Source organism: Quercus suber, unplaced genomic scaffold (assembly GCF_002906115.3).
Source record: "Quercus suber isolate HL8 unplaced genomic scaffold, Cork oak 2.0 scaffold_42, whole genome shotgun sequence".
NCBI lineage: Eukaryota > Viridiplantae > Streptophyta > Magnoliopsida > Fagales > Fagaceae > Quercus > Quercus suber.
Genome location: NW_027069507.1, coordinates 673,338 through 816,651, shown reverse-complemented (window position 1 = coordinate 816,651; position 143,314 = coordinate 673,338). Strand labels below are relative to the sequence as shown.

At 34.9% G+C, this 143,314-nt stretch overlaps 13 protein-coding genes, 1 long non-coding RNA gene and 1 pseudogene across 27 annotated transcripts; 4 read left to right on the top strand and 11 right to left on the bottom strand.

Annotated features, from left to right (window-relative positions):
• Window positions 1-20,639: 20,639 nt before the first annotated feature.
• On the bottom strand, window positions 20,640-21,074 carry LOC112031911 (uncharacterized). The gene has a single exon (XM_024064616.2). It carries the CDS (start codon window positions 21,072-21,074, stop codon window positions 20,640-20,642), a length of 435 nt encoding a protein of 144 aa, XP_023920384.2.
• Window positions 21,075-25,873: 4,799 nt separating this feature from the next.
• On the top strand, window positions 25,874-31,223 carry LOC111996979 (glutaredoxin-C4). Its single transcript, XM_024029019.2, has 4 exons — window positions 25,874-26,159; window positions 27,691-27,764; window positions 28,319-28,417; window positions 30,847-31,223. The coding sequence occupies exons 1-4, from the start codon at window positions 25,978-25,980 to the stop codon at window positions 30,921-30,923; spliced, it is 432 nt and encodes a 143-aa protein (XP_023884787.2). The 5' UTR covers window positions 25,874-25,977; the 3' UTR covers window positions 30,924-31,223.
• Window positions 31,224-32,098: 875 nt separating this feature from the next.
• LOC111996978 (WAT1-related protein At3g30340) lies at window positions 32,099-35,992 on the bottom strand. Of its 2 annotated transcripts, XM_024029017.2 has the most exons (6): window positions 35,677-35,990; window positions 34,912-34,974; window positions 34,288-34,618; window positions 33,761-33,920; window positions 33,394-33,544; window positions 32,099-32,473 (listed from the first exon to the last, which is right to left on the bottom strand). In XM_024029017.2, exons 1-5 carry the CDS (start codon window positions 35,877-35,879, stop codon window positions 33,495-33,497), a joined length of 807 nt encoding a protein of 268 aa, XP_023884785.2. In that variant the 5' UTR covers window positions 35,880-35,990; the 3' UTR covers window positions 32,099-32,473; window positions 33,394-33,494. The 2 variants fall into 2 exon arrangements, with proteins under 2 accessions (XP_023884785.2, XP_065627400.1); XM_065771328.1 differs by lacking the exons at window positions 32,099-32,473; window positions 33,394-33,544 and having other exon boundaries at window positions 33,551-33,920; window positions 35,677-35,992.
• A 9,141-nt stretch (window positions 35,993-45,133) lies between these two features.
• LOC111984313 (protein DETOXIFICATION 18-like) lies at window positions 45,134-50,039 on the top strand (annotated as a pseudogene).
• Window positions 50,040-52,070: 2,031 nt separating this feature from the next.
• On the bottom strand, window positions 52,071-55,702 carry LOC111984312 (G-type lectin S-receptor-like serine/threonine-protein kinase At1g11300). Its single transcript, XM_065771355.1, has 7 exons — window positions 54,174-55,702; window positions 53,895-54,002; window positions 53,605-53,810; window positions 53,320-53,530; window positions 52,845-53,082; window positions 52,608-52,758; window positions 52,071-52,499 (listed from the first exon to the last, which is right to left on the bottom strand). The coding sequence occupies exons 1-7, from the start codon at window positions 55,438-55,440 to the stop codon at window positions 52,191-52,193; spliced, it is 2,490 nt and encodes an 829-aa protein (XP_065627427.1). The 5' UTR covers window positions 55,441-55,702; the 3' UTR covers window positions 52,071-52,190.
• Window positions 55,703-60,747: 5,045 nt separating this feature from the next.
• Window positions 60,748-71,481, top strand: LOC136066661 (uncharacterized). Its single transcript, XM_065771347.1, has 9 exons — window positions 60,748-60,842; window positions 60,929-61,541; window positions 61,639-61,755; window positions 61,891-63,378; window positions 63,897-64,077; window positions 69,800-69,978; window positions 70,087-70,140; window positions 70,366-70,455; window positions 71,005-71,481. Exons 1-9 carry the CDS (start codon window positions 60,748-60,750, stop codon window positions 71,479-71,481), a joined length of 3,294 nt encoding a protein of 1,097 aa, XP_065627419.1.
• A 3,190-nt stretch (window positions 71,482-74,671) lies between these two features.
• Window positions 74,672-76,467, bottom strand: LOC112016301 (putative clathrin assembly protein At1g33340). Its single transcript, XM_024048829.2, has one exon. It carries the CDS (start codon window positions 76,241-76,243, stop codon window positions 74,846-74,848), a length of 1,398 nt encoding a protein of 465 aa, XP_023904597.2. The 5' UTR covers window positions 76,244-76,467; the 3' UTR covers window positions 74,672-74,845.
• Window positions 76,468-78,173: 1,706 nt separating this feature from the next.
• LOC112016348 (uncharacterized) lies at window positions 78,174-82,756 on the bottom strand. 8 transcript variants are annotated; one of them, XM_024048899.2, is made up of 4 exons: window positions 82,059-82,753; window positions 81,811-81,963; window positions 80,259-80,308; window positions 79,836-79,948 (listed from the first exon to the last, which is right to left on the bottom strand). In XM_024048899.2, the coding sequence occupies exons 1-3, from the start codon at window positions 82,677-82,679 to the stop codon at window positions 80,288-80,290; spliced, it is 795 nt and encodes a 264-aa protein (XP_023904667.1). In that variant the 5' UTR covers window positions 82,680-82,753; the 3' UTR covers window positions 79,836-79,948; window positions 80,259-80,287. The 8 variants fall into 8 exon arrangements, with proteins under 8 accessions (XP_065627399.1, XP_023904663.1, XP_023904662.1 ...); XM_024048897.2 differs by having other exon boundaries at window positions 79,846-79,986; XM_024048898.2 differs by having other exon boundaries at window positions 79,852-79,959.
• A 380-nt stretch (window positions 82,757-83,136) lies between these two features.
• LOC112016327 (uncharacterized) lies at window positions 83,137-93,982 on the bottom strand. Its single transcript, XM_065771346.1, has 6 exons — window positions 93,779-93,982; window positions 86,469-86,910; window positions 85,505-85,617; window positions 84,044-84,243; window positions 83,775-83,937; window positions 83,137-83,602 (listed from the first exon to the last, which is right to left on the bottom strand). Exons 1-6 carry the CDS (start codon window positions 93,980-93,982, stop codon window positions 83,222-83,224), a joined length of 1,503 nt encoding a protein of 500 aa, XP_065627418.1. The 3' UTR covers window positions 83,137-83,221.
• A 2,235-nt stretch (window positions 93,983-96,217) lies between these two features.
• Window positions 96,218-97,706, bottom strand: LOC111993392 (SNF1-related protein kinase regulatory subunit beta-2). Its single transcript, XM_024025234.2, has 3 exons — window positions 97,483-97,706; window positions 97,217-97,379; window positions 96,218-97,058 (listed from the first exon to the last, which is right to left on the bottom strand). Exons 1-3 carry the CDS (start codon window positions 97,665-97,667, stop codon window positions 96,702-96,704), a joined length of 705 nt encoding a protein of 234 aa, XP_023881002.2. The 5' UTR covers window positions 97,668-97,706; the 3' UTR covers window positions 96,218-96,701.
• A 6,887-nt stretch (window positions 97,707-104,593) lies between these two features.
• LOC136066649 (uncharacterized) lies at window positions 104,594-106,192 on the bottom strand. The gene is made up of 3 exons (XR_010628159.1): window positions 106,085-106,192; window positions 105,841-105,906; window positions 104,594-104,948 (listed from the first exon to the last, which is right to left on the bottom strand). It is a non-coding gene; the product is annotated as an uncharacterized LOC136066649 (long non-coding RNA).
• Window positions 106,193-114,696: 8,504 nt separating this feature from the next.
• Window positions 114,697-132,102, top strand: LOC112016318 (vacuolar protein sorting-associated protein 9A). 5 transcript variants are annotated; one of them, XM_065771323.1, is made up of 7 exons: window positions 114,697-115,014; window positions 115,118-115,265; window positions 115,586-115,756; window positions 116,977-117,156; window positions 118,088-118,388; window positions 118,781-119,025; window positions 131,875-132,102. In XM_065771323.1, exons 1-6 carry the CDS (start codon window positions 114,899-114,901, stop codon window positions 119,017-119,019), a joined length of 1,155 nt encoding a protein of 384 aa, XP_065627395.1. In that variant the 5' UTR covers window positions 114,697-114,898; the 3' UTR covers window positions 119,020-119,025; window positions 131,875-132,102. The 5 variants fall into 5 exon arrangements, with proteins under 5 accessions (XP_065627395.1, XP_023904628.2, XP_065627396.1 ...); XM_024048860.2 differs by lacking the exon at window positions 131,875-132,102 and adding an exon at window positions 122,065-122,405; XM_065771324.1 differs by lacking the exon at window positions 131,875-132,102 and adding an exon at window positions 119,660-119,877.
• Window positions 120,124-123,674, bottom strand: LOC112016316 (PHD finger protein At1g33420). The gene is made up of 5 exons (XM_024048858.2): window positions 123,037-123,674; window positions 122,781-122,925; window positions 122,458-122,673; window positions 121,281-121,892; window positions 120,124-121,169 (listed from the first exon to the last, which is right to left on the bottom strand). The coding sequence occupies exons 1-5, from the start codon at window positions 123,389-123,391 to the stop codon at window positions 120,314-120,316; spliced, it is 2,184 nt and encodes a 727-aa protein (XP_023904626.2). The 5' UTR covers window positions 123,392-123,674; the 3' UTR covers window positions 120,124-120,313.
• Window positions 127,583-131,181, bottom strand: LOC112016341 (probable beta-1,3-galactosyltransferase 8). 2 transcript variants are annotated; one of them, XM_024048886.2, is made up of 9 exons: window positions 130,869-131,181; window positions 130,369-130,631; window positions 129,926-129,990; window positions 129,637-129,830; window positions 129,086-129,343; window positions 128,891-128,978; window positions 128,296-128,421; window positions 128,085-128,194; window positions 127,583-127,958 (listed from the first exon to the last, which is right to left on the bottom strand). In XM_024048886.2, exons 2-9 carry the CDS (start codon window positions 130,552-130,554, stop codon window positions 127,810-127,812), a joined length of 1,176 nt encoding a protein of 391 aa, XP_023904654.1. In that variant the 5' UTR covers window positions 130,555-130,631; window positions 130,869-131,181; the 3' UTR covers window positions 127,583-127,809. The 2 variants fall into 2 exon arrangements, with proteins under 2 accessions (XP_023904654.1, XP_065627393.1); XM_065771321.1 differs by lacking the exon at window positions 130,869-131,181 and having other exon boundaries at window positions 130,369-130,663.
• A 5,655-nt stretch (window positions 132,103-137,757) lies between the features above and the next one.
• LOC112016360 (ethylene-responsive transcription factor ERF039) lies at window positions 137,758-138,477 on the bottom strand. The gene has a single exon (XM_024048912.2). The coding sequence runs from the start codon at window positions 138,475-138,477 to the stop codon at window positions 137,758-137,760; it is 720 nt and encodes a 239-aa protein (XP_023904680.2).
• Window positions 138,478-143,314: the final 4,837 nt, after the last annotated feature.

Here is a 143,314-nt window from a genome sequence, read left to right as displayed (position 1 = left end):
GGTTGTGATGCGACAGAGCCTCAAGAATGGCCTTGATGTTTCATGGAACAAACACCTGAGCCATCCTGGGGCAGTTTTCTCATCGTTTGCCTCTGGCACCACTATCTTAACATAGGACAATTAGAATTCTTAATACTAAAGAGGAAAGAATTGGACAGCCCTTACTGGTGAGGATGGCAAGGATCATTCTCATTAGCTCTCTCATAAAAAAAAAATGTCATTTTAACACACCAAAAACCTACTTTATTATTTTACCACATCATTTTACAATTTTCCATTTATCAGATGTTCTATTCTTCAATTCTATACATTAAAATAATATTTTCAACACAATAAAATAATATATTAATTCCTCCCATCATCAACAGCAACAACACCAGCAACAACGGCACAACCACCACCACCACTGTCGCAACAACGGCCACCAACAACCACTGCAGCAACATCACCGACAGCCACCACTGGCACAAATCCATATCCACCAATGCCACCTTAAAAAAAAAAAAAAAAAAATCCATAACAACCCACCAGATTCATAAACCTCAAAACCCATCCCAAATCAAACAATCCAATCCCAAATCATTGTTATCCTCCAATCCAATTTCTCAAACTAGATCCAACCCCCAAAATCAACCATAAACAATCCAAACAAATAAGGGGAATCGGATCTTAGTAAGATCGGGCAGATTTCAGCAGAGGTAGGTTGCTTGGAGCGGCATTGGCGGAGGCGAAGCAAGTTGCTTGGCGAGCGGCATCGGCGGAGGCGAGCAACGTCGGTGGAGGCGGGCGGCGTTGGTGCCGGAGGAGAGGCGAGCTACTTGGTGAGTGGAGGAGGTGAGCTGCTGGCGAGTGGATGAGGTGAGCTGCGGGTGGAGAGATCACTGTGGCGGATTGTGAGAGAGGCTGAGATAGAGAGAGAGAGGAGAGAGAAGGGTTGAGAGAAAAGTGAGGGAGGCAGACGAGGAAGAGAGAGAGAGAGAGAAAAAAAAAGGAGATAAAATGCCAGAGAGGAGAGAGAACATCATTAAAAAATTAATTTTTGCATATAGCATTTCTAGCCATACCGTTCCATTTTTAGAATGGAACTGTTCATATGTGTCAAATGTTTTGGCACTTGGCACACCTCATGAGAGAGGATTTTTGGTGTTTGGTGTGCCAAATGCCAAATATTTGGCATTTGGCACCCCTGATGAGAATGCTCTAAAGTAATGCAATTAGCCTTTAGAGGTCTCTGCAGTGAGGAAGAGAAGAAAGAATCAAAATTTTGAAGAGGACCAATTTCCAAAGCAAAAAATTATGTAAATTAATTTTTTTTTAGGTGCATATGGAATATGGAAAAGATCCTAGCCATTGTGGTAATTGTGAAAGATTCCAGAAATAATGAAAGTGATGAAGAAATTTTTTAGTAACATAGGATGTGACGAAAAATGTTACTCTAATCTAAAAATAATAACAAATCCGTAGAAATGAGATGGGCTTACCTCCTTTGATTGCATGATCCATCCGGCATGGATTTTTTTTTTTTTTTTGTATTCCAAGATTTGCAAGCCAACATAGTTTTCATTAGAGACAGCAAAAGAGGTAAGAATTTCAAGCAGCCCCACCTCCACCAGAAAAGACTCCATTATAGTCGATTTCTTCATGATTACATACTCCAACTGGAAGATGTCATTAAAAGGCCATTCCACCCACATTTTGATGTGTTTGTTACATTTGGAATGTGGCATTTACATAATTAAATGGACAAAGGTTTGATTTAAAAGAATGTGTGATCAACTCTTACCACTTCTAACCAGGGGCGTCAAATTCAACCCAAACCCACCCATTTCTCTCTCCTTTTTTCTTATACTAGTAGTATATTTGATTTGCCTGATTCTTGGTTTTTTAGACTTCCCATATATGATATATGCTCTATGTTTTGCTAAGTTATTCATGGAAATGAAATTCCTTGGTAACTTTTGTTAGATCCTAATCTTATCTTTTTCTATATACTCATTTTATTGCATTTGAATTCTTAGAAGGTCAGCTGTAAAACTCAAGCTGAAGTTACTCCATATACTCATATCCTAATCTTATCTTTTTCCATATACTCATCTAATCGCATTTGAATTCTTAGAAGGTCAGTTGTAATAACTCAGGCTGAATGAACTCCATCAGTCTCCATATACACATTTTATTGTTTTTTTTCTTCGTCTTTGCCAACTTAAAGTTGGTTTGCATTTAACTGACCAAAGGTTGTTGCTGACACATCAGATGATTAGGTTGAAAACAAGAAATTAAAACAAGATGAAGTACTATACTTGAAACTGGACAGCTTTAGTGTCTCCTCTGGTAGATGAAAATGAGGCAATGCCGCAATGGTCTTCTCAAAGTTACTGATTTGCCCTCCACCCCATTTCATCATTCACTTCCAACCTTACTCCTCATCTTTACAAACTTGATCATGAGTATAGTTCACTTTCTACTTGTCTCAGAGAACTTCTAAGAAGTTGTGAGGAAAAGCTAGAGGTAGAACATAAATTTGATTTTGATTGTGTGATTGAGAAATTTCGAATTTGCAGAAACTTGATGCATCCAAATGATCCCATGTATCAAAATTTATTAAAGATGTGGAAAAATGCTGGGCAAAACACAGAATGAATCCGCCTGCTGTAGGAGATTGTTTATATAAATGGTACAAGCAGCATATCAAATATATTTGAGATGTTGTTCATAAATAAAATGTAAGAGCTTTTTCCAATTCTTTATATAGCAATAAGGATAAATTATAACTTACCTACCTGTGGTTTGACTAAGATTTAAGTTGCATATTTTTGGTTTGAAATTTAACACTTTATCTACCAGAGCCAGAGGTTAGCTTAGTTAGAGTTCTGTAACCTATTTCTATTAAAACCAAGGCCAAATATGTAATTTTACTTCACCTTTATGTCTCTCTCCTCCTAAAACACAAAAAACATAATAATACAATATCAAATAAGATAAAAAATAACCTAGCGGAACACTTTTATCATGGGATTTCAAACCATAGGTAAGTAACTTAAATTTCAGTTAAACCTCAGGTGGGTAAAGTGTCAAATTTTAAACTATAGGTAGGCAACTTAATTTCGTTCAAACCATAGGTGAGAAAGTTTGTAATTTGCCCTAGTAATAATTTCTAACCCCCCCCCCCCTCTCTCTCTCTCTCTCGTACACACATAACAAGAATACACTCATGCATGAAAAATATATGTATATTTTTTTGAGGAAAGCATGAAAAATATATTTGTAAGTAGTGAATATCTTTTCATGAATCCAAGTAACATACATTAAACCCATCCCAGATATGGTCTTGCGATCAAGCCATTAGCCTCATGGACTATGGTTTGAGAACGGATTCCCCTTGGCTTCATAGACTAGGAACCAAATTTAACCTAGAAGAGAAAAGTCTTATCTATAATTGTTTAAGTTCGGCTTAAGAGTTTAGCTATCACTTAGAGTCCATTTGGTCGGGGGATGAAAAACTAGGAGGATTAAAACAAATGAGGAGGGGATGGAAAAGTGGGGAGATAGAAAATATTTTAATTTCCATCATTTATGTTTGGTTGGAGGGTGGGAAAGTGGAGCATAGAAAATAGAGTTTGTTTAAATTTATTCTTATACCCTTGTTACATAAATTTTTTTCATATAAATATTTTATAAAGGAAAAAAAGTATATTTTTCAATAAAATAAGCAACTCGGAGCAAAGAACCAGAAAAGAAAAAAAAAAAGGATTTAATGTGAAGAGAAAAGAATCTAGAAAAAAAAGACAGTTTAAAGTTGCAATAAACCTTAAAAAAAAAAAAAAAAAAAAGAGTTCAAGAGTTTAACTAGGGCTGTCCACTTAACCGTGGGACCCAGCCCACCCGCCGCCGCCATCCGAACTTGACTTGCTACTGACCGAATCAACTTCTCCAACAGTCGGCGATGGATTGCTTCCTCCAAAACCCGACTTAGACAAGTCAAACGTCGGTCTCCTTCTTCAAAATTCGAGAAACCCGAACCAACCGACCCACAAATATTTTGGCATTATTTGATAAGTCCGGCGAGTTTTGAGATGTTTTTGACTAGATCTTGGCTAGATCCGGTGAGATTTCTCCAGATCTAGTTGAGATCTTGGCTAGTTCTGGCGAAATCTTGCTAGATCTAGCCGAGATCTTGGCTAAATGATCTAATCAAGATCTTGCCGAAAATGGCCTAGATCTCGCTAGATTTGGCAAGATCTTAAAGGATTTTGGCTGATTTTCATCGTTTTCTCGTCGGATTTTCTCTATTTTTTAGATCTCGACTCTGACTGATCTGACCGTCGTTCATTGATGTTCCAACCCGTCCAAACCGATTATCCTTTTGGTCTGCGGTGGGTTGAGAGTTTGTCCACCTGATCTGGTCCGGTAAGATGCGAGTTAAGCCCAAACCCGACCCGACCTGACCCATGGACAGGACTAAGTTTAACGTTGCAAAGAACTAGAGTTTGATGTTGCAAAGAAGAGGGGGAAAAAAAACACTTTAACATGAATTTATGTTGGGCAGGGAAAGGGTTAGATGAGTAATTTTCATTCAACCACTTCTCATTCTCATTTTCTCTCCATTTTTTTTGGGTAAGGGAGAGGGGCCCACTATTCCCTCCCCCCCCCCCCCCAAAAAAAATCACTTCAACCAAACACCCCTCCCACCCAAAATCTCTCATATTTTCTTTCTCTCATTTCCATCCTCCTATTTTCACTCCAAACAAATGCAGCTTTAAGTAGTAACCGCAGTCTAGATGTGCTTGCATAAAGCCCCTAGTTTCAAATTCACTTTTTTTGTGTGGAAATAAATTAATGAATTATATATTGTTAAGAATATTACACAAAGTAATAAAGGAAGAACAAAGTGAATAAAAAAAAAAAAAAAAAAAAAAAAAAAAAAAAAAAGATAACTTGGAGGCACAAAATTGTTATCCTTAGATAATATTTGCCCCCACTCGTTTGTTGCTAAAGGATTATTACAAATTTGTCCCCAGGATACAATTAAGTTGTTGGGTTCTACAAATAGCTATTTTGAAGAATACCCACAGGATTTATTATGTTTCTTTGAAACTAACTTTCGAAGAGAAAAAAATTAATTTCAACTGAACCCAAACCACTATTTATACTCATAGGGTTATATTCCTTCAAAAGTCACATATGAAGAGTTAAAATGTTTCATAAAACCGTTTACGAGACTTGAAACATTTTCCAACGTTCTAAACAGTTATCAAAAATTTTTGCAAAAATTCAGTTTTCATGAGTCTCGATCAATCAAGAAGAATCGAGCATCAATTGAAGGCTCTTTTTGATCGATTGAATAGGAATCGATCGATCGAGTTAGGCAAAAGCTCCATATCAAATTTCTTGATCACTTCGATCGATTGAAACAGCTGAATTTCAAATTTCACTTAGAAAAATTTCAGAACTTGCATTTTCATTTTATTATCTTTATAAAACAATACTCTCCAAACTCAAATATCATTATTACAACCTATCTATGTATATGCTTATATATACAACATATATGTAATTCTTAAAATTTTTTTTTTTTGGGTGTGAAAATATGTTTCTTGTTTCCATATTATCAGATTAGACATTGAAGAGAAAATGGAAATAATAATTCTTACAAACTAGAGGAGAAAGCTTGATTCAGTTATTGATTAAATGAAAACTTTTGTTTTTAAACTTACTAATTGATATAATGTGACTTGTTGAATGGATTATGAGTATTTCTGGATGCTTTACATGTCAAGTTTTTCTCTTGAATATTTGGATTATCCTAAGATGTTTTGCATAATTTTGTAAAAATTAAATTACGATGCAATATTAAACAATGTGATAATTGTATTTTTTTTTTTAATAAAACATGATCCTTAACTATTTTCTCCTTATAGTGATTGTATGTTGTGTCTCATGGAGAATAATCCCTTATAGGAGCTTTTGATACACAGCGATTACATGCTAAAGCATTCCTAATTCTTCATTTGTTGAGTAGTGAGGAATAATATAAGAGCCCCGTATTGCAAATACAATAGGGATATTTATTCAACCTAACTGGAACACATGGCATCATTTTGACCTTTATATGTTTTCGATTAAATATATGATAGTTTTATCAATTACATGATATAGTGAAAATTTTTGTTAAAACACATGATTACTTGATTACTATGGCTATTTAAAATGCATATAAAGTGGCACCACAAACATAATGAAATTTATATTATATTGCTTAATTTAGTTTTGTGTATTAGCCATCGTTGTGTTTCACATTTTGACATTTTCAGTGTGCTATGGTCAGTGGCGACTCCAGGATTTTTTTCTAGGAGAGTCAGCATTAGCGGAGCCAGGAATTTATTGTGGGTAGGGAAGAAAAAAATAAAATGGCTAGATTTTTTTTTCTTTATACACAACTTCCATACAATTTTGTATACAATGCAACTATATTTTACAATAGTCTAAAAAAATTATTAATAGTTTAAAGATCGGTAAGACAATAACTATTGAATACGTAAACAAATAGAATTAAATAACTAATCATACATTTTTGTCAAATAACTAATCATACATTTAATAAACCACAAATGTAGAAGAAAAGTGCAAGAAAAAAAAACTTTATTCTATTGTCAATGCCAAAGTCCAAGAGAGTAGTGTTATTAACACAACACTTGCATAAAAATGTCACAACAAAATCTAGATGGTAGGTAAAAAAGTTATGTTAGTTACAGGTCCAGATAAAAGCCAATTACAACTTACTACTTAACTTTTATTGTGAAAATATTACGAAAATAACAGTAAAATAATCATATTTAAGTTAATTTGAGTTGAATTTAAAAAAAAAAAAAAAGGATCAAGCTGTTTAAATTTTTATTTTAGAGGGGACAAAAAAAAAAAATTTATATATAATTTTGTTTAGGGGCATGCCAGGGGGTTCATTTGAACCCCCTGGGGTGTGTGTAATGCCGCCCCTGGCTATGGTTCAAATAACAATGGAGGAATCTCCTGACTGGTCCAAGACGTAAACTTGAGAAATGCAAAGTCTCTAGTTTCTCTTGTTTTAAATTTTGTTGTTTTGAGTTTTGTATTAATATTACTCAACAATATTGTATTATCTAGTTTATATTGTCTCATATTTAAGTTTTAAAAATTATCTATACTACTATTTAGGATACTTCTCCTATCTAGGATCCTCAATTTTGATGTCTAAAATACTCTCAAATTTATAGTTTACAAAAACTTAAATAATATGGTTATATATGTAAAATTGTTAATTTAAAAACTCCTAAATTTTAGCTAAATTTAAAAAAGCAGTTTACAAAATACTTGGTCCTAAATTTCAGTCCCAGCTCTCTAATACTCCTAAGTAAGTCCAGTGTCACAAACTTTTCTACAATTTTGCCACAACTTTGCTATGTGGCAACTCGTGAGTAGTGGAAATAAAATAGTGAATCCATGTGAGTTCATGATTTCACCACTCACGAGTTGCCACGTAGCAAAGTTGTGGAAAAATTGTGAAAAAGTTTGTGGCACTAGACTTACTTAATACTCCTATATCTTATGGTTAAGCAGTTTACTAGATATGTCCACAACATTTTTACAACAAATTTTAAGTGCCTGGTTGTTATTGTTGAGGCAAAAAAGTAATTTTAGTATTAAATTCAAATTTGAACCAATAACAATTAACCACCTATGATTTGTTGTGAAAATATTGTAAAAAAAAAAAAAAAAAATCTCTAATATATCATGTAAGTGTTTTCTTTTTAGAAACATTAGTGTTTTTTTCTTTTTCTTTTTCTTTTTTACCTTCTGAATAACGCACCATTAGTAGACTTCTTTAAAAATATTTTTTCAAAAACACATCATTTTTTCCCTAAATATTAACACATATTATCTCATCTCACACAAAAAGATATATTTCACACACTTTTGATGCATCTTTTTCCTAAAAATTAGCACACACTATCTCTATTTAAAAATATCTAACACATCTCTTTTTGGGTTTCATTCGAATTAAGATAATTAAATAAAAGACACTAATTCTTCAATCACAAAAACATCTAAAAGTGTGATGAAATTATGCATTTGTAGGTGAAATAATTTTTTCATCTAAATCTCATCACACCTCTAAGTATTTTTGTGATTGAAGAATGAAACAATCGCGAATAATGATAAATGAAAATTATTAACTGTAAAAAAAAAAATATATATATATATATATATATGTATATATATATATATATATGTGGGGGATAAAAGGATCAGGCCCAAGTTAACGGGCCGAACACCCACGAGAGAACTGTTTCACATCTGAAGAGAAGGATGAATAGAATGCGAGGTCCAGATTGGAGCGGAATCCTCTGGGTAGAGGATCATCGCTTTCCGAGGAGGATATCTCCAGTCCGAGGAGGACATCTCCTGTCCGAGGAGGATGTTTTACCCTGGTATGATAGCGGAGACTAATTGAGCAGGAGAAAAGCCTGGTTGATCGTCCGAGGAGCCCACCTGATCAAGATAAGCTCAAAGCACACTCAAGAACGATAAGGATGAAGAAATATCTGAGGGGAAGGCTGCTGCCACCGTATTCAATGCATTGCAACAGCTTTTCTGGCCGCATTTATGTGGAGAAGACATCTGAACAGTGCTTCATGACCTACCGCCACTCACACAGAGATGAAAAGCAGCTGCCTGACGTGACAGGTACTTGAGCACGTCCATGGATGGGGAGCACGTGGACGGTAGGGATGAGAGTGAGAGTGGCTATATAATAGAGGGAGAGGGTATGAAACGGGGCATGGAATGTAGGCAAACTGATCAATAAATAATAAAGAAGTGATAATCTTTTGCTGTGAATCCCTTGTCAACTCTAGTTCTTCAACCCATACTCTACAAATTAATTGTCTTTGGGTTTACGTAGAGAAATTAGACCCTACAATTGGCGCCGTCTGTGGGGAGAGCTTGAGAGTAAGGGAAGAGCAACAGCGGTTGGTCATGGCTGGTCAAGGGCAACAACCGGCAGAATCTGGGGCCTCCCAACATATCGACCCCTTTCTTAACCTGGAGCGGAGGCAGGACCGTGAAGGTAGTGTGCATACTACCCACACTGATCGAACCCGGCCTCAAGATGGAAGTCACGTTCCCCATGCAGAGAAAAACAGTATGCAAATAGAGATTGACAGATTGAAGAGAGAATTACGCCATGAGAAGAGGAAACACACTGTAACACTCCCTGATGATGACTGGGACGATGGGCAAGATATTACCTATGAGCAGAACTCTCAAACTCCAGTCAGTGAGACTTTCTCGTATGAGGCTGAGCGCCCTCGTGAGAAGCGATCCCGAGGACCACTATATGAAGCGGTGGGCAATGATGCCATGAGTAGGGCTCTGAATCAGATTTCCAGGTCACCCTTCACCTGTAGGATCGAAGGAGCAGAGATGCCTCGGCGTTTCAACCAGCCAACCTTTACTATCTATAACGGCAAAACTGACCCTGTGGAGCACGTCAGCCATTTTAACCAGAGGATGGCTGTCTATGCCAGAGATGAAGCTCTGATGTGCAAGGTATTCCCATCCAGTCTGGGTCCTGTAGCCATGAGATGGTTTGATAACCTGAGTGCCGATTCCATCAACTCTTACCAAGAGCTTACTCAAGCTTTTGGTTCACGATTCGTCACCTGCCGAAGAGTGCCCAGGCCATTATCCTCTCTTCTGTCCTTAAGCATGCGTGAAGGTGAGACACTGAAGGCGTACTCGGATAGGTACTGGGAGATGTTTTAACGAAATGGAGGGCAACTTCGACGCCATGGCCTTGGAGACGTTCAAGTTGGGTCTCCCCGCCTGATCATGGTTTGAGAACGTCCTTGTCGGTAAGCCAGTCGTTAGCATGCGCCAGCTCATGGATCGCATTGAAAAATATAAAGGGTTGAAGAGGATAGGCAGCAGGAGAGGGGTAAGGATAAGACTACCACCCAGGACAGGAAGGACTATAGGTCGGACCGCTATAATAACAATAAGCCGAGGAGAGATTTCGCTGGACACTCGGGTTCAGCAAATACCCAAACAGTTAATACTGTGTTCAAGGATCCCGTTCATCAAGTCCTGGATAAGGTAAAGAATGAACCATTCTTCAGATGGCCGAACAAAAGTGGGGAATCCGGACAGACGCAATCGTAACGTCTATTGTCAGTACCACCAGGATCACGGGCATACGACTGAAGACTGCAGAAGCTTATGGGACCATCTGGACCAGCTGGTCGGCGAAGGTAGGTTGAAGCATCTTTTACATCGCTCAGCGGATGGGAGGACAGCCGATGACAGATGCCGAGAAAGGGGATTCTGCAAAACCCCCTTTGGGTGTTATCAATGTTATTTTCGCGGCACCAGGAAGGACAGGATACCGGCCATCGAAAGTCTTGTCCGTGGCGCGGTTACCGGTGGGAAATGCCGACATGAGTCCGAACACCCCTGGGCATACTGCGCCCCCGTTCTAGGCTTTTCGGACGAGGATAGGCTGGGACCATTCAACCTCATGAGGACGCCTTGGTGGTCACCCTCAGGATCGGGGGGTATGATGTGAAGAGAGTGATGGTAGATCAGGGCAGCGCGGTGGAGATCATGTATCCTGATCTTTTCAGGGGATTGAATCTCGTACCCAGTGACTTGACACCATATTGCTCTTCTTTATTCAGTTTGAAGGAAGGATGGTTATGCCGAAGGGGCAAATAAGACTGCCAGTTCAAACGGGTTCGGAAATCGTTGAGGTGGATTTCGTCGTGGTGGATGTTTACTCCCCATATACAGCAATTGTAGCCAGGCCCTGGTTGCACACGCTAGGGGCTGTATCCTCCACTCTGCACCAAAAGGTCAAGTACCCTTCCGAGGGGCGTATATGTGAGATCCGTGGAGATCAGTCCTCGGCTAGGCAGTGCTTGGTAGCAGCCATTCGACACGGGTCCGAGGATGAATCTTCGGATATGGCAGTTAAAGACCTATAGCAGTTAAAGGCGGTTGTCGCGTGCCGCGGACGAAATGAAAATGTAGAATGTGAGGACTTAACACGGGTCTTGGTTGGGGCTGATCTTGAAAAGTACTTTCAAGTTGGGTCCCAGATGCCTCAGCCAGAAAAGGAGGAGCTAGTGGAATTCCTTAAGAGGAATATTGACGTATTTGCTTGGAGTGCCTACGAAGCCCGGGGGTAGATCCGGAGTTCATTTGTCATCATTTGAGGGTTAACCCTCTGAGTATACCAAAGAAGCAACCTCCTCGGAGGCCATCTAGAGAGCACGTCGAAGCGGTCAGGGAAGAGGTGCGAAAGCTCAAGCAGGCTGGAGCTATAAAAGAAATTTTTATCCCGAGTGGCTGGCGAACACGGTGGTGGTGAAGAAGAAAGCGGAAAGTGGCGAGTCTGTGTAGACTTCACGGACCTAAACAAAGCCTGTCCTAAGGACCCCTTCCCAATGCCGAAGATTGATCAATTGGTAGATGCTACTGTCGGCCATCCTCGGATGAGCTTCTTAGACGCTTTTCAGGGATATCACCAGATCCCCCTTGCTCCAGAAGACCAGGAGAAAACCGCTTTTGTACCCCCATTGGTAACTACCACTATAAAGTGATGCCTTTTGGCCTGAAAAACGCAGGTTCCACGTACCAGCGGATGATGACCAAGATGTTCGAATCACAATTAGGCAAGAGCATTGAGGTTTATATAGATGACATGGTGGTTAAAAGTAAGCTTGTTTCTGAGATTTGAAGGCAGCAGCCTTCCCCTCAGATATTTCTTCATCCTTATCGTTCTTGAGTGTGCTTTGAGCTTATCTTGATCAGGTGGGCTCCTCGGACGATCAACCAGGCTTTTCTCCTGCTCAATTAGTCTCCGCTATCATACCAGGGTAAAACATCCTCCTCGGACAGGAGATGTCCTCCTCGGACTGGAGATATCCTCCTCGGAAAGCGATGATCCTCTACCCAGAGGATTCCGCTCCAATCTGGACCTCGCATTCTATTCATCCTTCTCTTCGGATGTGAAACAGTTCTCTCGTGGGTGTTCGGGCCGTTAACTTGGGCCTGATCCTTTTATCCCCCACATTAATCATAAACAACATATTTTAAGTTGTAAATACTTTGTTCTAACAAAGCCAAAGGGGCAAAACTTAGGAGCGGCAATTTATATTCAAGTTGTATTGAGCTATGGGTATTCAAATATACCTTAACTTGACCCATTTAATAACAGTGTCGAATCCCTTAATTCTATCACAATCCATTAATTAAACAGTTTGGTACAACACGACTCATTTTAACACGTTTAAAACACAATTTAAGAAACATAGAGTTTTTTTCTATTTGTTTTAGGTAAAAGAATCAAGGACTTTCAATTTTATCAAAGAATTTATCAATATAATCATTAAAATTCTTTTAATTACTTAATTACATTTAAAAATTAAAATTAATTTGAGAGAAAAATGACATTTATTTATTTAAATAAAGTCATTTGGGTTTATTGTAGTTTAAGCAAGTCAACACAAAAAAATGATTTATTAATCGCGTTAAAGTGTGTTAACCTGTTTTTGATAATAACCCTTTTATACTAAAAAAAAAAAGCGTGTTGTGTTCGCAAGTCATATTGAATATTGTCACCTGTCAAAACTTTCTTCTTAAAAAATAGGGCAAAACTTAGGTACAATATATTAGAGTTTCAATTAAATTCAAACACATTTTTGCATTTATAAATACATCACAAACAATATTTTTTTCTAAGGAGAGTAAAATTCAATTTTGTTATATGTTTGAATTTAATGTGGGAACTTTCTTTAAGAGTGTAAATTTGGTCCGAATGAGGCGCATTACATAGATTTTACACCCTCCAATAAGAAACCTCTGCATCTACATTTTCCTAATAACTTCTCTCATTCCCAAATTTTACACATCTTTCTCTTATGTGGGTCATGTCTTCTCTTTCTCTGTTGACTCTCTCTCTCTCTCTCTCTCTCTCTCTCTCATTTCTATTTCTTTTTCCTTGGATCTAATCTAATCTCATGCTTGGATTTTTTGTGAAGTAAATTTTACCTTAATCTTACAAAAGAAATTTGGATTTTTTTTAATATAAAAATTGGTAACATAACTCTTCTTGTATTTTTATTTTATTTTTATTTTTTTTATAGTCCTTATTGTTTTCTATTCTTGTTGACTCAAATAGTTAATAGTGAGGTACTAGAGAAAATCCATTCTCAAAACAAATTTATATACTCAACGTCCACTATACATACAAGAACAGAGAGGAACATAATGGGATTATAAAATGGGAAATGGATAATAATATGACATTTTAAGTGAAGTGGAGATTTGGACAAGAAATACTGTACAAATATATCAAATTATTATGCCCTATTAGGGGTGTTCGCATTTGGATCGGGCTTGGTATTACACCTGATGCAATTACCCTATCCCCCTCTCACAACATCTTTTTAATATAAAACACAATTCTAAAATTTCTAACATATCTAAAAAGTAGAAATCATATTGCAAGATAAAATTGTATTGTAAAACATGAAATACTTTAGAACATATAATGAATAGAAGAATATAAAGAAAGTGAATAAGAGAGAGACATATTTAAACCCACTCATTCAGTAAAACCTAACTACTTCATAGTTAAAGACTTAATATAAACTTCAACAGATAATAGTTCAGTAAACCAATCAAGCATAGAAGTGTAGAGCAGTAATTCCATTTCATAGTAAAAAACTCGAATAAACTTGAACAGATAATAGTGCAGTATACCAATCAAGTGGTAGAATAGCAATTGAAATGACATTGACAAAAAAAGGTAGACAGATATTACAAACTCTCATAACTGCAAGAAATGCAGTGAATCATACCCATCCTTATGTGTGTAGAAAAATGGTACCCATGCATCCCCTCTTGGCTTAGATTCTCATCATCATGCTGCTACTTCACATCTTTTGGCTGTACTGGTTCAATGGTGAAAGGAATTAAAGATGTTCTAATAACCTAAAAACAAACACAATACAGCACCCCATAAATATCTAATTAAAGAAATATAGTATAAAAAAGCAAATTTTACAATTGTTAAGCTCTCTAATGAAAATCTAAAGGAATACAGTATATTGAAGCAAACCATATATCTTCGTTAAGATTCCTACTCTAGAAGAATTGAGAGAGATTTATCTCATCTTTAGCTGTTTAGGAAAATTTAGTATCAAACTCAGGAACGGGTACCAACCTTTTGATGTCAAGAATCATGACAACAGTCTCAATGCCATTTTTCAACAGTACACTCTTTTGATGTTAAGCTCTCTAGTTAATAAGATATATAGTTTGCTTTTCTATGCTAAATTCATTTTATTAGAGTTTCATTGTTTGTTGTATTGTTTCTGTTTTCAATATATGTGTGTATATGTACTATACTTTTCTTTAAGTGTAAGAAAAAACATTCCATAAAAATGAGTTGTATTGATTATGTTTTCAATATGTGTGTACTATACTTCCAAAGTAGTACTATACTTATCTTTAAGTGTAAAAAAAATAAAAATAAAAAACAATTCTATGAAAATGAGTTGTATTATTTCTATTTTCAATATATGTGTATGTAATATACTTCTAGAATATTACTATACTACTATTTAATTGCCAAAAAAAAAACATTCTATGAAACATGAGTTGTTGTATTAATTGTTTCAGTTTTATATATATTATTAGTCACTAACTAAACTACTTAAGCAAAGTGAAGCAAATAGCCACTCCACGTCCACAAGAAGCATAAGAAGAGTAGTCATTGCAATTTTAAAACTAATATTCACAAACAAATATCCTCAAAAACATTAGCTCTGGAAATTGATTTTGTTATGGAATCAATAACATAAATCTCCTCAAAAGCAAGCACGAACTCTGGGTTATCCAACCTCTAGTTCCTATATTGATTTGTCTAAGAAACCTGGAACAGAAATGCAGTAAATTAATGGCTCAATAATTTACATAGAACCTTGTTTAATAAGTTGAAATTTAAAAATGATGATTGACAACATAACTACCTGACAGCCAAGATCCCCAAGTCCCAAAATTTGCTCACCATTTGTCACAACAATTACTTGAATAGTCCTTTCAAATTAGTTGTTCAACACCTCAAGAATCTTGCGCCTGCAAAATCCGAGCACTCCTTCATATTATGACTAAAGTAGCTCTAAGTTGCACATAGTTACAGCAGAAACAGAAATTCATACTTTTCTTTCAAACTTATGTAAAGATCCTGAGGATGCTTGAAGATGCTCCATTCTTTTGGCAAGCCTCACAAGCCTTACTCACAATTGGAGAATAGACAACTGGGAGCAATTCCTCAATATTATCAATGATAAGTTTGTAGAATAGCCCTTCATTCCTCTCCTATAAAAAATAAAACATAAAAAATTTTAAAAAGAAATATCTGTATTACCCCTCTTTCAAAATTTCAATAGGACTTCATTCACGACATAAAGATAAATTAAGTCCATTTGTCTTTCCACAGAATTCTAAGCACACAAACATGCATTCCAACAAAGCCTCGTTAAAGAAAAGGGTTTAATTATACCAATAATAGAAAGATGAAGGAAATAAAGAAACAATAAAAATGTTAAGGCATCATAATTAAACAAACTATAGTCCTACAATGTCTTAACATCTCAAGATGATCCCAAACTTGAAAATATACAATCAGTCCAAATGTCATTATGCACAAGACAATCATTTTCAATACTATTCAAAATATTATCAGACAACTTGTTGGCACATGGTGACCATATGCAAACAATGTACAACAATCATCATCAAAACTAAATTCAATGACGGTGAAACTCGTAAGTCTTACCTGAAGCTCCATCAAGGCAATGTATTTTTGCAGTGGGACTTGAATTTGTCGGATTTTCTGCATCAATTCTTCTATTGGGATTAGTAAAACACAAAATAGGGTCTTGGCAAATTCAAATTATAAGAACAATGAATCAGATAAAACGATACTATAAGCCAATATCACTAAATCAAATGCACTCAATTTGTATAGAGTAAGAAAATGTAAATATTAAGTATTCTAAATGGCACAATGGATTCTACATAGCCACCTTGCCTAATCATATCAAAATATGCCCAAAGGATCCAAAAGCCAAGACAAAGTATTCAAATTAAAAACTTTCACCCTTAACCATAACACTGTTTGCCTTATAAATAATTTGCAAAGGGTGGACTTGAAACAGCACACATAATTATTTGCATAGTTATGTATTTCCAAATAAAGCAATCCAACATATTTTTATTAAAGCACCCATCTACCAGCAAAGAATCAAACAATCTATTCTCAATACCACCGATATCCCTATCAAGCATCCTTAACAATCTAAAAGCTAGCACAGTGATCCTCTTGTCGTCTTAAATCCATGTTTATTTATCACTTAAGGAATCCCATCAAAGTTGAGCTTCTATAACCCATAAATTTGACCTATAATGAACTCTAGTAATCCAAATCAGGTACCTTTACAGACTTAGCACAAACTACTAAATTAAACAACAAAATTTAGTTAAAGTGGTGACCTCCACATTGATCACAGCCCAGTGACTAATTCCAGATCCACAATCTACACATTTTATTCCCATGATCAAATATAGGCTTTCCCAAAAATGAAAACCCAGATAGTAATTTAAACTTTCTCATACTCATAAATTGATAAAAACCACTCACGTTATCACTTCAAAACACATCCACATTCAATGACACCAAAACCAATTGTAAACAAAGCTCATAATTAGAAACAAAACCTTGCTAGCATAGGATTTAGACTTTCACAGATTTCCCCATCCGATTATCTTCCTTCTATTTTTTCCATTGAAGTACTATCTGACTCTATTCCTAAACTAAATCAACCTTGTGACTCTTTTTCTCCCCTTTCAATATACATATGAAGCAATTTTCAATTATTTGACATAAACTTTCTAAAGTCGGGTATATGAATCTGTTTGAAATTTGGGTGAGAAAAAGGAAATTACTATATTGCTTAAGAAATTAGATACCTAACTTAGCAATTTTAAACTTTTTATTACTCTCCTATGTTCTTTAACAGATTCAAATGGAGGCTTAATGAGATATCATCGCATAATGTATTCCTTCTCCCACAGGTACCCATTATCCACACATTAGTAATCCAACCTAGTCTTCAAAAATACAATCAAGTTAGTTCACCCCATTAGCACAACCCCATTTTTCATATAGCAAAAATATACACCCATGAATATAAGTTATAAAACAGAAATAGATGACTTAATGACATATTGAACAGCAAGATGCAGCTTAGTGACCATGGGCCATCATCAAATAGTTTATGCAAGTTCATGTATTCTATTATTCCAATACATGCTCAACAGTTACTCTTGTAGGCCTTTTGTCAAACAGCTAACAGATGTAGCCTTTATTTTTGTTGATGGTATAACGACTTAAAAATGAATGAAAATATGTAATTTAATTCAAAATAAAATTGAATTGATCATTCTCCTAATTATGTCATGCAAACATAATCCCTAAATCTGATATACCACCAATTTTAGGCTTAAGTCGAAAAATCCAATTTATATTCAATACATACAACAAAAGAACTGGGGATATAACCTTATTGTAATCGATGAACACCACTGTTAGTCCAGCAAATCTATCTCAAAGAGCTACTTAATGGTCATTGCAATCTTCTTCGACACACTTATTCCATATGTTGCCTCTCCATTAGACTGGGGATGTATCTGCAACTAGGACTATTGCAGCTGTTGAGTTGTGCCAGAGAAGGTGGAGTTGTTGAGTTGTGGGAGAGGACTAATGGTGGTTCTGGGTTGTGGAGAGAAAATTAAGAGTGAAGATGGGAAAAGAATAGCAATTTTTTTTTTTGTATATTGTGTTTTATGTATTATTGGGTTTTAGAGAAAAAAAAAATCAGAATTTTTGTATTTTTTTTAAATCATGCTAACGTGGAAAATTGTGGTGCTAGCAGAGGCTTCGGTTATATATATATATATATATATAGATTATACTATACTATATTTCCAAAGTAGTACTATATTCTCTTTTAAAAGGGTTTTGCATTCAATTTGGAAGTGACTTGCACTTGCAATTTTTCTTTTCTACTAAGTTGTAGGTTAATGGAAAATCCACAATACTATTACAACGAAAAAAATCATTGCAATAACATTAGTGTTATTGCAATTGTTGATATGAAGTGTTGCTATAAATTTTGAAGTAATAGGTTTGTGCAACAAATAAATTTGACAAATATCTTGTAGGTATAGTCTATTACTTCAAGAAATACCATACAAATATATCAAACTATTATGCCCTATTGGGGGTGTTTGCATTTGGATTGGGCTTGGTATTGTACCCAATGCACTCTCACAACATCTTTTTAATATAAAGCACAATTCTAAAATTTCTAACATATCTAAAAAGTAGAAATCATATTGCAAGATAAAATCGTATTGTAAAACATAAAATAATTTAGAACATATAAAGAATATAAGACTATAAAGAAAATAAATAAGAGAGAGACATATTTAAACCCTCTCATTTAGTAAAACCCAACCACTTAATAGTCAAAGACTTAATATAAAGAACAGTAATTCCACTCCATTGTAAAAAACTCAAATAAACTTAAACAAATAATAGTGTAGTATACCAATCAAGTGGTAGAACAGCAATGGAAAGGACATTGACAAAAAAAGTAGACACATATTACAGACTCTCATGACTACAAGAAATGCGGTGCATCCTACCAATCCTTATTTGTGTAGAAAGACAGTACCCATACATCCACTATTGGCTCAGATTCTCACCATCATGTTGCTGCTTCACATCTTTTGGCTGTCCTGGTTCAATGTGAAAGGAATTGAAGATGTTCCAGTAACTTAAAAATGAACACAATACAACAACCCATAAATATCTAATTAAAGAAATACAATATAGAGAAGCAAACTTTACCATTGTTAAGCTCTCTAATGAAAATCTAAAGGAATGCAATACAATGAAGCAAACCATATAACTTCATTAAGCTCCCAACTCCATAAGAATTGAGAGAGATTTACCTCATCTTTAATTGTTTAGGAAAATTCAGTATCAAACTTAGGAATGGGTAACAACCTTTTGATGTTAAGAACTATGACAGTAGTCTCAATGCCATTTTTTAGCAGCACCCCCTTTTGATGTTAAGCTCTCTAATTAAGAAGATATATAGTTTGCTTTTCTATGCTACATTCCTTTTATTAGATTTTCATCAGTTGTTGTATTGTTTATGTTTTCAATATATGTGTATATACGTACTATACTTCTCTTTAAATGTAAGAAAAAACATTCCATGAAAGTGAATCATATCGTTTTTGTTTTCAATATATGTGTGTATGTACTATACTTCCAAAGTAGTACTATACTTAAGTGTAAAAGAAAACATTCTATGAAAATGAGTCGTATCGATTTTGTTTTCAATATATGTGTGTGTATGTACCATACTTCCAAAATAGTACTATACTTAAGTGTAAAAAAAAAAAAAATCTATGAAAATGAGTTGTATTGTTTTTGTTTTCAATATATATGTGTGACTTGCAATTTTTCTTTATATGTGTATATACATACTATACTTCTCTTTAAATGTAAGAAAAAACATTCCATGAAAGTGAATTATATCGATTTTGTTTTCAATATATGTGTGTATGTACTATACTTCCAAAGTAGTACTATACTTAAGTGTAAAAGAAAACATTCTATGAAAATGAGTCGTATCGATTTTGTTTTCAATATATGTGTGTGTGTAAGTACTATACTTCCAGAATAGTACTATACTTAAGTGTAAAAAAAAAAACATTCTATGAAAATGAGTTGTATTGTTTTTGTTTTCAATATAAATGTGTGACTTGCAATTTTTCTTTTATACTAAGTTGTAGGTTAATGGAAAATCCACAATTTTATATCACTACAAGAAAAAAAGTTTATTACAATGAAAAAATTGTTGCAAAAACATTAGAGTCATTGCAATAGTTGAAAATACTATAAATATATTTTATTTTATTTTATTTTCCTCTTTTCATTTCTGTTCATTTTCCATCAGCTATGACTGAACATGCATGTGTCAAGCTCACATGTTTTAACAACTATGTTCACAGCAAAAAAAAGAAAAAAAGAAAAAAGAGTAAAGAAAAAATGTTCAAAGTAATCATTCAAAATTCATAGGGAGTAGATTTTTCCACAAAAAAGAAAAAGTCGAAAAAGATATAAGAAAGTAAAGAAATAAGAGACACTTGATTAGTAATGTACGGTAGTCATGACTCCTAGCTCCTATTATTGTCATTTGTTAGTACTCGATTCCATGCTCAAAACATACATTAACGCGAAGTAGTAGTTGATTAATTTAATAGAAGTGCTTAATTAATTTAATGAAATAACCAGCCAATGAAAGACAAGGTTATTTTTCTAAAAATATCATACACATAAAAAAAAGATGGTAGATTTTTCTTTTTGATGGGAAATTCTAGAATTTATTAAACAACAGAAAGATCAAATACAAGTTTATCATGAGCACACACGTGCTCTAAGATACTTGGACATTCCTCTACCCAGGCAACAAAGTCCTCAATAGACTTGGCGTGCTGGGCCAAAACATGAGCAGATACATTTCCTTGTCATTTGGTATGAGAAAAGCTCCACTATTGAAATGAAGAAACTTGAAAGAGGAGCTAGCTAAAACGTTCGCCACAAATGACGGCAGGGAAGCTAGCCCATGAACTGCGTTATAGATTTCCAACGAATCTGTCTCAAATTCTACGTCTTTGATTCCCACGTCCCTGGCAAAACAGACCCCGACTTCCAAAGCTTTTGCTTCGACAGCACCCAAAGGGTAATTACACTTCTTGCTCAGAGCTGCGACCACATCCCCAACATCGTCCTTGATGATAACACCTGCCCCTGCTTGTTTCCTGTTTGAGAAGACTGCACCATCAGTATTGACCTTGTAGTGCCCAAGTCTTGGTGGCTTCCATGCGACCATGGTAGTAGCTTCAATCCGATTTCCAAATTTTAATTCATTCGCTTCTTGAAATTCATCCACTAGGTATAGAGCTCCCCTCAAAAAGGAACGATCAGCTTTACCTTTTCCACCAAACCGAAGAACATTCCTATTCTTCTAGATACTCCAACAGACCATGATGACCTTCTTAAGCAGCCCAGGATAGGTATCCTCCCACCTGTGTAAATTCTCCACCACATCCAAGAAATTCCAATTTGGAGAGATTTCAAACGGAAGCACAAACTTGCTTCATTTCCAAACTCCCTTTGCATGGTCGCAGAACCAAAACAAGTGGTAGACCATCTCCTCCTCCTTTCCACACAACTCATAAATTCCATTCGAAGCAATTTTTCGCTTTGCCAAGTTTGCTTTTGTGGCGAGAATGTCACGACCCGCCCTCCAAGCAAAATGCTTGACTTTCTGTGGGACGTTTAGGTGCCAAATTTCCTTCCATACCTTTCTGCAAACCAAGCCGTTTGAACAATCCCCCAAGGCTGTGCACTATTGCTCCTCCAAAGCCAACGCATAGGCACTTTTGACAGTGAATTTGCCGCTTCTATTTTCTGCCATATTAATCTATCATTTGTGTCAATAGTACTAAGGGGAATACTCGTTATTGTCTCCCTGTCTTCGGGTAGAAACCAACTATTAATCTTTTCCATGTTCCACTCACTTGTTGCTCTATTTATGAGCTCGCAAACCAAAGCATTTTCGGAATTTGGCCTCTCCGACATTAGCACCTTATACGTGCTTGGTCTGGGAATCCATTTGTCTCGCCACACTCTGACTTTAGTGCCATTCCCTACTTGCCACCTCATGCATCTTCGGACAACACAATGAGCCGCCATTAAGCTTCGCCAAGCATATGATGGCCTCAGACCTAAACTAGCCTCAACAAAGCTGCACCGTGGGAAGTATTTAGCTTTGCAAACATGGCTAAACAGAGAGGTGGAGTTAGTTTGCAGCCGCCACCCTTGCTTGGCCAAGAGAGCCAAATTGAAACTTTTTAAATCGCAAAAGCCTAAGCCCCCTTTTTCCTTCGGCAAACACATCTTGTCCCAACTCAACCAAGCTAGTTTCTTCTCATTCTTCACTTGTCCCCACCAGAACTGTCTGATCATCCCGGTAAGCTCCTTACATAATTTCATAGGAAGCAGAAAACAACTCATCGAGTAGGCAGGCACAGCTTGAGCCATGAATTTGATCAGAATCTCCTTTTTCGCATGTGTAAGTAATTTTCCTTCCAACCTGAGACTTTGTTTGCCATTTTCTATTTAAGTTAAGCAAAAGTAGTATTCTTAGACCTCCCTACAAGCGACGGCAGATTGAGGTAAGATTCATAAGGTTTGATAACCTGGGCACCAAACATGGCTTTCACTCTCTCTTTTGTTCCAGCATCAGTATTTGGGCTAAAAAACAGGGAAGTTTTTGTGCAGTTTAGTGGTTGGCCTGAAGAGAGTTCATAGACTTTGAGAATCCTTTGAATTTTCGTGGCTTCACTCATTCCTGCTCTTCCAAACACCAAGCTATCATCAGCAAAAAATAAGTGGGATATTCTAGGTCCTTTGGCTGAAGCAGCCACACCTCTAATAACTTTCCTTTGGGCGGCACAATGAAGAAGGGCAGATAACCCCTCAGCACAAATTATGAAAAGGTAGGGCAACAGAGGGTCGCCTTGCCTCAGCCCTCGGGTTGGCCGGATTTGGCCACAAGGTTGTCCATTGATCCGTATAGCATACTTCACCAAAGATACACATCGCATCACAATGCTAATCCATTTCTCATGAAAGCCTAGCTTCCTCATGATCTGTTGCAAACAATCCCATTTGACACGATCGTATGCCTTACTCATGTCCAACTTAACAGCCATTTCCTCGCATTTGCCCTTCTAAAAGAAGGTAGAATTAGTAGAATGTTATTTAGAAAAAAAAAAAAAAAAAAAGGAAAAGAAGTGGAATGCAAATTAGAAAAGATATAACAACAGTACGCATCAAATCACTTCTGTACCATACATCCATTTTACAATAAAAAAGATGGTTTATTAATTAATGTTGGCCCCACCCGTGTAGGGCCCTAGCATATCCATTAATCTTGTCTTACTTGCTACAAAAGAGAGTAACACTTTGTTTGGTTGTACTTGAGAGAAGAGAAAGGAGAAGAAATAAGTAAAGCAGGCTCTAGGAATATTTTTTAGGAGATTCAATAAGAAACATAAATTATACAAAATTTTAAACAAAAGATAAATTAAATATATCTACATCACCCAAAAAAAAAAAAAAAAAAAAACTTTAATACATAAAGTTTTACAATTGCCTTCTATGATGTTTCGTATTTTAAAATTGTTGTATGATATCTTCACTATCAATCCTACTAGCTACATCTGTTTCAATATATATAGTCAAGCAATCATTCATCCACTTATTTCCTATTTGATAGATTTATTTAATATTTCTTAAAATCTAAATGAGCTTTTTCTAAAGTTTAAGATTTAGCAAATCTACTTTTGTTGTTGGGCTAATTAAAATTTTTTTCCCCAGATTTTAGATCAAATTGATTTATTATTGAGATTTTTCTTTGTGTTTAGAAAGGCCAAGATATTGTTAAGATGATTATATTTAAGTTTATTTCAGTTGGGTTTAAAGTTAGAGTGTTCAAATTTTTATTTTAAGTGTCAAAACAGGAAAAATAAAATAAAAAATATTATAATAATAATTTTTTGGTTCAATTCAGGGGGTTCATTTGAACCCCTTGGGCTCCAAGTAGAGCTGCCCTTGAAGTGAAGGGAAAAGAAGGCAGGAGAAAAGGAAAAGAAAACACTTCCCTTGTATATGTTTGGAAATGGGGAGGTAAGAAGAAAAGAAAGAAGAAGTAATCTTTGTTTGACTTTTCCTCAAAAAAAAAAAAAAATTGTTTGACTTGCAAAGGGAAAAGAAAAGCAAAGAAAAGAATAGTCAACGTCGTTTTTGATATTTTATCCCCAATTTGGAAAGAGACAAAAATGGTGAGGCCGGGTGGAAAATCTAACAAACAATGTAATACCAAATTTTCTTCTCTCCCTTTTCACTCAATCCAAACAATGGAGTATCAAATTTTCCTCTCCCTTTTTCTTCCCTCTTTTTCCATTATCTTACTTTTATTCTCAACCAAACATAGTATAAATCTTAACATGCAAAAGGATATTTTGTGAAACTTGTAACAAAATTTATATCCAAAATATTTATTCTTAAACTTTAAAAAAATGATTTTTTTTTTCTCTCCAAAATCTCTAAAAACTTAGTAAAGCTTATGTTTAGCTTATTCAAACTCATGTTCAATTTTAAGTTGTCATGCTTTTATCCAATGTTTGAGGTTCAAATTCCTTTCCCCCTCCCCACTATCTACCTATGTTAATAAAAAAAAAAAAATAGAAAAGGTTTTTACTCAAAGTGTAGCTTGAAAATTTTGCAAACTTTGTAAAATCTACGAGAAGAGAGATACCACACACCACACAATAATGAAGTCTAAAGGCCATTTTTAAACCACTATTCATTTGTTTGTTCCTTTGAATAAAACACTAGTCATTTTGATAGCAAGGGTGTTCCTTGGGAGACATCGGCTAGTTGTTTTAGTCATTTAATGTATCTAAAGGTCGCATGGTAAGGTGTTTTTTTTTTTTTTTTTTTTTTTTTTTTTTTTTTTTTTTTTTTGAGAAAGAAGTTTGACCAAAGTTTAGAACACTATAATTAGGCCAAAATATTGTTTGGGTCTTTAAATTTTATCAAATGTTTTTTTTTGGTCTTTTAAGTTTAAAATATTTGTTTTTGTCCTAAAACTATTGAAAATTTTGTTTTTTCTCTAAATTATTGAAAATGTTTCACTTTGTCTCTTTAAATTTTTTTTAAAAAAAATATTTTTTGTTTATCCCTAAACTTGGAAAAAGGTTCTTTTTACGTCTCTAATTTTGTCTATAAACTATGACAAAAATAGAACTTTATTTAGAGACAAAAGATAAATTTTAGGCAAATTTTAAGAATCAAAATAATATTTTATCCTTAATTGAAAAAAAAAATTAAACTATCATTTATAAAAAAATTGTAAAAAAAAAAAAATTAGAATGGAAAAAACAAAAAGAATAAAAAAGCCAAAACTTCCAACTTATTCAATTAATTAATAAAAGAAGTACTATTCACTAAGTCTATAATATTTTTACAATAAATATTAAACGATAGATTACAGTTTTTATTATTATTTGAATCTATTGTAGAAATAACTTTTTTTGTCTACTAGTAAAAGCAAGTAACAACCTATCACATATGTATTATAAAAATTGTTATGAACTTAGTATTTATCAATTAATAACTATCCCAAAAAAAAAAAAAAATTATGGAGAATGAAAAACTATGAATTAAAATTATTTATTTATTTATTTATTCATTTTTAGGCATAAGTCAGCGTAGCATCTTTGTTAATTGTTACTCATTTCATTCTGTTGGTGTTTTTAGACTTTTACACAGAGACATACTATCCTACACAGAGAGAGACAGAGAGACAGAGAGAGTTTACTTCAATGGCGGCCGCGAGAACCACAATATTGTCCATTTTAGTAATAACAACAGCTGCATCTCTCTGGTGTGTTTCATCATCGTCATCGTCATCATCATCATCTTCAGCTGACGCTGCTGCTGCTGAATTTTAATAACTATCCCAAAAAAAAAAAAAATTATGGAGAATGAAAAACTATGAATTAAAATTATTTATTTATTTATTTATTCATTTTTAGGCATAAGTCAGCGTAGCATCTTTGTTAATTGTTACTCATTTCATTCTGTTGGTGTTTTTAGACTTTTACACAGAGACATACTATCCTACACAGAGAGAGACAGAGAGACAGAGAGAGTTTACTTCAATGGCGGCCGCGAGAACCACAATATTGTCCATTTTAGTAATAACAACAGCTGCATCTCTCTGGTGTGTTTCATCATCGTCATCGTCATCATCATCATCTTCAGCTGACGCTGCTGCTGCTGAATTTGTGAAGAAGACCGTTTCTTCCCACAAGATCGCCATCTTTTCCAAGTCCTATTGCCCGTACTCTCTTTTACTCTTTCTCCCCTACAATTTATTCTTTGTAATTCCAAGATCTTACATATATATTTGATTTTTCATTGCACTTTTATTATTATGTGTCTTTCACTTTTATTATATTCTATTGCTATTATTACAATAGGATTCATTTTGGTTTCATTTTAATGCACTGGAAGAACCGGGATTTATTTCAACTAAGATTAAAGATACAGGGTGAAAACATAATTAAAAGTGTGGGTTTTAATTAGCTCAACTGGTAAAGTTTCTTATTATCACATAAATGACCTGGGTTTGGGCCCCTGGAAGAACCAGGATATATTTCAACTAAGATTAAAAGATAAGGTTGATAACGTAATTAAAAATGTGGGTTTTATTGAACTCAACTGATAAAGTCTCTTATTGTCGAATAAAAGATTTGGGTATACACAAAAAACCAATTGATGTCTTGGCAAAATGATCAAGAACAATCATCATAGAGTAGATGCCATAGCCATAGGTTAGGAATTAAAATTAAATAAATAAGCAATTAAGCAACAATTTCTTAGGCTGATAACCCCACATTATGTAAAAAAAAAAAGGTTTGATTTTGAGTTAAGATTGTTCAGCGAAATCCCGGGGATTTTAATAGCAGCAAAGGAAGGAAGAGATTGGTTATTCAAATATTTTGTTTGCTTCTTTTGTGTCGGTTTGGAGATAGAGAAAATCAAAGCAAGAGTTAATCAGGGGGACCTTTTGACACAAACTTAAAAGAATAAGGACTAAAATGAAACATTTCAAAGGATGAGTACCATTTTGAAACATGGGGCAATGAGGATCAATTAGATCCACTTTTTGATCAAATTCCGTATAATTGGTAGCAGGAAGGATGACATGAATCTTATTTACCCAGATGGTCTCCTTGTAATTTTATGTAGAAGTTATTATTATCTTGATTTGTCCATGCTAGGGTCTGTTCAATAAAGGATCATATATTATTTTTGGTAAATGCTCGCTTTAGTCTCATTTTTATCTCTGCTAAAATGTAATTCTCGGCCTTTCTATGGGTTATGAAAGGCATTGAAGAATGAACTTTTTACCACAATTAACTGCAAAATATTTTAAAGAAAGTTCAGCAGATTCGAAATTACCAACATCTAAACAATTGCAAAGGATATAAAATAGAATCATAAATGCTATGGACTTGCTTTGCATGCCTTTTAAATTGTAAAACTAAAGTGAATTGATTCTCTCTACTTTACACCTAGAAGCACACAAAATTGCCTTTAAATGTTATTTAATAGCTTCTATCCTAAGACAAAGAACTTGTGAAGTAATTATTAAATTATGAGATTATAATTTTGTTGTTTACATAGTATGATGTATGTATAAGTATTTTGTATATGTTTCTGCCAGTGAGTAAAGTGAATTTAAAGCCAATAAAGGATTTCAACAATATTGCTTGCATGTGCAAGCTAAATAATTTATATTTATTTTTTAGTTGAATATTTCATCTCTTTTTTTCTCTTTTTCTAATTTTCCCCTTTTGGTAATGCAGGTACTGTAGAAAGGCAAAAAATGTTTTCAAATCATTAAACCAAGTCCCACATGTTGTTGAACTTGATGAGAGAGGTATGTGTGCAAATACCTTACTGATCAAAATGGTTTGTATAAAAAGGAAAATAATGAAGGATCTTGTGTATAAGAAGCTGGTAACAAGTAAAGTAGAACCAAAGGTGTAACAATTAGTAGCAATTAGCAAAGGTTATTGAATAGACTAGCAAACTTTTCAAGTTATATTAGTATGAATTGCTCATTCTTGCATATTAAGTTCCGGTTTTGGTTTTTAGGATTAGCATCTCAGCACTATTGACTGCAAATATAATGTAGAAGCTCAAACTTATTTGGGGTTTTATGCATTGTATTTCCATTTCTGTTCGTTCTTCTCTTTGATTTTCTTGTATCTGTTTCAAGTGCAATGGGTTTACTATCGGAAACACATTGCACCTTTCCTATCAATAAAACTTCTATTACCTATCAAAAAAAAAAAAAAAAATTGTAGAAGCTCAAACTTGTATTCTGATAAACAAAGTTGAAAATTAGTTGCTCCCATTAAATGAAAACTGTGTAATTGTGTGTGCCTACGTATGCGCATGGTTTGAGTATGTTCACTCTGTATCTTGTAGATGATGGCTCAATCATTCAGGATGCCTTAAGTGAGATTGTTGGGAGGCGTACAGTACCACAAGTGTTCATAAATGGAAAGCACATTGGAGGTTCAGATGGTAAGTTTGTTTTCTTTTAGCAAGAAATTTATACAGACTTTGTTTGTAACAGTTATATTTAATTTAACAAGAAATCACTAGAAAACCTATGATCTATGGACATTGACAATTGGACATTGAGTGTCATGTTTGTACGCAAACACAGGGTTCTGACTTGATAACCCAAAAAAAGCTGGAGGCAGGTAAATTCAAAGTATAGGAGTTGTCTTGTGAAGGAAAGATGGTGGGATGGTTGTATTCTGTGGTAATTGGGATGAGTGGATTAGGTTTGTAACAGCTGTTTTGATTTGTAGGTTCTTTTAATACAGAAAAGGAGAGCAGTTGCACAGAGATTAGAATAGACTAGACATATAGATGGTAAAGAGATAGAAGGAAAGAAAAAGAAAAGGAGGCTAGAATAGAGCAGAAGAAGAAACTAGGGAACCTGCCATAGAACTCTGAATTTCGTAGTTAAGCTCTAAATGTTTTGAGTACAATTGATCACAGTGAAAGACTCTATTAAACTTGGTTGGCTAGTCATAACCTTCCACTGATAAAGGCATAAAGCTTAATTCTTAAATAAAATATAAAATGAAAAAGTTAATAAACTGACACAGGCTACAAGAAGCTTAGGTTCATGTTTCAAGTTTGATGTGGGGCCTCATGGGCATTCCCTTAGGCTATCGTACTCATTCTGAGGTCTTGTTTTATTTTCCTTTGTACTAGTTAACTGCTAGATTAACTTAGACTTAGTGGTCATTAGTTTTAAGAGTCAGTGATTGTTCACCATAATGAACACGATGTTCAGTTCTTTCAATAAAATTCTTATTATCTATATATATAAAAAAGGAGTCAGTGTTTCGTAATTTTTGAAGTTCTAGCCATGGGCTGTGCACTTTGCCTCAGTCAGGATCAAGTTCTTTTATAGGTCCCTATCAATGATGTCAAAGGTGAGCCAACCCCTTGTCTCAGCACCCCTACAATGGATGTTCAGTGTGAGGCACTTTTAGTATGGCACTGGCAATATGTGCCTAGCCAAGTGACTCATGCAAGCTGCCAAGCATTTCAGGTGAGCATCATGTTATAGTACAGTTATGTTTTGTAAAGATACAGGCAACTAGGCTGATAAAGTTCTGCATGAACAGTATGACTACGGTACTCATGAGTAAAAGCTCAATAAACCAGGTTATTTGACGATAAGTCCTTTTATAGAGTGCTTTATGCTAGAGGTATGTTTTCTTTTCCGTGGTGGTGGTCTTTCTTCTCCTTTTATTAAAAGAGAAGTTTTTTTTTTTTTTTAATATGGACTTATCTTACTTATCAAAAGAAGAAGTATTTGGAGTGTCAAAGTTCCTACTAAAGTAGCTTTTTTTTCTTCACTTGGACAGCTGCTTTAGGGGAAATTCTTACAACATATAAATTAATAAAAAGAAATACAGTTGTTGTGGAATGGTGTTTTGTGTGCAAAAAGGATGGGGAGTCTGTTCATCATTTACTTCTACATTGTGATCTTGCTAGAGCTATGGTTTCTAGTGTTATGTTCATTTGGGGTGCAGTGGGTTATGTCTAATAGGGTAGTTGATTTGTTGGTCTATTGGAAGGGGCACTTTGCTAGTCACCACAGGGGCGATATTTGGATTAGAGTCTCTTTATGCATAATGTGCACTATTTGGAAAGAACACAAAAGCAGGAGGTTTAAAGGACTGGAACGTGCTGTGATGGATCTTCAGCTAATGTTCTTACATTCCTTGTATGATTGGATGATTGCTTTAAGTTGTCATTCATTCTCTAATCTTCTTGACTTACTAGATGGTTGTTATTTTAGTTGATTTGTGGTGCCTCTCAAGTACACAACCTGTGTACTTGGAGGTGGTCTTTATTCTCTTTATTAAAATTTCTTACTTATCAAAAGAGCCCAAGAAAGCAAAACGAAGAGGACTTCTAGGAAACAGTAGAATTGTAGTTACACAAACTTCAATACTGTCTAGGAATTAGACTAAAGTTGTATGTGGCACCACACATTTGCTCTTTTTTGGAAAAATTAAAAAGACATGGAAGAATTTCAACTAAACCATTTTCAATGGGTGAATCATATGGACTTGGCACTATGTATATGTCTAATTGTGAATTCAATATATTATTAAACATCTACAGGTGTTTGGGTGGTTTTTGCATGCATAAGAACCATAAATAGTAGTCACAGTAGAGATGTTGAAACAATTATAGCAATAAAATTAATAATTACTTATAGCCTTCCAAACAAAAATGTTACCCCTTGCAATTATGTTTCTTTATAAGTTAAGTGTCCCTAGCAATTCTTTTGTTAGTGTCCATTCAAATGTTGGACATGGCTTGACACGACTCCATGTTGTTAATGTCCAGCATCGCTATACTTTCATAGAAAAGTGCTCTATAACTCAGTATGAAACTCATTGATGTATTGATTTCAGATACTGTTGAAGCATATGAAAGTGGAGAACTGGCTAAGCTTCTCGGCATTGAGTTGGAAGGAAAAGATGATCTTTGAACCAAATCATTGATAATAAGAGACTTATAGACTTATAGTTCATTGTGGAGTAAATGCAGATATAGTGCATTAGTGCTTATATTTTCCTCTTTGTTTCGAGGGTACAATAATGACTTCGCATTTTAACTTGTAGTCTCTTTTGTTCATCAGTGTTTGTAAGTCAAGCAGGTTGCTACTTTTGTGATTTTATGTTATTGGGAGTTTCTATGTCTCCCATCAAATTTTATGTTATTGTATGGAATTGTGGAAAATACTAGCTTAATGCTTCAAGTAATCTTCTACAGTTTCTTTGTTCAAGAATGCTGGCATTTCAAATGAGGGGTCAGTAGCGCGTTTTGATAGTTTAGGGAAAAAAAGTGTATTTCCCCCCCAAAAAAAAAGTTTAGAAACTGCACTTAACAGTATGATTCTCAAAGATTTCTTAATTATTAACCAATTAAAAGAATTACTAATTTAGGGTAGCAAAGGTGAAGTTTTATATGGTAGACTCACTCACGCATTAGGTTTTCAGAATCTTCGTATTTGGTTGATATATAGGGACATAAATTATTTACTAACTTTTTTATTCTTACATAGGATTGATGGGCTTACTTTACCATGGTGAAAAGATGTAAACTGAACTTCTGCGTACCATAGGTCCTGTCTATTAGCATTCCTACTTAGGAATTCACCGAGTTTAGGAAAGCCTATAACGTATGAAAGTCAAATTGGCTGCTTTTCGCCAAAGAAGGTATAAATCCCAAAATAAATTAGCTATGATGATTTGAATTAATTACTTTCTCAATGTGGCAAGAGCTTTTGTGATTTAGTGATATTGTCTGATTCTTTTTATAAGGAGAATTTGTGTTCGAATCTGTTTCACTTGTTTGTAAGAAAAAGAAAATACTATCTCACCACTTTGGACAAGACAAATCTCAAAACTACGAAAAATTATTACTATTATTTCTTATATTTAAAAATAATGCATATTGCATATGCTCTTTATATAATATAATATTTTTCCCTCTGCAACAAGTTAGGGTAGGAGCATTTGAACGCATTACACATATACTCTCTAAATTAAGAAATACCACTGAGCCATAAGTCTCTTCTCTATATAATATTATTGGCCATGAATTTCTTTCAATTTCTTCCATTTTTGTCTTGTATGATTGTATCTATTTTTTTAAATCTAGTGACATCAAAATATTATTTATCACAATTTCTCAACAAAATTATAATACGAAAATCATTATCAAAGCTTAAAGTTTGCTATTTTTGAAGTTAAAGATGCCCATTCACTATGAATGGAATGGATAGAACAAAAAAAGAAAAGGCAAAAAAAAAAAAAAAATAGAACAATCTGCTTTTACATATTACCAAGTCACTTGCCATAGAAATGCCATGTGAATTACAGCTTCTTGTTGAAATCTGGCTTCTCTCTCGTTCATGGTTGAATTAAGGGAGAGCAAACAGAATCATCAGTCACAATTCCTTTGTTGTCCATGTCATTGGTTTTTGCCCAGAGAATTAGGTACAGGCCAAGTATAACCAAAACAGCTCCGACGATGCTACAACACACAAGGAATCAACAAGCAAATCAATTTAAACGAAAAAATGGTCTGCATCATTTATTTCTTACTTAAATTGCTTATATTAACTGGAAAGTTGTAAGGTTTAATAGAGTAATTAATACCTAAGCACTCTTTCATATGCTAATTAGCTATTAGAATAAACTTGCCACTAAAAATAGGCATCAGGTTGGGGCTATCTAGAGGCATGCTTTGCCCTTTTGCAAAAGTGTGTTAGGAACTAGAGATCACTTGCATTCTCAGTGCTCTTATACAATGTTAATTTGGAATGCAGTGCTAAGAATATGTTTGTTAAGCAGGTGGTTTTTGGGATGATGAGCTCAATTGGGTGCTTCTAGAATATAAAGAGTAAACTTGCTTGGACAAATTCTTAATGTAGAGTAAAGTGAATCTGGTACTTGTAATCTAGAGTGACATACGTTAGATTAGATTATTTGTTAGGTAGTGTGTCCAATATGTACATAAAGATTTTCACTATTGGACACTCAGGTATTAATCTCCACAACAAATTGGTGTTGGAGCTTCATGATTATTATTATGCAATTACAAAGAATGTTCAAAGAGAGTTCAGATGCTGGCAAGAATCAATAGCAATGCTTGTCAAGAAAATCCAGCGAGGCTGTGTTAGCAAGAGCATGCTTCCGATGCTTGCTAAGGAGATTCAACATGGCTAGTATTAGGAATGCATTCTTAGATAGATGAAAAAGGAATGAATCCTCTAACTAGATCCTACTAATAATAAATGCTTATGTTAAGATCTGTGGCTCAGATTATGAAAAAAATAAATCCATGCCAGTCCTTATTTTTCCATAAGCAGTTTGACCATGTTATAGTGGTAGAGATATGGGGGGTCACAAAAAAAAGGTGACATACACTTCAGTGCATCACTATAGACATACCTGCCCAAATATGCAGAATTTCCCAATACAAATGTCTGTAGAAAAAATGAGAAAACGAGTAAAAGTGGGTCAAATGCGATGTGAATACAGGACCCTTCTTCTTAATGGACCAAGTCATCACATAATATGATAATCCTGTCACCACAATTCCCTGAAATTCCACACACATGATCAGTGATTTGTTTTGAAGCATGAAGATGAAACTTGTATTTTTCTTGGAATGTAGCACACTTACCTAATCTTAACTGTTCATCTAAATATATATATATATATATGGCAGTGTCCTGTGTTTAACGATGAAAATTAACTAGCTAGCTATGGTACATTTGAAAAAGTATATAACTCTCTAGGTATGAATATGGCTTACTCCAAGTAATATGGTAACCAAGACAAGCCCTTTTTCCCACTTTAGATCCCAAGATGACCATTATCACAAATGCAGAGACTACGGCAGTTTGGATGGTGCCAAATAAGCTCATCATTGCGGTTAAGGATAGTTCTGCTGGGTAAAACCGAATGACATGACCCTGCAATACTACAAGACTACGTCATCCAATAAAACAATGATAAGTTGAGTATGAAAAAGATGCGTGCTTGTGCGCGACAATGTTAATCTTATTATATAAAGAGTCCTGTCATCGAGTGCCCTACATGTGATCGTTAAGGTAGAATTTCCAAGTAATCAAATAATTTTTTCTATGCAATTGAGCCAGTTTCAATAAAAAATCCAACTTGTTAACTATTGCTGTTTTCTAACATTGGAGATTTGTTTTATTCTCCATAACGATTGCCTTAAGACCACCCATTAACACACTCCTTATATAAATATTCAAAGTTTGAAGTTGAAGTAAAATCATTGATCAAATTACAAAGAGTTTTATTCTTTCTTTTTACCACCAAAATATTGGAAAAGCTTTTTGCAAGTACTCCAACAATGATCATTATGCTGCCAGTGACAACATCACTGGTTGCTTGAATGTTGAACAACATCGAGTTTAACACAACTGGCCCCTTCCACAACAGTACAACCAATGCCCCGGCAGCCGAGAGTGCTAAACCCCATATCTTGGCTTGCCCGTTGATGCTCCAACATTTGAGCTTTTCTTGATGGAAAATGAGGGCCATTACAAATACTAGTGAGGGGATCAAGTTCAGCCCAACGCTTTGATAGGTTGATGCTACAAATTGCAGGGACATTGTGAATAGCACTTGGCCAAGAGAAATCCTAGACACCAATTTACAAAAGTTGAAAATAATTAACCATATTGCTCAAAGTAGGACAGGAGTTAGCTTTCAATATGTCGCATCACATTGGTATGTTTCCTATAATGATAATTAAACCAAAAAATGGTGCAATCTTTCATGAAGAGGTGTGCCAAGTGCCAAATTTGGTTAAGCTGAGCTTCTGTGGAGCAATTAGGCCTCTTACCATAGGTGTAAAATTATCAAGTGATCTGAACTAATCTGATCTGAGAAAAACTTCAAGCTTGTAGAACAAGAAGAAGTGTTATACTTAACTGCAACAACCCCAACAGGAATGCATAACATAGTATCTTGACGGAGAAAAAAGGCCTATTGTTCCTGCGACCAAGGACAGCTAAAGGCTTAAAACATGGATATAAATTGAATACAAATAATAAATTTTCACGTAATAAAATAGCACCAAAGGTATGTCATTTTATTGTGAATAGTATTTTATTATTTTATCTAATTTTATTTCTGTTATTATAAGTTACCGATCATAGGCAGTGCTTTAAAAATCAGACTGTAGAAAAAACTAAAACAGAGAAGTTCCACATTTTGTTGCAGCCATGTGGATAACATGTATCATTTAGTTTATGTATCCGAGTGTCTTTTAATTATCATTAACATCCAATCAAAGTTATTTTGGTATTGTTAGTTATTGATTGGTCAAGGAACTGTTTCCAATTGTTAGATTTAATGAATTAATTCACCATCTTCCAAGTCCTAGGTTCAATCCCCAGTCACCAGCTTACTTCTCATTTAAATTTTGGGAGAATAGTTGATTTAACACCTATTATGTTTACACTACAGGTGACAAAAATTAACTTTTAAGAACATTGTCTTACTTGATTCTATAGTATTGTGAGATTGTCTATAGACTTTAATTCAAGTTTGTTTTAAAAAATATTTTGGAAGATATATTTTGTGCCTATTGTTAATTTTTCTGATTAAACTTTGTTTATTTTAAAAAGAAAAAAATCTGTGCTTTGTTGGAAAGATAAGTCTCCATATACTTAGAGAGATGAAAGCAGCACTGACCTTTCAAGGAAGAAAGCGAGAAATGACAAGAGAATGGTGGCGATGACATGCTCGTAGACCACAATGACCAGGGCACTGACGCCATTGGAGGTCAGAGACTGTACCAAAATCATAAATACGGCAAGGAAGAGTTCGTTCAAAGTGAGGAACAAGTATGCCTTGCTTGCCTCAAACCCCAACAACAAACACCTTGTCATCTCCATTTTTGTTGTGTCTAGCTAGCTACCATTGTTGTGTTTTTTCTTGTTTTCTTATATATGGAACGTTCTACTATTTTGGTTTCACCATGCATAGAACAGTCCTAGCTACGTTGACATTGGAGAGGGAAGGAGTCGGATGCCTCTTTGAATGATAGATTGACTGTTAGATTTTAGAAGCACAGGAAGCACGTGTAGGGTTCGGTCAAATGTAGGACAGCAATTAATTTATTTTATATATATATATATATACACACACACACACTAACACGCCATGAACCCAAGACGGATTTTTGTGAGTTAGGGTTGTTCCTTAATAGGTTTGGGTCATAAATGGGTTGACCTGAAAGTAACACAATAAGAAACGTGTCATAAGCAGGTCAACCCACATAACCAGCAATAGACACATTTGACATGACAATTTATTTGTACCAACCCAAAATGACCCACTTAACACAATCTATTTGACTTGTATAACAAATATATATTCATTTTATTTTAGATTTGTCAAATTCCTTTTATATCCAATAAATATTTTAAATTTAAAAAGAAAAGTGAGTAATTACAAAAACTTATAAGGGATATAATTGGAAATTGAAATTTTACAAACTCTAAACCCTACAAATCCTAAATCACTAAACCTTTTTATAAATATCTAATTTTTTTTTTTAGCCATACTACTCACTCTACTATCTTATAGTCTCATGCTCAATTCTCAAACTCAAAGTCCTAAATCAGTTATTGCTCTCTCTCTCTCTCTCTATGGATGATAATCATAGTCATAGTTAGGATTAGTCTACTGTTTGCTCTAATTCTTTCAATATTGATACTTAGCATTTGGCGAATTCCAAGGATATTATATTTTTGTTGAACTATGTTTTTTTTGTTAAACTATGTTATTTTGATTTTGGGTTGAAGTGTATACACTTCTTTTAGAGTGTAAAGAATTTATTTTTAGATGAATGTTATATTTTTGTTGAACTATATTATTTTGAATGTGGGTTAAAGACTTGAAGTATATGAACTGCTTTTGGGATGTAAAAAAAAATTATTTCTAGATGGATGTTATACTAAATATTATGCAGGTTGAAATGGGTTGTGTTACATTCATGTCAACCTAACACGACTCGTTTATCAAGCATGTCAAATGGGTTGGGTTAGGTCAACCTGCTTTATTAATAGGTCGGGTTAGGGTTGAAGGATCATGACACGATTATTAAATGGGTCGGGTTAGGGTTGAACCATTTAGTTGAATACCCTTACCTCGACACGACACGAACCCAACACGCTAACCTGAATTGACACTCCTACTACTACTACTTAAGGGATTTTCTCTATTTGGATCAAATTTTTTTAATTCCAAAATACCCCTACACCCTAGGTTTAAGTAGAGACAAAATTAAAGGATAGTTAAGTAAAAATACATATCTAATTTAAAAAAAAAATTATTTCTAGATGGATGTTATACTAAATATTATGCAGGTTGAAATGGGTTGTGTTACATTCATGTCAACCCAACACGACTCGTTTATCAAGCATGTCAAATGGGTTGGGTTAGGTCAACCTGCTTTATTAATAGGTCAGGTTAGGGTTGAAGGATCATGACACGATTATTAAATGGGTCGGGTTAGGGTTGAACCATTTAGTTGAATACCCTTACCTCGACACGACACGAACCCAACACGCTAACCTGAATTGACACTCCTACTACTACTACTTAAGGGATTTTCTCTATTTGGATCAAATTTTTTTAATTCCAAAATACCCCTACACCCTAGGTTTAAGTAGAGACAAAATTAAAGGATAGTTAAGTAAAAATACATATCTAATTTGCATTAAAACATTGCCTAAAATATATATATATTAATTTAGTCAAATATTTTTTTATATTAAAATTTTTTATTATTTAAAATCTAATATTTTTACTTTTTAAAATGTGTAATTCACATGAAATTAAAGATCGATGTTAGGTATATTATAAATTTTTACTATATACAAATTGAGACATCACTAATTAGAAAAAGGTGATTAAAACATTTACTTATTATACTTTTTAAGTAACATTAATAATATTCTTGTTAAGTTTGTAAATTTTTCATTGTAAAATTTGTAGTAGTTTTGACATTTTTTTTAGATAATGCTAAGAGCGTTCGAATTAATTTGTCTAAAATTTACATCTATTTTAGCATAAAAACCTATTTTTTCAATTTTATACACTTACTTTTCCAAAACATTCACATCAAATTATCTATGATACACTATATTTTATTTAAATAATAATAATAATAATATTATTATTATTATTATTATTTTATTAATATCTGTCTCTTTCATAAGATATCTCTCTCTCATCTCAATGACCTCTCTCAATTCCAATTCTCACCTTTGGTCCTTGCTCCCTTAACTCTCTTCCTTTCTCATATCCCAAACCCAAACACACATAGCGTGACAACAGCACATTTGGCGGCAATAGTGGTGGCAAATCTAGGCAGTGGTGGCAAATCTAGGCTGTAGATCCATCTGTTTTTTCGTTTGGTTTTTCATGTAGGTTTTCTGTTAGGTTTGGTTTTGATTTGATTTTGGTTTGGGTTGATTTGGTTTTATTTTCCATTAATTTTGGGTCAATTTTGTGGTGGATTATTAATGGTTGAAATGGGCTATGGTGGTGGTGGTTGGGTGGTATTGGGTTGGTAGTTGGATGGTTCTATTGTTGTTGCTACTGCTAGGGACGTTGGGGAAGAAAGGGAGTTTGACAAGAGTAGTGGTGAGAGAGAGAAAAAGAAAAGAAAAAATTATTATTATACACAACTATAGTAACAGTATAAATATACATAGTTAGTGTAGCAAATGTGTAAATATCATGGTTTTAAAAACTGGACCAAAGCAAAAATGGTTTTTGCCTCTAGTTCCTGGTTCAACTCGGTTTTTGACTGGTTTTGGCTGGTTTTTTGATCATATTTTACCAGTTTTGAAGATTTTTACCAGATGGGATTGGTGCCTGGTTCCTAGATGAATTGGTCAAAATGGCCAGTCCAGTTTTTAAAACCATGGTAAATATGCATTTTTATACACCCACTAATGTGGGTAGTTTTTGGGGATAATTGTGTAAATTATTCCACTTTTTCTATTTTAAAAGAACTAGTGTGGATGCTTTAAAGCTACAATAAATTTTTGTACAAAAATACTTAAAATTGATATGATAATGGATGTGATTGATGACACTTCAACAACATAATAAATTAATATATAAAATGACTTCTTGTGATTGATGACATGTCAATTTGTAAGACCTATGCAATAAAATTGAGTATCACTCAATTTTTTGGACATTTTTAAGTGTGGAGAAAAAAATGTACCACTTATATATATATATATATATATATTAAAATAAAAAATTATTTATTGTCTCAAAATTTAGGGGCCTTTCTCTAGTAGGGGTAGGGATGGAACTTGGTGAGGGCCTAAGGGGGCCAGGACCCTCTAGTCTTAAGAATTATGTATATATATATAGGTATATGTTTTTTACAATTTTATATTTGGGCCCCTTCCCTTACAATTTTACATTAATTTCATTGTAACAGCATTTGCATTTGTTGAAAAATAACATTAGGCCCCAAATTTGTCCAATCAATCCCAAAATACACCCACATCAATCTATGTATCATTGTACAGAAATACATTTGTGTTACAGTAACCATGTAAATTTACACAATTACTATAACACAAATGTTATTTTGCACATTTACACAATTAGTATAGTACAAATGTATTTTTGTACAATAATACATAAACTGATGTGGGTATATTTTGGAGTTAATTGGACAAATTTACACAATTACTGTAAGTCTGTAACTATGCAAATGAATGTTTTAGAAATTATTTAGATTGAGGGCAATGGCTTTTAGTTGAGGAAGAGAGAGATGATTTGAGATAATAATAAAAAAATGATAAGAAAATAGTATTATGATGAAATGTTGAGTAAAATAAATAATTTGATGTGAGGTATTTTGAAAAGTGGGTATATAAAAAAAAGGTTATTATGCTAAAATAGACATAAATTTTTGCTTGAGTTGATGCAAATGCTCTAATGTAGTAAGAAATAATGATTGCATTATAAATTTTTTGTTTTTGTCATTGTTAGTAGATGATTGCATTATAAATTTTTTATTAAACAATGATTTTGTGTATTTGTCTTTGTTGGTAGTTTGTTAATACTAAATAGATACTTATTAGAAATTTCATGACTTTTTTTCTTACTTATACTCCGCCTCACTAACTCGAAATCTTGGATCCGTCCCTAGGGGCCCCTAGGCCATGGCCTAAGTGGGCTGGGCTTAGGGCTAGCCCTAAAACCATCAATTTCATGCTTAATTAGATTTTAGGGTAAATTATTTATTTGATCTCTAACCTTTATGACGTGTCTCAATTTAGTCTATGACCTTTCAAATGCGTCAGTTTAGTATATAACGTTTTGGTATTGTGTCAAAATAGTCACTATCATCAAGTAACTAGATTCTACTAATTAAAAAAAAAAAAAGCTTATGTTGAGATCTGTGGCTCAGATTATGAAAAAAAAAAAAAAAAAAAATAATTTCCATGACAGTCCTTATTTTTCCATTAGCAGTTTGACCATGTTATAATGGTAGAGATATGGGGAATGCAATTGCACTATGCAATTACCCCATTTTCTTTATTTATTTTTTTTTATAACATTTTTAACTTTAACTTTTTACTTCTTTTTAATTTTTTTTATTTAATGGTTAAGATTAAAAGTTGCTTTAAATCTCAATTGTTTATTGCTATTACATCAGGTACAATACCCTAAGTTTGTACATTGTACATTATCTCAATCCGAGATATGGGGGTAAAAAAAAGAGAACATATCAGTACATTACTATAGAATATAGACATACCTGCCCAAATATGCAGAATTTACCAATACAAGTGTCTAGAGAAAATGAGAAAACGACTAAAAGTGGGTCAAATGCCGATGTGAATACAGGACCCTTCTTCTTAATGGACCAAGTTATCACATAATATGATAATCCTGTCACCACAATTCCCTGAAATTCCACACGCATGATCAGTGATGTGTTTTGAAGATGAAACTTGTATTTTTGTTGGAATGTAGCTGTACCTAATCTTAACCGTTCATGTAATATATATATATATATAACTCTGTAGGTATGTATATGGTAATATGGTAACTAAGGGGTAATTCTTAAGTACTCGGAGTATAGAGAATGACGCTTACTCCTCTCACATTTATGGTAGAATCCACTCAGTAAATTAATGGTGATGTCCATCTTAAATGTGACAGGAAGGTGTATCATTTATCCATGATCCGAAAATACCTAACAAATTTTTCGAAACAAAGACACCCTTTTTCCCACTTTAGATCCCAAGATGACCATGATATCACAGATGCGCAACAATGCAATAAAGAGACCCTACAAGGCTACAATGAGTATGAAAAAGACCTGTGCTTGTGCGCAACAATGTTAATCTCATTATGTAAAAGAGTCCTGTCATCATCGAGTGCCCTGAATTTCCAATGTAATCAAATAACTCTTTCTGCGCAATCGAGCCACTTTTAATAAAAAAATCCAACTTGTTAACTTTCGCTGTCTTGCAACGTTTGTGGGATTTGTTTTATTCTGTGCATCAATTGTCTTGAGGCCATCCTTCAACATACTCCTTATATAAATACTCAAGTTCGAAGTTGAATAAAATCATTGATCAAATCATGGGCTGCGCTAGATGTATTTCAGGGGGTTCATGCGCTAGATGTATTTCAAGTGGTTCAAATGAACCTCCTGACTTTTTATTAAAAAAATATTATTTATATATATATATATACACACACATATATAATATTATTTTACTTGTTTAATTTATCATTAAAAATATTTTTACACACCATGGCTTAAATTTTGCACACTCTGATGACATATTAACTTTACTATTTTTTTCCTCAAATCACTAACTTTATACTAATAAAAAATTATTATAACATGATAACAATACGTACATATATATATATATATATATCAAACCCTCTGTATTTCCTAATTATTAAATTATAATATATTTACACTATACATGCACATATTCATACATATCACAATTCACACAGATTACTTTATAACAAAAAAAAAAAAAAAAAAAAAAATAATGTACACATACACAAAACTAACAACACTCACCTTTTACTCTTAGAATCTGAGATATTCAGATAGTCAAATAGAGAAGAGAGATGAAATGAGATTCATGAGAGAGATTCAAGCATTTGATTAGATAAATAGACACTTAGTGTATTATTGATGTATGGATGTGTGTGATTGTGTTAGTCATTAATTCCTACCGTGTAAGTGAGATGAGTTTTGCCATTTAGTTTAAAATATTTTTATAAAAACAATGACAAATAGAAAGTGACAAGTGCATAAAAATAAAAATGTTATACAAACTCAATAAAATAAAATGGTTATATCTACCCACATTGAAAATAGATAATAACGATTGATAATGAATTATCATGTGATGATTTCAAAATACAAAAACTCATAGAAAGATATTGTAACATTTTATGTATTTGCGATTGTGTGTTTTTTTTTTTTTGATAACTAAATATATTTAATTTTTCTTTTTATTAAAATTTTCCAATTTAACTTTCTAAATGATCCCCCTAAAAAATATTTCTAGAGCCGTCACTGGATCAAATTACAAAGAATTTTATTCTTTTCTTTTTACCACCAAAATATTGGAAAAAATACATTATCAACAAGTGGATATGTTGTAGATGTTTATTGATAGAGTATAGAGTGGAGTAAGAAAAAAAGAGAAAATTTGGATGCCAACTACCTGCATGTGCTATTTTTTTTTTTTTTTTTTAACAATTTTTTTTTTATTTAAGTTTTTCATTTTCATTTCACATTTTCTTTTTTTTGTCTTAGACATCTTTGCTCTTTGTCACTTGCTGCTCACACTGCGACTTTTTATTTTTCTTCACTTTTCTTTGTCTCTCTAATAAGTTGTGTGTGGATGGATTCAAACTCATCTCTTACTCCAATAGCTGTGCTTGTAGATCGATCCTTAACTTCTTCATGTGATAATACTTTAAGGGCATGTTTGGATTGCATATTCTTTATGTTCATAACACGCATGTCAAATTTTATGTCAATCAAATGTTATTTGCTATTCGATCCATAATTTGATTTTTTATGCATAATTTTAGACTACAACAACTTGAAATTTAAACATTTAACCTCTAGTAGTTTTTAAACCAGATATCTCCTTTTGTTTTAATAAGGAATTGCCACATCATCCATTAACTAAACATTTGTTGCAGATTAAAACTCACTATCACATCATTTTATCTCAAAGAGAACCTAACTTAAATGTTCAATTGAAAAACTACTGGAAGTAAGCCAAATCCAACATTTAATTGATGACATAGTTATTGATTTTTTAATTTTCTAGAAATTTTGTAAGTTTCATTGTTGGATGAACTGAAGAACTTTATAGCCAACATCTTTCTCAAGTTGGTGTGTTAGTCACATACTTGGTTCCGTGCATCGATTGGTTAGTCACATACAAGGAGCTGTGCATTGAAAGGAGAGATTGTCATCACATTATAAGTCCAATTGGGTATTGGGGTAATGGTTTAACTGTAGGTTGGTATTAGGTACTGAGATTTCTTTTACTTGTAAGTGTTTTTTTTGATAATAGTGGATTTTCAGGAGTGGTGACCTTAAATTCACTTGGTGGGGTTTTGCCTCGGTGGTTTTCCCTATTCGTAAACAAATCACCTGTGTTAAATTTATTTTCTGCTGTATTTAACTTAGTTGGTGATTTGTTTGTGCTACCACGCTTATTGCATATAATTGAATCTAATTAATTTACTTGGCTAATTAATTGATTAATTTACCCAAGGGGTCAATACATTCTTGGCCTATCAAGTGGTATCAGAGTAGGCATACTTTGATTAGGGTTAATCTTTGCTGTGTGATCCATTGACCCCTGTTGTCATGGTTGCAAAAGGCATGAAAAGATCTTTTATTTCAAATACATCTTGCTTTTCTAATCTCTATTTAATTGAGTGTTTCAGAAAATGCAAGCCTAAAAGTTATTTGAAAGCTATCATGATGATTATTGAAAAAGTTCTTAGAATAACAAAGAAGAAACTAGACTGTCTCAGAATGAAAATGTGCAGAGGAGTTCATCTGAGAAGAGTGAAAGTTAAAGGCTTTGTTCATATACGGCAGATGAGAGAAAACACCATTCTTATTGATTTTTCGTGTAAGCATGAGGTGTGCTTTATGATGAAATTTGCATTTAAGGTAATGGACACATATTTGTGGTACCTTGACAATGGATGCTCATGACACATGATTGGAGACTGCTCTCTCTTTAAGGTTATAGAGTCCAAGAAAGGTGGAAATTTCACCTTTGGTGATGGGAGTAAATCACAGATAAAAGGGAAGGGAACCATCTCTTTACTTGGACTGCCAGACATTTCAAATGTGTTGTATGTAGAAGGTCTGAGGGTGAACTTGTTGAGCATAAGTCAGATATGTGATCAAGACTTTATGGTGCTGTTCTCAAAAGGGAAATGCCTTGTACTGAATGAGTCTGGAAAGAAACTCATAAGCGGTGTTCGCACTTTGGACAACTGCTATGGATTGGTACTTGATGCTGATATTGTGTGCAATAGCATTTGTTTGCCAAATGAAGACTTATGGCACCAAAGGATGGGACATGCTAGCTACAAACATCTGTCAATTGTATCTAAGCATGAATTAGTGTTGGAGATACCAAAGCTTAGTAGAGTAAACAATGTTGTGAGTGGACCGTGTCAACTTGGGAAACAGATAAAATCAAAACATCCAGGCACTCAGGCATTAACTACATCTAGGCCTTTGGAGTTACTACATCTGGATCTCATAGGTCCAACTAGAACTGAGTCTCTTGGAGGAAAGAGATACATCATGGTTGTGGTAAATGATTTCACCAGGTATACTTGGGTCATTCTTCTAAGATCCAAGTCAGAAGCTCCTAAGCACGTTGAAGCCTTGTGTATAAGATTGCAAAATGAGAAGAACTTGAAAATTGATCGAATTTGAAGTGATCATGGTAAAGAATTCGAGAACTCATACATGGAATCCTTTTGCACTAGATTAGGTATATTTCAAAAATTCTCTGCTCCTATTACTCCTCAACAAAATGGTGTAGTAGAAAAAAAGAATAGAGTCATTTAGGAGATGGCTAGAGCCATGTTGCACAACAAGGATGTTGCTAGAAATTTATGGAGAGAAGCCATCAACGTCGCTAATTATACGGTTAACAAGGTATATTTCAAACCTGGTACCAAGAAAACTCCCTATGAGTTGTGAAAGGGAAGGAAGTCAAATATGAAGTATTTCAGAATCTTTGAAAGTACTTGCTTTATTCTTAAGGATAGAGAGAATGTGGGAAAATTTGATTCTCGAAGCGATGAAGGAATATTTTTGGGATACTCTTCCACTAACAAAGCTTATCGGCTATACAACAAAAGAATCAAGAAGGTAATGGAAACAGTCAATGTTGTTATTGATGAAGCTTCAGATTCTGGTTCTGAGAAAATTAATGAGGAGATACCTAAGGATTTTCCTAATAATTTTGGATTTTGTTATAGATTCTCCAAGGTTGAAGGCAAAATTCGCAATATGTTTGAGTTTAACATAAAACTCATCAAATGTCTCATCCTCCTCTATCCTTATTTCTTCAAAACTACTAGTTAGTCTTTAAAACTTTACAGTCTTTATTGCCTTGGTACCTTCATAGGTGGTCTTAAGAATGATCTATTCTTTCTTGGCAACTTCTGTGGATAATATTTTCTTGAATTCCTCATTGGTTACCTCACTAAACAAAGCATTCAACGCCCTACTGTCGAAATTGGCCGCTTTGATTGTTGCTTCATCCTAATCCACCGGTGCTTCCTTTGACTTAATCCAGCTAATTTTAACAGCTTGCCATACTTTTTCACCTAGAGTTTGCAAAAAAACTTTCATGCGAATTTTCCAGTACACATAATTAGTGCCATCAAATAAAAAAGGAATAAAAAAGGATTGTCCCCGATCTATGACAACAGGGGTCATGGATCACTCTTAGGAAATTAATCCAATCTGAGTGAACCTGCTTTGACACCACTTGTTAGGAAATTTAGACATCGGTTGATAGAATTAACAAGTTTTAAACCTAAATTGTTAATTAGATTTATTATAAATAATCATTGTTAAAACAAATAAATATCAATATCATGTCAATATCATGCACATCGGAATAGTAAATAAGACAAGATATGATGGTTTAAGAAAACCAATGAAAGAAACTAGTTTCACAGTAAAAAACCTAAGGGGACACCTTCTCGAAAAGCAATTCACTATAGTAAAGAGAAGTTTCAGATCTAGTATAAAATCTTTGTCTCTAGACTCTACAATCCCCGTAGATGAACTTACAGCAGAAACCTTTTACCGCTTTAGAATCTCTGAACTCTTCAATATATGAACGCCACCTTTTTGCACGGATCCTAGTACGACACTAACTCTAGCAATTTGAAGATGTTGTTGGTTGCAAAATTCTTCACTTCATCAACAATGAAGATCAAGAAGTACTTGGTTACAAAACCTTAAGGCACAAAAGACGTAGTAACTTCTTGCAGAGAGAATAAGGCACTAGGTCACTTTCTGCATGTGTTCTCCATGTATAACGGCCTTTAAAATAAGTCTTATATATGTCTAGGGTTATGAGAAAAGAAACCCTACACATACATGTCAGCTAGGGCCAAAAATCAGATCTGGAAATTCTGATTTCATAGATCTCGATAGATTCAGCTTCTGTCGAGCTTCTATTGAGTTTTGTTCTTAAATCTTGATAGATACTGACATACTGTTTCTGTCGAGGTATCTGTCAAACTTTAATGAACATCTTTTCTTCATTTGTTTCTTGGTCCAATATTTAATGAACAACTTTTTTTCACTTGTTTCTTGGTCTAATCTTTGTGGCTTTAATAATTGACTTGAACTCTTGTTTTTTGAAATACTAAACTCATTCTAAATTTACCCAATTACAAGTAAAGTGCATTTTGTCAAAGGATTAGTCAATTACATAAAATATATCCTTAATAATTTTGAGGAAATTCACAGCCATACCACTAATCTGTTACATGTTATTAGATATATTATGGCCCCAAAGGCCCATGTACTTATAAAACAAGCAAACTAACCACGTGTTAGTCTACGCTTAGCTTAGGGTTTTGAAGTAGATAATCCCTACATTAGGTTCATTGTGAAATAAAGTGCTTAGTAACAAAGATGTAGCCATTAAGGGCTTTTTGCTGTCTCTCTTTTAATCTCTCAATCATTCAAAAACTTCAACACATCTTCAATCTTTTTTACATCATCTCCTAACAAACACTTAATTGAATTCTGAATGCCTCTAATCCTTATCACTCTGTGAATCTGAACTGTTTTGATCGCCTAAATTAAGCCACCTAACTCTTGCTTTCTGTCTCAAGTGGCCTCAGCATTTCTCAAAGTCACAGCAATGATATTTTTCCCCTTTTATGGCAGTGTTCTGGTTTTGACCAGGATTATTAAACAACCCCAATTGCACCTCTTCAAGTTCTCTTTTTGCCTTTTTAACATTTTCAGTTAAACCCCCAACCTGTTTCGTATTAAACTTGTCAAATAAATTTTAAGCCACTTCAACTTTCTAAAAGCTATATTCATGGTCACACCATAGACTTCTCTGTTCTTAGTAATTCTGACCATATCCCACACCCAGTTCCCAAAAGTTGTAACACATTGTTTCAGTACTTTATGTATTCAGTATTAGGGATTATTTCTCTTTATTTTATGAAGGTAATATAAATTCAGAACTTTCTTTCAAAAGCCATTAATTTTGCTATAGCAAAACTAAAGACACTCACAGCCTGGCTGCAAAGAAAAACAAAAGCTCTGGTACAAGTTAACAGCAGGTTTTATTAACAACATATTAGCCTAGCTGGATCAATGATGAAGCATATATATGACACTGGATATCTGAATTCAACAAAGGCATCTATTTTGAATAGTGTAACTGATCTTCATAGGCAATCCTCCTGGCATTTAAGTCTTGTTCTTCACAACATCCACTTCACTTCTAATATTGTTTTTGTAAACTCTAGTATATTTCTTTACAACCAAATATTATATATAGCAGCTGACCAAGCTAGCACCATTAAATATTTTTAGAACTTTTGCGCTCAATCTTTCAGAATGTTTATGTTAACTCATCCTCCAATTTCCAATCCGCTCATTTGATCTAAAAATTCTCATGCTTCTCTTTCAGCTCCTTCTCTAAATGAACATTGACAAACAATTGCAGGCTAACTTTTCAATGATGCTCCACAGTTGACTCTTACATTATAGTTATTTGTTTTTCATTCTAGATTGGGTTAAGTGGATGCCTTGAAACACTTTGTGGGCAAGGATTTGGAGCAAAAGAATAAAGAATTTTGGGATTCATTTACAAGTCTCTTATATCATATCCATTACTTTCACTATCATCACAACCATCATCTGGTTCTATACAGAACCCATACTGATCTTACTTCATCAAGATATCTTGCAAAGATGGCCGCTCTCTATCTCGTTCCAGAATTATTTGCATATGGCTTCCTGCAAAAAATCTTGAGGTTTCTTCAGGAACAATCTATTGTGTGGCCCCTGGTCATAGTCATAGGACCATCATTGGTTACTCATGTTGAAATTGCATATGCTTTGGTACACTGGACATCTCTCAATCTTGTGGGAGCACCAGTGGCAGCTTCGGTTTCATTATGGTTATCAGTCCTTATGTTGGCCATCTATTTGACTTGTTCAAAGAAATTTGAGCGTACATGGGAGGGATTTTCATTGGAATCATTCCAATACATTCCTACAGACTTGAAACTAGCCCTGCCCTCTGCAGCAATGGTATGATAAGTGTGATTTTAATCCCATTGTGTCCACTATTCTTAATAAATTTTTTTTTTTCAAACCTAAAATTTGACATAGCCTTATTTTGATATTGAATATATTTTAGAATGACAAGATATGAGGAAGTTTTGATAAGATAGAAATATGAACAAAACACTCACCAATGCTTGATGAAGTGGTTTAAATTTAGAAATTATTCTTTATATTAGTGATACACCATGAATAAAGGAAATTCTAAACTGATCTGAAATTAGACGGGCTAAAAGAACCTGGTCCATATTGAAATTAGCATTGTGACTAAAATCACCCCAAGAGATAAGTTGAACCCTAAGACATGGTATCAACCAAGGGGTTTTGGCATCAAGTCATTTAAGCACGATAACATTTTGATCTACCAGGCTATCATAAGCACAGACATGACCTTATAAATATTACAAGTCCCATAATTAAGAATTTTTGCTAGTTTGGAGTACTGAGCCTTCGAGATTCTGGTTTTCTTAGCGGGACTGTTGAAAAACTCAAGAACAACCACTTCATTGATTTCTATTTGGTAAGTTTCACTGTCCTTTTCCCTGGCTATACTAGTTACAGACCTCATCTTTTTGCTTTAATAATTCTTTTCTGGATTAAAACTTCAGCGTGGATACAGAAGCTATTGCTTACATGTTCTCATATGGTCTCAATGCTGCTATAAGGTTAGTTGGAATAATACCTTTTCTTAAGTTGTCTTATTCTTTTTAAGGTCTGAATTTTTATTTTTATTTGCAGTGGGCAGAACTTGGAGGAAAATTCCTCCAACCCAATACAAATGTGGCCTTTGAAATAACCATCAACATGCACTTAGTCACATAAATTTTTACCAGTTATATGACTTGGTCAAATGATTTAATGAAGCAATTAAGCATATGTGGATGGTCATCTAAATGCCACATAACTTGTTGGAAGAGATTCTTCGAAACTGTTTATAGGAAAACTTTGTCCTTTCTCTAGTATGTTCCAAATATTGAAAAAATATTACACTTACTGGGACAGCACAAGGGTGTCAAATGAGTTGGGAGCAGGCCTTCCCATTCGGGCTAAGAATGCCATGGGTGTGAGTCTAAAGCTCTCTCTCCTTGTTGCGGTCCTACTTGGTTTGGCTATTGGATTTGGTCACAATACAGTGTAAAAGCCTATCATCACAGATTATTGTCTTATAATACGTCTTATACTTACAACAACATGGCATTGCACTTGCATGTCGAGATGTTTTAAATGAGAGTAGGATTGCGAACTATCACTTTTGTTGGGGATATCCTTCTTCCTCAATAATCATCCACATGAACTTTGAAAAGAAAGTTCTTGGGTTCGGTAGAAGCATAAATTTAAATAAATGATTCAAAAGAAATATTTATTCAATTCTGCATAGTCCAACATGCCCTATCGTGGGGCAGACCATTAAATGAGCGTTCGAATGGACCATCCTGAGCACAAGATGGGCTTGATATTAGAGCATCAATTACAACTTTGGCATCACCTTCAAGGAGAATGGATTTTCATCCTTGATTTGCAGCAATGGAGGCCAAGAGTAAGGCTGCCCTTAGCGTTGGCTTGAGCAGGGGAAGATGCAAAAATCTTTTCAACGTGGATGGCTGTATTGGAGTTGATGGAATATGGATTTTTTGAACGTGGATGGCTGTATTGGAGTAAAATAAATAAATAAATAAATTTGCAAAGAAGTCATTGTTCCATTGCAATGAGGCAGGGAAGATGAGATCTGCTAGATGGTTGATTTCTGGGATTATATGGACCCATGGATCAGTCCATATATAATATATTGGTATTTGAGGCTTATCCAATGCGGTGGCACAGACAGACCCTTGTTATTGTTAAGCAATGGAATTTAGTTGTGAATTCCTTTCTAGTTGGCAGCAGTTGATTTCTTCAATCTTGAAGATATTTGAATTTGGGGAGATGAACCCACGTCTTGTCTGCATTAGAAGCTACTGATCAACCAAACTTAGAGATCAAGGCTTTATTTAGATCATCAGTTCTTCTGAGGCCAAGACCTTCAACTACTCGGGTATAGGTGCCTATCTGAATGGCTAAGACCCATGCTCTTTCAAATTAATAAGAATGTTCATTTGTTATTGGTAGGTGCTGAGAAATTGCTATTGATACTCATAGCAAATAATTAAACCCCAGCTAACCAATTTTAAGTCAATCACTTTTACCCTAAATTAACAATTAATGCTTAATATAAGTGATTAACCAATTTTCATTGCATTGCATGCATATTCAAATAGCAATAAATGAATAGAAAGCAATATAAAGTGCAGAATAAAAGAAGGGAAGCAAGCCAAAAATAACACCTGATGTGTTATCGAAAAGAAAAGCAGAGTTCCCGATGACAAACCTCTTCTAAGCGCCACCATTGAATCTCCACTAGTGAATAGTTGCAATGCTGCTTTCCTAAAGACCATTCAAGCCTAAAGTTCCCCTAGTACTTGAGCCCTCCTAGCTTCAGCTATAACCCAACTTATTGAAGTCCTTTCTTCACCTTGTATTGGAGTCCATGCATTGAGCAGCAACAGTAAGCGACCAAGATCTCTTGGATATGTGCTGTAGCTTCTCTATTAATTTCCAGCACCAATCTCTCAAGGAATATCACTCACATGGAATGTTTGGAAAATCACTTCTCAAGATATGGAAATGGTGAGAGGGAAAGAGAAGAAAAAAGGCTATGGATTCACTCAAGGAATATGGGTTCTCTCTCTCTCAAAGGATGATCACAATAAACTCTCACAAAGGTTCACAATCTGCTCTATAGAGTTTTCTCTCTAGCTTTCTTGCGTTGTTTTTTGGATAAGAATGAGATGGCTGTGGATAAGAATGTAGTGCTGGAAGTTTGTCCTCGAGCAGGTTGCGACTTCATAAATACAAATGCTTCCTTTATCTGCCACAGGTCCATCTTACAACCTAGGATGCAGCTCGCAAGGGCAACTTGAACTACTCAACAACAGCAACATGGGCTCAACCGCTCAAGTAAATCTACCCCAATAAATTGTAATCTCCAATCATAATTAAGAAGATTTACAAGTAAAATTGGTATGAAATAAAGCCAACAAAACATGGTCTTTATAGGTGCCATAAAGTTAGCATTTTAAGTGTACCAAGAAGAGAATATGGTTTAATGGTTTTTTTTCTTCTTAGATTGGACTAACAAGTGGACATTGAAAAGGTAATAGAGAAGGCAGCATTTACACCATATGAGATTCTTGGGAAAGTGTTCAAAATGAATATGAGACCCCAAGATGATGATGTTAATAACAAATGTTGCCTATCGACCTTGAATCATTGTAATAGTAACATTGTTAACTGAGCATTTTCTTTGGCTAAGTTTAGGGGACTCTGTATTTAACCCAATCTGCCTTTCAGTAAATGCTGGTTTCTTTGGACAGGGAAGATCAATAATCTCACTTTTAAGCATGGAATTTACAGTAGATGCAGTTGGCCTATCTTTGGCAAATTCTTGCACACACAACAGTCCAACATGTATGCATCTCAAAATCTCCATTTCATAGCATGGTTCAGATATCATTGGGTCTATTAAGGCCACAATGTTGTCTACTTTCCACAATTTCCATGCCTAAAAACATAAATAGAGGATTGAAATTCTTAGCATCAATAATAAAACTTAAAAGAAACAAGCATTGGAGGTTGTAAAAGGTAAGGGAATGAGATAAAGATGACTTACATGTTCTAAAAGACTCATGGATTGCTCATCATGATAAAAGCTAGAGTTTCTTCTTCCACTAAGTATCTCTAGTAACAACACTCCAAAGCTGAAGATGTCGGATTTTTTTGAAAATCGCCCTTCCATTGCATATTCAGGAGACATATAGCCACTAAATTTCAACAAAACACAACCAAATCTTGTCAACTCTAACAATATTAGTATCTGATTGAATTGGCTAATTTGAAAGGTACTTACTAAGTTCCAACCACCCTATTAGTATTGGCTTGGTCTTCATTACTTCTAAAAATTCGGGCCATACCAAAATCTGATATTTTTGGATTTAGATCTTTATCCAACAAGATGTTACTTGCCTTTAGATCTCTATGAATAATTCTTAGTCTAGAATCCCTATGAAGATATAGCAAGCCTTGACCAATTCCTTCTATAATGTGAAAGTGTTTTCTCCAATCTAGCAGTATTTCTTTGGGTGAATCTATTGAATTAAATAGAAGAAACAAGAGAAAGAAAATAAGGGTTAAACTTACAAGGTGAATGAACATGAAGAAGAAGTTCATTTGGTTTAAGTCATCAAAAAACTATTTCATGTGAAGTACCATAACAATGAATATTGTTCGATTGTATCAAAATACACTACTTTTGTCCACAATTTCTTGTTAAAAAATAATGTAAAATATTTTTGTATTAAGAAATGATATCAAAATTAACTAACCGAAGAGAAATGCATCCAGACTTTTGTTTGGCATGTATTCATAGATTAGCATCCTCTCTTCTCCTTCGACACAACAGCCAAGGAGCCTAACAAGATTCCGATGTTGGAGCTTAGAAATTACTACCACCTCATTCATAAACTCTTCCAACCCTTGTCCAGAAGTTTTGGAAAGTCTTTTTATTGCAATTTCTTGTGCATTTGACAATTTTCCCTACAAACAAACATCAAATCGTTAAGTACTTATTCACATTATCAGACAAGAAACTCTAAAAGAGCAACCATTACTCTGTATACAGGACCAAATCCACCCTGCCCAAGCTTGTTACATTCATGGAAGTTGTTTGTTGCACTTGCTAGCTTCACAAAATCGAATAATGGGAGCTCCTGGACTTTAACTTGGTTCAGATTGTCTCCAAGCATGTCTTCACTTGGAAATTTTTTATGTACTTCTCTGTTTAACATTAACATCCTCTTCGCTTGCTTTCTCCTTGCTGATTTCCATTACATTTGTGAGTATACTCTAATTTATAGCAACATTTCCTAGTACATTGTTTTAGTTCTAGTCTGAATATTACCTTTGTGTTTAGCCATCCACCTCCACAATAAGTACGCGAAGATTGAAATAAAAATCGTTCCTATAATCACTGTAATAGTGACAATTTTCCTCACATCTCCCTTTGTATCTGTAAATCAGAAAATCGTAATTATGTTTTTTTTTTTAAGTTCCATTTGGGGGTCAAATAAATTTTATTTTACAATGATTTCATTAGCTTAGGGGTGGGGGGAAGGGGGTGTTATGGGTGCATGATTTGAAGCATAAGATAAAATTTTGACAGAAAGTAAAAAACACTCACCAAGTTCCGAATGAGCAACACGAATATAAAGATCAAATCCACTGCCGTTAGAGATTTTCTGTGTGTCCATTAAGCTTCGAGTCCATGTCATACAACCTGAGCTTGAATCAAATGCATAAGCTATACAAGAACAATTCTGTAAACACTGCTGCCTGCAATCATCTTCCTGAGCAACTGACCATTCTGCAAAGTCTGGCACCTTCATCATGTTCAGTTTCAAAAACTCATCCATTTTGTCGGCTACACTCCTAGTATTCACCCTCCCACACTGCAACGGTGTCCTCCTCTTACATCCACTAGTCCAGTTTTGTCTATTCCATTCTTCGGTGTTCTTTGGCTCAAACCCCTCTAAACAACTGCAAATTGGTGAACTCATTGAATTACAGCTTCCAAATGCACCACACGTACCATAAACATCACACACACTGAGCATAGCTTTCCACTCAACCTCCCAAACCTTCTTCTCACTATCCCAATATCTTGCCTCTGTATTTCCTTGCGTAGTCAGGACAATGTGTGAAGAATGAAAGGCAATAAATTGAATTAAATAAGAACCATCTTGGTTTTGTACGACACCATATTTGTCATGAAATTGAGGATATCTTGGTGATCCAATAAACTTCCGACCATTCCATGGACCACTGCGGAAATATGGTCTACCATCTTTCCAAGTGAATGCCTGAGTAAGACTTTGACCAGAAACTCCGGCAGAGAAGCTTCCAATGGATGGATCAGAAGGGCCTTTCCATGATGTCAACTTCACTTTCTCACCTGTTCTTTCATTAGTACTAAGTTTCATCTCGGGTAACATTATATGAGAAGGATTGTTAAAACTCTCCCATAGGGTTGTTCCTGTAGTGTTTTCTTTTAAGACAAGGTTCCCCGAATCTGAAAGCTGGGCGCTTGAATTGGCTACAGAGTTGTTAACATTTGATGACCAAAGAATCTCCTTTTGTCCATTTAATACTACAAGGTTGCCGTCCTCAGATATAGTAAGAACTCCAGAAGAATCCTTGAGGGGTTTCTGCCTATTTGCTACCCATACAACTGTGAATGCAGAAATGTTGCTATACCATATCCCTAGGTAGCGGTTGGTAGAATTTACTGGGCTGAAGAATCCCAGTTTGAAAGCACTTCCATTGGAGATCATGTAGTCAGAGTCTTTGATGGACTGAGAAGATCTGATTGTGTCTACAGCAGCAACGCCTATGTTTAAACAAAGGCAACAAAGGATAGACAACAAGTTACTCTTGCTAAGACGTCCCATAACTTCGTTTGGACCTTCTTTGCGTGAGAATTCAGTAAAGGGATCTGGGATGCCCTGTTTATCTAACTATTTATGGTGAATTTGCCTTCATTTCTTCTCTGCATCACAAAGCTGGAAATCATGATTTGAATGCAAAAGTGACTTATGCAAAGTGTGTGTGTGTGTGTGTAACAGACATGTTGCTCCAGACTTTCGTGAGTCTAACATCGCAAAAAATAAGTATAGTCTTTGTCCCTAGACTCTAGTGTAGACTGCAAGTTGCTTATATCTCACTGTCTTCTCTTGCCCAAAAAGAGCGGTTGAAATAGACTTAAGGAGTAAGGAATACGGTTGAAATTTAGGAGAAATTTTAATTTTAATTTTCCTAACATGTGGAGGAGAAATATTTACTTTTATTTTCCTAACAAAGTGTTGAACTACAAAGCTTTTAACTAAAGTGAAGAAAGAATACTGCTCACACTTTAAACTAGTTAAGATGCTAGAATAGAATCACTTTTATTTCAAATTTCACTTGACAAAAAAAATATGTCAAATCTTTATTCTTTAGTGTAGACTAGAAGTTGTTTATAATTCTCATCATCTTCTGTTAGTTGAAAAAGGCAGTTGATAAAAGACTGAGTATGGACTATAGCAGAAATTATGAGAGATTTTTATTTTCTATTTTTCCTTTTTCTAACAACAAGTAAGGGAGGAGGATTTTAATCTTTTTTTTTTTTTTTTGAAAAGAAGGATTTGAATCTAGTTAAAGTATCTTATTCCTTTTTTTAAAAGGCTAAAATGTAAAGTGCACCCATTAAGTTCATTAACTTTACTTTTATTTAATTAAGTCACTTAAGTTTCAAAGTTATTCAATTCAGGCATTCTATCCAATTTCCTTTAACAAATTGTCATTAAGGAAGTTCTGGGATTCTTAGAAAAGCCAGTAACACTATTGCTTTGATAGGAAGAAGACAAAAGGTAAAAATAATTCTTAAGAGAAACTTTTTGTGACTGCTCCTTTCTTCTTTATTACGCAACCCAAAATAGAGAAAATACAAAAAGGTTCGGTCTTAAAACTATCTCTATCCAAAGCTTTCATCCCAAATAAAAGCAGCATGAATTCTCCTTTCTTTGAGGTAACTTCTTAATTTTTGTCTTACCTCTAAATATATTAGACATGGCAAAATGGGTCAGAATTTTTTGACCCAACCCAACCCAACTCTAAAAATACCTGACTCGAACCCATTTTTTTGACTTGAAGTAAAAACAGGTTGACCTATGACTCGACCCTGTTTTTTGTGGGTCAACTCGATCCAACCTGCAACTTGACCTGAACCTAAACCATTTTTTAAAACCTTTTTTTGGTAAAAAAAAAAAAATAATGAAATTAAGACAATATTGGTTTAATTGTGAGCTTTAAGGAAATAATTGAGACATTTACATAACTGCATGCAAATTAATTGAAAGATGAATAATTGAGCATTCTATAATGAGTAAAGATTTTTAGATATCAAATAGCAAAATACATGCCAAGATAATCTGGTTACAATATAGTTAAAAATATAAATTTAAAATTGTAGACATGTGTGAGAAACATTTACAAGTGTGAAAATAGTGAAGCCAAAGTATCAAATTAACATAAATTATGAGTGCTTAGACTTATTTTTTAACAATTAATGTCCAAAATAAATGGCTTTTCAAAGTAAATTATAATATTTTCTAGAGTGTGTGTTGCTTAACAATGATATGATATTCATGAAAGAGACCATGTATAAATAAGTAAACAATCAAACTTTGTTATTTTGCTTTAGATAGCAATGTTAGGATTTATATAATTTTAAAATTATTGAATAAGTATTAATAAGTGTAGTTTTTTTTTTTTTGAAAAATAATTACAATATGCTGCTAACCCCATAGTTCAAACCATTTCCCCCCTAGACCCCCTAAGCACTTTGTACATGGGGAGGTGCCAATTTAGCTACAAGTGTAGTTCATTCTTGATATAAGTGATGAATTCAAAGTAATGCATTTTACATTAAGTAATTTGTTGCATGACTTTCCAAATGGCAAATACATGTTGTTTTCTTTATAAAAAAAATTCATGTGAAAAATACAGGTCAACCCAACCTAGCCCGCAACCCAATTGACCCGACCCCGACCCGACCATTTTGCCATGTCTAAAATATATATCAGACTTGCTTAGAAACAACTACTGGAATATTTATTTATATAAATATATAAATATTACAATTTTTCCAGTGTTTAAAGTATAATTTCTAGTAATATAAAATTTATTTTATTTATTTGATAATTTATATATATATATATTTTTTTTTGCTAAACTTATTTAATAATTTCTGTTCATAGTACTCACAGCAACTTTAATATTTAGGAGGAAAAGTATGCGACAATTTATTTAATGGTGTCAATAAATTAAAAATCTGAAAGAGATGTGAAGGTTCCATTGTGAAATGTGAACTTGACCGGTGTGCACAAGACGCGTTTCGTTCTAGAGTAATGTCACCTCATAAAAACTTGACCATGACAATGCACGTTTAACTATTTTTAATCAATTTAGAAAAAAAAAAGGGTTAAATTTTACTAACTATCTATGAGATTTGGGCTAATGCCAACCAGGTTCAAAAAAAATTCAAAACTAACAATTTCAGTCATTAAATCCAAACGGATTATAACGCTGTTAACTCACCTCTCATCTCTCTCTCTAACTCTCTCTCTCCTTGTATTTCTTTGACTTGAAACAAGAACTTTCTTAGTAAACAAACAAGAAAAATAAAAATGCTTGAATGAAACCAAAAATCAAGACTCATTTTCATTGAGTATAGTTCATTTGAACTATAGTTAGAGAGAGTTATAGTTCATTTGGACTTAAGGACTGAAATGGTTAGTTTTGAATTGTTTTGGACCTGGTTGACATTAGCCAAAACTTCAAGGGTATTTAGTGAAATTTACCCAAAAAAAACCACTTTTTTTTTGGCCCCCTTGATACAAGATAAAAATTCCACTCTTAACTACTTTATTTGTAGACATGGGTAACACAAATTTTTTTTTTTTTAAATTTATTTAAATGTGTAACCCAAACTTGTAACCAAGCATGGGTGTTGAAACTAAGAAGGGAAGATCAAAGGAATAACAAACGGCAAAATCAAAGGAATAACAAACGAAAATCAAAGGAATAACAAATGGCAACGTTTTGTACAAAAGTACTAAAGGCCAAAGACAACAGTGTTCCATGTAAAATAAGAAAAAAGTCAAGTCAAGCAAAACAACGGAATAACAAACGGCAAAATCAAAGGAATAACAAATGGCAACGTTTTGTACAAAAGCACTAAAGGCCAAAGACAACAGCGTTTTATGTAAAATAAGAAAAAACGTCAAGTCGAGCAAAACAACGGAATAACAAATGGCAACGTTTTGTACAAAAGCACTAAAGGCCAAAGGCAACAGCGTTTCATGTAAAATAAGAAAAAAACGTCAAGTCGAGCAAAACAACGGATTAACAAATGACAAAATCAAAGGAATAACAAACGACAACGTTTTGTACAAAAGCACTAAAGGCCAAAGACAATAGTGTTTTATGTAAAATAAGAAAAAAGTCAAGTCAAGCAAAACAACGGAATAACAAATGGCAAAATCAAAGGAATAACAAACAGCAAAGTTTTGTACAAAAGCACTAAAGGCCAAAGACAACAGCGTTTTATGTAAAATAAGAAAAAAGTCAAGTCAAGCAAAACAACGTTGTTACACTTAAAGCTAGACACATGCTTGATGCGTGATATTTTAGCTTGTTATGAGTTTGGTTTAACCTCTTTTCATCACTCAAGTTCATAACTCATGATCATCACTTAAATTTCATGGGGCCCACACTAGTTGCAGCTATTTGATTTGATTATCATTCTCAATTTTCATAACTCATAACTCAAAAATTGAGTTAGAGTCATTGAAAATGAAAACAAGTTTTTATTGTTTTCGGAATATCAATACTGAGTTACAATGGCAATTTCAAAATTTTGCTCATCTTCATGGGCCTCACCTACATGTATTGTCAACTTCCAAGACAGAGGTCCACATGCACTCCAACGGTTCAATCATTGTGCACGCACCAGACTTATGTTTTTTCCTTCACTTTTCCTTAGTTTCGTTTTACTTTAGTTTCACTTTCCTTAACTCATTTATTTTGGTTTGGAGCTTCATCTCTTCCGAAAAACTAAAGGAATCTCCTTCCCTCTTTGCATCCTTAGAAGTGAAGAACAACTTCGTTAAATGAAGAACTAGTACGGGTCTTGCAAATGATGAAGCTTTCTGTTAATGTATATTATGATTGGGCTTTAGGCCCAGCTAGTTTACTTGTATAGCACACTTGTACTTGTACTACACTTTACTTGTACCGCACACATATGCCTCCTATATAAAGGCATCACATGTATATTCCTTGATTAAGAAATACAATACAGTCATTCAGTATTTCTAACATGGTATCAGAGCCATTGCTCTGACCACTGCAATCACTGTCTCTGTCGTGCACCTTCCTCCGATAATGGTTTTGCACATACCAGCGTGATCGTCTCGCCTCGATCTACGCATTCGTGGAAGTCTCGCAAGCATCGGAGCCTACAAGCGCTCTCACGCGCCGTCACACGCCCTCACAGCCTTAGTCACGCGCCTCATGCGCCCTTCCTCAGTCCTGCTGACGTCATCCGTGACGTCATCTTGCCACGTCACTTAGGGCTGACGTCATCATCCACTCATCTGCTGACGTCATCCACCACAACTGACGTCATCATTGACTGACTGTTTGACTTTGACCGTTGACTTTTCTACGGCTGACTTTTTACAGTCCAAGTTCTCCTTACCCAATTTTTCGCGTAGATTTCATTTTTGCAGTCTGTTTTTGCATATTGTGTTTCTAAATGGATAAAGAGGATGTTTTTCTTCCTCGCTCCATCAATACTGTATTGGAGGGGAACAAGAATTACTTATCTTGGTCTTAAGCTATGCGCAGTTTTCTTAAGGGTCGCATGCTCTGGCATTACTGTACTGGTGTAATTACCATTCCTGTCAAGGGAGCAAGTGAAGAAGATGCTGCCTTCCTTGGTCGCATGATTGAATGGGATAGTCACAACCATATGATCCTCACATGGATTCGGAACACTTCCATTCCCTCCATCTCCAATCTGTTAGGCAGCTTTGATGATGCAAAATCAGCATGGGATATGTTGGGCAAAAGGTACTCCACTACTCACGGATCCATGAAATATCAGTTGGTAGTTGAATTGCATCAACTTCGACAAGAACCAAGGCAATCCATCAATGACTACTATGATCAGCTCCGCTTCATTTGGGACCAAATTGACCTTTCTGATCCAATTTGGGCATGCTCAAAAGATGCTCAGCAATATGCTACAGTTAGAGATGAACTTCGTCTTTATGAATTTCTAATGTCTCTTCACAAGGACTTTGAGCCCATCCGAGGTTAGCTTCTTAATCGTAGTCCTCCTCCCTCTCTTGATACTGCTGTAAACGAGTTGGTTAGAGAAGAAGCTCGGCTTGCAACCCTTCAAGCCCAGAATAAGTTCAATGTTTTGGCTATTACTCTTTCTGTTCCTTTCATTGAACAATCTCAGCAGTCAGGTGATTCCTCTGGCTCTAGCAATCGTCGCAAGCAGACGAACAAGAAGTTCTGCAATTATTGCAAGCGTCCTGGCCACACCATTGAGACTTGTTACCGTCGCAACAAATCTACTGCTGCTGTTGCTAATACTGAGCCTACTCCGCCGATGCCTTCCATTTCAGTTAAGTCCCAGTCTTCTGGATCCACTATCAACCTCTCCCTTACTGAACTACAGGAGATCATAACTCAGGCTGTTCGTATGGCTGGTAATGCATCTCTTTCCACTGCTCTCTCAGTTCTGCCCGGTAAGTCTCAAGCTTGGCTTTTTGATTCTGCCTGTTGCAATCACATGACACCTCACTCATCCTTATTCTCCAAACTTGACCCTGCACCATATCCTCTTAATATTCATATAGCTGATGGTTCCACCATGCATGGGAATAGTTTAGGTTTTGTTTCGACCTCTAACCTCTCTGTTCCTGGGGTCTTCCATGTACCTGACCTATCCTATAATTTGTGCTCTGTGGGACAATTAGCTGAACTAGGATATCGCCTTATTTTTTACTATCTATTCTAGGTGTATTGTGCAGGATCCGAGGACGGGGCAAGAGCTTGGGACCGGTCCTAGGGTTGGGCATATGTTTCCCATGGACAATCTTCATCTTCCACCTGTTGCTCCTGTCTCTGTTGCTGCTGTAGCTGCTACAGTTTCTTCCTTACCTTCTCTCGCACTTTGAAATTCTCGTCTTGGTCATGCCTCATCTACTCAGGTACAACAGTTAGCTTCTAAAGGTCTGTTGGGTTCTGTGTCCAAAGACAATTTTTATTGTACTTCATGCCAGTTAGGAAAACAGCCAGCTTTACCTTTCAATAATAGTGAATCTATCTCTAATAGTATTTTTGAGTTAATTCATTTTGATGTTTGGGGACCTTCTCCTGTTACGAGTATTGGTGGATCTCGTTATTTTGTTGTTTTTATTGATGATTATTCTCGTTATAGTTGGATCTTTCCTATGAAATCTCGTTCTGAAATCTTATCAATATACAGTAACTTTGCAAAAATGGTTGAAACACAATTCTCCAAACATATCAAAACTTTTCGTTCTGATAATGCTCTTGAATATACTCAATATGCTTTTCAAGCTCTGTTACATTCCTATGGCACTGTATATCATCTAACCTGTCCAGGCACCTCTCAACAAAATGGTCGAGCCAAAAGAAAACTTCGTCATATACTTGACACTATCCGTGCTCTACTTCTTTCTGCCAAAGTTCCTGCCCTATTTTGGGGTGAAGCCGCTCTTCATGTTGTTCATGCCATTAATTGCATTCCAAGTACTGTCATCCATAATCAGACTTCGTATGAGCGCCTTTTTAGGTCACCCCCTGACTATCATTACCTTCGCTCCTTCGGATTTGCTTGTTTCATTCTACTTCAGCCTCATGAGCACAACAAACTTGAGCCTCGATCTAGACTTTGTTGTTTCCTTGGTTATGGTGAAACTCAAAAAGGGTATCGGTGCTATGATCCTGTCTCTCATCGTCTTCGTGTTTCCCGTAATGTTGTCTTTTGGGAACACCGCTTGGTTGTTGAACTCTCTCACTTTCGTTCTTCCCTAACTAACTCTTCTGTTTTAGAGATCTTTCCAGATGAGTCTCCTATTCCTTCCACAGATACTCTTGATCCTCCTTTGGACTTCTCTATTCAATCTCCAGATATTTTTGATGATTCTCCTAGACAGGTTGTAGATGAACAGGTTGATGACGAGCTACCCCACCTTGAGCCTAGGTTCCCTGCTCCTGTTTCTCTTGAAGATCCTTCACAAGATATTCCACCTCGCCAATCAACCCGGGTAAGATCCATTCCTACACATTTACTTGACTATCATTGTTACACTACCCTTGCTACACTCCATGAGCCTCAAACCTATCGTGAGGCCTCTACTGACCCTTTATGGCAGATTGCAATGAAAGAGGAAATTGATGCATTAACCAAAAACCATACTTGGGATCTAGTTACTCTCCCTCCTAGTCAGTCTGTGGTTGGTTGTAAGTGGATCTATAAGATTAAGACTCACTCTGATGGGTCCATCGAGCGCTACAAGGCTCGTCTTGTTGCAAAAGGTTTTACACAGGAGTATGGGATTGATTATGAAGAGACCTTTGCTCCAGTTGCCCGTATCTCCTCTGTTCGTGCCCTCTTAGCTGTTGCCGCTGCTAGTAAATGGGATCTTTTTCAGATGGATGTTAAAAATGCCTTTCTTAATGGGGATCTGCATGAAGAAGTCTATATGCAACCTCCTCCTGGTCTTTCTGTTGAAACAAACAAGGTTTGTCGCCTTCGACGTGCACTTTATGGCCTTAAACAAGCTCCACGAGCTTGGTTTGCCAAGTTCAGCTCTACCATCTTTCACTTGGGTTACACTGCCAGTCCTTATGATTCTGCCTTATTTCTTCGTCGCAATGATAAAGGCACCATTTTACTTCTCCTATATGTGGATGATATGATCATAACTGGTGATGACTTCAGTGGCATTCAAGAACTCAAGAATTTTCTTAGTCAGCAGTTTGAGATGAAAGATATTGGACATCTCAGCTATTTCTTGGGTCTTGAGATCACTCATTCCACAGATGGTCTTTATATTACTCAAGCCAAGTATGCATCTGACCTTTTTCTCGAGCTGGCCTCACTGACAGCAAGACTGTTGACACTCCAGTTGAACTTAATACGCATCTGACTCCCTTGGGTGGGAAACCATTGTCTAATCCCTTTCTTTACAGACGATTGGTTGGCAGCCTAGTTTATCTCACAGTCACTCGTCCAGACATTTCTTATGCTGTTCATCAGGTGAGCCAGTATCTGTCTGCTCCACGATCGACTCACTATGCTGCTGTTTTGCGCATTCTACGATACTTGAAGGGCACTCTTTTCCATGGCCTTTTCAACTCGGCTCAGTCTCCTCTTATACTCCGTGTATTCTCTGATGCTGATTGGGCAGGAGATCCTACTGATCGCAGGTCCACTACAGGTTATTGTTTTCTCCTTGGTTCTTCTTTGATTTCCTGGCGAAGTAAGAAACAAACTTTCGTGGCCCGCTTCAGTACTGAAGCAGAATATCGTGCTCTTGCTGACACCAAATCTGAGCTCCTTTGGTTACGATGGCTTCTTAAGGATTTGGGTGTGTCCACATCGTCTGCTACTCCTTTTTATTGTGACAACCAGAGTGCCATTCATATTGCTCACAAAGACGTCTTCCATGAACGGACTAAACACATTGAGATTGATTGTCATTTTATTTGTTCTCATCTTGTCCATGGTGCTCTCAAGCTTTTCTCCGTCTCCTCCAAAGATCAACTTACAAATATCTTCACCAAGACACTTCCTAAGGGACGCACTCGTGATTTAGTTGACAACCTCAAGCTGGTCTCACATCCACCTTGAATTTGAGGGGGGCTATTAATGTATATTAGGATTGGGCTTTAGGCCCAGCTAGTTTAATTGTATTGCACACTTGTCCTTGTACTACACTTTACTTGTACCGCACACATATGCCTCCTATATAAAGGCATCACATGTATATTCCTTGATTAAGAAATACAATACAGTCATTCAGTATTTCTAACACTTTCAATCTATCCTCTTCTGTGTTTATGTGTGTTGTGAAATTTGAAGTGGGTCTTGCATCTCCGTTGGTTGCAAGAAGTCGTGGGTCTCTCATCTGAAACAAAATCTTCGTCTTGATCCTCACCTACAAATTGGTCTCGGGTCTCGGTGTCCAAAATCAAATAGAAACTCTCCATTTTTCATCTTTGGGTCTCACATCTCACGGTAAACCTAACTGTGTAAGCACTTCCGTAGTGGATGGGGGGAAATAACGCGAACTCAAAAATTGAACCCATGAGTTTGAGCGTGCAACGGATCAATGGCATAACAAAAATCACCAGACCTATAATCACAAAACCCATTATTGTATAACGAAATTTCATCCATGTGGCCAAACAATAGCTTTAAGAGAGAGAGAGAGAGAGAGAGAGAGAGAGAGATACTTGCTTTGTATCCTAGGTTTTATTTGGACTTGGGCTTGATGAACTAATGGTTTGGCCTCCCAATTTCAAACATGAAGAGAAAGAAAAAATGGAGGAGAACTCATTCAGTGCACTACCTGATAACTGAAGAAAAATAATAAGAGAAAGAGGAAAGACAAAGGCAGAGTGAGAGGGAGAGAAGAGAGGGGTAGAGAAAGAGGGATGGAGATTTTAAAGTGAAATAATAGGTTTTGTGAAAACGGATGAAGAGCAAGTGAAAAGGTTATGAAGAAGAGAGAGAAGCTCTATGCGGGCACTTAAGAGAGCCGTTTCGTGCATTCTGCAAGGCACTAATTTTCGTGGGTCTCATAACTTTGCTTAAATTTGAGTTTTTGAAATGAAAACCCCATTTAGTTGGGTTTAATAAAGGAAACTTTAATAGGCAAGAGCACATTTAATAATTGATGTTGGGTTTAATAAAGGAAAGAGCACTAATTTTCGTGGGTCTCATAACTTTGCTTAAATTTGAGTTTTTGAAATGAAAACCCCATTTAGTTGGGTTTAATAAAGGAAACTTTAAAAGGCAAGAGCACATTTAATAATAGATGCTGGATTTAATAAAGGAAAGACATTCAACACTTAATGAAGATTCCACTCTAATTAAGTGTCACTCCTTCATAAGACTTAATTGTTAATTCTCATTAAGTATTCAACCCTTTGTTTGACATCCACACACATGTGCACACATTTAAATGATGATATGTTTATATGCTTGGATGCTTAAGGGTCTGTTTAATAGGAGAATTTTTGTTTTTGTTTTCAAAACTATATGAAAACAACTTCTAAAAAATTGAAATTGAAACTAGTTTTCATATAATAATTTTTACATTATGTGTTTGGCTTCCACTAAAAAAAAAAAAAATTCAAAATACTAAAAACTCAAAATGATGTTTGGGAGACCATTTTTATTTTTGATATTTAAAAAAAAAGTTTACAAAAAGTTACATGTAGAATCTACAGACTACCTTTTTTTTTTTTTTTTTTTTTTTTTTTTGAGATTCGTTATCTGCCACTGGAGAAAGTCATCCTGACAGTATTACTTGGTACATGGAAGCTGCCTCATTATTTCCAAGCACATACGGTCGTCGTCCTCACCCAACTCCCACTTAAAGCAATACTCCAAAGTGCTGACTACACAGGGAGGATAGCTAAATGGGGTACAGTTTTAGGGGCTTTTGACATTAAGTATATGCCTCGCACCTCCATCAAGGGTCAAGTACTCGCGGATCTGGTGGCCGAGTTCACCGAATCCCCATTAAAAGAATTTAATCCAACACAAAAATGGATGGAAAATTGGTTGGCATGATTTCTCAACAAGGACACTTATCTTGGGAAGTATACGTGGATGGCGCAGCAAATAAAAAAGGTTCCTAGGTAGAGCTAGTACTGATATCCCCGAGAAAATCATCATTGAAAAGTCATTGAGAATGGGCTTCTCGGCCATAAATAATGAGGCCGAATACGAAGCTCTACTGATAGGAATGGCCATGGTACGGAAAATGGGTGGAAAGGCAGTGGAGATGTTCTCAGACTCAATGTTAGTCGTTGGCCAGGTGAAGGAAGTGTTTAAAGCGAAAGATGAAAGAATGCAGGAATACTTGAGTCAAGTCAGACACCGACAATTAGAGTTTGAGTCTTTCAGCTTGCAGCATATCCCTAGAAGTGGAAATACACATATTGACTCCCTAGCCATGCTTGCAACCTCTTTGGCGCAAGATTTGCCACGGGTTATCCTTGTTGACGATTTGTATAAACCCACGGATATAGAGTTGAAAGCGTCTTAGTTCATCAGATCAGAGCAGGGCCTAGTTGGATGGACCCTATAATTCAATTCTTAAAGGAGGATATTTTGCCTGAAGAAAAGTCAGAAGCGGACAAAGTACGGAGGAAGGCTACTAAGTTCTGGCTGTCCGAGAACCAGAAGTTATACAAACGCTCATTTTCAGGACCATATTTGTTGTGTGTACATCCTGAGACGACTGAGTTACTCCTTGAAGAATTACATGAAGGAATTTGCGGAAGCCATACTAGAGGTAGATCTTTAGCCCATCAAGCCATCACCTAAGGCTATTAGTGGCCAAATATACAGAAGGAAGCCTACGAATATGTTAAAAAGTGTGATAAGTACCAGTAGTTTGCACCAAATATACACCAACCAGAAGGAATCCTTAATTCGTTATCTAGCCTGTGGCCATTCACTCAATGGGGCTTAGATATTCAAGCATCTAAGCATGAAAGTATTTTAGTATACATACCTCTTACCTTTCAATCATGTCAGCACTTTAGCACAATCATTAAAGCATATGAGCGCATAAACATCCAACTACACAATCACTTAGGGCCTGTTTGGTAAGACGATTTAAATATAGTTTTTTGTTTTGCAAACCATAAAATGGTGGGTCCCACACTTGAATATATTGTTTAGCTGATGTTCTCTAAATACAGTTTTCAGAAAATTGTATCATATTTTCCTTATTCAGACCAGGAATTTTGTACGGTTGAATTTATTTAATCATGTGTTGGCATTATTCCATGCCAAATTTGCTTGTAATTTAGCAATTAGATACCCTATATTTAGGTGTGAATTATGTAAAGGTAGTGTTGAGAGAATGTGAAGAAAACTTAAATGTGTGCACTCAAGAAGGGCCTCGCAACTGGATTTCACGACGAGTAAGTCGCCAAAGGTGGCACATGTATGAAGCATTCAAGGGAGCTAAAAGGTCATGTTAGCTGTAGCACTACATGACAAAACTTCCAGTCTGCCAAACAGTTAGCTCACTACTCAAACTCACGACTCGTTCTAGTTTCGAGGTCCAATCGCCAGAATGCCTTGTTTGTTACAAAATAACTTTTCACATTCCTCACTTACCCTACTATATATACCCTAATGCCCACGAAATGTAGAGAATTTTCAGAGAAAATTTTAAAAGAGAAACCTAGAGAAAAACAAGATTGACTCATTCACTATCTTCATCATTTGATTCTCCAAATTCCTCTACTCTCACCCTCTCTATTGACATATCCTTGAGAGGTACATTTAGCCAAATCCTTATCTCACCATACTCATATCAATGAGGAGGTATTTTGGTGCTTGGGAAGCAGTTCAGAAGGGACCAATTCATTTTGGTTGATACAATAGGAGATTGCGGGATCCGTAAGTTAAAGAAGACAAGGTTCGACGTAACCCTATTGGAGTAAGAGCTTGGAGGGCTTAGGTGCACTGGGTAGATTAAGCTTGGAGGGTCTTCTGCTATTCATATATCCCAACTATATTCTCTAGTGGATTATTGACCGTTTGGAGGGCGGCGAAAAGGTTTTTTGCTAAGTACTTCCGTTTCCTCTTCGATAACACATCGTGGTGTTATCTTTGTGTTTGCATCTTTCTTCCCTGTCTCTTTACCTTTTAATTATTGCTGTGTTGGTTACTAATTATGGTTTAGAGTGTGTTATCAATTTGGTTATATCTTATATTTCATTTTCCGCATATATATTGTTTGATTATAAGCTTGTGTTGGTCATTTTTATTTGGAGGTCTAAACGTTCATAAGTGTTTTATACCTTATTTGAACTTTCAAATTTGAAAATAGCTGAAAGGGTATTTTCAAGATACATAATACATTTTTAATGACATAGTTGTAAATAAAATGAAAATAGTAGACCTCACAGATTTATCCAAACTCTTCTATTTCTTAAATTAATGAGCTTATCTTTATCACCTAAAAAAAAAAAAATCATATTCCAAATTTGAAACTTATCATTACAAAAACNAATTAGTTTCTAAGGGTTTGTTAGGTCCTGTGTCCAAAGACAATTTTTATTGTACTTCATGCCAGTTAGGAAAACAGCCAGCTTTACCTTTCAATAATAGTGAATCTATCTCTAATAGTATTTTTTAGTTAATTCATTATGATATTTGGGGACCTTCTCATGTTACTAGTATTGGTGGATCTCGTTATTTTGTTATTTTTATTGATGATTATTCTCGATATAGTTGGATCTTTCCTATAAAATCTCGTTCTGAAATATTACCAATATACAGTAACTTTGTAAAAATTGTTGAAACACAATTCTCCAAACATATCAAAACTTTTCGTTCTAATAATGCTCTTGAATATACTCAATATGCTTTTCAAGCTCTGTTACATTCCTATGGCACTGTACATCATCTAACCTATCCAGGCACCTCTCAACAAAATGGTCAAGCCGAAAAAAAACTTCGTCATATTCTTGACACTGTCCATGCTCTTCTTCTTTCTGCCAAATTTCCTGCCCCATTTTGGGGTGAAGCCGCTCGTCATGTTGTTCATGCCATTAATCGCATTCCAAGCACTGTCATCCATAATCAGACTCCGTATGAGCGCTTTTTTGGGTCACCCCCTGACTATCATTACTTTCGCTCCTTCGGATCTGCTTATTTCGTTCTTCTTCAGCCTCATGAGCACAACAAACTTGAGCCTCGATCTAGATTTTGTTGTTTCCTTGGTTATGGTGAAACTCAAAAAGGGTATCGATGCTATGATCCTGTCTCTCATCGTCTTCGTGTTTCCCGTAATGTTGTCTTTTGGGAACACCGCTTATTTGTTAAACTCTCTCACTTTCGTTCTTCCCTAACTAACTCTTCTGTTTTAGAAATCTTTCCAGATGAGTCTCTTGTTCCTTCTACAGATACTCTTGATCCTCCTTTAGACTTCTCTATTCAATCTCCAGATATTTTTGATGATTCTCCTAGACATGTTGTAGATGAACAGGTTGATGACGAGTTACCCCACCTTGAGCCTAGGTCCCCTGCTCCTGCTCCGCCTGAAGATCCTCCACAAGACATTCCACCTCGCCACTCAACCCAAGTAAGATCCATTCCTGCACATTTACTTGACTATCATTGTTACACTGCCTTTGCTATACTCCATGAGCCTCAAACCTATCATGAAGCCTCTACTGACCCTTTATGGCAGATTGCAATGAAAGAGGAAATTGATGCATTAACCAAAAACCATACTTGGGATCTGGTTACTCTCCCCCTTAGTTAGTCTATGGTTGGTTGTAAGTGGATCTATAAGATCAAGACTCACTCTGATGGGTCCATCGAGTGCTACAAGGCTCGTTTTATTACAAAAGGTTTTACACAGGAGTATGGGATTGATTATGAAGAGACTTTTGCTCCAGTTGCTCATATCTCCTCTGTTCATGCCCTCTTAGCTGTTGTCGCTACTAGTAAATGAGATCTTTTTCAGATGGATATTAAAAATGCCTTCCTTAATGGGGATCTGCATGAAGAAGTCTATATGCAACCTCTTCCTGGTCTTTCTGTTGAAACAAACAAGGTTTGTTACCTTCGACGTGCACTTTATGGCCTTAAACGAACTCCACGAGCTTGGTTTGCCAAGTTCAGCTCCACCATTTTTCGCTTGGGTTACATTATCAGTCCTTATAATTCTGTCTTATTTCTTCGTCGCAATGATAAAGGCACCATTTTGCTTCTCTTATATGTGGATGATATGATCATAACTGGTGATGACCTCAGTGGCATTCAAGAACTCAAGGATTTTCTTAGTCAGCAGTTTGAGATGAAAGACCTTGGACATCTCAGCTATTTCTTGGGTCTTGAGATCACTCGTTCCACAGATGGTCTTTATATTATTCAAGCCAAGTATGCATCTGACCTTTTATCTCGAGCTGGACTCACTGACAGCAAAATTGTTGACACTCCAGTTGAACTTAATGCATATCTGACATCCTCGGGGGGGAAACTATTGTCTAATCCCTCTTTTTACAGACGATTGGTTGGCAGCCTAATTTATCTCACAGTTACTCGTCCAAACATTTCTTATGCTGTTCATCAGGTGAGCCAGTATCTGTCTACTCCACGATAGACTCACTATGCTGCTATTCTACGCATTCTACGATACTTGAAAGACACTCTCTTCCACGGCCTTTTCTACTTAGCTCAGTCTCCTCTTGTACTCTGTGCATTCTCTGATGCTGATTGGGCAGGAGATCCCACTGATCGTAGGTCCACTACAGGTTATTGCTTTCTCCTTGGTTCTTCTTTGATTTCTTGGCGAAGTAAGAAACAAACTTTCGTGGCTCGTTCCAGTACTGAAGCAGAATATCGTGCTCTTGCTGACACCACATCTGAGCTCCTTTGGCTACGATGGCTTCTTAAGGATTTGGGTGTGTCCACATCTTCTGCTACTCCCTTTTATTGTGACAACCAGAGTGCCATTCATATTGCTCACAATGATGTCTTCCATGAACAGACTAAACACATCAAGATTGATTGTCATTTTATCCGTTCTCATCTTGTCCATGGTACTCTCAAGCTTTTCTCCGTCTCCTCCAAAGATTAACTTGCAGATATCTTCACCAAGGCACTTCCTAAAGGACGCACTTGTAATTTGGTTGACAACCTCAAACTGGTCTCACATCCACCTTGAGTTTGAGGGAGGCTGTTAATGTATATTATGTTATGGGCTTTAGGCCCAACTACTTTTCTTGTATAGCATACTTGTACTTGTACTACACTTTACTTGTACCGCATATATATGCTTACTTGTACCACACACATATGCCTCCTATATAAAGGCATCGCATGTATATTCCTTCATTATGAAATACTATACAATCATTCAGTATTTCTAACACATTTATTGTGACTTGATGTGAAGAATGGAAGGAAGAAAAGACAAAAAGATAAAGAAATAAATAGAGAGGCTATTCGGCCAGTGAAGATGGGGAAGAAGAAGTGAAGTCTCAGAGTGTGAGGACTAGGTGCAGTCTTTAAGAGCTGCGTGAGTGAGAGCAAGCAAAAGAGAAGAGAAAAATAGAGAGAGTAAGAGAAAATATACAGTGAGGAAGAGAGCAGTGAGTGAAAAGAAAAAGAGTTTTTTTTTTTACTCAAGTTGTATCTCTAAGTGTTGTAATCTCTATTTAATATAGTAAAATTATTCGAAGTTTGTCCCGTAATTTTTCATTTCAAGAAAAAAGAGTTTCCACGTAAATCTTTGTGCTATTGTGTAATTGTACTTCCACTTCTATTGTGCTTGCTGAAATTTATTCACAATTATATAAAATTTTTCCCAAAGCCTCCATGCATCATCACACCAACGGTTTCTGAATTCTGGCATCCAAGTCGCTCTTCACTCTTCAATTGACAACAACAACAACAACAACAACAACACAGGCTTCAATAGCAGAAATTCAGGCTTGCCAATGCCAGAAACTTCTTTCAATTTCCTTGCCGAAAATTAGAGCAGGACAGCAATGACAATGGAAGTTGAAGCTGGATCCACAGAAACTAGAGCTAGCTACCTTCTCGGGTGAAACTCACTTGGCAACCGAACCTAATTGGTCATTGAATGAGATATTTGACCCCAATAATTTTAATTACTATGATTTTTCAGAAGTTGGATCATCTAGGATAAGAAGTCAATAAAATTCCAATTTGTTGTGCAGTAAGTAACTAAAGAGTCATAACCACATAACATTAAAGACAAATAAAACAACAAATGCGCTCTCAAAACACACAAGAATATATTTAGTACGGCAAGATCTTTATGCCCCTGTCTTCGTAGGAGAGGAGTTTTAATTCATTATATACACAATCACTCACAAAAGAGAGCTCTTTATTTTCCGTTTCATTTTTTTAGGATTTTGCATGAGAAATATATATAGCGCTCATAGCTTTTAATATATTTTTGGAGTACTGAAGCTCATTAGTCCTCTTGAGTGAATTGAAAATAATAATAAAAAAATTCCTCGAAATAGATTTCCTAGACATGTGTTTGAAAAGAAAGTCTTTTGATTCATAAAAATATTTTTCTTTTTCAGAGTTACATTTTAATATTTAGCATAGTTACAATAATGAGATGAAGGCCGCATAGCCATGAACATGACATCTCGTAAAGGGAATCATATATACAATCTAGATCAACCTATCATTTGTTATATATGTAATATGGTTTGAGTTAATGTTTTACCCCGAAAGAAATAGATTGGTTTAAGTTTTGTTACATTGGCCGTGTCTGTCCACGTTTACCAATCCTAATTTCTGCCTTCTCTTTTTATTTGGAGCATTATTTAAGTTTGACCACCAATACCTCCTTGACCAATCTATGTCAAATGTTAGTCTAGGGGTTTTAAAAGAGGTATATAATGAGGGACACAGGCGATGCATTGCACGTTGACGTTGTGGCCTCATCCCTTGGGCAACAGAAAATGCAACTGTCACGCTTACCATACTGTCAAGCTTTTGGGCCTTAGGACCCTCCTTTTCCTTTTTAGTGACTGACTTGGTCATACCCGCTATGATTATGGTGACCTCTAGTTCGAAAATCCAATAATTTCTTGGTGATTTTTTCTATATCAATGATGCCTATGATATTGATGATATATGTTGTTTGCTTCACTGGAATCACTAACACATTAACTGTCTGAGATTGCATTTTATGACTTCTTTGTTCAGTTGTCTGGACTTTGGGGGGATGGGAGGAAAGTCAAGAGTAGGTTTTAGCTTCTTTTCGTACATAACAAAGATAAAACAAGAAAAAGGAAAAAGAAAATGATGGAACTTAACTATTCTACTAGACTCTGTAGGTGTTGGATCTCTTCTCTTCATGAGCACAAATATATTGTCTGTGCCATGTTAACTGCAGGACAGGAGGTTAATAATTAGCTAGTAATGCAGTGGTGCTATACAGTATACACCATATCCACATGCATTGCGTCACATGCATATACAGTGAAAACAGTCACGTTTGCTTTATGATATATAGCATGCATATGTAATTGATCCACACCCATCTTTAAGGTCTAACTAGATACCTTTAATATGTACACAAGTGAACAAACACATACATAGACAAATTCAATTATCAATTGGATCAAGAAAATAAATATACCGTGGATTTGCCTCTGCTGCTGGAGAAAACCAGAACTGCATCATACCTGATTTATAACCCATGCCCACCACACAAATTGAGTTTTGAAGGTGACATCTATTCTTAGTTCTTCCTCAACATTAATTAAAGAGGTGATTCCTTTTGAACAAGTTACATCAATCTTCCAAGTCATTGAAAAGAAATGAATAGCCCAATGAACCGAGCATCAGATCTTAAAAGCATTATTCCAATATTTGATTCAAATGAGATGACTTTATCATGGCTGTTCTCTAAAATATTTGAGTTTCTACAGTGGAAACTTCTCATCCTCAATTCCCTCCCTTCCCATGTGTTGAATCAGAAACTTTTCCTTTTATAAAGAAGTACCATTGGGATTTGGGCCATAAAGACTGGTGTTCTCACGTTTTATAATACTTGAATGTAATCTTCTTGTTTGGCATAACTGTGAATTTAGTAATTATCTCCGATGGCTGACTAATTTCAATTTTCCCTAAAACTTTTTATTATCATATTACTAGTTCTAAATAAGATTCTTTATAATTTTATTTCTTTGGCTTTTATTATTATATATGTTGTTCTAATTTTGTCTTCCTCTTTATGCTTCCTTTGGGGCCAATTCAACTTGAGATCACACTATTGCTTTGCTAAATTAAAGCATGCACCCTCAAATTAAATTCCTTCCTTGAAACAAGAAGCAAGCAACATGAACTCACTCACATTAAGATGTAATAAAAATGAAAAATTGAGTTGAAAGTACAAAACCAGTAAAGGTCACTCACTCCTATTATAAACAATATAACTTCTTGATCGGAGCTCATTCCTTGGGCACCATGCTTGTATCTATACATGTTGTAAATGGGTTTTGAAAACCACAAGGCCTGCTTTGTTCATTATCTTTATTAGTCACAAGATCCCCCAGTTTATGCTGCTTAGCAAAATCACAGAGCTTACCATTGAAGAGCCAGCTGTCTACTGGTACTGGTACTGGTACTGGTACTGGTACTGGGACTTGTGGTTGGTGGAGATCATCTTCTTCAAACACAACCCAAACTTTGCTTATTTTGGTCTCCAGTGCGCATGAGAAAAGAGTTGATGACAAACTAATATCACTTTTGTTCTCAATATTCTTTTTGCCTTCTTTTGCTGTTGTTGGCAGTCCCCTGGGCTTGGTTGATTTTGATAGGCAGTCCAAGATAGGAGGAGGTATACTTGAACAAGTCTTGCTCAATACAGAACCACAGGAGGCTGGTGCTGGTGGTTGATTAATTTGTGGACAGTCCAAGCATTGTTCCAATGCCATAACATGGTCCATGGTGATGATTTGAACCGAAGGGTATTCCAAGTTCTTATTTTCAATAATCCCTTTGCAATTCTCATACAAATGATAAAGCTCTTGACTTTGATGAGAAGCTCTCCTGAGTATGTCACAGGCTAAAGCTCTGGCAGGCCTTGTTAAATCAAAGAACATATTAACAAGAGCTGCGATGCCTTCACGAAATGTGAGGTAAACTTGAAAGCTCTCTTTCAAGGTGTTACTCATAGCTGCTTGAGCCAAGTTATCTGAAGGCAAAATATCAAATGGAGAGCAATCTAAGACTCTATCTATCAGTAGTTGACATTTAGGCAATTTACGAAATACCATGTCAATGGACTTATCTTCATAGCATCGAAACTCCAAGCCTTGATGAGTGGACATAACAGCGGGTTCAAGTCTGCCAGCTTGGTTAATGAGCCACCCCATCCTCTCTCCCAGATAGGCTGAATATTTGTGTAGAAAACAAAGTGAAGGGTCAGAATTATTACTACTTTTGGAAAACCAACGGGTAGTCATGATTTGGAGATGGCCAGATACATGAGCAGCGCGTAGCTGTTGCTCAAAGCAGCGGTTGCCTCCACGTAGGAGGCGATGAATGAGCACAAGTGTCTTGAGGGCCACCAGACGGTCCTTGGTTTTGCAGAGACGACGAGAAATTCGTTCAGCCAAAAAAGGAATGGATCCAGGAGAGTTTGACACAAGGAAGAGGATCTCATGCATGTGCTTGTCATCGATGGGGCCATTATCATGCCCAGTAGCACGCAGGACTGCAATCTCTATGTTGGAGAAGCCATTATCGTGATGATTGTAATTGTATATCATGGCCTTGCCTATTGATGCATGATCCTTTACTGAGCCAAGGGCTGTCCTCAGCTTTTCTTGCATGTCTACCCGCATTTCCCTATGTTAAGATGAGTTCTTAGTATCGAAATGGGAGCAATTTTTGTGTGTAGAAACAAAGCTGGCCTAACAAGAGAACACATATATAAAACGGGGAGGTGGGGAGAGAGAGAGAGAGAGAGATATTGAAAATTGAAGCTGAAGAGGAATGAGGAATCAAATCTTGTATTTTAAATTAAAACATGACCTGAGTGCTCTCGAGTCAGACTATGCTCCTTCATAAAACAAAGCAAAAGAGACAATATGCTCAAAGAATGTTCCTATTAAATAAATATTTTTTTTTTTCCAAACTCCGCTCCGCTGGCCCAACAACTATCATTATTCTATGTTACACAGGAGTAATTCACATTCAAGTCAACGGGGACTGTAGAAATGAACTTATTATACCGTTGAGTGATTTAAAAGAAACACTTTGGATTAAATTGATCACCCAACTGCGATGATTTGGGTAACAAACGAACCAACACGCAAACATTTCGATCAGGTGCAGATAGGAGATTCATTTTGATCTCACAGGAAGGGAGAGATGGAATATGGTTAGGTATTAATTAGGATTTTTTTTTTTTTTTTTTTTATGTCAAGTTCTACCGAGCCTTAAATAGGCCTCTGTGAATTTAAAGAATTTTTCATAAATTTAAGTAACATTTTGTAAATTCGAGATTTACTATAAAAAACTAATCGTTTATTTTATATTTCATCAAAAAGAGCATTATATGTACTTTCTTCAAACTTCCCCAACATCAAATATATTGTCCTTTTATGATCTTTGGCAAGCATTACTTCAATTTCGAACCAAGGTAAAATGTACTTACACAAAGGTTGGATTAAAACATCAATTTCATGGAGTATTAATTTGTGCAAACTCTAGCAGAGTCATTAATATTATTAAGATTGGCTTTGGATCTAACGGATCTCTTAAAAGGGCCCACTCATTGCACAATTCATTTTTGCACCCCCACCCCCCCCCCCAAAAAAAAAAAAGGTTAATTGTACAGAAGTTTGATAACATGGACTGCAGCATTTTGTACGATGAAGCAAAGAAACATATAAAGCCACTAAGTCCTTCCATACTTAAATGAGGGAAAATGGCGGCCCCAACATTAAGCTAAATAAGAATTGATTGAGAAATGAGACTCTTTATTATTATTTTATTTTTTTCAAATATACAAAAGAAAGAAGAAAAGGAACTTTAATTTGGTCACTGGCCACACCACTAAAAGCCTTGGATTCTCTTTATACTCATCTAATTGTGTTCATCCAACATTTCCACTTCTTAAAGGGTGACTTGACTTGATGGTAATGCATATGAAAAATTAAACACAAAAAGTTAGGGTGGGTGTGGGGGGACTAAAAGAGAGAGGGAATAACAAAGAGTGCCTTAGAAGGCTTTATTTCTAAACTTTCTTGGATATGAATAAACAAACATATTAAAGAGTCAACGAGGGAAAAGCTAATTGTGGTGGGAGTAAAAAGAACCTCATTCTTTAGGAATAGGATTCTTCTGCATCAAACTCTCTGCCCATTCGCAACATCACAACATAAACAACGTTTTTGACCTTGGAAAGTTTTTCTTTCTTCTCATCCACAGGTTCTTTCATGATCATGCAACTTTTTCTTTCCTCTTGTAGAGGAGGTTGAAACCCCTACTCAACTAGGGAAGAAAGTGGTAAATAGAAATAAAAAGGGCCTTTAATCTGTCATATTCTATACTAGCAGTTATCCAAAATGTTTGTGCTATGACTAATACTTAGAGTCGTCATTAACAACAACAAAAAACCACTATTATGTCCCATACAAAAGTACAAACAGATTAGGAAAAGATGTCATATTAGATTATGGGAATTTATTACTTCACTGACTGATGTAGAGAAGTTGACTCATGTAGCATAAAGCAAAACGAGGGAAAAAAAATCATTCAAGAAAGAATATATTTGCTAGCAGCATTATATCATATATATACACGGTTTTGCTTGGCAAGAATAAATAATCATACCATTGGGCCAACTACGATGTATATATCAAAAAGTAATCTCGATGCTTCCTGAGACCTGTCAGATTCTGTTTTGGGGAGATGATTATATATTGTAGTTGATATTCTCTTGCTCTAGTTGGACAATTCCTTCAAATGCCAAGTTGCTGTGCAGCTAGCTAAATACAAGAGATGGAATACTAACTACCTAAATCTAATCCTCTATTAAGAAAAAAAAAAAAAAAAAGCAAATCTAATCTTCTCTAGAACCCTATATTAGAGTCAAATGATTTTATTAAGAATTTTTTTAAGTTTGATTTTTATTTTTAAAATGTAGTATAGATTGTAGACAAGCAGGTATGAGGACGAATGTGCAAGAGAAAACAAAATTATTAAAATAAACTTTCCTTGCTATAGATTCCATAGCCTTTTTTTTGGGGGGGGGAAGGGTTGCCAACTTTTGATAGCCTTTTTATATATTTATTTATTTATCCTCTTTTTCTTTTTTCAGATAATAATTAATATATGAAAATACCAATACAATGCCAGATGGACCAAATCGGACTGCAGGCCAATTAAAGATTCCTTATCATGGACATTCTTAATTAGAAACATGATTGTTAGTATCTATCAAATCAAAAGAAAAAAAAAATTAGTATCTTGTGTATGGATTAAGGATGCTCATGAACCATGTAATAGATGTATGTGACCTTTTTTTTATATTTAGTCCATGAAATTTATGAGGTTCTTTTTTTATCCTCAAAAATTTTAGAACGTGTCTAATCATTATTCCCAATGTATTTTTTGTTTGGGTAACTAAACAGACCATTGAATAGCTAAGCAACATGTGAGGTGTTCCTATTGGCTACTAAATCAACCACCATTCACCCCACTCCCAAAGTCATGTGTTGCGCAGTAGTCCAGGGTAAAAGCCAAAAAAATTAGACATACATTGATTTTATAGTGTTCATAATCATATATCGTATAATCTAGATAATATGCACAAATAAAAAATTGATTCGCAGTCCATTTCGTGATTTGACAACTATGAATACATGAAAATGAATTTGTTTCACCAAATGACTAACAGACTAAGAACCAGAAAGAGAAGGGGAGGGAGGATGCAGCTAAAGCTAAAGCTCAGTTCGGGGGAAAAAATTCTACCAGAATCACAGATCTAATATAATTAGCCACATTTAGATGAAAATGAAAAAATCCATGGTTACACTAGAATAGAACTAATCGGTTACGATTGCATAACATACCACATTTACAAGTAAACGTTTTCGGTTCTCCAAGTGCATGATAAGTTACTCGTCTTTTAACTCTTTATATTGCTACAAGTAAAATCCACAACATCAGGAAAAATATTACATTCACCTCTCTGTACCATTCATTTTTAAATTAAAGTTAATAGAACTGATGATTACTGGATGGAACACTAGCAAAGAAGATTGGAGGTGTGCAAATAGCATCATCCAAAAACCAACACAAGAGTGAAAATAACCTTCCTCAGAACTTGATACAGTTAACTAAGTCTGAATGATGCCTAGCTACATCCAACCTTTTAGTCTCAATGTGCCATGTAGATTGTCAGACTGGAAAGGATTTGGTCACATTGGTTTTCCCCCCCTCTTTTGGGTAGTTCTGGCTGCTGTCTATGAGTTTTACAAATTTGGAACCACCACACCATAAATGATAAAATGATACCATGGCAACCTCTTTTCTGAGTCCTGCAGCATCTCTAAAATCATACTGCATTAGAAGGAAGCTGCAAACAAGAAGAGAGAAGACACACGTGCACACATGCACACGCACATAATGCAATGGTAATCAGACGCAATACTTAAAACTTCCAAGTTTCAAAATTTTTTCTTCTCTTTTTCTTTTGAAATCAAAGGGCATCCTTTCTTGTCTTCAATATAATGGACTCCAGCCTCATTATATGGAAACAGTAAATGGTGCTCTGGAATTTTAGCAACAAGACCAGTTTTGCAGAGTGATTGTATTGGCCTGAAGAGGATTAGAAATGAAGAATTATACCTAACAATGCAATTAGCATCCACAAACTCCTACTTGAGAGGCTTCAAACCCTACACACCACATTTGATCAGGAAACTAGAAGAGAACTAATACAGCAGTATATTTGGTGCAACATGAGAAGAAAAAAATAATCAGCTAAACCTGAAGATTCCAGATGTATACTAGTAATCAGAAATGTTTGGCACAAACTTCAGAACATTTTATTTTTTTGATAGATAATTATAATTCAATTAAAAGCACAAAAAAAAGGCACTGCCCTAGTACACAAGGAGTATACACTGGAATACATGAGGAGAAGAGAAAACAACAATACAAAATCAGCATCTGCAATGCAAATATATATATATATATATATATATATTTATACCAACATCAGATGTCCAAAGAAGTGTGTGTGTCTGAACAGAAATTTTATCCAGTCATATTTTCTCAGAAGGCTCCACAACAAGTCTGGTCTGAAGTTGACTATCGACCATGGGCAGAAGTTTTTTACTAAAGGATCAACTTCATCCTACCAGAGAGGAGTCCAGGGTTTTATCCTTCTGTTTCTGAGGTTAGTATTTGGGTGTTATCAAAAAAAAAAATTAAAAGTATTGTGGGTAGTGTGCTTTGGTCATCTTGGTTTGCGGCTTGTCTTTTTTAGTCCTGAGCACTTGTTTGAACATTAATTCTTCTTTCTTTGGAAAAATAAAGTTATATTCGGAGAGTATCAGTAAAGGCATGTCCCATTTTTAAGTTCCAGTACTTGTTTAGTTTATCATGTATACCCCTTCTTTTGCTTCTAGGAAAACCAGTTAGACATTCATGGAGAAAGTAGTAGCTTAAATATTATGAAAAAAGGAGGTAATAAGCCAAGCATCTTGTAGTTCAATGGCATTGCCCGAGTCTCCCAAATTAGGAGAACCTACCTTCAAATCCCCCTCCCCCAGTTATTGTAAGACAAAAAGAAAAGGAGATAATAAATTATGGACATGGCCCTCCAATTCCAAGGGACTCGTCTATTTATACCATGTCTTTCACAGATAATCCTCACATCATTTATTTACAGTTGGTAGCAATTATCAAAAGCATAGTTCCTGGAAAAGGACTTGGTTGCACTGACAGAATCTTATATTTTAAGTTTCCTTAAGAAACTAATTACATATCTTTGTTTCCTGATCAAAATTGAAAACATAAATGATATAGGCTATTATAGAAAGTTGATGTGAAAAATGCATATGTACAAGTAGGTGATTTCAACTTTACGGGCTTCAGGCAATTAGATAAGGGCCAAAACAGCGTGTATTACAACAGACATCTAAAGCATATGGTTTAGAGCATGAGGATTAACCTTCCAACTCATTTTCTGATATAATTTTGTCAATGCCAAAGATACATGAAAAATATAAGTGAGCAGTCTTTGCCAATATGTAACTCGTAGCTGCTACTAGTGCTACAGTAGTAACTAAGGTAAGAGTATATTAAATTTTGCAGTTGTGTGAAAGGAAGAATATAATAAGGGTGAAATTGAAGATATCCTATTTGTTTTGTTTAGAAGAAGGTGGTTGGTTACCTTGGAAGCCCTGAGTTGATTGACAGCCATTCGAAGAGAATCATGAGATAGTATTAAGCGAGAGAGGGCACCGGTGCTTAAACCAACATATTTGGCTGCTTCCGATACAGAACCATCCACTGCCAAAATTAAATCCAGGAGAGCTTGCATTCCCTGTTTGTTTGTAACAAAGATAAAGATAAAGATAAAGATGATTGTTTTGTAATTTGTTCCAAAATGGGTAACAAATAATAGAAATACGAACGAACCAAAAGGAACTTGGGGTTATTGGGTCCAATCTGGGGACCAGAAGATGAAGATCTGAGAGTGGACTTGAGAGGAAGAATGGCAAGGAGGTCAGGAGGCGGTGAATAGGTGTGAATGTCGACAGTGTTTCTGACATGAAGGGCTAAAAGAGTGCGGAGGCGAGCTAAAGCAGAAGCGCGGTTCATATGCTGAGATCGATCCTCAACAGCCTGGGCTATAAGACCAGTAGGTATGTGCTTCACCCTCACCGCTGACTCCCGCTTGTTGCGGTGTTGACCACCTGGACCCGATGCCTTGAATGTGTCCATCTCGCACTCTCTCATCAGTTCTTGCTCTGTCATTTCCAGGTATTCTCTACCACCCTTCTTCTTCTTCTTCTCATTATTATTATTATTATTCTCATTACTGCTGCTGCTGCTATATCCTTGACCCAAATTCAAGCTGTAGATGCTGCTGCTTCTTGTTATTCTTACTAGCACTGGAGTTAGAATTAAAATTTTGGGTTTGGGCGATGATAAATACAAAGAGGAGGCCTTGGCAATGGCAGTATTATTATTATTATAAAAGCATCTCATCAAACCATTACCAGCAACACACCATCTCCATACCAATTCACTTCCCATCCTCTCTCTCTCTCTCTCTCTCTCTCTCTCTCTCTCTCTGCGACCAAACCAGACGCCCGCTACTGAAAGCTTCCCCAAATATCTCTTCCTTTCGTGCTCTCTCTCTCTCTCTATGGGCCTGGCCCATAACTCTGTAGCCCAATTCAACTTTCTGGCCCTCCTCGTCCGGTCACACCTTACTCATTTTATTTTATTTTATTTTATTTTTTGAGTTCTCAATAATACCATTTAACGTGTCTGTAAAAATAAAAATAAAAAATCACCATAATTTTGAATCTAACCTCATATTTTGCATAGGAAACCGGTCATTACACGGGAGGAATTTAGAGAAAACAAATTTTGTGACTCTCAATGTAGGTAACTGCAGCCTCTTTTTTAAACTAACTTTGCTTTGCTATTTAGAACCAAAATAAAGATAGATTCAGAAATGAAAGTAGAAATTAGAAAAATCACATGATTAAGCCCAAAAATAAACATAGATAACACTAATGTAGGGCAAAACATCGATCCCACAAATCAATGAACAGTAAACAAAGTCATTATTAATGTTCTTTTAACTCCAAAAATCTACTCAATAAAAAAAATTTCTTTGACCATGATTTGGTTTTAGAAGCTGCCTTGTATACTGCTCGTGTAACATATCTAGCACCAAATCTTTCAGTTGAGTTGACCATCACAGACTGATCAGCATCATTTGTTTTGCTACAGTATAGATGATTTAGTTGTGTATGATTAGGCACTGGCGGCATATCCACAAGTGCTTCTTCTAATTGTTTGGGTAGGTTTGGTGGTTCAATCTCAAGTTCGTCAAAAGAAAATAGTTGATTGTTATAACTTGATGGTGGAGAAGGAGGACATTCAAACTCGGACAAATCTGGACCACCATTTGCATTTGCAAGTGCTGCTAATTGTAGGGCATCCTCCTGTCATGTGCACAAATATAAACAAATGCAAAATGTTAATAATTTAACGAGAGAGAGAGAGAGAGAGAGAGAGAGTGTTTGTGTTCTACCACAAAGTAATCTATTATTAATGACATTGTAATAATAATACATAAATGAATAGCATTAAACCAAACGAAAACCACAAAGTTACCTGCAAGTATAACATATTATAGTGATCTCCTCCGCTATTATTGACCCGTAGCAAGTTGAGAGCACATTTCAACTCTCCATCAACAATGAAGCAAAAGTAGTGGATTCCTAATGGAAGCATCATAGTAACAGAAGCAATTTTTCCTATATTCTGCAAGTCCTCCCTGTTGAAGAAAGAAAGAAAGGGGGGGAGTTCATCAATATCAAATTATGAAGTTAAAGGAGAAAAATGAATTAAGTTGAAACTTGGAAAAAGAAAAGTTATGTAACTTAGTCTGCCAGTTGTTCCACGATCCCACCACAGATACTACATTGCCACCACCATACCATGTGATTTCAACAGAAATCAATCTTCCACCGAAGTAATTCTCATTATGCACCATGCTTCCTGGCAATGGATGCCGCATTTTAGACTGTATAAATTCACGAGGTGTAAATTCATGAGGTGTTGACATGGGAGTCACAAAAACCTGCAAGTAAAATGTAAAATGAGCTTAAATCCTCATATAAACATTTTGTGCATGTTTGACCCTTATGGGCATTCATGTTTTAATTGCTTCACTATGACTTGGGATTTTCTGTGTGTCCAAGTGTGTGTGTATGCACACACCAAAATTAGTAAAGAAAGAAGATATCTGTAACCATAAACGTGAATCTTTTTACATGTATAAGTACAATTAGATTCCTCAAGTGTCCGCTGTGTCTCTCTCTCTATGTGTATGCACACCAAAATTGTATTGAAGAGGCCTATGAGGCATTCATTGTCACATGTGTCACTAATTCAAAATTGCTAGTTATCCCCCTTTTAGCATAGTTATGGAGAGGCACTAACTCTCTAAAGATGTTCTTAGATTAGTCTAAACATGATAATCACTAGATGTTAACCATGTGTCACACTAAGAAATTTGATAGCTATGATTCTATATTTGACACTTATTACGTAATATTTTCCGTGACACTATTATTGTATTGCACTAAGATATATTCATCATGTTTTAATGTATTTTATAGAAATATAGTTTTGTCAATAACAGAGGCACAAAATATGTCGAATGGTGCATGACATGAAATATAAATTAGTTGAAAGTGAGAACTGTTGCCTCAAGACTACAATTTTAATCCCAAAAAAATCAGACATATTTAATTTTAACTTAAACAGAAGGAATATTAGTTATGAATATCCTTATTTAAAGGATTTTCAATGTCACTGATTAAAATAAAATCCCAAAGTCATCAAAGAATTGGGATATATTCAATATTTTCAATTAAAACGGAAGCAATATTAGGCTTGAATTTGGAAAAGCAAAACAGAGAGCAAACAGAGAGGGGGAAAAGACCAGAAACAAGATAGTGGAGAATTTAGTTTGTTCAAGGACATTCCTTAATGGTGAACTAAACAGTTCAATGAATTAAAGTAGACTAACATAAAGCAATTACAAACAGGTTTCAGAACTTCAAAATTCATCCTAATTTGGCAGCATGTAGAGTAGGACTTTACTTCTTCCCAAGTTTCCCTCAGAGAATAAATAACAAAGCCGCACACAAAACATTCAACTAATGAATTAAGTAGATAGCTCTTTTACTCCATAAAATTACAGAGTTATAAATAAATAAACATTGTCTACTTAAAAATCACCTTCTTCATAACTGGTTTTTTTTTTTTTTAATTAATAATAGGATGCCTAAAGATTAGATTCTGAAAATAAAAATTAGATAGAAAAAAACACTGACCTGAGGATTATAGTGATGAGCATTATAGTACTCTGTGAAGCCCATCCAATGGTCATTGTTGTTTTCAAAATTCTTAACTCCCGAAGGGCCTGCTCCATCTTTTCTCCAACCAGCTGAAAAGTGAAAATAAAACAATGTTATAATCTTTCTTTCTCTTCTGAGTGTGTGTGTGTTTGCCAACTGTCCGAGTTATAATCTGGACCATTACAACAATCAAACTCCTTTACACGACTTAAGTAGTTGGTCTAGATTAAAAACCATATTTTTGCGGAAGAAGAACATTAGTAAAAAAACATGAAATTATTAAGAATCATAAAATCATTAAAAAAAAAAAAAACTTTTATAGGTTATATAAACAAAAACAACTCCGCATTAGCTGAATGATTAGAAGCCGAAAAACTAAAAAGAAGAAGAAAACAGAAAACATACCCATGTCTGTAGCATAGAGGAGAAGGCACAGCAACGAAGAGACAAGCAAAGGAAAGTATGAGGAGTGGTGTTGGTGCCTGGTTTTATTTTATACTAATGATTAGCTATATTATTACCAATACGAAGAGGACGAGAAATAGCAAATAGGAGTATCAGTTTCCGATAGCAAGTAGGAATGATTTGTAACATTGTCATCATCCTCATCCCAGATAATCAACCGACTCAAGTCAAAATCACCTCCTTATCCTAAGCCTAAAACCCGACCCAATTCCACAAAACAAATAAAGTGTTTCCAAGATCTGATGTGGTCCTTCCTCCGCACCTTCGACACAACCAAACTCAGACCAACCCATTTCCTAGACTAGACGAAGAGAAAGACACGGATACAGAGGATGAAGAAGAATAAGAGAACAAAAATTACTAGTTTTAATTTTTTTTTTTTTTTTTTGATAGCAAGATAACTGGAATCTCATTACCAAATAGAGAGAGTACAACAAAGCCAAAAGACAAGCTCAACACAGAATAAACTACACACCATCTTCCTGAATAACGTGAACCACCAGAGGAGGACAAACTCCCTTCCAGACATGAGACTCTTTCTTCTGCCTCGCATACTGCGCAAGCTCATGAGCTGCCCTGTTGTAATCTCTTTTCACATGCTTGATATTCCAGCTACTAAACGGAGACAACAAAGTACGAATCCACTGATACACATGACCAAGACAGCCATTTGTTTCAGCTGCTGTGACACTAGTAACAACTATTAATGCATCAGATTCCAAGATGATATGAGATAGCTTTTGCTCTTTGGCAAGAATTAGACCATACTCCATAGCCAGCGCTTCGACTTCCTCCACCGAATATTGACCCTGTAGATATTTACAGCAAGCAACATGAACATTACCAGCTACATCCCTTATAACTACTCCCACACTTGAGTTCTTTTCATTTTCAGATGTGGCACCATTAACATTGATCTTGAAAATTTAGTAGTATATTACTCCACAAATATATATATTACTCGGGTAATCATCAATATATCAAATAATATATATATATATATATATATAAGCAGAAGCATTTTTCTTGCAATTAAAGCGATGCTGCCACGTAGGAAGAAAAACCTATCAATATATATATATATATATATATATATATATGTATAAGCAAATATCTCAAGTAAAAGAGTATGAGGTTCTGTCATGTGACGCTCTCTTTGACAAAGAATTTGTTCACATAAATTCTTTACTCAAGTGCCACATAAGAGATAAAGACTAATTCAAATTCAAATAATAATTTCCATGAAAAAAAATTCAAAACATAAGAAATTTATTTTCTTAGATTCATTGTATCAGAGTCCAAATCTTCTATCACACTCTTCTTATTTCACTATATACTCCACAAATAAAAATATGTCACATGTCCTTCTAATTTTTTAAATGCTAAATCTATGCCTTCTATTATTTCAATTTCCTAAAATATATAAATAAATAACCCATCATATTTAGGTAATTGAAATAATAGAAGGCATAAATTTAACATTTAATAAATTAGATGGACATGTGGCATGTTTTTATTTGTGGAGTATATAGTGGAGCAGGAAGTGTGGGACAAAAGATTTGGACTCATTGTATCAAGACATTTCTCAAGTGCCACATTATAGATAAGGACTAATTAAAATTTAAAAGATAAAGACTCTTTATTTTCTTGAGTTCATTGTTTCAAGACTTTCCTCTCTCTCACAAAGTACAAAACTTTTGGTGTTTTCACTCACCTCTTTTCACCTCTTGCACTTCTACAACTTTATATACACATACCTATAATCTTTCATCTTCATGCCATAGGTTAGGTGCTTTTTTATTTTGTTTTAGCCCTCACAATTTCTTGGTTTCTTTGTCATTTTTTTTACTACTATTTAGTGTGGTATTGGTATAAGCATCAACCATAAAAGTAAAAAACGATGATTTTTATGGAGTTTTCTTTGTTGTGAATCAAGATTATCTCGACTTTAGTTGCAACCCTAAGTTTAGTTGCAGCTATTCAGGAATAGTATGAAATGGTGTACAAATCACAATCATATTGTTAGTTCTCTCCATCAAAGCTACAATTAGGTAGTTCTTCACATAATTTTTTATCTTTCTTTCTCATGTATCTTTCACGTATAATACTTATCCACCTATATTTTTTTGATTACATTTGTTAGTGTTGTAAATTATAATTGTTGTGGTTTGTTAAGATTAGTTTCAAATGATTTAATTTGTTGTTACAATTTTGATGTACGATTGTGAGTTAATTAGCAGGCTCTACTTCTCTATATAAAGACAAAGTTCATGTGTAAAATTAATAATACAAGATTAGTTCTCCCATTTTTAACTTATACTTTTCTTGAATTTTAGAATTCTCTTTGTTTTTTGTTTTTTTTTTTTAAAGAATATGAAAGTCATATTAGAGGCGATTAAATATTGATAAATGTAAGTGTATTTAGCCAATTTTTCTTTATTTGATTATGTTCTCTATTTGTTGGTATACAAATAATTTTGTTTCATTTAGATTACGAACAAAGTGTTTGAGATTAAGGTCTTGGGATTTGGTGGTGAGAATGAAGTGGTTGAGAAAGTGTTCAGTTTTAGAAATAAAGTCTACCTTTTATCTAGATGTTATTTTATTATTTCAAATATTAAATTTATAATATGGTGTAAACTACTAGAAATTTCTAATAACAATGTAATTACAATATATATATATATATTAGTAAAGAAAATCCACTCAATAGTCAGAAACTACTTCTAGGATAAGGAAAAATTAAAATTATAAAATATGAATTAAGAAAATTAAGTTTCAAAGCATTCAACAATGTTATGGGAAACATCATTAATACTATATAACAAAATTATTATTATATATGGGTCTTAAAAAAATAAAAATTATTTTCAAATGAAATTACCAAATATCCGCGCATCGTGCGGGAAATTATCTAGTTATATATAAAAGTAGTGACCTCATCTGGGAAAGTATGAGGTTCTACCAAGTGACGCATTATATGCAAAGAGAATTAAAATATTCTCATGTGCCACATCAAAGATATAAACAAATTGTTTCTCAAAAAAAAAATTGAGATATGAACAAATTGAATATTGACTTTTTGTTTCATTTGGTTCAAAATTTCAAGACATTATAAAAGCAGAGAGCTCATCTAGAAAAACATGAGGTTCTGCCAAGTGAGGCATTTTATGCAAAGAGAATTAAAATATTCTCATGTGCCACATCAGAGATATGAACAAATTGAATATTGACTTTTTGTTTCATTTGATTTAATGTTTCAAGAGATTTCTAATTAAAAAATAAAACTAGACTTGTCATCCTTCACACAAACACACAAAACTCTTTTTATTTTAATTCACAATTTCCACCTCTTGCACTTTTACCTCTTTATATATACCTACTCATAGCCCTTCATGCCATCTCATGTCAAATACACACAAACAAAAAATGATGTCATTTACTTTCAATCTTTGAACAACACCTACCTAGTTCTAATATTGTTGTTTCATCTAATCTTAACCCGTATGAGTTGACAACAACTAAGGAAGCCAACTTGCATTTTATATTGAGTGACAACAGCAATTACAATTTTAATGTTAAGGACAAATGTTGTGGATTTATGGGTGTTGAGGTACAAATTTCTGGGCTCTAATTTCATTAGCCCACTCACAAAAAATATATACCCACACAAGCCCATAAACTATTTTGAACTCACATAAATATTTCCCACAAATATTCCCTATATAAGCCCCAGAAATTATCTCAGGCTCTCTCACAAATACTATCAATTATATCCTACATATTATCCAACTTGAGCTTTCCACAAAAATACCTATCATATTGTTACCAAAATTGGGCCACAAAATTATACAATCTCCACAAAAAAGCCCAAAATCATTTACCTTGTGGAAAAAATCCAAAAGGCCTAACAAAACTCTCTCATAAAGCCCGTTGCGACACCGCACCTCTAAAAGCCCGTTGCTATGCGGCACCTCTAAAGCCCGTTGCTACACGACACGTATTAAAAGCCCGTTGCTACACGGCACGTATTAAAAGCCCGTTACTACACAACACCTCTAAAAGCCCGTTGCTACACGGCACCTCTTAAAACTCATTGCTACACGGCACCTCTAAATCTCGTTGCTACACGGCACCTCTTAAAACTCGTTGCTACACAGCAATATTTTTACAAAAGTTTACAAAGGCCAAATATTATTTGGGCTTTGTAAAATATTGCCAAAATATTATTTAGGTTTTGTAAACTTTTGTAAAAATATTACCGTGTAGCAACAGGCTTTAAGAGGTGCCGTGTAACAATGGGTTTTAGAGGTGCCATATAGCAACGGGCTTTTAATAGGTGCCGTGTAACAATGGACTTTAGAGGTGCCATGTAGCAACGAGCTTTTAAGAGGTGTTGCTACACAACGGGCTTTATGAGAGAGTTTTGTTGGGCCTTTTGGATTTTTCCCACAAGGTAAATGATTTTGGGCCTTTTTGTGGATTTTTTTTAATCCACCTCAATTACACACCTCATGGAAATCGAGTCTTTGAGACTCAATTTGCTATCGTGAACTCGAGTCTAAAAGACTCGAGATGTTAGTTTCCTAAATAATTTGGAAACGATAATAACTAGCAAAATTGTTTGAAAATGAGTGTTATTTTGGGGAAAAAAATCTGTCTTGGGAATGGGTCACTTAATGTGCATTTGGCAACACTTATTTTTGTCAACTTATTTTACTATTCAGCTTATTTTTGCTACCATTTATGACCTCACTGCACTTTTTGATACTATTCATGGGTTCTACTGTATTACCTTTATCTGCAGTACTTTCAGTAAAAAGTTTTCAGTTTTAGTAAAATAAGCGAATCCTAAACAGACCTTTGTTGCACAATTCTTATGAATAGGATCAAGCATGAATTTGGATTCTATGATATTAGATCATTTAATGTGAGATTTTGGGTTTTTTCTTGTAAAGAAAAGAAAATGTAAATACATATAACATACGATAAATTTTAGGTATAGTTTCATTTTAATGGGTACTTACTTTTCACTTTTGGAATAAGATGGAGATTAGGCGTCAAGCTTTTTATACGACAACACTTTAATGTCTGAGAAATGCTACGTCCACAATATTTTGACAACAAATCATAGGTGGTTAGTTATTATTGATTATAATTTGAATTTATTACTAAAATTACTTTTTTGTCTCACTAATAACAACCCGTAACAACCTACCACTTAGTATTGGATGTGAAAATGTTGTGAATATAGCATTTCTCTTCATGTCTTCATTAGACACCTTAAATTAAGTGGGTTAGATGGCATTTTATCTCTAAACTAATTGGAGCTTTAAAGCTAAAGCTCTCCATACTACACTCTTATAATGCTCAAAATAATTACAAAAAATGATGTCATTTACTTTCAATCTTTGAACAACACCTACCTAGTTCTAATATTGTTGTTTCATCTAATCTTAACCCGTATGAGTTGACAACAACTAAGGAAGCCAACTTGCATTTTATATTGAGTGACAACAGCAATTACAATTTTAATGTTAAGGACAAATGTTGTGGATTTATGGGTGTTGAGGTACAAATTTCTGGGCTCTAATTTCATTAGCCCACTCACAAAAAATATATACCCACACAAGCCCATAAACTATTTTGAACTCACATAAATATTTCCTACAAATATTCCCTATATAAGCCCCAGAAATTATCTCAGGCTCTCTCACAAATACTATCAATTATATCTTACATATTATCCAACTTGGGCTTTCCACAAAAATACCTATCATATTGTTGCCAAAATTGGGCCACAAAATTATACAATCTCCACAAAAAAGCCCAAAATCATTTACCTTGTGGAAAAAATCCAAAAGGCCTAACAAAACTCTCTCATAAAGCCCGTTGCGACACCGCACCTCTAAAAGCCCGTTGCTATGCGGCACCTCTAAAGCCCGTTGCTACACGACACGTATTAAAAGCCCGTTGCTACACGGCACGTATTAAAAGCCCGTTACTACACAACACCTCTAAAAGCCCATTGCTACACGGCACCTCTTAAAACTCATTGCTACACGGCACCTCTAAATCCCGTTGCTACACGGCACCTCTTAAAACTCGTTGCTACACAGCAATATTTTTACAAAAGTTTACAAAGGCCAAATATTATTTTGGCAATATTTTACAAAGCCCAAATACTAATTTGGCACCTATTTGGGCTTTGTAAAATAGGTGACAAATTAGTATTTGGGCTTTGTAAAATATTGCCAAAATATTATTTAGGTTTTGTAAACTTTTGTAAAAATATTACTGTGTAGCAACAGGCTTTAAGAGGTGCCGTGTAACAATGGGTTTTAGAGGTGCCGTATAGCAACGGACTTTTAATAGGTGCCGTGTAACAATGGACTTTAGAGGTGCCATGTAGCAACGAGCTTTTAAGAGGTGTTGTGTAGCAACGGGCTTTATGAAAGAGTTTTGTTGGGCCTTTTGGATTTTTCCCACAAGGTAAATGATTTTGGGCCTTTTTGTGGATTTTTTTTAATCCACCTCAATTACGCACCTCATGGAAATCGAGTCTTTGAGACTCAATTTGCTATCGTGAACTCGAGTCTAAAAGACTCGAGATGTTAGTTTCCTAAATAGTTTGGAAACGATAATAACTAGCAAAATTGTTTGAAAATGAGTGTTATTTTGGGGAAAAAAATCTGTCTTGGGAATGGGTCACTTAATGTGCATTTGGCAACACTTATTTTTGTCAACTTATTTTACTATTCAGCTTATTTTTGCTACCATTTATGACCTCACTGCACTTTTTGATACTATTCATGGGTCCTACTGTATTACCTTTATCTGCAGTATTTTCAGTAAAAGGTTTTCAGTTTTAGTAAAATAAGCGAATCCCAAACAGACCTTTGTTGCACAATTCTTATGAATAGGATCAAGCATGAATTTGGATTCTATGATATTAGATCATTTAATGTGAGATTTTGGGTTTTTTCTTGTAAAGAAAAGAAAATGTAAATACATATAACATAGGATAAATTTTAGGTATAGTTTCATTTTAATGGGTACTTACTTTTCACTTTTGGAATAAGATGCAGATTAGGCGTCAAGCTTTTTATACGACAACGCTTTAATGTCTGAGAAATGCTACGTCCACAATATTTTGACAACAAATCATAGGTGGTTAGTTATTATTGATTATAATTTGAATTTATTACTAAAATTACTTTTTTGTCTCACTAATAACAACCCGTAACAACCTACCACTTAGTATTGGATGTGAAAATGTTGTGAATATAGCATTTCTCTTCATGTCTTCATTAGACACCTTAAATTAAGTTATTTTGACAACAAATCATAGGTGGTTAGTTATTATTGATTATAATTTGAATTTATTACTAAAATTACTTTTTTGTCTCACTAATAACAACCCGTAACAACCTACCACTTAGTATTGGATGTGAAAATGTTGTGAATATAGCATTTCTCTTCATGTCTTCATTAGACACCTTAAATTAAGTGGGTTAGATGGCATTTTATCTCTAAACTAATTGGAGCTTTAAAGCTAAAGCTCTCCATACTACACTCTTATAATGCTCAAAATAATAATGAGTTGGGTTTATTTTATATGTAAATAAATATAAGATAATTTTTAAGTACAAAAAAAAAAATGAAATTTAAACATGCTTATAAAGTTTAAATGCATGTAGGGTTTAAGGAGGCATGGCATAGTAATAATTTTTTTTTTCCTCAGAGCGATACACGCCGATTCAGGCCGAATCGATCCGTATCAACCTCAACCACCGATACTGGCGCCAAAAGGAACTTGGGGTTATTGGGTCCAATCTGGGGACCAGAAGATGAAGATCTGAGAGTGGACTTGAGACAAAGAATGGCAAGGAGCTCAGGAGGTGGTGAATAGGTGTGAATATCGACAGTGTTTCTGACATGAAGGGCTAAGAGAGTGCAGAGGCGAGCTAAAGCAAAAGCACGGTTCATATGCTGAGATCGATCCTCAACAGCCTAGGGCTATAAGACCAGTAGGTATGTGCTTCACCCTCATCGCTGACTCCCGCTTGTTGCGGTATTGACCACCTGGACCCGATGCCTTGAATGTGTCCATCTCGCACTCTCTCATCAGTTCTTGCTTTGTCATTTCCAGGTATTCTCTACCACTCTTCTTCTTCTTCTCATTATTATTATTATTATTATTATTATTATTATTATTATTCTCATTACTACTACTGCTACTGCTACTGCTATATCCTTGACCCAAATTCAAGCTGAAGCTACTGCTGCTTCTTGTTATTCTACTAGTGCCAGTAGTGCCACTGGAGTTGGAATTAAAAATTTGGGTTTGGGTTTGGGCAATGATAAATACAAAGAGGAGGCCTTGGCAATGGCAGTATTATTATTATAAAAGCATCTCATCAAACCATTACCAGCAACACACCATCTCCATACCAATTCACTTCCCATCCTCTCTCTCTCTCTATGGGCCTAGCCTATAACTCTGTAGGCCCAATTCAACTTTCTGGCCCTCCTCGTCCGGTCACACCATACCATTTTATTTTATTTTATTTGAGTTCTCAATAATACCATTTAACATGTCTGTATTAGAAAGGAAAAAAAAAAAAAGGGATAATTACAGTAAAACTTATCCGTGGTTTAAAACTTATCACTTTGCCCACCTGAACTTCAATCTGTTACCCCTCCGTTGCCCACCTCACCCTTAAACGTTAGAAAAACACCATTTTATTCCAAATTAGAACATAACACAGATCAAATAACACGAACTCACTCTCTTTTCCTCACGAGCCCTAGAAACGCGAAAATCCATTTATGCATCTGATATTGACATGACTGTAGATTGCAGAGGAATAAACAAATGGGAATAATGATGAGAAATGCATCGTGGCTTTGTACGCAAAGTAAAAGGTGTAAGGGTAAAAGTCCAGTCATTCGTTGACGATTACAAGTATTACTATTCCTTTGCTAAACTGAAAACCCTAAACCATTCACAGCTCTGTTTCAGGCAGGAGATTGACTCTTAGAAAATACATAGAAACAAACAAGAGCCAAAACCCAACAACAAATAGTCACATTTTTTTTCTGACTAGTAATTGTAGAGCCATTGGGTGAAGCAAGCAGATATACAAGACCAAAAAGTAGATAGTTTTTTAAGATATATTTCTTAGTCTCTACTCAAAATCTGGGAGGACCATCAACAAGAGAAGAAACAAACATAAAACACGAAACCCCAAACAAAACTTGCAGCCAGAAAATCAAGTCTATAACTCGAAAACCATAAATGCAAGGTCAAAATCAACCATAACCCATAACCCATAACCCAAAACCCAAACCTTCTTCAGATGCTTCTATTAGCAAACCAATGAACATGAATCAGCAAGACAAGGAAGAGTATAGAATAAAAAAAAATATATATTTTTTAAACAAAAGAAACTAATACAAGCCCAAGAAACGGAAATACCCAGAAGACAAAAACCATTTCTTTAGGTCTGTCAACTACCCAGAACCGAAAATCACGCACAAGATGAATAAACCCAAGCAGATAAAAACATAAGAAAAGTATAAAAAAAAAATGAAATTAAAAAAATAAAATTTTAAAACCGTATGATTGCTATAGAAAGAGAATAGAAACACAGAGAAGAAAACAAAAATTAAGAACATATCCAAAGGGAAGGAATAAACATTGAAAAGGGCAGTGAAATCACTATCTGTAGGATACACAAAATCCATAAGAAGAAATGTCAATATCAGATACAGAAATGGATTTTCGCGTTTCTAGGCTTGTGAGGAAAAGAGAGTGAGTTCGTGTTGTTTAATCTGTGTTATGTTCTAATTTGGAATAAAATTGTGTTTTTCTAACGTCTAAGGGTGAGGTGGGCAACGGAGGGGTAACGGATTGAAGTTCAGGTGGGCAAAGTGATAAGTTTTAAACCACGGGTAGGTAAAGTGAAAACGGGCCAAACCTCAGGTGGGTTTACTGTAATTATCCCAAAAAAAAAAAAAAGCACCATAATTTTGAATCTCACCTCATATTTTGCATAGGAAACCGGTCATTACACAAGGGAGGAATTTAGAGAAAACTAATTTTGTGACTCTCAATGTAGGCAACTGCAACCTCTTTGTTAATCTAATTTTGCTTCGCTATTTAGAACCAAAATAAAGATAGATCCAGAAATGAAAGTAGAAACTAGAAAAATCACGTGATTGAGCCCAAAAATAAACATCGATTACACTAATGTATGGCAAAACATCATGTTGGACAGTCGTTAGGAGAATAATACATCTCACAGCGATCTAGTTCAATATATTTTAACTTTTAAAACATATCAACATATCAACTAGAAGTCTCAACTTTCATGATCAAGACAAATTATCTTAGTTGATATGTTATAGTCTTCGCAGATGAAATGCCCAATTTCATCACTGACTACGAACTAAAATTATGAGTTTACAAAGAACTTATAATTTATATCTTTCTGTGACTTTTCACATAAATCACATACTATACATCTCATGGACTAAGATAATGTCCTATTAGTTCATTTATAGTCTCAAATAATTAAACAATTTAATTATTTATGACATGCCAATAAATTGAATTTTTAGGGCATAAATCCCAACACATCGATCCCAAAAATCAATGAACAGTAAACAAAGTCATTATTAATGTTCTTTTAACTCCAAAAATCTACTCAATAAAAAAAAATTTCTTTGACCATGATTTGGTTTTAAAAGCTGCCTTGTATACTGCTCGTGTAACATATCTAGCACCAAATCTTTCAGTTGAGTTGACCATCACAGACTGATCAGCATCATTTGTTTTGCTACAGTATAAATGATTTAGTTGTGTATGATTAGGCACTGGCGGCATATCCACAAGTGCTTCTTCTAATTGTTGGGGTAGGTTTGGTGGTTCAATCGCAAGTTCGTCAAAAGAAAATAGTTGATTGTTATAACTTGATGGTGGAGAAGGAGGACATTCAAACTCGGACAAATCTGGACCACCATTTGCATTTGCAGGTGCTGCTAATTGTAGGGCATCCTCCTGTCATGTGCACATATATAAACAAATGCAAAATGTTAATAATTGAACACGAGAGAGAGAGAGAGTGTGTTCTACCACAAAGTAATCTATTATTAATGACATTGTAATAATAATATATAAATGAGGAGCATTAAACCAAATGAAAACCACAAAGTTACCTGCAAGTATAACATATTATAGTGATCTCCTCCGCTATTACTGACCCGTTGCAAGTTGAGAGAACATTTCAACTCTCCATCAACAATGAAGCAAAAGTAGTGGATTCCTAACGGAAGCATCATAGTAACAGAAGCAATTTTTCCGATATTCTGCAAGTCCTCCCTGTTGAAGAAAGAAAGACGGGGGAGTTCATCAATATCAAATTATGAAGTTAAAGGAGAAAAATTGATTAAGTTGAAACTTGGAAAATAAAAAGTTATGTTACTTAGTCTGCCAGTTGTTCCACGATCCCACCACAGATACTACATTGCCACCACCATACCATGTGATTTCAACAGAAATCAATCTTCCACTGAAGAAATTCTCATTATGCACCCTGCTTCCAGGCAATGGATGCCGCATTTTAGACTCTATAAATTCACGAGGTGTAAATTCATGAGGTGTTAGCATGGGAGTCACAAAAACCTGCAAGTAAAATGCAAAATAAGCTTAAATCCTCATATAAACATTTTGTGCTTGTCTGACCCTTATGGGCATTCATGTTTTAATTGCTTCACTATGACTTGGGATTTTCTGTGTGTCCAAGTGTGTGTGTATGCACACACCAAAATTAGTAAAGAAAGAAGATATCTGTAACCATAAACGTGAATCTTTTTACATGTAAGCATGAGGTTCTACCAAGTGAGGCATTTTTATGCAAAGAGAATTAAAATATTCTCATGTGCCACATCAGAGATATGAACAAATTGAATATTGACTTTTTGTTTCATTTGGTTTAATGTATCAAGACATTTCTAATTCAAAAATAAATATTATTTATTTCATTTGGTTCAATGTTTCTAGACTTTTCATCTTTCACACAAATACAACAAAACTCTTTCTATTTTAATTCACCATTTCCAATCTTGCACTTCTACCCCTTTATATATACCTACCCATAGCCCTTCATGTCATCTCATGTCAAATACACACAGACAAAAAATGATGTCATTTACTTTCAATCTTTCAACAACCCCTAACTAGTTCTAATATTGTTGTTTCATCTGATCCTAACCCGTATAAGTTAGCAACAACTATTGAAGCCAACTTGCATTTTATATTGAGTGACAACGACAATTACAATTTTGATGTTAAGGACAAACGTTGTGGATTTGTGGGTTTGTAAATGATATGATTGACTATGGGTGTTTGGAATGTATATTTGTTTAGAATCAAAGCGAAAGAGAAAAACACATTTTATATCAACTTTTATTCTATAATAATCGTCCAAAGTTTTTTTTTCCTCGTTAATTCAATTAAATAATTATAATAGATATGTGTGTGCAATTTATAATTGTTACTTTCTATGATGAACTTATTACTAATAAAGTTCTATAACAATTATGTTATAATTCATATAGAAAATTCTCCAAAACTATCTTACATAAAACAGTATAACATTGTCCGTGCAGCGCACAAGTAACTTACTAGTTACTTCTAATTTTGCCATATTTAATGTGTGTGCAGACTGCATAGGCCATATCTAAAAAGAAATTAAATTGTTCTTTTACATGGTTCAGTAGAATGCAAATTTACATTAAGTATGCACACAAAAGAGTGGCAAATATTATACATACTGGCCGCGAACTAGCAAATCGCGTATGATAATCATTTTTTGGTGGTTTTATTAATTTTTTTTTACAATTTGAACTAATTTAATAAACAATATGTATTTCATAATCATATTTTTATTTATTATAAGAACAATCATAAATGTAAATAAGAACAATCATAAATTATAATATTAAATTTTTTTGTTACAAAATGAAAATAATATAATTTTTTTCAAAAATTCAAAAGGCAAGTTAACGAAAATATTCATTTTTAATGAACGTTATATATAACATTTTGTGAATCATTAAAAAGAATATAAATTTGGAAATTATTCTTTTAGTTTTAAACAAACTTTGTCAAACCTTACTGCCTACAATCCAAAACACCAAAAATGTAACTATAAAATTAATAAACTTAACAATGATTAATTGGACCAAGTAGAAAAAAAATTTGTTGTTGATAATCTATTAAGGTTATTTTCTTTACAGAAATTGTAATTTCATCCACCCAAAACATATTATCAAATAAACAATTATTAGCAAAATCTAAGAATTAAATTTCTATATATGCATTGTTATAAAATAATAATAACATTTAAAGTAAAATTGCAAAAGCTAAAATTTGTCACCCATTTGATTATTTTCATTTAGCTAACATTTGCTTTTCTCTAAATAAATGACATTATAGAGTACTTCTAATACAACTATTAAGAGTACTTTGTCCACTACAAAGGATTAAAAAATAACAAAAATTAGTAAAGTCTCATAGTTTAACATCTAAATTGAGCACTATAAAAATTATGATGTGTAATAAAATAAATACCAAATTATCCAAATCATGCTATGTATTATGTAATAGAATAATATTATATTTTATATGCTATATTTAATTCTTTATAACGCAATATGATAAAATTTAATAATCAAAGAGAACCAAAAAAAAAAAAAACAAATTATCCAAATCATGCTATGTAATAGAATAATATTATATTTTTATATACTATATTTAATTCTGAAAGCTCAATTAGTGTGAAAACACTAATACTTATTTAGACCCCAATTTTAAATTAATACTTAATTGCTTTTACTCTAACTTATATTGAATTGTAGAGGAATTCCTTCAATTTGAGTATTTTCCACATTTCTTTATGATAGAAGATTAAAATTAAAACATAGTTAACAATTATTAGATATGAAGGTTGTTATTGTACTAAATTAATGTATTAGGATTATTTTAAAAAATAATCGATTAGAGTAGATCAACAATCAAAGAGAACCAAAAAAAATTAAAATTAAAATACAAAATTAAATCGCATCAACCAAAAGTAGAGTTCTAAAGAATACAAAAATTTATCAACCTAAAGCAAAAATGCAAGAAAAATATAAATAAATAAATCAAGAGAGAGAGAGAGAGAGAACCTTTGTTTTTGTGACGAAAAACTATGCAAAGAATGGAAGAGAGTGAGAAATTTATAGTCAAATGATGTGAATAAGAAAGACAAAATAAGGGAAAGATGAAGAGTGTTATTAATGTAAAGGGTAGTGGGGAGATGAAAAGGTATGGGTGGGAGAAAGTGTAAATGTTTAAAAAGAATGAGTAAATGTTAAAAGAATTATAAAAAATTTAAAAAAAAAAAAAAAAAGGGTAATGACGTGAATGCTGATGTGGCTTAATTGAAGCGTAGCAATAATAAATGTTACGCTTCAATTTTTAGATATATATAGATATAGATTATGAATGTGGCAATTGATAGGTTAGTTATGAGCACATCTTTGACCTGTATATCACAAATATTTTTGGCTATAAAATCAAGATCCCTTAGCATGTCGTTAATTCTTGATTTATGGTGTTTTAGAGCTTAGATAAACTTTTTTTATGAAAATTTGTCATATTCTGGCTAACTCTCTAGCGACAACACTTGAGAGGGAGAAGGGTTCTAGGATTTTCAACTAGCAAGTAGAAATAGGCCAAAATGGCCAAGTGCCACTATTTGGCAAAACATGTATGGATCTACCACTGTTTGCGAAATAATTAGAGATCTACCACTTTTTTTAAAACTCGAGTTTGTGAAACTCAAGTTTTTCCATGTAACTCAAGTTTCACAAACTCAAGTTCCATGGAAAACAACCACCATTTTTTTTATGTAACTTGAGTTCTATAAAAAATAGCACAACAAACTTGAAGGCTATTTTTTCAAAGAACTCAAGTTTCTAAAACTCGAGTTACACGGCAAACTCGAGTTTTAAAAATGTGGTAGATTGCTAAATATTTCACAAATAGTGGTATATTGCTAAATAGTAAATATTTTGCTAAATAGTGGTAATCTTGTTAGGGAATTATTTCTTTTAAATTATGAAATATATTTAAATATGTCTAGTTGTTGTATATATATATATATATATATACANAAAGTACAATTAGATCCTCAAGTGTCCTCTGTGTCTCTCTCTCTCTATGTGTATGCACACCAATTGTATTGAAGAGGCCAATGAAGCATTCGTTGTCAGATGTGTCACTAATTCAAAATTGCTAGTTATCCCCCTTTTAGCATAGTTATGGAGAGGCACTAACTCTCTAAAGATGTTCTTAGATAGTCCAAACATGATAATCACTAGATGTTAACCATGTGTCACAATAAGAAATTTGATAGCTATGATTCTATATGTGACACTCATTACATAATATTTTCCGTGACACTATTATGTATTGCACTAAGATATATTCATCATGTTTTAATGTATTTTATAGAAATATAGTTTTGTCAACAACAGAGGCACAAAATATGTCGAATGGTGCATGACATGAAATATAAATTAGTTGAAAGTGAGAACTGTTGACTCAAGACTACAATTTTAATGTATATATATATATATATATATACACCTTTTTAATGAATATCACATCAAGGGTGACCCATTCTTATCTCATCCCCTCTTTAGGGCAAAGAAAACTTGGATGAGTTAAGAGTGGGGGATAGGATAAAGGCAAAACAGGTTGGAGGATTTTTTTTTTATTTATATATATATATATATATCCCTAATGTGGAGGCTTTGACATTAATGATGGAGTTGAAACAGAACGTGGAGAAAAGAAAGTGTTTCGAGGATTGTATATATACATATTTGGGTAAGGGTGAGGCAAGCAAAACTGATCCTCGCCCCTTCACCTCTTTGGACAGAGAGAAATTTGAATAGAGCAAGGTGGATCATGCTGGGGAACAAGTTCGACCCAACCAAGTCAAGTCAAAAGTAGGTAAAGAATATCAACTTATCAGGATAAAACGGGTTGTTGTTCTTATTACCCATATAATGTCTTTTTGTTTGGGTTTGGGCGAATTAACAAACCCAAGTCCAATTTTGCTAAGTCTTAGAAAGGATTTTTTTTGCAATATAACGCCATTTTGCTAACAAATTTGTTAGTTAGCAACATTTCCAAACTATTTAAGAAACTATTAAAGTCAAAAGTAGGTAAAGAACATCAACTTATCAAGATAAAATGGGTTGTTGTTCTTATTACCCATATAATGTCTTTTTGTTTGGGTTTGGACAAATTAACAAACCCAAGTCCAATTTTGCTAAGTCTTAGGAAGGATTTTTTTGCAAAATAACACAATTTTGCTAACAAATTTGTTAGTTAGCAATGTTTCCAAACTATTTAAGAAACTAGCATCTTGACTTTCTTAGACTCGAGTTCCTATAACAACTTGAGTTTCTTAGACTCGATTTCTGTGTGCTGGCAAAGCTGAGGTGGACTTAAAATCCACGTGGTACTCGAGTCTTTGAGACTCGATTTCCTCTACACTATCTTCTTCCTTCATTCTTTTTTTCCTTTTTTTTTTTCTTTTTTTTTCCCCTTCTTCCAAGCCCCAAAAATCCAAGACAGTTCTTCTTCTCCAGACAGTTCTTCCTTCTCTAACTTTCTTCCCTCTTCTTCTCCTTCCTCAAACATCCAAACCCATTTCTCAAATTCTCAAACCCAAAAATCACGATCTCAGCACTGGAGCGGCTTGGGTTTGTTGATATTGGCACCAAAGGTCTGTTTTCTGTGTTTTCTGATTTGGTTTGTCTCTTGATTCATTTTCTATGATTTTTGGGTAGGTCTGTCTCCGGTGGAATATTTTCTATTATGAGTTTGTGTTTTTTGGGTTGGTCTGTTTGTGTTTTCTAGGTTGCCATTCGGGGCTGTTCTGGGTTTGTATTTTCTGCGTTGGTCTGTGTTGTGTTTTCTGGGTTTTTTTTTGGGTTGTTATATTCTATGTTTTCTAGAGGGAACTCAAGTCTCCACCTCAGTTACGCACCTCATGAAAATCGAGTCTTTGAGACTCAATTTGCTATCGCGAACTTGAGTCTAAAAGACTCGAGTTGTTAGTTTCCTAAATAATTTGAAAACGATACTAACTAGCAAAATTGTTTGAAAATTAGTGCTATTTTGAAAAAAAAAAAAAAAATCTGTCTTAGGAATAGGTCACTTAATGTGCATTTGGCAACACTTATTTTTATCAACTTATTTTACTATTCAGCTTATTTTTGCTACTATTCATGGACCTCACTGCACTTTTTGATACTATTCATAAGTCATACTATATTATTTCAGTTAACTTTTACTTTTATCTGTAATACTTTCAGCAAAATAAGCGAATCACAAACAAACCTTAATGCACAATTATTATGAATAGGATCATGCATGAATTTAGAATCTATGATATTAGATCATTTAATGTGAGATTTTGGGTTTTTTCTTGAAAAGAAAAGAAAATGCAAATACATATAACATAAGATAAAGTTTAGGTATAGTTTCATTTTAATGGGTAATTACTTTTCACTTTTGGTATAAGATGCAAATGGGGCGTCAAGCTTTTTATATGACAACACTTTAATGTCTAAGAAATACTACGTCTACAACATTTTCATAACAAATCATAGGTAGTTAGTTATTATTGATTATAATTTGAATTTATCACTAAAATTACTTTTTTGTTCTACTAATATCAACCCGCAACGACCTGCCAATTAAGATTAGTTGTGAAAATGTTGTGGATATAGCATTTCTCTTCATGTCTTCATTAGACACCTTAAATTAAGTGGGTTAGATGTCATTTTATCTCTAAACTAATTGGAGCTTTAAAGCTAAAGTTCTCCATACTACACTCTTATAATGCTCAAAATAATAATTAGTTGGGTTAATCTTATATGTAAATACATATAAGATCATTTTAAAGTACCCAAAAAAAAAAAATTGAAATTTAAACATGCTTATAAAGTTTAAATGCATGTAGGGTTTAAGGAGGCACAGTAATCAAATAGTAAATTTATCAAAAAAACACATCCAATAAATTGACCGAATTAGTCTAGAAATAGACTGAAGGTAGACCAAAATTGACCGAGTACATCAAATTGGATTGAAGTAGACTTAATTAGACCAAAGTAAACCTAATTAGACAGATTGAAAATTATTTAGCTTTTAGGGAAAATAAATTATATTAAAAAATTTTAGAGAAAAAATTATACATTATATTACAGTACAAAATAATTATTTATTCTCATGCAAAACATGGATCTGAAACTAGTGTAATCTAACAATTGACTCATCAAAAATCACATCCTATATATATATATATATATATATTTGTAATTATCCAACATAAATTATTAATTAGTGCAACATTGATAAATAAAAAAATGCACCATGCATAACTTGAAAGGAGATAATGCAATCTAACAATAACTTTGTAGAATCCAATAGAAAGTTATTAAGTGATGTACACTCATAAATTTTACTACGTATACAACTTGAACCCAACTCATATACTTAAATCCGTGAACTCTTAAGTTATTGAACATGACCAAATCATTTTTAATTTTTTACAACTACATCTCTGCTACTAGCTTGGGAAGTATCATCCAAAATATCATATAATGATAATACGACAGTGCAAATATATTAACTGCAAATAAATCTATTATAAATAACTCAGATTTATCAAAAGCCAGCAAATTTTCCACCACAAGCGGTGGGTTATCAAAAATAACATAGTCAGTAGATTGGCTGGGGCCAAACTTAGCTAGTGCATCAGCGCACTGATTCGCCTCCTTGTAGCTGCGTTTGATTGTCAACCTATGGAAGTTCCTCAATAGGATCCTGCAATCATTGAGCAGCGGCTCCATCATAAGATTATTTAGAGAATGATTGTTAAGAAGTAAAACTATAGCTCTGCATATAGTTCCACACAGTTAATTCTAAACCCCCCCTAGGTTCTGCTTCAACAATACATAATACTGATTACCTATTTAAAATACTTACTCCAAGAAGCCTTAAACTTGAGCAACTCCATTTTGGTACCAGAGATGAGTAAAGATTATTTATTCTCGATTTCATTTTGTCATAGAATGTCAGACCAGATAAATTTCTAATGGCTTGTACTTACCATTAATGGTCATAGTGGACTATGACAGGTAGGGGGAGAAAAGAAGGATGAAAGACAGTAATGGGGCTCCTCACAATGAGACTTGGATACCTTAGGTTGAGAGAGCTTCGCAAAACTGTCGTAAACCCAACGAGCTAAAATTCAAAAATTATCTAACATGGCATTTTTAAAGGAATGGAGTGGCTAATTATCAACGATTAACGAGCACTCCAATGATCTATTTTTTTCATATATGAAAACAAGTATACAAAACAGCCCAGCCTTAGTTTCAAATTTTGGGGTTGGCTGAAAACAAAACAAGTATCAAGAGGGAAAAAAAAAAATAGGGACAATTGATATCTTAAAAGCAAGTATTTCTCCCTAACTTATCCCAGAAAAAAAGAAAAAGAAAAAAGAAGAAGAAGTATTTCTACCTCTTATTCTACCATAACTGCTCCATCTGAGCTCAAGACATAATTTTAGATTTGAAAAGAACAGCTAGCAAGGGAAAGAAATCTCTTACATAAATAGCTAAAATGCAACAAAATCATGGAGAAAATACATGCACAATTCAAAATAATGAATTTCATATGCAGCAAGTGATTATGAACCTTCAGGAGTAGTTACCATTGATGCCAGGTCCAATTCTTTATTAGAGTCAATCACATTTACATAGTCATAATAGGGATTCACCTGCATCCATTAAGAAACAGTCACCAAAAAAAAAAAAAAAAGGAAATACAAAAGCAAAAGCACCCCCGCTTATGATGGAGCTTGCTGCTTTGATTATCCTCAGACTCTCGGAAAATTTGTATAAAACCTGAAAATAATCATCATTTTTTTCCAATTAAAAATGAGTGTTATTAAATACCTGTGGTCTTGGAGCAATTGCTTCAAAGCTGTAAAAATTTGGATTATCAAAATTAGGGGGTTCCAGAACAATGTACGCCCCTTTATTTTTGTTTCTTTCCTCTGTTGCCTGCATGGCATACAAGACATTTTATTAGGACAGATTACAGATGATACAGCAAACAATATGAAAAGATTTAAATTCAGTAATTAAAACATAAGGTTAATTAAACAAAATCAGAAAACATTCTTCAACAGTGGCATAAATCCATACTTCCTATTTAGAGTTGGAAATTCTTTAGCATCAACTCTTAAATAAAAAATGAAATTAGGGGTAATCTGGTGCAAGACCCATAACTGTTCTTACAAATGATTTTTTTACCTTCTCCATCAATGAACATAATGTGCACAGAAGCAGTTTAAGGTTCTTTCTTCTGCTATGTTGCATGTTAACTAAATATATCCAATTACAATGATTCGCTTACAATCACAACACAAAGTATGGCCACATATGTTACTGTTACCTATTTAAGGAAGGAGTATCTTTTAGCTTTTGAAAAGAAAACAAATTTAACACCTTCAGAAATTAGAACACTTAAGAACGTGCTTAGATGAGCTTATTACCATTGGATAATTTGTTCAAAAAACAAGTTGTGTCAAAGTACAGTTGTACCTAATAAAGTGAGGCTTTAAATAGTTGTACATACTACATAATTTGGCAGTGAAACCAAGCTGTCATTTTAAGCTAAAGTGACCTTTTTTACATGGATAGTTGCACTAGGAAAGATTTTTCACGTTGGATGATTAAAAAAAAGAGGAATATGGTTGTGGTGGAAAAATGGGGATTGCATAGATCTTTTGCTTCTACATTGTGATATTGGTCACAAATAACAATCTCTGGCCTTATTTCAGGTGTTTTAGGTTATGCCTAAGAGTGTGGTTGATTTGTTGGCATGCTAGAAGTGGCGGTTTGGAAGGCATCAAAGTGCAGCTATTTGGCATGCAATACCTTCGTACATAATGTGGACTATTTGTTGAGGACAACATCCTCCATTTTTTTTTTTTTTTTTTCGAGCCAAATTCGCTCAAGTAGGTAATATGTCCAGACAGGCCCTCCACCCAAACACTTTTATTTTGTTTGGTATATGAAGTTTCCACAACTTCGGCTAAACATAACTTCCAAAGTCCACCCATGAGCTCTTAGCTTTATCTTATACCTGACTAGAGATAAGCCTTGCCGTGTGATAGCCAGACTTCATCGAGTATTCCCCACTCTTTGTGTGCAGCCAAAACAGCTCATCTGGAACTTGTCTGTGACTCAAAGGAATGCGCAACATAGCTTCTACATCATACCTCTGAAATTTGTTCTCAACCACCTCACGATCCCAAGAATTAGTCCACCAATCAATAAGGTCCAAAACCCGCCACTTCTATTCCTCTTCCACTAGTGGATGAAGAACCTGGTTTGTAATCTGAAATAGTATCATTTGTCAACCATAACCTGGATGGCAGACCCATCCCCACCCTCCAGCAACATCCCTATTTAAGAATTGGTTAGGCCGACATCAAGCTCTTCCACACATAAGAGCAATTAGGGGCATCCGAGGCATCTAGAAAATTAGTTCTTGGGAAATACCGTGCTTTGAAGCACTTACAGAGCAAAGAATCCTTCTCTTGAAGCAACCTTCACCCTTGTTTGGCTAACATAGCCAAATTAAAATTCTTCAAGTCATGAAATCTCATACCTCCTTCTTTTTTTGGCTGAGATAACACACCCCAATTCTTCCAATGTATCTTCCTTTCGTCGCCTGTCTAACCCTACCAAAATCTTGCACATAAAGCATTGAGTTCATTACACAATCAAGCAAGAAGCAAAAATACCCCCATTGTGTATGTGGGGATGGATTAGGCTCCAACTTTTATCAGTACCTCTTTGCCCGCTCTTGATAACATTTTCCCTTTCCAACCCTGCATCTTTTTCCATACTTTATCCTTCAAAAAGTGAAAAACTTGATATTTTGATCGGCCAAGTAGTGTGGGTAGTCCCAGATAAGATTCAAACCAATCCACCTCCTTCACTCCAACATAGATTTTATCATTTCTCTTTGGCCCCCACCCATATTGCTGCTAAAATAAATAGAGGATTTTTCAAAATTAATGCACTAACCAAATGAGTCCACATATAACTGAAGAATATCTGTGACACATTGCACCTCTTCCAAAGAAGCTTGATAAAAGAGTAAAGAGTTGTCTGCAAAAAGGAGATGGGATACCTGAGGAGCTCTTCTACAAACCGCCACCCCCTTAAGCCAACCCTCCTCTTTGGATTTAGATAGCAAAGCTAAAAACCCCTCTGCACATAACAAGAAGAGATAAGGCGACAAAGGGTTGCCTTGACGAAGTCCTTTGGTCGGCATAATAGTCCCATATGCATTATCATTGATACATACTGAGAATGAGGGTGTAGAGACCTCAATCCACAAATCAGGAAACCCCAACCTGACCATTATACCTTTTAGGAATTCCCATTCAACACGATCATAGGCTTTGCTTATGTCGAGTTTTATCACTAGCAAATCCTTCTTACCCTTCCTCCAGCAGTGCATGATATGCAATGTCTCATATGCAACAAGTACATTATTAGTTATCAGTCTGCCTAAAACAAAAGCACTTTGGGTAGGAGTTATCAACTGNCCATTTGTCAACCATAACCTGGATGGCAGACCCATCCCCCACCCTCCAGCAACATCCCTATTTAAGAATTGGTTAGGCCGACATCAAGCTCTTCCACACATAAGAGCAATTAGGGGCATCCGAGGCATCTAGAAAATTAGTTCTTGGGAAATACCGTGCTTTGAAGCACTTACAGAGCAAAGAATCCTTCTCTTGAAGCAACCTTCACCCTTGTTTGGCTAACATAGCCAAATTAAAATTCTTCAAGTCATGAAATCTCATACCTCCTTCTTTTTTTGGCTGAGATAACACACCCCAATTCTTCCAATGTATCTTCCTTTCGTCGCCTGTCTAACCCTACCAAAATCTTGCACATAAAGCATTGAGTTCATTACACAATCAAGCAAGAAGCAAAAATACCCCCATTGTGTATGTGGGGATGGATTAGGCTCCAACTTTTATCAGTACCTCTTTGCCCGCTCTTGATAACATTTTCCCTTTCCAACCCTGCATCTTTTTCCATACTTTATCCTTCAAAAAATGAAAAACTTGATATTTTGATCGGCCAAGTAGTGTGGGTAGTCCCAGATAAGATTCAAACCAATCCACCTCCTTCACTCCAACATAGATTTTATCATTTCTCTTTGGCCCCCACCCATATTGCTGCTAAAATAAATAGAGGATTTTTCAAAATTAATGCACTAACCAAATGAGTCCACATATAACTGAAGAATATCTGTGACACATTGCACCTCTTCCAAAGAAGCTTGATAAAAGAGTAAAGAGTTGTCTGCAAAAAGGAGATGGGATACCTGAGGAGCTCTTCTACAAACCGCCACCCCCTTAAGCCAACCCTCCTCTTTGGATTTAGATAGCAAAGCTAAAAACCCCTCTGCACATAACAAGAAGAGATAAGGCAACAAAGGGTTGCCTTGACGAAGTCCTTTGGTCGGCATAATAGTCCCATATGCATTATCATTGATACATACTGAGAATGAGGGTGTAGAGACCTCAATCCACAAATCAGGAAACCCCAACCTGACCATTATACCTTTTAGGAATTCCCATTCAACACGATCATAGGCTTTGCTTATGTCGAGTTTTATCACTAGCAAATCCTTCTTACCCTTCCTCCAGCAGTGCATGATATGCAATGTCTCATATGCAACAAGTACATTATTAGTTATCAGTCTGCCTAAAACAAAAGCACTTTGGGTAGGAGTTATCAACTGAGGAAGGATCTCTTTCAATCTGTTAGCCAACACTTTTGAAATAATTTTATAAATAACATTACATAGGCTAATAGGTATGAAATTAGAAATTTTTTAAGGGGACTTCACCTTTGGAATAAGCACAATATGAGTATAATTAATTTTAAGAGTCACAGTACCAGAATTCAGAATATCAAGCACAACAGCAGTCACATCATCCCCAACAATATGCCAATATTTTTGGTAAAAGAGAGCATTCATACCATCAGGTCCAAGAGCCTTAGTTGGTCCCATTTGGAACAACATTGCTCAAACTTCCTCCGCACTATAATCACTGGACAAAATATCCTGCATGTCTGGGGTCACCTTTTGTTGCATTGCACTAAGACATTTCTCCAATCTTTGACATGTCCTCGTACTAAAAATACTCTCAAAGTACTCTATAGGCACACTAGCTATCTCCTTAGGCTCATTCACCCATCCATTATTTTGGTCTCTAATTCCATGAATAAAATTTCTCCTTCGCCTTTAAGAGGCTTTGGAGTGGACATATTTGGTATTCATGTCCCCATGCTTCAACCAAGATACCCTAGATCTTTGTGCCCAATATATCTCCTGTTTTAGAAGCAAGTCATTAAGAGTCCTACTAGCTACCAAAATTTCAGCCTTGTTCTCCATCGTATGATCAGCCATACTAAGATCCTCAACTCGTTTTTGTACTCTCTTAATTTCTGCCTCATCTGGGTGAGTATGAGAAGTACCCTAAGCCTGCAATTCGGATCCACACTTGTCGATTTTCTCCCTGACCCTTCTCAAACCTGGTTCCATATTATTTCCCATATAACTCCATGCCTTTTGAATTACATGTTCATAATCATCCCTCATCAACCAGGCTTCTTCAAATCTAAATGATCTAGTGCTTTTGCCACAGCACCTTAAAACAATCCATGCATGCAAGATAATGGGTCGATGATCAAATGCATGCGAGAAAAGGTGACTTACCAAACTGCCCTGGAATTTATTTCTCCAACCCATGTCAGCCACAACCCTGTCCAACCTTTCCTTAGTATTATCCATCCTTGGCCGTTTGTTGTTCCACGTGAAGGGGTAACCTACAAAGCCCAAGTTAGCCAAATTACACCCATCTAAAGCACCACGAAATTCATCCATATGTTTGAAAGGAGGAGGAAACCGACTTTATTTTTCAGCAGAGCTAAGAATAGCATTAAAATCCCCTATGCAACAACAAGGGCAGTCAACAAAGAAGCAAAGATGATTAAGAAGGGCCCATAATTTATGTTTTTGGCTTGCTTCAGGCCACCCATAAAAATAAGTCAACATCCATGCAAATCCATCTTCCTTCACCACCCTTGCAAGAATATGGTGGTCCGTAAAATTTATAACATCCAACTATACTTCTGCCTTCCAAATGAGAGCCAAACCACCTCATCCATTTGGCTTCTTCACTATAAACTTTTTCGGAAACAGTAATTCTCTATAATGATACTCAAAACCCTCTTTATCTAGACGTGTCTCTATCAGAAAACATGTTGTGGGAGCTTGATCCTTCACCAACTTGTGAAGGCTACAAACTGTACAAGAGTTATTCACCGACTCTGCCACAGCACAAAGTCGGTCAATCTGGATATTCTTTTTACTGCCGAGGTTTTGAGATGCTAGTTCCAAAAAACATGCGAAGTAGCCATCTATATTGTGTAAACATTTCATGTGTACAAAATAGGAAGAACACAGAATAGGAAGAATACAGAATAGGAAGAACACAAAGAACAGAGAGAAATAGGAGATACTCTGGTGTAAAATGGTTTATATTACTAGGAGGTGTAAACTTCATGTTATATTAATTCATGTGTACACGTGCAAGAGCTATCATAACAAATTCAGCACTTTCAAACTAAAACTAGAAAAATTCTAGTGCCACGTCCAATTACACAACTTTGCCCCAACCAAAATTTTTCCTAAAAACTACGTGGTCCTACTTAAGCGGAACTACTGCGCTTCTTACGCATTAAATTTACATTAGCACTTTCAAACTAAAATGACATCATCCTACTTAACATCCAGTTAATGTTTCAGTTAGATTTTCTCAGTATCCGGATTCAAATCTAGAAGATTCGATGTTTCAGTTAGATTTTCTCACCGATTACCAATAAAAAAGCTGCTCACATGCTCATCAATGAAAACACTTCTCACATAAATGATAAATGTACTACTTAGGTTTTATGTTATGAACAGTAACTTTTTAAAATAAAAATCCAATCACAAGGAAAAAAATTATTTGTTCGGAAATAGTAATTATCTATAATGATACTCAAAATATCCAGTTAATGTTTCAGTTAGATTTTCTCAGTATCCGGATTCAAATCTAGAAGATTCGATGTTTCAGTTAGATTTTCTCACCGATTACCAATAAAAAAGCTGCTCACATGCTCATCAATGAAAACACTTCTCACATAAATGATAAATGTACTACTTAGGTTTTATGTTATGAACAGTAACTTTTTAAAATAAAAATCCAATCACAAGGAAAAAAATTATTTGTTCGGAAATAGTAATTATCTATAATGATACTCAAAACCCTCTCTATCTAGATGTGTCTCCATCAAAAAAACACGTTGTGGGAGCTTGATTCTTCACCAACTTGTGAAGGCTATGAACTATACAAGAGTTCCCAAGCCCTTGGCAATTCCAACTTAGGAGCCTCATTGTGTTCGGCAAGGGTGCTCATGCACCCCCACCGCTTCATTCTTCAAAATATCTTCTTGGAATTTCCCACATTTCCCTCCCTTCCTTTCAATCTCTGTATCTTGCTCAAAATAAGCTTCCTCCATTCCTCTCTTCCCCAACTTAGGTGGGCTTGTTTCATGTATTTCTTTCCCCGGCCCAACATCCATTTGTGTCGCCCTCGTCCAAGTATGTTTTGTTTTTAAAGCATGAGGCCCAACCTGCTCCTTATTTCCCACGTGCCCTCCAACAGGTAATGGCATCCTCACGTCCACATGGTGCAAAGCCACTTCATGTGAACCGTTATCTCCATTTAAATTTTGATCCTCTGTATTATTCACCGAGTTAAGTGGTCCCATGCTTTCCATAACTATCCCTTCAATATCTATAATGCCTTCTGTGCATCCTGTGAATATCCCTAAATTTACGTTTATTCCTAATGCATGACTATCCTCCTTAGTAGGGTTTTCCTTCATGGATTCGTTCTCTGCCGCCAGTGTCTCCGAACTGACAATCACTCCTTGTGCATCAAACCCTGCAGCGTTTAGTGGTTGCAAAGTCGTGGTTGAGCTCTTTCTCGGTGGTGAGCGAGAGCTTCTACCGGTGGACTTTAACCACTCACCATACTAGCAGACAACCTCTTCCCCATTCCTACTATGTGTAAAGTATTCAACACAGTGTTTGAGATCATGACCTAGTAAACCACAGTAATGGCAGAACAATGGAAGATGCTCGTATCTGTAATCCACCCAACTCTGCTGCGCATCTGAACCCCCAATGAAACCTCCCTGTCAAAGTGGTTTAGATAATGGAACTACCACCTTGACTCGCATAAACAAGTTATGAGTCTCCAAACTCCTTCTCTTTTCTACCTCCACCACTTCCCCCAAACGACACCCAATCTTAGACGCTACCTTAGGTGATGACATATCAAAAGGTGCCCCCCAGATCTAAACCCAAAGAGCCACCGATTCAAACTTGACATTTGCCGCCATCATACCCTTGTGTCATCTACAGAGCAAAAGCACTTGATTGTCAAACGACCAAGGACCCCCTCTAAGAACTCTGTCTATATCAAATTCTCTACTGAACTTAAACTAAAAAAGATTGGAGCCAACCTCCACAATCTGTATATCCTTCTCCAAACCCCAAGCTCGTCTCAACATGTTCTAGGCTATACGTTTGTTGAATGGCTTGCAAGTAAGGAACTTGCCAATCAGACTCAAGAAGCAACCCTCAATTTCCTCCTTCTGTCCTTCATCCGATATCGTAATCACTTCTTCCTTCTCCATCGTCAGCCTTATATTTTCCAACCCATTGATCACATCCTCAGCCATGTCCAGTCGTAAAAACCCTAGAACCAAAAGAGAAAAGCAAGCCCTTAGGTGCCTAAGGGAGGGAGAAGTCTCGCACTAGTCGAGAGAAAAGACTCCTACTCGAGGAGACAAAACAAAAGTTGCGCGTTAATTGGTGGCCACTATGAAATCATATTTAAATTAACAACAAAAGCCAATAAAATGTTTCAGTAAAGTCTGGGGTTATCTTGATTATGTCCTATAAAGTTTAAAATTTCTTATTTGGTCTCCTAATGTTACCAATAGTTTTGACTAAGAGCTCTTATGAGTTATGTCCATGCTCATGCTGATATGTTGATTAAGTGACACCTAAGTCTATCACATATGTTTAGTAGATCCCATTAAACCACGCCATGTCATTTATATTATTTTATATCAATTAAATAGCTTTGAAAATTTTAAAATTACAAATAAAATAATTTCTTTATTTTATTTTATGGATAGCTTCGTAGAGGTATGGACAAAAGGGCTCACAATCAAAACAATAGATAATGTAATGGGATCAAATTAAAATTTTAAAATTTTAGAGGATAAAATATAAATTACCCAATCTATGAGGGGGTACTTTAGATTAAAAAAAAAAAAAAAGTGAGTCACGTCACGTGGTAAAGGCAAACCTAACAGTCTTGGGCGTTCTATGGAGCTTTTGCAGTACAGTTTGGAAGTGGGGGAATAGTTGGTATGAACTTTAAACTTGGAAATTTGAACATTGATATATCATCGGACATCGTATATGGATGGAAGGTGTTCTCCATATTATATTATATTATATTGTTTTGTATGAATCAAAAGAGGGGACAATTAAATTAAAAAACAGAACAAAAGGAAGAGAAGAAGAAGAAGAAGTTGTGATCAATGGAGGCAGCGCCTTCATCTTCATCAACATCATCAGGAGGGCCGGTCACATTCTATGACTTTCTTGATCGAATGCGAAACCCAGCTTCCCTCGATCTTGTCCGATCCATCAAAAGGTATTTAATTTTGTATTTATATATTATTTATTCCCTTCTTTCACTTTTAGATTTTTGCTTTTATACTTACATGTATTTATATATTGTTGCTCCCCCCCACCAGCTTCATTGTATCGTTTTCATTCTACACGCCCAACCCTGACAATGATGGGAAAAAGGTTCAAGACTTTTACTTGTCAATGGAAGCTGCCATTATGGAACACCCATTGTGGGCAGCTGCTACTTTTGAAGAACTTGACTCTGCAATGGAGGTACTCACTACTGTGCAACTGCAATGGAGCACTAAATACTCTTTTTTTTTTTTTTTAAGCTTTTATTAAACACATTGTATATATGTTTTAGTTTTAGTTTTAATTTTACACAAGGATGATAATAGTTTGCCCTTTCATCATAGAAATGTGAATCTCTAGGGCCGAGGGGGATATATCACTTTCCCCTTGACAATAAATACACTCTAATATTCTTGTTCTCTTGTGGGAAAAACGAATTGTAAATGTAGACAAGTGCGTGCCTGATTTGTAAATTTTAGTTACATATTCAGCCATATGTTGTACAATGCATACTGCTGCAGGGTTTAGAGAAGTATGTCATGACAAAGTTGTTTTCGCGGACATTCGCTTCTGTTCCAGAGGATGCAAAGATTGATCGTGAAGTCTCGGAGAAAATATGTTTGTTGCAGACCTTCTTGAAGCCCGAGCATTTAGATATACCAGCGGTTCTTCACAATGAAGCTTCATGGCTGGTAGGCATGCTGGCTTTATTTATGTTTTGGGAAATTTGTCTAATTTTTAACTTACTCTTTGTTGTTTAAAACATGTGTGTTTAGCTAGTTTGCTGATACTAATACTACTCTTGCTATATATTTTCATGCATGGTATGTTAAGCTTGTTAGTTCCATGGGGATGCTATGGTGAACGATTATTTATTGAGCATTTCATGATATTATATGATGCACCAAGGGGGTAAAGCATATATTAACTAGCTATAACAGAAATTAAATTTTATTCTAGTGAGACTGCTCGAGTGAAGACAAGTAGCATTTAGAAAAGGATAGGTTAGAAATTTGAATCCTAATTCTCTATTAAGTTGCTCTGTTGTAACATATAATTTAAAATTCTTAAAGTAGCACTATCAAATAAAACCATGAAACATGTATTATATCAGCTCCCTTTAACAGATAAGTAATATAGTCAATAAATGAGTACAAAATGGCATGCAGCCTAATATTTTGATTAGGTAGGACCCCACTTATTTTTCACAAATTAACCTTAATTTTTTGCTGCTATTGTACTGCATCATGATTGTAAGCCAAGTTCATTATTTCCAGACAGAATCCCAGTTCTACTTGCTTCTGTATAAATAAATACATAAACTTTAAAAATTGTTTCACTCTTATGCAATCGGTTAGTTGCTTTGCATTAAAATAACCAATAGTAAAGGCAAATGTGTGGCAAAATAGGGTTTATGCTATTGCATAAATGTGTTATAGTGTTACATAGATGTATTTTATCTTCTGTATTATGTGTGGCATTTTATAAAGTTTTGACATACAATAGGTTTTTAATTTTATAGCTCACTATTTGGAGTTTATGATAGAATTGTAAAGAATTATCTAAAATAAATTTCACTGGTCAGACTTCCTTGAGGTGAAAACCATATTATTAAATGATCTTCAGTCCTTCTATTTCTGGAGTGTATTATTCTCTCTCTCTCCCCCCCCCCCCCCCCCCCCCCCAACCCCCATCCCCCTTTTCCTTGTTGAGTTTTTTTGGTGTGAAGAAGTTATAATCATCCCAGAAGTTTGTCTTCCAACAGGTTTTTTTAAGTTCCTGGGGTGCATTATTTTTTCTTTTATAAGTAGTAAAAGTCTTCATTCTTTTTCTATTAACAGTAAGTTATAATTATCTTACCTCTTCCTCCAAAGGACAACCCATAATTGTTCCACTTTTTTTCCCTACTCAGCTTGCAGAGAAAGAATTGCAGAAAATCAACACTTTCAAAGCCCCTCGTGAGAAGCTTTTGTGCATTATGAGTTGTTGTAGGGTCATCAACAATTTGTTGCTCAATGCGTCCATGTCAGAAAATCATGCCCTAGCAGGGCTAGATGACTTTCTTCCTGTTCTTATATATGTTACGATCAAGGCAAGCTCTCCTTGGTAATAAGCCATTTCTGCTAATCATTGTTCTGTTTCTTAATTATTCACATTGTTTGATAATATAACTGCGAAGTTTAATCTTTAAAATGAGAGATATTTTAGCCCCACTGTACCATACTTACCAAAAACCTGTTTTTTATTCTTTATTTTGAAATGAATTAAGTAACTGAACTTGTCGAGAAGAAATGAATATAGGAACTTAAAGTTGCTATCATTATTGATCAACATCCATGTTGATTACTCCTGTGTAGTTATCCGTCCATGTTGATTACTTCTGTGTAGTTATCAACATTGTTACCATTAACTATGGTGATAATTGTGGTTGATCTCCTTTATCCTTGTGCAGCAAAAATAAAAAAGAAACAAATGAACAAGTACACTATCATGAATGAAGATATTATCTAATGGAGCAAACATGTTCTTTTTTCATGGGATGCAATTCTTTTATTTAAATGCTGAATATTTTGGATGGAAACCGCAAGTAAATTAGCATAGTTGCTCATTTACTTGTGGTGGTACGGTAATTTTTGAGTTAGGACTTAGGAACACGTTAATTATATTTTGGTTTGTATTTGGTGTTTCTTGCTCTTGCTCAGGATCTAGCCTTCAATTTGAATGATTGGTATTGTAGATGAAACATTGGAAGTCCTTCAACATCAACTGTTGTTACTAAGTTTGTCCTACATGTATGAAACCACCCGACAAATTGTAGGAAAACAATTTCTGATTGATGTCATCAGTTAAGTTGTAAAATTTCATGTATTTTATTGTTGATGTCAGCTTTTGTTGGTATATGTATGATGAAAATCATCCATGTCCTTTTTGCAGTAAGAATGTTAATTTTTCTTTATTTGTGGCAAGAACTAAGGTATGTTCTTACAATAGTATTACTAAGCTTTTGAACTTGTTATCATCAGGCCAATCCTCCACAGTTGCACTCTAACCTCAAATTCATCCAATTGTATCGGAGGCAGGCCAAACTTGTCTCAGAAGCAGCTTATTATTTCACAAATCTTGTCTCAGCCAAGACATTTATTGTTGATTTAAATGGTAAATCTCTTTCCATGGATGAAATCAAGTTTGAGGAGAGCATGCAAGCAGCAAGATTGACATTGACACAGACCAATAGAGCGACACAAATAGAAGCCTCACCCACATTGCAAGGTCAAACAGATCCTACTCCAGCAAGAATGCATGATAAAGAAAAAGATACAAGTGGTAACACTCGAACTGCTAAAAAACCTCCCTTTTTTTTTCCAAGGAAGATTAAAAAATATTTATCTGTTATTTATTATTTGTTTCTAGAGGAGATATACTATATTACATTGAGCTATTTGTTTTGTTGTCCTTTATCTGATGCAGAAGAAAGTATCTTGTGCATTTGGCATATATGCATCATCTCCACATGTGAGAGAGATGATGCACATGTTAGATGCATGAGATAAATATTACTACTGCAGTTGCTACTTTCCACACCATATATCAATTTCTCATCTGGTGTTGATAGAAACATTATAATGTTTCATTTTTCAGTGAAATGGAAAAAACAAAAGTATAGAATTCATGGATATTTTTTACTAGTAGATCTGAAATGCCTTTGATTGCATTAGGTGGATCAAATTATCCTTACATGGATGCAGAGGCCGGTGAACTGACAGTCGGGGATGTGGAGAGATTGCTGAGTCTGTACAAGGATGTAGTTACAAAGTATACAAGTCTATACAAAGTTGTTAGACACCTTTCCATGTCCAAAACAGAAACCCCTGTTCCTCATTCAGAAGGAACCAGTGTTTTGTTAACACAGCCAGAGGGAACAAATACAAAAATTGATCATCAAAGAGGGAACTAACAACGTGTAAGTGTTTCTCTAGTGCAGCTTTTTTGTTCTCTGCTGTTTGTATTAGATAATAATAGAATGATATTGTCATTTGAAAGTCTATTCACAATGTTAAATAACTCATGGGAGCTTATCACCTACAATTGATGAATATGCAATCCCTGCAATTTCTAAGAGGTGGCCCAATACGAATAATACACACCATTTAAAAATTAAAAATGCCACCAAAGCAATTTAAAGCTAACTCATCATTTACAGTTCACACTAAACCACGTACAGGGCCACCTTCTCCATGGAACCAAACATTCCCCCATCTCCCACTCTAGTCGAATCCAGCCACCACAGCTTGTTGGTCTGTACAGATCCCCTCCATTTTTACATAAACATTCAAACAAAGACTTTGTTGGCTTTGGGCTTAGAGGGCCACAACTAGACATGGCAACTCCTCCAAAGCCGAAGTCCGTGGCTTACCAGGCTGGCACTTCTCTGGCAGTGCTGCGATGGTTGGAACTAAGAGAATACACATGGAAAATGATATTAGCCTCGCTCGCGAGTTTGCAAAGAATATCAAGGCTTGTAATACTCTGTGGTAGTATTGTCAATAAAAAATGGGTGGCAAGCTCAGATTTCATGGCTTTATATGCTTTTGCAGCTGTGGTAATCTGTTGGGTAACATGGGCTCACAAGATGTCCTCCAGCTAGAAGCTCCTTTTTATCTGGGTTTCTCAATTTCCTCTGGCAAAACTCATTTGGTTTTCTTCATGATTCTCAAAAAATATGTTGATTTGGTTACTCTTTCCTAAGTTCAGATTCAATTCTAAGTTTCTTGATTTTCATGAATATAATATTGTTTTGGTTGCTCTTTCCTAAGTTCAGATTCAGTTCTAAGTTTCTTGATTTTCTTTCTCCGTCTCTCAAATTTGACTACTCTTCTCATTGAATTCAATATGGGCTTGCTAGATTTTGTTCAGAAGATTTTAAATTTAACATTGTTTTTATCTAGGTGTTGGTAATTGTTATTTGCGTGTTCAAATTTGGTTATTGTTATTTGCATGTTCATTGGCCATCTGGTTAAGGCTACATATGCACTCGCAAGTTCTCAACTGACAAGTGATAGAACAGAATATTCGTTTTCTTTGAGCTTATGAAACAAAACAGTCAAAAAGCCCATTAGCTCATACTCAAAAAAGGGAAGTAGTGTCCTCAAGTAATCTGACAATCTCCCCATAAGACATTATAGGCCTTATCACCAATCCTAAACCAAAAAGAAACTATACATTTACATGGAACCATACAGAAAATACAATCAACGTACACCAAATGTCAAAGTCGTGTTAGAGGCAACTCCAGGACCAGTAGTTTCTACTGCTTTGTCCCTGCAAGATGTGCTGGGTAACAGAGCATCTTTAGTTTCAAGGTTAGAATCAGAGTCCTTTTCAGATTCTTTGCTGTATAATTTAAAGCATCTCATACAAATAAACTTTTTCGGGATCTCTTCAAAACTTTCAATCCCAGCACACCTTGAGTGCTGCCAAACACCACACGTGTCACAAGCCAACATTCTCTCACCATCATCATCCTTAGCCCCACAGGTGCAATCAACTGTCCAGCTCTCCATTCCCCTCTCCATCCGGAAACGGTTTAGCCCATGTTTGGCAGGGCATCTTCCTTGAACTCGAATTGATGCACCATATCCAACCAAAAATTTCATTGTAATTGAATTATCTAAAGATCCAAACTCCGGCAATTCCTCAACCCGAAACCTTTTAAACATGGCATATACCTCTTGAAAGGTTTTCGTTGCTTCACTCTTAAGATCAGCAACTGTGGCATTCAGGGGCAAGACAACTAGCTCTGGGGGTACAGCTATGTCATCTTTAGGCTTATCTGAGAACTCAACATAACACCAGAGTTGTATAGACAAAGGTTTTGTTAATGCGATTCTATCAGGCTCATAGTCCTTCATAAATTGCTTGCAGTCAAGAAGCTTAGTTGCTGAGTCAATAAGATGTTCCCGCATTTCTGGCGGTCTAAAGTTGACCATGGTTTCAGGGTGTAGAAGTGAATCATAAAGAAGCTTGAGATCACAAACGATTTGCTCTTCTGATGGGTAGTTTGAATTTAAATCAAATCTGCCGTGGACAATACTCAAAGGCTCAAGCCTGTTTATCAAATGTTCAGTCAGAAGAAAATCAGTTCCATGTACACACACACACCAAAAAAAAAAAAAGCCAACAAAAGCAGCTCAAACCAAAAAATCTTTGCCCTCTTACCTGAATTCCACTGCACTGGAAATGGGATTGTACCAGGAACGAACCACTAATCCATTGGCTGCCACCTTGCCTCCCAAGTGCTTAAGGCTGTAATCAAGAAGTTCCCGAGATGCTGTCTTGCACATTGCACCCTTAAGGGCACGCCTTGTCACCCAGCTGGCTTCACCAGCTGCTGCAAGTAGCACCTTCATCATAGCTTGTTGCACGCACTCAACATCATTCCTTGTCCATGCACACAAGATGTTTGAGGTGCTGAGTTCAGGCATCTTAGATGCAGTGGGCACCAATGGCTTACATGCTTTATGGATCATACTTAATAAAAAGGAGAAAAGATCCTTGATTGTTTCAAATTCAGTGTCTGATAGGGACTGGTAAAAAGCAATGACAGCCTGCACACGAGTTCGGGGTCCTCTCCCCGGGAATAGAAATGGGGAAAGGGGCATACTGGATATTGTATCTACTGCTTTCTGGTAAGCTTCCTGCGTGAGAGCATAGCTTCCTGCGCCAAATTTGTAACCCCATTCACCATACCATGAATGACCTTTGGTGATTGAATGAAGTAATCGATACTCCATCCCATATTTTTTTGATACATCCATCACGCTAACCTTCCTGATCAAACAAATGAAAGTTCAATGACGCTAATCAGTCAAAAGCCAATCATGCAATAATTACCTGGGAAAGAGGAGACTGTAATGGGAGAAACATGTTGCTCTGTTATTTGAGGTTGTGTGTTTTGTGTATGTGTTCAATTTGTCAATTTTGTTTTTGGTTTGTGATTCAGGTAAGGGAGAACTATTACACAGATATGTGAATCATGTAGAGGCTTGAAACGAGGCAGAACTTAGAATCAAATAGAAATCTGATGGCACAGAGTTACGGTGCTGAAAAGAGAATATGCAACAAGGTCCAGAATATTGAGCACACTATACGAAATTGGAAGCACCTCGTTATATTAAAAAAAAAAAAAATGTCCTTTTATCTTAGGTCTAGAGCAGAGTGTCAGTATATGAGTTTAATTTGAGCTCCATATGATGTAACAATAACTAAGAGTAGTGCCAATTTGGAGGCTCAAACAGTCTCTCGTTTTGTTTGTGATGGAAAAAAACAGCATGCTTAAAAGTTTGATGGAAAATTGCCAATATGGAATGGGAAAGCAGAAGAGAGAAGAGCAGACCTGAGAGCGAGTGATGTAGAGAGCCTATCCCAGAAGTCCATAATGTGACGTCCAGAAAGAAAAAGGGAGCCGCCTTCTCTACCATTGACGGTAAGAAGGTGGGCATAGCCGTTGGAGTGAACAACAGCATGGAGGAGATGAGTGTGATCTTCAAATTGATTATACGCCCAATCTTCCAAATCATCTGCCGTTATCATACAATTGCAACTTCTACACCTGTAAATAACGAGATAGACAGACAGACAGACAGTAAGGGAGTGTGAGTGTTGAGTTACTATACTGACTCTGAGAGAGAGAGAGAGAGAGAGCCAGCAGGTAGGTACCTTGATTCGGAGAGATGGAGTTGAGCTCCGCAGCTTGAACAGGACTTGTTATGGTCTTGGCATCCATCATCCAATGACCCAGACCCACTCTCTGCCCTTATTATCAAATGGTATCGCTTACGACACACCGGGTGTCCACTCCATCCTTTTTCATTTTTAATTTTAATTTTTTTTTGGGTGTTAGTACATTGAGTCTAACAACAATCCAATAATAATTCATTCTAGAAAAAAAAAATTAAAAAATGAAAGAAATTACCAGCGACACAGCAATGATCACAGTAAACGGATCTGCGATTGCGAGATGATGATGATGATGATATGCGGGTGACATCCTCTTCGACCACGTAGAGGGAGACCATACTATTAGTGTGAGTAGTGTCAACTCGTAACAGTACCTGCCAAGTAAAGAGAGAGGGAAGTACGGCAGCGGAGTGCGAGAGCGTGAGGTGGGCGTGTTTCTCCAGAAAAGCTCTCATCTTTATTCTGAAGGGCTGCTCCTCCTCCTCCTCCTCCTCGGCGTTGGTGGTAGTGGTGGGGAAGGTATGGAAGTCGTAGAGATCGGCAAAGAGCCTCCTCTTCATCCTCTTCATCGGCCTCTCGTTCACTACCATCGTCACCAACTTACCAGATCTGCCACCACCAACAACAACAAGAGGAGAGATTTTAATAAAAATAAGTGACGAATGAGTATGAGTCTGTGTGTTTTTGTCCGACTGACTGAGTGGGTGGGGCTGTTTTATGTTTTGTTTTTTTATTTGGGGCTTCGTTCCTTCTTCTTCCTTTTTGCTAAAATTTGGGGCTTCGTTTCGCTTCTCTTCGGGGTGGGCGCTATATTTTTATTTTTATTTTTATTTTTATATATACCGGAAAATTAATATGGGCAATAATGGCGGGTCGCTTCTCTCTCTTCTTTTCAATTTTAATTTTGCTGATTCTTTTCTTTTACATAGTTTTGTATCTTTCTGTCTTCCTTTTTTGACTAGCATTATTATTGTGCTGGGTCTCCATCTCGGGTCAATTACGTCTTTTTACACTACAGTTTTCTCTATCCTATCCTATCATATTATATCCGATCCAAATTCCACTTTTCTCCTTCTTTTTCCCGCCTTTTAACACTGCGTAATACTCTTTTTTTTTTTTTTTTAGATAATTACAACATATTGCTAATTTTACAGTTTGAATTTTTTTCTTTCTCTAGACCTCAAGTAGTTTGTACATTAGAATATGCCAATTCAGTCACAAGGCCTTCGACTACACTGCATAAAACTCTATAATTCTTCAACTGTCACATTTATTCACAATTCTAATATACTTAATTTGTCAATTTTTTCTCCACTACTCAAATTAATAACATTAGAGTTGTAGCATTAATTGTCTTTGTAAACTTTCTCAAACTATAAAGTCTGCTACAATGTCTAAATCAAACTAGGACTATAATTAAACTATAAGAGCAAGACTTAAGTACCATTCTTTAGATTCTCTTTTTAAAATTATGTCATATGGATTTATTCTCATGAAATGGAAGTGTATTTTTTAGTTAAATAGCCACATGACTGGATCTTAAGAAACGAACATAAGGAACAACATCTAAGATATAGTATTCAAGTGATACTTCCAGGGTAATGACATATTTTGTATTATCTTATATTTATGGTTTAAACTTCGAACCCACTTCCCCTTTCCCCACTTTTTACCCATCTCAAAATAATAATAATAAATCATAATCCAACTATCATCTCATTGCTCAAGTCTTATAGCTCAATATTATTATGTAGTCTTCTAGAAGAAGATAGCCAAGATATGAATCCTCCCCCATTTGTTCTAGCTATTCAATTATCCAACAACAAAAAAAGGCTATGGGCCCATTTTCTCATCTCTCTCTCTCTCTCTCTCTCTCTCTCTCTCTCTCTCTCTCTCATGTGTTTGTTTGGTTAGACTTTGAGCTCAAAATACAAATAGCTAGATATCCTATAACCCCAAATTGTGCAAATTTAATAAGATTATATTGCGTGGGTGTGTGTTGAGTTTAATATCGAGGAATTTACTAAGTAGATATTGGATTATAAGTGATTATAAGGAGGTCAATGACTCTGTCTCTGAATTACAAATAGGACAATTCAATTCAGATCAATTAGTGGACCTAATAGTTTGATCCTTAATTGAAAAAAGGTTTGCAGCAATTCACCAAAGATGCATCTTATAAGGACATAATTTCAGCCCACAACTCAAAAGATTTGGACAATGGCCTAATAAGCCCACAACAATAGATTTGTTAGAGAATGAGTTTGCTACTAAACGTTCAATGAGTTAAATGTAAATCACAATAGGTTAGTTGGTGTTGGAATGATTAAGATGAACAAGTTGAAAGAAAAACATTCTTCGAACAAATCTAAGGATGGTATGTTTATATATATATATATATATAACTCTCAAACCTATCCAAATATTCAAGTTCTTGGTTACAAAGTGGGTTTCTCCCTTTTCTCTGTTGATCCCTTCTGTAATGAATTCATTCTCCTTTTATACTCCCTTCCTTTCTTTCATCTTAGCCTTCCACGTGTAGATTAAATTGCTAATCTCCTTGATATATGTCTCATCAGCACATTCTTGAAGTCTTTGTGAGTAGCTGTAAGGTTAAAAGTCACTGTTCAGGTATCATCTCCATATAAGTTAGGTGCAGAACATTCAATGCGGTGGTAGCAACTTTCTTTCAAGATATTTCTCAATTCTCTGTTGACTCACCTCTCTCCAAGGCTTATCCTCCTTCCAAGCATGGTTGTCCACTTCCTAGTACTCGTTAGGTGGTCAGGCTTTAGGTTTCCACTCTGCTTCCTGAGGAGGTTTGTCTCCTCGGACAATATCACCTACTTGTTGTGATCAACTCTCGTCCTTGGTTCGATAACCTATTTGCCTTACTAACACAGGCTTGTCCTTGGGTTCTTTGACGTCCTTAGGCATGGCCCACGGCCCAATATCCTTATCCAAGCCATTTATCCACACAATCTTAAGCCTCTCATGAATGTCAATCTTTTAGATTATGCTTAACAGTGTTCACATTTTTGCCTTCCTACTATAAGTTGATATGTTGACATGATTGAAAACTTCCCATTTTTCAAATTAATCCAGGTCTAATTGTCCTCTTGTTTGAAGGACCAGATAGGTAGATTCTTGATAGCAACAATGGTCCCTTTTAAAACATTAATTCTTCAACTAATAATTTATAAGGGCATTTTGTCATAGTAACTGGGTCTAGATTTATTAAAGTTCTTCAAGTTACTTCCCCATCAAATCCTAAGAATTCTGATTATCTAATTTGAAAAAGTGAATTGTATTTTGTCATATCATCATAATTTGTCATATAATTAAATGTTAACGGTTGTTAAAATTTAATTAACTTATTTTAAAATTAATGTATAGACATTGTACTAAACTTATCCCATAAATTCTAGAGGATACTGCTCCCTGATACCCTCTTCTTTTTTATTTCATTTTAAAAAATACAAATAAATGAAGCTAAGAACTTGATATGGAAAATTGACTGGTCACAGCAGCAATTCGCTATCCATTTGTCAAAACAATTTTATGGTATTGGATAGGGGCAACTGAGTCTGGTGCTTCAATTTATTGAATTGTTGGGTTGGGTTTGGTTTTATGCATTGACTTCGTAGACAGAAAGAGAAACAGCTCAAAAATATTAAAAACTAAAAAGGACATTGTCTACATGAGTTGGATTTTCCCTCCAAATTCAATTAACGCGGGAGGGAGGGAAGGCAGTCTTTGAAAGATAAAATTACAAATTTAAGGCGGGAGCCTCAACGGAAACTCTCTTAAAGATAACAAATAAATAAAAAGCTGCAAAATATTTTGGGTTGGATAGTTGAGCAAATTGGTGGTTCTGTAATTAGAAAATGTTGGATTTAAATATTATATATAAGCAAATAAATTAAATAAGTTGTACCATCACATCACTTTTATATGTGCATATCACTTTTTTTTTTGCTATTTATTGTCACAATGTTGTGATACAAAAGTTGTATCCATAAACTTTCTATAATATATTTTTCTAAATTCTGAATACTAATTTTTTTTAGTTTAAAATTTTGTAAAAATCGATGTTTAAACATAACATAGAATATCTTAATATTTTTATCATGATTTTCCTTGTAATTGGAGGAAAATTATTGTGGTGAAAGTTTTCAGAGTGTTAATATTATGATAAATAAATACACCATTTTCTTTTGTTTATAAACTAGTAGCTAAGAATCTTGTAGTAGCTTAATTGGATAGTATATTTTGTGTTTCAAATTGAGATATCTAGAATTCAAATCCTCTTATTCCAACTATTGATTTATTCTCAAAAAAAAAAAAAAAAAAAACTATATATTTATCTATATGCCATCATTCATGACTAGTAAGTAGTAATGACATTTGCATTGATCATGAATCTCTTATTTTATGCTATGAACATTCAATTAATTTGAGAAAGGAGTTTCCCCCCTCCCCCCCTAATTTTAGAAGTCTAAAAGGTTAAAAAAAAAATTTGGTAATCAAAAGGAAATTTAGTTTCCCAAATTCCAACTATTAGTTCAATTTAATGAATTAACAATTAATTTTGTTAATTTTGTTCTTAAGCCTCCAAAATCAAGTCACTTCACCTTTTGGTTGGTTCCTCAATTTTCAATGATGAAATTTATTTGATTTTGATAGTTGAGAAACTGAATTATCATAATTGAAGAATGAAAGTAACATATAAAAATTGATAAGATCAAATTGAAATTTACTAGTAAGAGAACCAAACTATATATTATAAGCATGAATCCTTAAGTTTTGTTTAAAGTAATAGTAATATTCAGGCTTATCCTCCACAAAATTAGCACAAAGGCATGACCCTCAAACTTATTCCATTATAACAGAAAAGATAATTGATAAAAAAAGAAGGCGTGGATGGAACCTTTACTAAACTAGTAGTCTAGTAAGACAGAAAAACAAAGAAAGGGTTTAGTGTCTTCTCTCTCTCTCTCTCTCTCGCTCAAAGATCAACGTTCCAAACAGCACCATCTCCTTCTCCACACGAGTTATGCACATCTTTCATTCTTTCCACTGATTTGCAAATTCCACTGCATTTCCAATCGAATGATGCCGCGCATATATTCCCCATTCGTGCCTTCCATTCGCAATCTATCATACCAACCCAACCAACCATAAAATTAATAAAGAGACATGAATTGATACCTTTTTCATCATAAAAACATATTTGATCATACACCCTCACTAACAAGGCCCATTAAGACAATAATTACGTACCTGGAGGTGTCCCACAGCACATGGAATGCTCATCTACGTGTTGAACTTCCAATCCGATGAACCAGGAGCCCAATGAGACGTCCTCATTTGCATATCTATGCAATATGGGCCTGCCCCAAATTTTAAATTTTGTTTGTTTAACCATTGCCAAAACCCATTATAAAATAAATATAAATAAATAAAGAAGGCAATGGTAAGATTGTGGACTCACAAGTTGATTGAGATGTAGGCAGCAAGGTCTTTGGAGATGGCATAGATTTGGCCAGTTGCATGCCTGAAATACTTGTTCCCTTCTTCCCCAAATTTCCAGTACTCTGGCTCGTGATATCTCACACCCCTACCACACCATACAATCTCACTTTAACTCTTATTTCATTTTACTTCTCTAGAAACTCACTAGAGTATCAATTTGTTTTCAACACGAAATCATGCTTTTATGTTTGTACAAGAACATAGCTTATGCATCATCATCACGTATAAAATAAAAGACAATTATTATGATTTTACAACTCCACTAAATTTAAATTGTAATTTAGCTAAAAAAATATTAAATTATAATTACAAGTATATAGGTTACTAAGTATTCTTAGGGCATTCGTTAAAGATAATAAAATGAGTTATAACTATATTGAGAAGTAGTAAAACTCACAAAAGTTAATAAAAAATAAAAATTGATTCAATTGCATTGAGAATCCTACCTTAACAATTGCTTTTAGGCCATTGGATGAGACTAAGAGCACTATTATAACTAATGGGGCTCCTAATAGAAAACAAAAAAGTTGAGTGTTTTTTATGAATAGACTTACTTTTGAGATAAAACTGGGCCAGACTTCATACACCCAATATAAATTCTGGGCTTCGATCGGTACCTTGCGAGTGTACTCGTTAGCATACCTACAAAATCACATTAATTGTATGTATAGAACATCCACATTTGTGGCCACAATAAATTCATGTTCATGATAATTAATTAAGTAGTAGAAGAAGAAGAAGAAGCTAACCCAAATTGACATGGACGTCATCGTCCACCTTCACGTAGAAATCAGCATCCCAAATAGAGACAGCTGTGGAAAAATACAAGCGGGTCTTGGTAGATAGCTCATGGTAGCCCTCAACATGCTTGAGCCTAAGGAAATCCTTATGCTCGGCCTCTTCTGCATCGATTGCTCTATCAAGAACCCCACCTGGGGTGGCGCTGTGTCCAATCACGAAACGTACAACAACCCCTTTGTCTTTCTCCAATTTTTTTAGGTTGGCTCCTGCAGTAATAATAATGTATATGTTATATATTTAACCAAACATCAAAGAGAAGTCTCTATATATATATATATATATTTCTTATGTAGCAAAAAAATATATGATTACATTCATTACAACTTAATTTGTATATAAAGCAGTATTAGTTACTATACAATTAGTTCAATTTCTTATATATAAGAAACATGCAATTGGATCTGTTAGGAGGGATGTACCTAATAAGCTTTTGTCCATTTCAGAATTAGTTAGAGATATGTACAGAGATTAATACACAGAGGGGAAATAAATAAATTACCCCTAGGCATCCATGTTTCTCGAACTGAGTTTCGACGTTTCTTGCTACTAAAAGCTGTATTAATTCCGATGACAACAAAAGCCTTTCGTAGATTCCGATTAGATTCTCTTTCTATTGGAACTTGTCCGTTGGTCTGCCTTGTACGGGCTACGGCTAATTCCATTTCCAATGTTGAAATTGTTTTATCCAGTGACCTAACATGATGCACACATAATTAAGATGCCCCCAAATAAAATTTATTCCAAAAAAAGCACATTAATTTGCACAAGAAGAAAGTAATTGAACATACTGGATAGCTTGATGGGTCTTTGCCACTTCTCCCATAATATCTCCAGATTTTCCTTCAACCAATTTCTGATTAAGTAACATTAGGAATATGAGAGATTTAACATACAAAATAAACATGAAAACAAACAAGATGACTTGAAAACCACATGAATATATAGTCAGCTTGATCATCAAACAAGGCGTGTAAATTAATTAGCCTATTATGTCAAATTGATTTAAAAGTTGAATCAAATTAAACTTGGGCTAGTTATTAACTAACTAACTCTTATACAATTAAAGAAATAAAAAAGAGATTATGTAGAAATTGCACACCCATGCTGTGTACATCTCTCGCCAGGTTTTTAAAAATCTTTATATATTAAGATTAAGCTTTGTATTAACACAAATGGACTGAAATTGCTTGAATTGATGAGATAGTATTTGAAGAAGCAATAAGCAGCTTACCCGCTTATGATCACAATCTTGTGTCACTGACTCGAGCTGTGGGATGATGGATATCTGAGGTTGAGAATGGTCATGAATACTACTCCATGTCCATGTCCGACTAGTAAAGAGTGAACCCGCAAGAAAGCTGGCAAGACATAGTACAAGAATGGCTCTTCCTGAAACTGGTTTGCCCCTCATTTTCATGGATTCTTTTGTCAAACGCCACAAAATACAATCCCGCAACCACGCCTTCCTTTGGTTAAGATTCAAATAAATGCATCCTGTAGAGCAAAGTTAAGCATATGTGTTATACATGCTGCCAAAATTGAATGCTGGCTTAGGATAAACTTATAAAAACGAAAACATTAATTATGAGAACAATTTTTTTTATTTTTCTTTCTAGAAGAAAAGTATATACAAAGTTGCTATTTATAAACATCAACATCAAGAATGAAAAATGGGCTTTTGTGTTTGTTTTTGGTCAGTAGGCAAGCAGCTATTGCAACTAACGAAAATACCTTAAGAAGGGCTGTATGATTGCGGGATGACGGCGAATAGTTATTAATGCAGAATGATAATATAGGTAGGGTAAAGGGGTGCATATATTTTCTTAAAAAGGATTATCTGTCTATCTCTATAAACTATAGAGTGTAGTTAGATGGAAGGATTTGATTTGCTAGGCATGGGATGGCAGTTAAATCATGTGGTTTTCATGCCTCAACGGAAATGAACTCTCCTCTCTTTGTGTGAGAATCCTTTTTCTCTTCACTACCAGTACCACTTGCGTCTATCTCCTAAATTTTCTACAGAGAATACCCTGATTTGTGTGTATACACGTAATAAGAGAGAGTTTTTAGTTTTAACACCACATGTTATGTTTGCAAGCAAGTTAATACATATATATATATATATATATATTTCAAAAGTAGTTCAACTTCTTAATTGATTGGGGCAATGGACATACAAAGGCCTTAATTTTTGCTGTTTAGAGTTCCTCTGTCGGAGCACACATTCTAATCATGCTTCACACTTCTCCCTAACCATAAAATCACTAGCGTTCCAACTTGAAACAAGTCAACAATTCCAAATTATGGTGCAAATATCTCAATTTTATTTACTTTTTCAATTTTTGTTTCATAAACATCTGCTTCAAATTTTTAAGTATCCTCATGATCTTTGGCCATGTTACACTTTCGACAATACCATCCTACTTGTTTATCAAAAAGATAATATCATGCCACTTCTAATGGTTATTGTCAGCTTCAATTGGTGGGCAATTGACCAGAGTAACATGCCTGAGATGTATTACTTGATGTTTAAGTTCGCTTTATATATATGTGTAGGATGAGAAACTATACTAGTTAATCTTAAATATTACAGAAAGCACAAAAAATTGAGACAAGGTCACAAGTGGGGAAATGAAGTTAAAAAAAAAAAAAAAATATTTATTCAAGGGATTAGTTAATCTTAAATATTACAGCGAAAAAAATAGCATTACTTATCTTGAGCTTGGTTATGATATAGGTATTGTCAGTGCTTTGTTGGAAGGAGATTCAGTCCTCATTGTGAAGGCTTTGAAGGAGGGTGGGCAGCCTCTGACCTATTTTAATCCTCTCATTGAAGATGCCAATCTCTTTTCTAAATTTTTTACTCAATTACTTTACTCTCATACTAGTAGGGAAGGTAATAACCTTGCTCATAATTTAGCTAGATATTTGATTAACGTCCTAGAGTGTATTGGGCAAATGGAGGATGTTCCACCATAAGTCTATTATGTACTTTAGGCTTATATCGCTGGTTTTTCTTAATAAAAGTGTTCGGTCTTTCCTCTATGAAAAAAAGGTCACAAATGGGGAAATGAAGCCTTTTTTTTTGGGGAAACGAGGGTGGCCTAGTTGAACAAAATAGTATTTGAAAGATCCAATTTTAAATACAAAGATTTATTTCTCTTTCTTTATGTTTTAGATAGTTTTTCCCCCAAATTTTCCCTCTTTTCTTGTAATAGAAACTGTAGGGTCTAATTTCTCTACGTAAACCCAAAGACAATTAATTTGTAGAGTATGGGTTGAAGAACTGGAGTTGACAAGGGATTCACAGCAAAAGATTATCACTTCTTTTATTCTTTATTGATCAGTTTCGCCTACATTCCATGCCTCGTTTCATACCCTCTCCCTCTATTATATAGCCAATCTCACTCTCATCCCTACCGTCCACGTGCTCCCCATCCATGGACGTGCTCAAGTACCTGTCACGTCGGGCAGCTGCTTTTCATCTCTGTGTGAGTGGCGGTAGGTTATGAAGCACTGTTCAGATGTCTTCTCCACATAAATGCGGCCAGAAAAGCTGTTGCAATGCATTGAATACGGTGGCAGCAGCCTCCCCCTCAGATATTTCTTCATCCTTATCGTTTTTGAGTGTGCTTTGAGCTTATCTTAATCAGGTGGGATCCTCGGACGATCAACTCGGCTTTTCTCCTGCTCAACTAGTCTCCGCTGTCATATCAGGGTATCCCGCATTCTATTCATCCTTCTCTTCGGATGTGGAACAGTTCTCTCGTGGGTGTTCGGCCCATTAACTTGGGCCTGATCCTTTTGTCCCCCACAGAAACTAAATAGTATAAATTTTCTGATACTCTACCACAAATATTGTTATAAAGAAAATACGGCCAATAAATTAAAGTATGTTTATTAATGAATAATGTACTAGGTGAAAAAAATTGAATTTTTTTATGAATTGTATTTGCAAAATGGTGTTACAATTTTGTTAAAATATCAGGTAAAACTTCTTTTTATTTTTTATTAATTGACTAACGACACATACACATGCACTAATTTTCACAAAAATTGAGTTAATAAGATTTTATTGATTCTCATTTGTGTTCACCATTGACATTATTTTATCATTTACCATTAACAACTTATTGCATTAATAATTGTGAAATATTTGGTAAAATTTTTTGTAGGGTTATAATTACTGTTTTTAATATGTTAGCTCAAACAGACAACATGTTTCGTGTACCCAATGCATGACGGTTGAAATAGTGAAATAACATAGTTTCTATTTCATTTTAAAAAAAAATACTCCCTCCATCTCATTTTTTTTGCCCTCTATTCTATTTTGAGATGTCCCAAAATATTGTCCTATTTCTAAAAATAAAAGTCATTAATTTACTAATGTTCTTATTATACCCCTATTCATTTACTAATTCAATTTTTTAATAAATTTTTTTAAGGGTAGTTTTGAAAATTTATACATTTTTAAAAGGTAGACAAGACAATAAATGATGTTCCCTTAAAAAGTTTGACTTTTCAAACAGGACAAAAAAATTGGGACGGAGGGAGTAATTCAATAGTAACATTGGAAGAGGAGAGATTTTGAACTTTGAACGTTTTCATTGGAAACATTAAGAGGTATTAGTTAAGATACAAGACTCTTGACAATTTTCTTATCATTTGAGAGGAAAATAATGATAGCACTTTTTAGTAAAAATGGTACTTTCAATTATCAATAAGAGGACATGTTATGTTTCATCTTCCTCCAAATCTTTATATATAATAATAATAATAATAATAATAATAATAATTGTGGGGGGTAAAAGCCCAGACATACCTATTGGGCCGGAGGCCTTGTTTTGAGGAGTACTGTACGTCCGAAGAGGAATAACGGTTTGTGGTAGAATTCATCTGAACGCAACCGACCCAGAAGTGTAGGAAGAGTAACATTCGAAGAGGTCACCTTTTGTTCGAAGAGGTTCTATTCCTCGGATACGAATAGTCTTGACCAAGCCAACAAATGGAAGGTCCGAATGAACTCTCTGGCAATCCCAATGACAAAGATAAACTCTGGGCATACCTGGGGATGATAAGGACGAGGAAATATCTCAAGAAAAAGCTGCCACCACCACATTAAATGCACTGCAGTTGCTTTTCTGGCCGCATTAATGTGGAGAAGACCCCTGAACAGTGTAATCTCAGCTACTACCACTCACGGAGGGGTAAAGAGAATACATGATGGGACATGCACTCAAGTGGATGCTTAGATGAAGAACAAATGGACGATGAAGATGATGTGAGAAAATGCTATATAAGGAGAAGAGGTCTTTGATAATAGAGATGGAGAAAAACAGGGAGAGAAGTAGGAGATAATTTTACTGTCTCTCCAAGAGTTGTAATCATCCTTCATTCAATAACACACCTCTTCGGACACACATTTGACAAGTGAGATAAGCATGATCTTGTGCCAATGGATCCTGAAACACCATAATTAATCACTGTTTAATTCGCAACCAGCCCAGCTCTTTCGCCCACTCTCTACAAATTCATTGTCTTGGGTTCATTGGGCTCGTAATAATAGTAGATGAAACTAAGAAAAAAATTAATTAGATTTCAATTTAATTCTCAATTTTGTGCCACATGTCTTTTTTTTTTTTGGTCAAATGAGTTAATTGGATTCTCAATTTTGTGCCATGTATTCTATCTAAATTTTTAAAATTTTTGTGCCAAAATAAACAGTACATTAACACCTAATACAAAAACCAAGAAGACCTCAAAAATAACCTAAACAAGAATATTTCACCTGGACACTTCTATGTAAACTCTCTCTCTCTCTCTCTCTCTCTCTCTCTCTTAAATGTTTTTTAAAATATAATCTCAACCCCTAACCACTTGCTACCATCGGCAAACAACTCTTAACAACACACTGGCAACCCCCCAATGCACAACAAATAGATTTGTAAGTAAACTTGCAGCCCATTTTTTATTCATATTTATTGACTTATGAAACATTGTCAATTCCTTTTCTCACTTCTTCTTCCTTTTTTTTTTTTTAAAAAAAAAAAAATTTTATTTTACGGTTAACAACTCTTTTGCTTCATAACTAACCATTGAATTTAACAATATCAATATTCAAATGTATAAATGAAACTTAAATCTCATATGAGGATTAAAATAAGCAACCATACGAATTTGAAAAATATGGCTTTTGGAAACAATACTTCATTATAATGCTATTTGGAGATTTTATTTATTATTAATTTTGTTGTTGTGGTATGCCTTTTTTGTTTTCGGTTGCATCTCAACAATAAACAAAGCCAGTAATCCAATTATTTGTGGTAAGAATATAAGGGTATGATTGGGCAAGACCAGTAGTTCTTTTTCTTCCAAGTCCAATGTACATGACTTATTTTTTGGAGGCACTAAGTTGAAAGTGGTATTTCTTGAAATTTTTCATATTGCATGAGATAAGATCTATAAAATATATATATATATATAGTTGAATTTAGTTATACAATTAGTAAGAATGACCAGACTTTTAATACAAGTTTTTTATACAATTAGGTAGATGAGATTTATCGATTAAAAATTTAAAATATATTTAGTTTCTCAATAGGTAAATATAGAGAGATAGTATTTACTTAGATCCAATATGGGGGATGGCATTCAAAAGTGGTAAATATTCATCAATAGCTAAAATATAGCATTCCATATGAGTGTTGTTACTTTTTTTTTTTTTTGATAAATAAGTGTTGTTACTTACTTTGAAAAGATCATATCCAAAAATAAACAAACCAAAAAAAATAAGAAAATTATAAATTTAGCCCATTTTCAAAGAAATTTGTTTAGTTTACGAGCTTTTATAATAGATTTCTTCTATTTTTTTCATAGTTCGTAATGCTTTTCAAAGTATATACTTAGTAATGTGTGACTTTTAATGAAGCTAAGCTTTGCTAGAAACAATGGTATCATATAGCAGAAAATATAGTGGAACAAATGAAAGCTCTCAAGAAAAGCTATTTATTTGTATTAATTTGTGAGCGAATTTTGGTTTGGAAGATTTATATATGAATGAATCTGGAAATATTTCATATGAGAATCATATAGCATAATATAATAGTAGGTGAATGCCATGGTTGAGAGAGAAGATACTTTAAAGTTTGATTTGTGAACCAGAGGATAATAGTGGGTGCATATACCTTAAGCTTCGCAATACATAACTTAACCTTGACTTTTGAGGCATTGTCATTGTCCATAGTTCAAGGCAAGCTCTGAGTTTTAAATTTTATAAGACAAAACTTTTTCTCCTGAATGTTGTCATTCAGGGTCATTTTATGTCATGTTGAACTTGATATTAGAATCATGTATGAAGCATAGGTCCTACATGCACCCATGGAATGTGGCTTATAGTGTAGCTTATTCTTCTTCTAAAAAAGAGTGAATACTAAGGTCCTTATTCAAGTGGAAGCCAAAACTTTTTTGTGGGCAGTGGAATTAGCAGGTCAAAAATAGTTTTAGAATGTGGTAATTGAGGGTAATTCCAAAATTTGAGTTGAGGTAGTGACCAATAGATCCAAATTAGCGCACTAGAGAACTATTAACTTTGTTGTTAAAGTCAGATTGCTATATGCAAGATTTGACAAGCTGGAGTTTAATTGGATGTATAGGAATGCTAACAAAGCTACACTCTTAGCAAGATGGTCATTGTCAAACTCTTTTCCAAGTTATTTTGGTGAAGGGATTGGTCCCTTAGAAATGTTGTCTTGACATGACTAATTCTATTTTTACATTTATTATTCTAAATTAATGTTAATTTCAATTTGTATTTTTTTAATTCATAATCAATAAGAAAAAAAAAATATATATATATATATATACACACACATATATACACAATTGTATTGTTTTTAAATATGCAACCATATGCACGGGGTTACACACTAGTAGAATATATAATATATAATCATTTCAATCTTTGTGAAATTGATAGAAGTTTACTAGAGAAATATTCTTAAAATTTCTAGAAAATTTGCAAATTTGGTAAATATTCCTACTTGATTCCCTAAAATAGTTAGAGTTTTTTTTTTTTTTTTTTTTTTTGAGGGGAAATAATACTTAGAAAGTTAGAAATACAACATTTACATCAATATTCACAAAATGTATGTCCATATTTTAACATATAAGAATGAATGTTAAAATACGCATGTAAGAATATACATAAAAGCCTTAAATGTTAAGTCCATCTACATGAAGTGTTGATTTGTAATGTACAAATCCAAATTTGAGTGGCCAGAAGGTTTGACACCTGCACTCATGAATTATTCGTAACATATCATTTGTCGACTTTAAAATCAATTTAACAAAAGAAAGAAAAGAAAATTGAAGTAGAAATTGTATATTAATACAGTGCTTCACAATTTATTTAACAGCTTTTGTTACAATTTGACACTCACACAAACCCATTACTTTATCTCCATCGTTCATAATCTATTACTTAAGACCTATAACAAAAGTTTTGTGCCTAAACTTTCTCATATTAACATGGATGGTTTTGTTACCTTATCTCTTTTATATATATATATATATATATATTACATTTGGGAAATTAGGATTTTTTTTAAAATAAAATAAAATTTCACATATGTAAATAGGAAGCCAAGAAAAGTTCATCATCAGTAGTAGGCGAAGGCATGGGAAGACCCGTTAAGTCTTGAGGTTGAGAGAGATCGACTGACACTGAGTCGAACCTTAGTGGACTCATCATGAATAGCGGGGGAGCCTCAGCTGCTGCATTATTCACTTGCTGAAAAGAACTTGTTGTACACATATTGAAATCGAAATCGAAATCGAAATCGAAATCAAAACCGCACCAAAAGTCCTCCTCCGAACTGGAACTGGAAGCGGAAGCGGAAGCTGAGTGATTAATATTCTGATCAGAAAGCGGAAGAGCGGCTTTGGCGGCGGCGGATTGAATGTCTCTCCTGGAAGATGATTCCGGGCGAGGCAATGAGTGGGCCATGTCCGGAAAGTTGAGAGAGGCCAAGTTGCCTTTCAAAAATAAGGCCGCCGAGTCGTAAGCCCGAGCTGCCATCTCAGCTGACCCGAATGACCCCAACCATATACGCGTCTTTTGGCCAGGAAGTCGTATCTCAGAGACATAGCGGCCCCACCGCCTTTTACGAACCCCGCGAAACTGGTTGTCTCGTTGTCTTAGGGGAGCTTCTTGTTGTTGTTGTTGTTGTTTTTGGGCAGTTCGCTTCTTATTGGTCTTCGAGTTGGGGCACCGTTTGGATTCCAAGGGGGTTGGTTTCAATTGATTCTGAGGAGTTTCATGTTGATCTTCTCCCATGGCCATGACAGACATAGATGGTGTGGAGTTGAATGAATCACTACTGTTTGATAAAAAGACAGACTTAGTATGAGTGTGCACTGTGAGGGATGAATAATATGAAAAGACGTATAGTGAGAGATAGTGAGGAGATGACAGCTGAGGGTTTAAGTAGGGGTTTTGTTTGTTTGTTGGGAAAATGGGAAGTGAGAAAGGATTAGCTGGCAAAGTTTGGATGATAGCGAGGGTTTTGGATTTGAATTTGACTTCTGCTAGACAACACTACCACAAACTGACGTTACCTTTATCTACATGCCTTTAATGACCAGTATGGCCTATGCCAAGTACCATTTTCTCCAAATCAAAAAACAAAAAAAAAAAGAGCACCATTTTCTCTTTAATTTATATATATATATATATAATTTTTCTTTTTCATATTTGTAAAGACTTTAATTTGACGCTTTATTTTATGAAAAATTAGTCATCTTGACAACTTAGCTGAAATATAAAAGGAATATTACTGTTTTCTTTTTCATTATTTCAGGGAATTGGAATAAAAAAGGACGAAAATGAAGTTAATGCATGTAAAGTATATTAAAAAAGAAAAAAAAAACTAGTAAATTAGTGAAGGATAATGTGGTAATTTGGAAGGATGAATCCAGAAAAAAGAAGAGCATGCATCAGCAAAGCAACATTATATTGATGAAACGCGTTAAAACCAGCTGTACGTGGGTAAGGTGGCAATATATTGCGAGTTGTGAGAGTGCGTATATGGCATGCAAATGCCAATTGACCATGTCAATATTGCCTTTATTATATCATCACACCGTGTTGACTCTTTTTTAACTCAGTATTAGTCCTTGCTCCTTACATTAATAATAAGAAAATATAGAATTGTATGGCCACTCAATCCATCCAAGGGGCCTACATGCACATATCCTACTGTTTTAAATATTTTCTGTTGCAACTTCTTCCCTTCCCTCCTTCTTAGATGTTTCTTTTGTTTAACCCAAAATTTATAGAACGTCATTCTATTTCTATTTTCTTTCCCTTTCTCTTTCACCGTACCTATTTATTATTTAGAAAGGAAAGCCACTTGAAGCATCACCATGGTGGTTCGATTTCAATTCAAATGATATTAGAATCATCATGAAAAGATGTCTGAAATTAAAATGGTTATATAAACAAGTGTGCTACATAATGATTTGACGCTTAGTGGGTCATTTAAATGGTTGTGTTGATCTATGTATGAATTGCTAAGATAGCATTATGCCCCAAGTCATGGGTGTACTAATGGACTAACAATTAACAATTAATTGTTGAATTGATTGCTCACTGAATAATGAATATGGATTGAGTCTGCTCGCCAACCAATCATTCCCATTGAGCTATCAGCTATGGGTAAACAGTCATCTAATATTGGGCCAAGCTATGGGCAAACCGTCACCAAATGGATCCTAGGCTGCTGATTGGGCTCATAGAATTTGGGACCATGCATTTGCAGTAACAACACAAAGTGCATTAAGACATAGCAGGTTTCGCTTGGTTACTGTGGATTCAACCCAAACTCCAAAGCCCCAATATATATACTATGACCTCTCTTTCTCTCTTTTCTTTTTTTTTCTTTTTTTTTGGTTGAGAATCTACCATGACCTCTTAAAGTTATGGAGCGTGGTAAAAATAATAAATCCTGAAAGTTAGCTATTTGTGAGAAATTCAACGTCCCTCAAATTTTCTACTTTTACCATTTTAAACCATAAACATTATAAACTATTAAAATCTAACTTAGTTCATATCTGTTAAAATATTCACTGATGGAGTAACCTATATGTTAGGAAAAATTTTCATTGATGCCTATTACATTATTAGGTCCACTAGGAGGATTGCTGAAACGGTCATCTTGGTCATTCTAACTAATAAACGCTATTATTTATACAAATATGATATTACCTAGTGATTTTTTTATTTTTGTATTGATTAGGAATCTAACTCACATATTTGCATAAGTGACATTATTTCATTGTTTGGGAGAACTACTTCAATAGTCCTCCTGGTAGACCTAATAATTTCTCCTATTACTCCCAAAAGGCATCGTTTGTTGTGGGTGATTGTCTTCTTCTTCACAATAGATTGAGAAATATATTCAGAGAGAGAGAGAGAGGATAATGGTGGTTGAGAGAAAAATGTACAATCTCATTCCATTGAAACATGTAACACGTTACATTAAGTTAAAATTATTATGTAAGTTTAGAATTGTATTTTTTTTTCCAAATATAAGTATTTATTATAACTTAAATTATAAAGTAGTTTTTCAAAAATATTTATCATTTTAATTGTTTTTTTAAGGCCCATATATCTAATTTATACTGCCTATTTTGTTTGTACTATTTAGCCCAAAACTAAAGAATTTGGCCCAAATAAAATAAAATTTCATACTTTTCAACCCAAAAATTATGGAAAAATAAAATTTTGAGCCCAAAAATGAAAAAGAAACCTATAAAAAGAATCAATTTTAGGCCCAAGCAGTACAAAATAGACCAAAGTGAATCAAGTGGACCGAAGTAGACCAACGCAGACCAAATGGACTGAATGGATTGAAGTGACCAAATTAGACTGAATGGACCAGATTGGACTGAATGGACCAAGTGAACCAAAATGGACTGAATAGACCTAAGTGGACCGTAATGGATCGCAATTATTGTTGCTACGCTTTAGCTTTTAGATATTATATAAATTTGTAAGACTTATATGTAGTAAAACTTGTACTAATTATAGTATCACTAAAAAATAATAAGGAATTTGTTTATTATGTTGTTTATGTGAAAGTAACCAATCATGTCACTTTGTAAATTATTTAGTTAGCTTTTTACTATAAAAAATTTAAATGAAAACATTCATAAGATGCTTTATTTAAAAGGTCTTATTGTTTGATTAATATCAATTTTAAAAATACTTTAATGACTTCATGTACTAATAGATTTGGAAAAAATAATTAAATTAACTAATTTAGTTATTTACTAATAAATCTTACAATTGAGATAGACTAAATGGACCAAATGAGACTAGAATGGACATAAATGGATTGAAATGCTATGTTGTTGTGATTCAAAATGAGTATAACAACAATAAATACTATCAGAATAATGTTGTTGTACAACATAAGGCTTCGAGCCCACTGGGCATTGGGCCTTGGCCCAAGCGCACTACTAAGACATCGTCAAGCCCAAATCCAATAGTAGGCTTATTCAGCTGATCACAAGATAGATAGGCCTATACCGACCATGTATGGGTTGATCGAGGGCTATATTTACTTGGAACAACCCATGACCTCGGCAACTTGGTATTGCCTTAGGGAATATCGCTGCCGAGCAACCTTTTGGAGGCAGGAACCAGCTCCAAAGTCGTCTCCACCATTTCCAAAGAAGCATATCCCATGTCAGAAATAATCAAATCGGACCCCACCCACACGAGTGAGACCAACGTAATCATGAACACTCCACCAACCTCAAGTTATAAATAGGGGAAGTGAGTAGAGAGAGGGGGTTGGTCATAGGGAGCAAAAGAGAGAGCTAACAAGAGATAATACTAACCACAAAGAGGAGCTTAGAGGAGAGGGAGGAGTTTCACGAGGGCAAATGAGTGCAGCTAAGTAGTCCGGTTAGGAGCTACCTGTAGTAGGAAACTCATAACCCAACATATAAATAAATTGTGAGCCCAACGCTAGGCCCAGTCCAGTGAGGAAAATTGGGCACATACAGTTGTGGATGTCTTTCTTAACCCAAACTATCAGAATAATGTTGTTTCACCTATTTTGGATGATTGTAGGCAATTGATGCTTCGATTTTGCTAAATTCAGTTTAGACATTGCTACCGCCAAGCTAATCGGTGTGTGGATATGCTTGCTAGGATGAGCATGGATCAAGTTGCTGATTTTATTTCCTTTGACTGTTCACTTGTGGACATTAGAAGTATCTTAACTAAAAAAAATAAATATTACGCTTCAACTTTTAAATATTATATAAATATATAATTCAAATTTAAATTATTATTGACATTTGTATGGAAAATTGGCAATATATATTGATTTCATTGTAATATATTATCAATAAAAGTGAATAGCAAAATGAAGCAGCTTAAGGCTTTTTATTGTTATACACCGTCATATTGGATTCGGTTACTTCTTACTTCTCTTATACACCGTCATATTGAATTCGGTTGCTTCTTACTTCTTCTTATTTTTACTTTCTCTCCTTCTAATTAATAAGATTCTCCAAAAAAAAAAAAAAAAAAAAAAAAAAAAAAAAATCCTCCTTCTCCATCTTTTTATTTTTGGTAAATTTTAACATCTAGGTTGTCTGAATGAAGCTAGAGAAGGATTATAGTCTGGAAAAAATTGAGTTGTGGTCTTTTTTGTAATCTACTTTATCCAACCCAAAAAAACAGAAGAAGGAAAAGAGAGGGAAAAAAAAGAATGAAGCTAGAGGACTTAATTGATTACGTACGAAACTAATTTTGATGGGAAGATGTAAAGCCAGAATCCAACCTTGCCTTTGATTTAAAAAAAAAAAAAAAAAACAGTATTGTACAAGTTATTGTAGATTAAGTAGTAGTAGAGTTTTCAGTTGAGTCATACTAATAATTAGAGCGAAGAATTGAGTACTTATTTATTAAGTCATGACTCGCTCGATCATTGATTTATAGTTAACAACAGATCGATCAATGGGCCAAGTTTGTTGGTGCATCTGTAGCTTCTGGGGACCATGTGATTCCTTTAGCAAACATAGGATGGAAAGTATAATGGAGAACCACACTCTCACAGCCAGTGGTGGTGGGAGGACAGTTATGCAGATTAAGCAATAGCAAG

Coding starts and splice junctions, on each gene's coding strand:
- LOC112031911 (XM_024064616.2), bottom strand. CDS start 21,074: ATGGTCGCATGGAAGCCACCAAGACTTGGGCACTACAAGGTCAATACT.
- LOC111996979 (XM_024029019.2), top strand. CDS start 25,978: ATGGCGGCCGCGAGAACCACAATATTGTCCATTTTAGTAATAACAACA. Junction 26,160..27,690: donor TTTTCCAAGTCCTATTGCCC/GTACTCTCTTTT, acceptor TTGGTAATGCAG/GTACTGTAGAAAGGCAAAAA. Junction 27,765..28,318: donor TGTTGAACTTGATGAGAGAG/GTATGTGTGCAA, acceptor TGTATCTTGTAG/ATGATGGCTCAATCATTCAG.
- LOC111996978 (XM_065771328.1), bottom strand. CDS start 35,879: ATGGAGATGACAAGGTGTTTGTTGTTGGGGTTTGAGGCAAGCAAGGCA. Junction 34,975..35,676: donor CTCGCTTTCTTCCTTGAAAG/GTCAGTGCTGCT, acceptor CCTTGGTCGCAG/GAACAATAGGCCTTTTTTCT. Junction 34,619..34,911: donor TTCCTGTTGGGGTTGTTGCA/GTTAAGTATAAC, acceptor ATTGGTGTCTAG/GATTTCTCTTGGCCAAGTGC.
- LOC111984312 (XM_065771355.1), bottom strand. CDS start 55,440: ATGGGACGTCTTAGCAAGAGTAACTTGTTGTCTATCCTTTGTTGCCTT. Junction 54,003..54,173: donor TGTTGCTCATTCGGAACTTG/GTGAGTGTTTTT, acceptor TCTGATTTACAG/ATACAAAGGGAGATGTGAGG. Junction 52,500..52,607: donor CCATGAGTCTTTTAGAACAT/GTAAGTCATCTT, acceptor TTATGTTTTTAG/GCATGGAAATTGTGGAAAGT.
- LOC136066661 (XM_065771347.1), top strand. CDS start 60,748: ATGACTACTATGATCAGCTCCGCTTCATTTGGGACCAAATTGACCTTT. Junction 60,843..60,928: donor ATGCTCAGCAATATGCTACA/GTTAGAGATGAA, acceptor TCTTAATCGTAG/TCCTCCTCCCTCTCTTGATA. Junction 70,141..70,365: donor AAAACCATACTTGGGATCTG/GTTACTCTCCCC, acceptor GATCTTTTTCAG/ATGGATATTAAAAATGCCTT.
- LOC112016301 (XM_024048829.2), bottom strand. CDS start 76,243: ATGCGGGTAGACATGCAAGAAAAGCTGAGGACAGCCCTTGGCTCAGTA.
- LOC112016348 (XM_024048894.2), bottom strand. CDS start 82,679: ATGGGAAGTGAATTGGTATGGAGATGGTGTGTTGCTGGTAATGGTTTG. Junction 81,964..82,058: donor ATAACCCCAAGTTCCTTTTG/GTTCGTTCGTAT, acceptor ACAAACAAACAG/GGAATGCAAGCTCTCCTGGA. Junction 79,960..81,810: donor ATCAACTCAGGGCTTCCAAG/GTAACCAACCAC, acceptor GTATGATTTTAG/AGATGCTGCAGGACTCAGAA.
- LOC112016327 (XM_065771346.1), bottom strand. CDS start 93,982: ATGAACCGTGCTTTTGCTTTAGCTCGCCTCTGCACTCTCTTAGCCCTT. Junction 85,618..86,468: donor TCACGTTATTCAGGAAGATG/GTGTGTAGTTTA, acceptor TTCACTTTTCAG/CTGGTTGGAGAAAAGATGGA. Junction 83,603..83,774: donor ATAATATGTTATACTTGCAG/GTAACTTTGTGG, acceptor TGCACATGACAG/GAGGATGCCCTACAATTAGC.
- LOC111993392 (XM_024025234.2), bottom strand. CDS start 97,667: ATGCTAACACCTCATGAATTTACACCTCGTGAATTTATAGAGTCTAAA. Junction 97,380..97,482: donor TGGAACAACTGGCAGACTAA/GTAACATAACTT, acceptor TTTCTTCAACAG/GGAGGACTTGCAGAATATCG. Junction 97,059..97,216: donor ATAATATGTTATACTTGCAG/GTAACTTTGTGG, acceptor TGCACATGACAG/GAGGATGCCCTACAATTAGC.
- LOC112016318 (XM_065771323.1), top strand. CDS start 114,899: ATGGAGGCAGCGCCTTCATCTTCATCAACATCATCAGGAGGGCCGGTC. Junction 115,266..115,585: donor AACTTGACTCTGCAATGGAG/GTACTCACTACT, acceptor ATACTGCTGCAG/GGTTTAGAGAAGTATGTCAT. Junction 115,757..116,976: donor ACAATGAAGCTTCATGGCTG/GTAGGCATGCTG, acceptor TTCCCTACTCAG/CTTGCAGAGAAAGAATTGCA.
- LOC112016316 (XM_024048858.2), bottom strand. CDS start 123,391: ATGGTAGTGAACGAGAGGCCGATGAAGAGGATGAAGAGGAGGCTCTTT. Junction 122,926..123,036: donor TGATCATTGCTGTGTCGCTG/GTAATTTCTTTC, acceptor AAAATGAAAAAG/GATGGAGTGGACACCCGGTG. Junction 121,893..122,457: donor TCTACATCACTCGCTCTCAG/GTCTGCTCTTCT, acceptor TTGTTTGATCAG/GAAGGTTAGCGTGATGGATG.
- LOC112016341 (XM_024048886.2), bottom strand. CDS start 130,554: ATGAAAATGAGGGGCAAACCAGTTTCAGGAAGAGCCATTCTTGTACTA. Junction 129,344..129,636: donor AGAAACATGGATGCCTAGGG/GTAATTTATTTA, acceptor TTATTACTGCAG/GAGCCAACCTAAAAAAATTG. Junction 128,979..129,085: donor TGACGTCCATGTCAATTTGG/GTTAGCTTCTTC, acceptor GTGATTTTGTAG/GTATGCTAACGAGTACACTC.
- LOC112016360 (XM_024048912.2), bottom strand. CDS start 138,477: ATGGCCATGGGAGAAGATCAACATGAAACTCCTCAGAATCAATTGAAA.